This window comes from Crotalus tigris, unplaced genomic scaffold (genome assembly GCF_016545835.1).
Source record: "Crotalus tigris isolate CLP2741 ecotype Arizona unplaced genomic scaffold, ASM1654583v1 scf7180000017735.2152567, whole genome shotgun sequence".
Taxonomy (NCBI): domain Eukaryota; kingdom Metazoa; phylum Chordata; class Lepidosauria; order Squamata; family Viperidae; genus Crotalus; species Crotalus tigris.
The window spans coordinates 495,466-626,290 of record NW_024096601.1 but is presented as its reverse complement, the minus strand read 5'-3'; the positions used below and the strand labels follow the sequence as shown (position 1 = coordinate 626,290).

Below are 130,825 nucleotides of genomic sequence, written 5' to 3'. Positions count from 1 at the left end.
ATTTGGCCCCCTTTCCTGATGAGTTTTCAATTACACCTGAACTGCAGCCAAATCAATAGCACTGTTAATAGCAGGCCCTGCGAGCCAGGGAATCGACATGGCTGCGAAGCGTACCGAGGGGAGCCAGTTGGCTGCCAATCGGGTGTCAATCAGCAGAACAAGATGCTTGGATTTGGATGAAGGGACTGGAAGGATTATCATTTTTGTCATCCTCTTGGCTCCTCCAGGCTGGCGGAGAGGGGATGGGTGGGCAGGACTACGGGGCTGCAGAATTGCCCATCTGCAGAGGAGAAAGACGCACCGATACATTTTGCAGATCCCTGGGCAATCTTTGTGCCAACACATCTGGAGGACCATCAGGGCTGTTCTTCTTACGCTGCGTTCACAAGGTGCTCCCTGACAGGCAAACTGGCACCTGTCTTTTAGCCCAATGGTCTGTGCCAATCCAGTCTCAGGGTTTGCTTCCCATGGACAGGTAATCCTTCTCATGGATCCATGGGGGGAGGTGTTCCTCTCCAGATGGGAGTTCAGAGGAGGGTGAGTTTGAGTCACCGGAGGAGAGTGTGGAGCCGAGGATCAGGTCAGCATCGGGGGCTCGGAGAACGCTAGCCTGATGGAGCAGCTGAGCTGCCACAGCTGCAGCAAGTTGGCCAGGAGGTTCCAGGTCAGGGTTCTTCAAACTTGGCCCTTTTATGACTTGTGGACTTCAACTCCCAGAATTCCTCAGCCAGGCATGCAGGGGTCTTCAAACTTGGCCCTTTTATGTGGACTTCAACTCCCAGAATTCCTCAGCCAGGCACGCAGGGGTCTTCAAATTTGGCCCTTTTATGATTTGTGGACTTCAACTCCCAGAATTCCTCAGCCAGGCACGCAGGGGTCTTCAAACTTGGCCCTTTTATGACTTGTGGACTTCAACTCCCAGAATTCCTCAGCCAGGCACGTGTGCCTGGCTGAGGAATTCTGGGAGTTGACGTCCACAAGTCATAAAAGGGCCAAGTTTGAAGACCCCTGCTCCAGGTGATGATCGGAGCAGCTGTCACCTGTTAGCAATGAAGAGGAGGTGGGGTCTACACCTCCTCCTGATCCAAGGAGAGGTAGAGCAGAGAAGAGAGAGGCACAATGCGGGTCAGCTAGATTATTCATGAGGAGGCAACCTCACTTCTCATGAAGGGCTGCACCAGCGCTGCCTACTTAACCCTGCGCTGAGGACTTGAATGTTGCTATAGCAACATGCCCCGTTTTGTGCCTTGTGTGCTCATGCTGTGTATCCTGGCCTGTTTGACTCCTGGCCCAGTTTTCTAGATTTGGTGTGTTGCCCATTGGACTTGGTTACCCAGTGACTCTTGCAGTACCAAGCTTGGAATCCGGACCTGCACAACAGGGGTGCTTTCCAAGGACTTGTTTTTTGGGGGGTGGGGTGGGATTGAATAAACACCTGTAGAAGTCTTGCCATATGTGACTGTGTGGGTGGGTGGGGAGCACGGCAACACAATCCTCAAGTTATGACAACAACGGGGACCAGAATTCCTGTTCCTAAGTCAGGGGAGGGGTCATGTCTGAGTGACTCTGAATAAGTTCAGAGTGTGATTGTGGTCCAACCCAGCAATTTTTTTTACATCTTTAATATTAGTAGAGGTGAGGGGGGATGCTTTCCTTTTGCCTGGGCATGTATTCCCTTTTTGAAGTGTTTACATATCACTCCGGTCTAATGTTGGGCAGATCCTCTTAAAAATCCATAAAACCAACCAACACATTTAAAAAATAACACCATAAAAGTAATAGTAGAATTGAACATTGCCCATAGTAAACAAAATAGGAAAACTGTACAATTAATCATACCTAAGCTCTAGGGTTTTAATTACTTTTTCTGAAACTATCCAACAGGAAGGAACGTCAATGGGATGGGATGGACACCCCCTCAAAAAGTCTTATTCCCTCAGTTCCCCCAAAGGTGGGGAATCTGAAGCATTTGGTATTGGATGACATCCCCAAATAGCTTAGTTTGAAGATACTATTCTGCCCTAAAACCCACAGGTCCTGGAATGTCTGCAGGAGAAGGTCATAAAAGTCAACATGGTAGCCATCAGACTGTAATCAAACTCTGCCTGGGACACACCTATTAAAATGGTTAGAGCTTTGATGGCACCACTACAGGGCTTTCTCGACTTTTGATGACACACGCCCACACCCCAGTAAGTTTGGAAGGAGGATAATTCTTTGGGGTCCATGATGCTGCCTGAGCTTGGTTGTTTCCTTGCAGACATTGCATTACCCAAGTACCGTAGGTGCCATCATCAGGAGCTTTGTGTAGCTACTATATAAATCCCACACTCTGATATTCCAATAGTAGAGACTCTAGCTCAGGGTTGAACTGTGGGGTCCTTGGTGCTCTCTGAGCTTGGTGGTTTTCTTACAGATGTTTCATTAACCAACTAGGGAACATCATCAGTGCTAAGACTTTGTTCCCTAGTTAGGTCATGAAATGTCTGCAAGAAAATCACCAAGTTCGGGGAGCACCAAGGACCCCACAGTCCTTCTTCTCCCCTTCATTCCTCTTCCTCCTCCTCCTCCTCCTCCTCCTCCTCCTCCTCCTGCTGCTGCTGCTGCTATCCACAAACCCCACTCCCTTCTAGCGCTGATGACATTGCCTAGTTGGATCATGAAACATCTGCAAGAAAACATCCAAGCTTGGAGAACAGCAAGGACCCCACAGTTCAAACCAGAACTACAAATATCCTCTTCCAGATAATCAGGCATTTCAAGGAGGGGAATTTCCCCATTTGCTCCAAAGATTATTTGTTGGGAGGACAATTTCTCCCTGGCCTCAAATGTCTATCCCAATGGCCCTTTACCCCTTTTCAAAAAGTTTTCTTTAGACGGAGGAGGAGAAGGAGGAGGAGGAAGAGGAGCAGAAGAAGAAGAAGAAGAAGAAGAAGAAGAAGAAGAAGAAGAAGAAGAAGAAGAAGAAGAAGAAGAAGAAGAAGAAGAAGAAGAAGAAGAAGAAGAAGAAGAAGAAGAAGAAGAAGAAGAAGAAGAAGAAGAAGAAGGAGGAGGAGAGGAGGAGGAGGAGGAGGAGGAGGAGGAGGAGGAAGAAGGAGGAGGAGAAGGAGGAAGGAGAAGGAGAAAGGAGAAGGAGAAGGAGAAGGAGAAGGAGAAGAAGGAGAAGAAGAAGAAGAAGAAGAAGAAGAGAAGAAGAAGAAGAAGAAGAAGAAGAAGAAGAAGAAGAAGAAGAAGAAGAAGAAGAAGAAGAAGAAGAAGAAGAAGAAGAAGAAGAAGAAGAAGAAGAATCCAAGAATCCAATCTCTGCCTGTCAGCCCCAGGAAAACAGCTATCCGTTCGGAGCTAATGGGCTTTGGATGAATACAGGGCTATCGACAGGTCGACTGTGTCTTTTAAAAGCCAGCTAATGAATTGGATTGTAGGTATTGATCCTGGATTTCCGCTCTGCCCTTCTTATTGCCTCTCTTTCTCCAGGCTGGCTTCATTAAAAACCCACTGTTCTTTTGATCTCTGCAGCGAGGTGGGGGGTCAGGGTGGGGGGCGTTATTATTTATCCATTGGATTCCTGCACCTGCTGTCTTGCCGAAGAAATACCTTTATGGGGAGGTGCCACTGAGGTAGAAGCCCAGGGAGACCCCCCCCCCTTCCCCTAAAGAAGAGAATGGGCAGCCAAAAGTTTACATCCTAAATCAACTTGGCATCATAAAGTCCTTCTTTGCAGGAATGTAGCAAGTCCCCTCCCCAAGAGCGGTGTTTCTTTAAGAGGCAGGGACTTCAATTCCCAGAATTCCTCAGCTAGCATACCGGCTACGGAATTCTGGGAACTGACCTCCAGACTTTTTAAAGTTGCTGAGATTGAGAAAGTCTGAGAAAGCCTGGTGTTTGGCTGGCTTTTAAGGCAGCCAGTTGCTCTGATAGGATTTGTTTCGGGGGGGGGGCAGAACCATCTTCTCCCTCAACCTCAACCTCTCCCTCTCCCCTCCCAAATTTCATGGTCCCGCATTTACCAGCTTTTGGGGAAGAATTGAATGCATTTCTAAGCATGAGGGCTGAATGGTTAGCTGCTGAGATTGCTCTTTGACGGTGCATTAGATTTTCTTGTCTGCTGCCATCATACACTGTGGTCTTTTAAACACTTATTCCTAGTGTCTTGTCTTATATGTTGGTATGTATTTTATATGCTTATATGTGACGGGTGGCTGTATCAGTTGGATACATTAAATAAAATGAAATCAAATCTACGGGCAAGAGAAAAAGACGGCTGATGCCTTTTGCTTTTTAAGGAGTCTTTTCTTCTGCACTTTACTTTCTCCCCCGCCCCCCCAATTTTTCTGATGGTTTATTTATTTATTAGATTTATAACCAGAGGCTGCAGGCCGTCGTTGAAGTCAAACACAGTGCAAAGAACAGTATGATAAAAGCATCAAAAGTGCAAGACCCATAATAACATTATTAATAAAACAATGTGTGTCTGCATGCTATCAGTCTTTGGATCACCTCCTGGTGACATGGTTGAGAAATAAATTTAATAAACAAACAAATAACATGCAAAGGAGAAAAGGAACGAAACACACTGCAAGTGAATTTTTCAAGGCTTCATTGATTACGTTTTACCAGATTGATGTCAATTCTTAGTGACCACATGGATTGTCTCCAAGATCTGTCTCCAGTCTGACCCTTTAGGTCAGTGAGGGCGAATCTTTTAGAGACCGAGTGCCCAAACTGCAACCCCAAACCCACTTATGCATTGTTGGGTGCCGTATGGGTGTAGCCCCTTGGGTGGATGTGGCCCATTGGGTGGGCGTGGCTGCGGTAGTAACAGCAAACTGGGTGGGAGTAAAAAGTTCAATCAATCAATTCCAACTTTGCGAGATCTTTTTTTTCCTGCGAGAAGTTGAAATTGACTGAACCTTTTTTTTTTTTTTTTTTTTGGCACACGGCGGTGGAGGCCTAAAGTGAAAAGGTTTTATAAAACCCAGCTGAAGACCTAGGACTGGGGCGATGGCACGCATGCCCACAGAGAGGGCTCTGAGTGCCACCTCTGGCATCCGTGCCATAGGTTCGCCACCACTGCTTTAGGTCATTTGAAGCTTGCAAAATGTTTAAAGAGGACTCTAAAGACTGCACTCACACTAAATCCTGACCGAATCATGATTTGGTACAGTAGATCAACTCAGTCCTGGCTGCTAATTTTTCAGCAAAAGGAGACCATGAAAGGTTCCTGGGCTGTATCAACAGAGAGACAGCATTAAGATCACATGAAGGGATAGTACCACCGTTTACTGCACTGGCAAGACCACATTTGGAATACTGCATCCAGTTCTAGTCACCATGATAGAAAAAAAGATGTTGAGATCCTGGAAAGCATGCAGCGGAAAGCAACAAATATGATAAAGAGTCTGGAGGCTAAATCGTATGATGAACATTTGAGGGAGCTGGAGAAGTTGAAAAGTATGTCTAGCTTATTGAACAGAAGGATTGGGGGGGACATGATAACTGTCTTCTAATACTTGAGGGGCTGTCACATAGAAGAGGGGATTGACTTATTCTCCAAAGCAACCGAGAGCAGGACAAGAAGTAACGGAGGAAAGCTTGTTAAAGAGAGATCCAGCCTACAAGTAAGGAGAATTTTTTTCTGATCTTGGTTGTTTTCTTGCAGATGTTACATTATCCAAACCAGGTGACATCATCAGTGCTGCTGGTCATATCTAGTTTGGGTGATGAAACATCTGCAAGAAAACAACCTAGCTCAGAGAGCACCAAGGAACTTCATTTCAACCTTGAGCTACAAATATTCTGCTTGGAGAAATTTTCTGACAATGAGAACAATTAATCAATGGAACAGCTTCCCAGAGTTGTCGGTTCTGTGGTCTAAGTTTGGAATGGCAAAGACCGATACAAAGGATTCGCTTGCTATGTTACACTTCTTCAAAGAAGAAAAAAATCTCATCATATCTGAACAACCCAAGAGCTTATATGAGTATGATGGATTGATTGACCCATCAGTACATTTGACGTGTCTTGTCCACAGCGGTAGACAGGTGCTCATCAACAGAACAGTCTTGAAATGGTCAAAGCAGAAAGGTTTAGACTGAGAGAGGTGATATTAGAGGGAGGAGGACACAGAGAAAATTAAGAGTTCTCCTTGATGGACATCACTACTACCTATCGAAATAAATCATTAGAGTTAGAGTGAATAACAGACATTGTAGAAATATTAGTGAATAATGATTAGTGCCATAAGCGATCAAGTGTTTGCAGTACGCCAAACCATCCTATGTGGTTTACACATCACGGTAGCTAAGTTGGTCCATCACACTAAGGGAGAAACTATGATGGCACATTCTGGCTAGATCTGACTAACAATCTTGGTTGAAAAATGATTGGTGGCTCATTACACTGCTTTACCTTCCAAGTTGGCTTGGTTTATGGATCTGGCAGTTAATTCAGTCCATTGTGGGACTAGCAAATTCCCTAGTTTGATTGCACATGTGAATTGTGCCAAGGTTTCCAAACCAATTATCCTGAGGTTACTTGGCGTAGCCGAAGACAAATGGCCTCGGTTCTCTCAGAGATTTTGATGCACTCCCAGCCTAACCTGTCCAGCCTCCTCCTCTTCCTCCATCTTCTCTTTGCTGGCAACTCACCCCAGCTGAGCAATAGCTGTATCCCGGCAACCGTCCTAGCAACCAGGAGAGACCCCGCTACTCCAATGGGCAAACAGTTGCTAGGAGACCAACTTCACCTTTCCTTCGCCCATTCCCTGCTCTTGGGGATCAGCAGCCACTGCCTTGCCTGGATGAGATAATGCCCAACCACTTGGCAACCGTGCCCGCAAGGTTGAAGCCCACATGCCACTCCCCCACCTCCCCAGGAGAGATGCCGACAACAAACATCTAGAGAGTGGAACAAAAGTGTTTATTTTTCTCAGCAGGGAGGGAGATGACTTTGATCAGCAAATGGATTTCCAAAAAGGAAGGAAGCAACAGGCTCTCTTCCAGCATTGTTTTGTAAAGCTGACATCAACTGTGCAGGGGTGGGGAGACTCTGCTGCTAAGGTCTGTGGCCAAAACTAGGGGGAAATGGCTCTCTCTGACCCTCAGATTTGCGAGGAATAGAAATAAAAACTCCCTTAACAGGGAACTCCTCCATTCTGCCTGTGCCTCTCACGATCATTTCAAGGCTCACCTGCTAAAGAATTTTAACCTTTGTGGAAAGGTTTACAGAGTTAATCTTGCAGAGAGAGTTTAGCCTCACATTGTAAATTCCCTTTCTGCATCTCTTAACGTGCAAAATGTATAATACAATCCTGGAGCAAAATCTCTCTCTCTCTCTCTGTGTGTGTGTGTGTGTGTGTGTGTGTGTGTGTGTGTGTGTCAAAGTCCCCCACCCCGTTCTTTTATCGGAACAAAGGCTCACGCAAAAGGTAACAATTTGCACTGCCAAGCAAAGCGACAGCGATTGTTGAAAAGAATAGCAGTGCATAGTAATTACTCTACTCCTTCTGCCATCCTAGGAACTCAGAAATTTTCACTCCAAAGGGGAGGAAAGGAGAAGGAAAGAGGGGAAAGGGGGGGGGGGGCGTTTTAATCCCCTAGACTAGCAGTGCCACCTGCTGGCATTGCACGCCAAATGCCAGCCACTGGCAGAACTGCTAGTGGAAGAGCGAGTCTCTTTGGCGGTGTGCTTGTTTTGGTAGAAATGCAAGTGGGTAACAGAGGGAGAGAGGGAGAGAGGGAGAGAGAGGGAGGGAGGGAGGGAGAGAGAGAGAGAGAGAGAGAGATGGCAAGGCAGGGCCAGGGCTCGAAATGCAGCATTATCCAAACTAGCTTACGAGATCTTGCGGCAGGAAGCCAACAAACTGGCCCACTTTTTGCAAGAGGAGGCTTAGAAACCCTGCAAAAAAATAATACAAGTGACGCAACTTGAAGGTTTTGCAAGCGTGGCCTCCTGCAAATTCCCAAACGCTGCTAGACTTCAAACTCCCTACGTGGTCAGAGAGGAAGAATATTGGGAGTTCTCACGCGAGGGCTGCCGTAATGTAATCTTGTCAAATTGAGACCATTTCAAAAGTTTTGTCCATTTGACCTCTAAGTGTTTATTTTTCCTATCCTTTAATAAAGCAGAGGAGAATCCCAGCACGAGGGATCTCTGTCATGATCCTGCAAAGTAGATTTGGCTATAAAAAAGTGACCCAAACCAAATCAGATTAAGCTTGATGGCCAAAAAACAAAACAAAACAAACCCAAATCCAGACTTTCCTAATTTACCCCAAAGATTCTCTCCACATTGAAGCTCATTTTCTTGGATAGGGCCCATTGTCCCAGTTTGTCAGGATCTGTTTGGATCCTGAGTTTATCTTCTGGAGCGTTGGCTATTCCTGCCAATTTGGTGTCATCTGCAAATTTGACGAGTTCCCCTTCAATTCCCTCGTCTAAGTCATTGATGAAGATATTGAAGAGTACTGGGCCTAAGACGGAGCCTTGTGGTATCCCACTGCTTACTTCTCTCCATGTGGATGTAATGCCATTTAGGACTACTCGTTCAGCCAGCTACAGATCCATCTGGTGGTGATGTTGTCTAGGTCTAGATGTGGTCTCGTGATATTCCCCAGATTTTCTGGAAGTTGCACAAGAGTCGCATGGCTTCCAGAGCTTCCGAAAAATCACCCAAGGATGGGCTCAGCTTTTGTGTGGTTTTCTCAGGCCACAGAAGCGGTGGGAAAACCTTCTCCAAAGCTTCAACAGCAACCCACAGCAGCCTTGTGAGACCCACCGTAGCAGTTTCAGGTGGACTGTGGGGTCCTGTCCACAGAAAGAGAATTACCTCTGAAGGCAAGTGGTGTGCGGCAAATCCTGGGGAATCACACACATGGACTGGTTTTTTAAAAAATAAATATATAACGAATTGTTTCTCTTTTGTGTATGTATGTGTGTGTGTGTGTATTTATGCCAGCAGAAGAATAAAAAAGGCATTTTCCAAATTTTTCACACACTGAGCTTAAAAGGCTTGCCATCGCCACAATAGATTAATGGGTTGAGCAAATAGCCTCCCAAGATCTCATTTTATTCTTGTTCTCCCATGCCTGCCAAGGTCTCTCTTGTCATTATTGCTGTAGAAAAGAGTAGGCAGAGCTGGAAGGAGGAGTTAAAATGTGTCATTAGCTGTGAGTCGTCTTGTTGCTCCAATACCAATATTATTGGGAGGAATACTGTAGGAGAAGAACAGGCTGAGTTGGAAGGTGGAGTTAAAGGTGTCATCAGCTTAGAATCCATACATTGCCACAATCCAAGTCCACCACACACATCCTTGAATTCTATTGACCCTTATCTAGTGTCAATTTAGTGCTATTAGTTGACCAGATTCTTGTGTATAAGCGTCAATAAATATATATGCTGCAACCTTACGAATAGTTCCGATTCTTTGTGTCTAACAATTCCATGGCCGCTAAATGGATCCAGCTCTCGCCTGGAGATTCTTTCCAATGTTTACGATTCTTTAGAAGAATGTTTTTTTTCCCCCATTTGGATTTCAGCAAACAGCAGCTTTAGGAAAACCTAAGCTTTGCATCCCCCAGATGTTCTTTTTATTACATAAGATGTGATGTGTGTATGTACACACATACATACATACATACATACAAATGACCTCTATGTTCATTTCATTACATAAGATGTGATGTGTGTACACACACACACACACACACACACACACACACACACACACAGAGGGACGCTACAATGGTTGTCGTCCTCCTCCTTCTAAAAAGAGGCTTCAAATAATAGGGAAGTGATTTATTGAAATATTGGGTTTTTTTAAAAAAAAAGATTCTCCCTGCATATATTGAAATAGTACAGATATTTGGGGGAAGGGGGGGGGAAGAAGAAGGTGATTGTAAAATCAAAGTGCATCGTATTCACAATATCCTGTATAAAGGGGTTCAGCCCGGATACCTCGCCTGAAAAAAAAAACACAACAAAAATTATTAGAAGATATTATTGAGGGAAGAGTTTACAAGCTTTTAAAAGCAGAGATCCCATTAGGTTTTTTTTAAAGACAACACCTATGCCTTTTTAGAAAGCCAATCAAGCTAAAAAAAAAAACAAAAAATCACAGGAGAAGACCAGAATTGGACGTTTTATTGAAAAGTAACCTTGTCCAAGATATTTTCACCTCTAATTTCTGCTTCTCAAAGAGTGACAGATTTATCCACCTGGTTTTCCAGAGCTATAACCCAACTGTATTGTTAAAGCAACTGAAGGGCCAAACTGCTGGAGAATAATTAGGTCATCCCTATTTCAGTTTATTTAAATTTACATGAAAATAACTGGTAAAATTAACTTCCACGCCTGATTCTGCCCGTTAATTTTGGGAGTCTGATCTGTGGGGTGCTAGCTGAACCCAACTGCAGATCCTAGCTTGAAAAAGATGGCGTAATTCAGGTCTGGAAACCCCTATAATTTTCAACCAACACTTTATATTTAAGCTGTTCCTAGATTGGGGAAGGTTGACATCAGCTCCTAGTTTAGTAAGTGTCTTTGGTACCACAGCAAAATGGAATGGAGGACAACTCACACACGGCAACAGCCAAGGAAGAGGAATTTTTCAGAAGTACAGGAAGTCCCAGACTTACAACAGTTGATTTAGCAACCGTTCAAAGTTACAACGGTGCGGGGAAAAAGTGACTTAGGACCATTTTTCACACTTTCAACCGTTGCAGCATCCGAACGGTTGCGTGATCAAAATCCGGACACTTGGCAACCGACTCGTATTTATTATGGTCGCAATGTCCCGGGGATCACACGATTCCCTCTTTGCGACTTTCTAACAAGCGAAATCAACGGGGAAGCCAGATTCGGTTGACAACGGAGTGATTCACTTAACAGGTGTGGCAAGAAAGATCATAAAATGGAACAAAATCCACTTCCCAAATGTCTCGCTTAGCAAACGAAATTTGGGGCACCATTGTGGATGTTAAGTCCACGACTTCCTGTATCCAATTAGGGGCAATGAGATGCTGGAATAAACCACAACCATCGAAACGACTTATGTGGCCCAACAGAGCTTGGAGACATAGAAGGGGAGGAAGGACATTACCTGAGCAAGGTGCATCGGAAAACTGACAAGCGGGCATAAGCATCTCGCTGGTTTCGAACTGTCCTGTTGCTCCACAAACGCTCAGCGACAGCTCCAGCTCTGGGCCTGGACAGGAAGATCAAAAGATCAAAATTGCTCAATTTGGAGAGTTTATAGGCTACTTCAGTGGTTCTTAACATGGGCGATATTGCCCCCCAGGAGGCGATTTCATTTTTCAGGGGGGCGATGGAATGAAAAGGGGTGACGCGGGGGGAAGGAACGAAAAGGGGGCGATATCGGGGCGATGGAGTGAGAAGTTTGGGGGACACTTTTGAGACTTTTCCGTGAATCGCTGTATATCTGTCGTACAAAAACATAAGATCGCGCTCGCTATTAGTGGATTGAATTGTGTTTTCAAATGTTCCTCCCGCTAGCTTCAGTACAGAACGCCGTACATATGTGAATACGCATCGCTTATCTTCATGCGCGTTGCGCAGCAGCCTCTACCCATACAGTGGCGCGCCATTGGCCAGAATATGGGAGATATGGGAAAAAGACTGGAAATAAATTATTTGCATCGATAGGTCCTGATGACAATTTTAAAGAAAACAAAAAAAGGGTTTGCATAAATGGAAGAATTATTTCCTATGTTGTGATTGAGAGGTTATGTTGGGGGAGGGGGGCGATGACAACTTTCTCATTGGCTCAAGGGGGCGATTTGTTCAAAAAGGTTAAGAACCACTGGGCTACTCTGACTAAAGCAAAGCCTCCTTAGACAGCTCACAAATTAATGGCTCACAAATTAATGTTGAAACTCTGGAAAGACTACAGAGAAGAGCAACGAAGAGGATTAGGGGACTGGAGGCTAAAATGTATAAGGAACGGTTGCTGGAATTGGGAATGTCCAGTTTAATGAAGAGAAGGACGAGGGGGGACATGATAGCAGCCTTCCAGTATCTCAGGGGCTGCCCCAAAGAAGAGGGAGTCAAGCTATCCTCCAAAGCACCTGAAGGCAGGACAAGAAGCAACGGATGGAAACTAATCAAGGAGAGAAGCAACCTAAGAATTAAGGAGAAACTTCCTGACAGAACGATTAACCAGTGGAACAACCTGCCTCCAGAAGCAGTGAATGCTCCAACACTGGAAGTTTTTAAGAAGAGACTGGACAGCCATTTGTCTGAAATGGTGTAGGGCAGTGTTTCTCAACCTCAACAACTTTACGATTTGTGGACTTCAAGTCCCAGAATTCCTCAGCCAGCATGCTGGCTGTGGAATTCTGGGAGTTGAAGTCCACATGCCTTAAAATTGTCAAGGTTGAGAAACACTGCACTAAACAATGTTTCCATCTAGAGCCGACATCTGTGAGCATCAGAAGAACGGAACGGGAGTCAAGGAATGCAAGCTTGGGGGGAGGCAGGCTAACATTTCTACAGAAACATTTTTTTATTTTTATTTTTTGCACAACTGGATTCGTTTGCTATCGGTCATCGGGCTGTAAAAAAAAAAAAAAAAAAATCTTGAGGAGCAGGAGGAAGAGACCCAACTCACAAAACAGTCAGGTAAGAGAATTTGAGTCTGGTGCCAGAAATGTAATTTGAGAAAGTGTCTCAAGGAAACGTCCCCTGGTTCCTTTGAAGAGAAAAACAAGGAGAGGGGAAGAGAATTTGGTTTGGCCAGATTCCGTTGCTTGTGACTTAAGAATGAAAGTCGCAGTAGAATTCGTAATTTTGGCTTCTTAGCCTAGTCTACCTCGAAGGGGGCTGCTACTTCCCCAAGACAACATGCAGCTTAGCAAGGCAGACCCAGCCTTACCACAGTCTTGGGTTTAAATTGGTTGCATCCACATATTCGCCCCACATACAGGCTTCTCCACCAATAACCAGCTTCTTTTGTTCTGCGCTGCCTGTTGGAAGAGACACCAATGTACTTATTTATATCCTAGCCAGCTTTTATTAATTTTACAAATAACTCAAGGAGGCAAACACAGCCAGCACACCTTCCTCTTCTCTCCCCCCCCCCCCAAGAAACTTGTGAGATAGACTGAGCTGAGAGGGAAGGACTGGCACAAAGTCATCCCACTGGTTTTCATGCCTAAGGCAGGACTAGAACTCACCGTCTCCTGGTGATTGGTCCAAAGTCACCCAGCTGGCTTTCATGCCTAAGGCAGGACTAGAACTCACCCCTCTCCTGGTGATTGGGCCCAAATTTGCCTAGCTGGATTTCATGCCTAAGGCAGGACTAGAACTCAGAGTCTTCTACTTTCTAGCCTGATGCCTTAACCACTAGACCAAATTGGCTCTCTACGTGGATTATTCTTACTGTATGTTGATAGGGCAGTGGTGGCGAACCTATGGCACGGGTGCCAGAGGCGGCACTCAGAGCCCTCTCTGGGGGCACGCGCACCATCGCCCCAGTCCTAGGCCTTCAGCTGGGTTTTATAAAACCTTTTTGCTTTAGGCCTCCGCCGCCGTGTACAAAAAAAAAAAAAAAAAAAAAGGTTCAATCAATCAGTCAATTTCAACTTCTCGCGGGGAAAAAAATCTTGCAAAGTTGGAATTGATTGATTGAACTTTTTAGTCCGACCCAGTCTGCCGTTACCACCGCAGCCACGCCCACCCAATGGGCCATAACCACCCAATGGGCCACGCCCAGCCAATGGGCTACACCCACCTAGCACCCGACGATGCATAAGTGGGTTTTGGGTTGCAGTTTGGGTACTCGGTCTCTAAAAGGTTCGCCATCACTGTGATAGGGCCACACGGGGCAAAAACTCACCTTTGAAGTCCAGAGGCTCCACCCGATACGCTGCCAACCAATCCTGCCCGTAAGAGATGTAGTTCAAGTACCAAGGGGAGGACAGCAGGGTCCGGAAACCAGCCTCCGTGACACGAGACATCTCCTCTTGAAAGGTGACGGGGTTCACTTTCCACACGTGTATGATTGTATTAGGGTTCACCTGGGCAAAACAGGGAATGGATTAGGGACTGAGTTCCAGGAGAAGGCATCTATAGGAGGTGCATGTGCATAACAAAGGATGTGTGGTTGCAAGTGGGCTCCAATATTGACATTCCTGGGAGGGGTACTGTAGGAGGAAAATAGGCTGAGCTGGAAGGTGGGGTTAAAAGAGCCATCAGCTTAGAATCCTTACATTGCCACAAACGACCTAGGTCCAGCCACTTGTGAATTCTGTGGACCCTTATCTAGTGCCAATTTAGTGCTGAACATTTGTTGACAGATTCTTGTGTATTGGTTTGAATAAATCGTCTGGGCCGCAACTTAATGTGCAGTCCCAATTCTTTTGCACCTGACACCAGGATGTAAAAAAGATGTTGAGACTCTAGAAAGAGTACCGAGAAGAGCAACAGAGATGATCAGGGGACTGGAGGCTAAAACATATAAGGAACGGTTGCTGGAATTGGGGATGTCTATTCTAATGAAGAGAAGGACGAGGGGGGACATGATAGCAGTCTTCCAATATCTTAGGGGCTGCCCCAAAGAAGAGGGAGTCAAGCTATTCTCCAAGATGCCTGAAGGCAGGACAAGAAGCAACGGATGGAAACTAACCAAGGAGAGAAGCAACCTAGAACTAAGGAGAAACTTCCTGACAGTTAGAACAATTAATCAGTGGAATAACCTGCCTCCAGAAGCGGTGAATGCTCCAACAGTGGAAGTTTTTTAAGAAGAGACTGGACAGCCATTTGTCCTAAATGGTATAGGGTTTCCTGCCTGAGCAGGGGGATGGACTACGTGACCTCCAAGGTCCCTTCCAACTTTATTATTATTATTATTATTATTATTATTATTATTATTATTATTATTATTAACAATAGTAATATCAACTGACCACATACATCATGGGGTGACTTACAGGCTTTCCCTCTCTCTGAGTTTAACCCATCTCAAACGGTTGCTACGGTGCGTAGAAGAGGGAGATACTCAGGAACAGATCCACATGTACGAGTAAGTCCCTGACATATAACCAGTCATTTCACGATGGTTTGGATTTAAGACAGCCTCGGAAAAGACGCTTTGCGGTAAAGCGCTTCCAGCCACACCTGAGGTTCAATGACCCTATTTTGGACACCTGACAACTGGTTCTCCTTTATGACTGGTCGCAGCATCCCCAAACCACAATTTGAGACTTTTTTCAGCCCAAGACAAAATGCCCAATTTGACTTATAAATGCACGATTCGCTTAGCATCCCTTGTAAAAACAGTCAATTTGGCCTGGTCGCGTGGTTCCTCAATATGACAACAGTTTATGATCCAAAGTCCAGTGGCAACTGTGGTTATAATTCGAGGAGTATATACATTCCCACTTTAATAGGCAGGAAGCAATTCAGGGAGGGAGAGAAGAGAAGCACCCTAAAGTCCTCCTGTGGGGCATCTTGGGTGCTCCTAGCAGCAATCCTTACCTTCACACCATTGTCAAACACTTCCTGCCACACCATGTAGCCTTTCTTGTAAGAAGAGACTATATCCAGCAGCCTGGAGCAAAGAGAAGAACCAAGCAATGGAGAAAAAAATCTCGTAAGCCCCTGATTCAGTTTCCCTGCATCAAACCTTCTTCTATTTTTTTTTTAAATCCCTGCCTTCATTTGGCAACTCTCAAGTAAGTCAGGAGCGTCTCCTGACATGGGATGGGAGTTCAACTTGAGGCCAAACGAAAAAGAGAAACGAGAAAAACCGGAAGCTTCACCGAGACAGCCTCCCAGCAAAATTCTTACCCTTGTCTAGCTAGAACAGTGGTTCCCAACCTGTGGGTCGGGACCCCATTCGCCAAACAACGCAGTCCGCCATTTTGGTTTCCCCTTTTCCTTAGCTGTGCTACTCCCTTTTACTCTATTGGCTTTTGAAAGCCAATAGAAGAGACTCTCTTGAATAGAGTCTAATTCTATTGGCTTTCAAAAGCCAATAGGAATTGTCCAGGCTGTCTCTACCCTGCTGAGCCCGCCAAAAGTCCCATTCTGCAAACGGTGCTGCACCAGCTGAGTAGTCCTCGACTTACGACCGGTTGAGTAGTCCTTGACTTACGACCGGTTGGGGGTCGCGGCATTAAAAAGGTTGAGAACCATTAAGCTAAAAGCTGCGTCTGGAGAACGAACACGTTCTGCACCTTGGCTTGGCTGAGAGTGATGGGAAGTGGGGCACAGTCTTTGGAGAGGGCCTGTTTGAAAGGGAGTGGCCCTATTTCCTTGCCCTAAGCCAGTGGTGGCGAACCTGTGGCACGCGTCAGAGCCCTCTCTGTGGGCACGCACGCCACCACTGCCAGTAGCTTGCGCAGGCCCATTAGCCCGCCGCCGCTGCCCAGAGCAGCAGCCCCACCAAGCATAAAGGAGGCGAAGCGGCCAGCTAGCAAGCTCCAGTAGAGATGGTAGAGCACGCCCACACCCAGCAAGCCAAATGCCACCCCCAGCAAGGAAAGCCAGGTCCCCATTGGCGCCATGGCCCCACAGTCCCAGCTAGGACTGCGTGCCTCCCCCATCTATGCTGAGCCTCCTGCCCACCACCCCACCCGCCAGAGACCCCTGGATCTCCACCAACCCTACCCAGCCTTCCCTCCATAAGCAACATCAAGGCGTCCATGCCTACCCCAGCCATGCCCACCCAGTCTGCCATGACAACTGCAGCCACGCCCACCCAGTGGGCCATGCCCACCCAGCGGGCCATGCCCCCATGTCCCCCCTGAGGGCACCACAATGTGAATGGAGCCCTGGCACTTTGTGATAAATAAGTGGGTTTTGGGTTGTGGTTTGGGCACTCGGTCTCTAAAAGGTTCGCCGTCACTGCCCTAAGCAAATACTTAGCAATGGAGAGGAAGGATCACTTTACCTTTGAATGTAGAAGGATTCTAATTTGGCGTAGTCTTGGCCAAATTGCATTTTCTGCATGAAAGCTTGGATGTCTGGGTTAGACTTCCTATATATAGAAACAGAAGAGTCGGATCAAAGTTGGATCCTCAAGCTTTCCAAAGTCTACTGCTTCAAAGGACTCTTTGGTAGGCCATCAAGAGTAAAAACAGAAGCATCCTCATGCTTAATAAATACATCAGCTGTCCCAGAGTGGCCAACCTTGTCCACTTTAAGACTTTTGGACTTCAGCTCCCAGAGAGTGCAGGGCTGGCCGGGGAATTCTGGAAGTTGAAGTCCGGAAGTCTTAAAAGTAGCCAAGGTTGGACACCCTTGAGCTACATGAAGCAGGATCGATCGCGCTAATATTTGGTCCGCTCGTGATTCCAGCCCTCAGGATACAACTTAACATGGTTTTGAACTCAGCCCTTGTGATTTGTGACACAGAATGCTGTGTGACTACTGCCAGTTGTGGCTTACTCAATGAACCAAGGTTACATAGGCCAGCCAAAGTTAGAATCAAGGTTACTTGAGTAAATCAAGATTAGGACAAATGAGGCCTTAGTCCAAAGTGAACCTAGCAGGTATCTAATACCCATTCATCACCACTCCTATGGTCTCTAACTGAGCTGTGTTCACCCCAATGATTCAATGGAGTGAAATTTGTCATCAGACGGTTAGGGCTACAGATGAATATACCTAAGTTGTTGACACATGAAGCTTCCTCTGAAGGATGGATACCTAGATCCTTGCATGGAGCATGTTATGTTATTTTTACATCAGGATCTATCTTAGTGTCACAATAGGTGTGAAGATGGAAGGTTTTTAATGTATGGTTTATGGCCATCAATCTCTTTGCTGGTTCCCTCCCAAGATGTCGTCAACCATCCCATCGCCATTACACTCTTCCCTTCACCCCGCCATATATTTGCCTTCTCTCCATCTTTCCCCTTCCAGATTCCACAAGGAAAACAAAACCCACCAGCAGTTGAAATCCACCTCATCTCCTCCCAGGTGAAGGTAGAAATCTGGGAAGATGGAACTAACTTCAGCAAAAAACGAAGCCATGAATTGGTAGGTGGAGTTAAGAATGGGGTTGACCGGCCCGTAGGTCCCACTGGGTTTTGTGGTTATGTAACATGGAGTCAACAAGCCTGGGACACCTGGGAGAAGGAAGGAAGGAAGGAAGGAAGGAAGGAAGGAAGGAAGGAAGGAAGGAAGGAAGGAAGGAAGGAAGGAAGGAAGGAAGGAGGAAGGAAAAGGGAATAAACAAAACATCCACAAAACTACTAAGTGCAATTAGATATTATAGGAAAAGATACGTGTTAGTCTATGGCAGTGTTTCTCAATCCTGTGCACTTTCAGGTGTGTGGACTTCAACTCCCAGAATTCCCCATTATTGCCACGCTGACTGGGGAATTCTGGGAGTTAAAAGTCCAGGCATCTTAAAATGGCCAAGGTTGAGGAACACCGCGTTATCGTAACAAATTCTCAGGGTATTTTCAACCCAGCTCATTTTGAAGGTTGGAAATGGCTAATCCAGATGGGAATATTTAAACAATACGCAGCTTTTTTTCAACCAAAAAAGCAGGCAACCATCTTATTTTTTTAGGCCTTGAATATTCCCTCCTGGTGAGTAGGTTGTTTTGACGCAATTTCAACACTGCTTTTCAAGTTATACATGTGTCTCTTCAGATTCTAACTCAGCACCGACCCGTGTTCAAAGAAATCCAAGACTGTGTTTTCTCATCACAAAACAGTTCTTACCTGGCCCCCAAGAGAGTGTGTGTCCAGGGGTGTCAAATTCTGGAATGATTCGGATTCCACGCAACCGGGCATATTCAATCACCACCTTCACATCGTTAGCAGTGTATACGTGAGTGGCCGAGTTATAGGATCCCTAAATACAAATATATATATTTATATCTCAAACGTTCAATTGAATGGTAGGTCAAGGTGGAGTGAAGGAGCTACAGCCTTCAAATCTTATACCGAGGGGAGAACCATGGCTCTCAAAGAAGGTCTAGTTTAATGAAGAGAAGGATGAGGGGGAGACATGGTAGCAGTGTTCCAATATCTCAGGGGCTGCCCCAAAGAAGAGGGAGTCAAGCTATTCTCCAAAGCACCTGAAGGCAGGAGAAGAAGCAACGGATGGAAACTAATCAAGGAGAGAGGCAACCTAGAACTAAGGAGAAACTTCCTGACAGTGAGAACAATTAACCAGTGGAACAACCTGCCTCCAAAAGCGGTGAATGCTCCAACAATGGAAGTTTTTAAGAAGAGACTGGACAGCCATTTGTCTGAAATGGTATAGGGTTTCCTACCTGAGCAGGGGGTTGGACTAGATGACCTCCAAGGTCCCTTCCAAATTTATTATTATTATTATTATTAAAGAGATGCTGCTGGCTGAGATCTCGCTCTGATCAAAGATTACAAATCTTGCTGGCCCTCAAATCAACCCAGGCTCTTTCCACTAGCACGCAACAGAAGTGTGAGAAATTCATAATCTGTCTATGCCACCTTCTTCCCTTGATCTAGAAATCTTTTCTAGGAAAATAAGGTCAACACTGCTTGCATGCCGCATCAGCATTATCTCGCACGCCTAGAAAGGAGCATGGAGACTTGAAAACCGAAATCCAGAGGGCCTGACAAGACCCCCCTTCAGCTTCCTTTGGGAGAAGAACGCTGCAGAGCGAAGACACCCATTTCAGCCGAGATGCTCTTTTTCACCCACTGCTGTCATGTCACATAGACCAAGGCTTTTCAACCAGTGGTAGGGGTACCACCTGTGGTACATTGGCACCTGGCAGGTGGTACACGACCATCCTAGAAAAGTGGTAGCGGGGGAGGGGAATGAGCTGAAACGGTGGCAGCCCCGCACAAGCCTGAGCGAGAGACGGCTGGAGCTGCAGGACTGTCAGGGCTCAGCGGAAGCGCCAGGATCAGCGCCAGGCTCCAGCTGGAGCTTGGCACTGATCCTGGTGGTTCTGCTGAGCCCAGAAGCGCCGATCAGCTGGAATGTTGCAGCATCTCCAGGGTCTTGTGATTTACAATTCAGATGCTTGGCAGCTGATTCATATTTATGACGGTCACAGTGTCCCGGGGTCATGTGAAGTGACCAAAAGCGGCTGCAACCACCCAGCAGACGGGGGGAATAAAAACCAAACACCCTCCACCCCTCCCCCACTGCCAATCCTCAACAGAAATGCTCACAACAATGGAAACCTCGGACAGGAGGAAGAGTGCGGCCGGGCGAGCATGCAGGTGTCTTGCTCGGCTGTGGCTTGGGGGGCACTTTTTCAGTGCCATTGTAACTTCAAACAGTCACTAAGTGAACTGTTGTAAGTCGAGGACTACCTGTACTTTATCACTTTTTTCCCTTTTTTTTTTTGGTCATCAAGTTTTTGACACCTTGCTGGGTGACTGGTGGTACTCGGATGTCGCCATATCCTAAAAGTGGTACAATGGGTGAAAAGGTTAAAAAGCCCAGATACAGAGGGACGGGGCTCCAAGCTCCACAGGCATTCACAAGCCCCATTGCTGACTAAATGGCAGAGGCTCAACGGGAGACGGGACAGCTCACCTTCAGGCTGAGGTCTGGGAACACCATGCTTTCAAACGGAAATGATGGGTCGTCCACAATGTGCCAGTGGAACACGTTAAATTTGTTGTAGGCCATGACATCCTGAGGAAATGAGAAAAGGTTAGAAAAAGTTGCTGTGTGGTGGGACATTTGTTAGCCACAGTTGTGAGATGGACCAAGGATTCATCTATGGCTCAGAAAACCCTCAGGGACCATTAGGGAATTCTGAATGTCTTAACCCAGTGGTTCTCAACCTTTTTAATGCCGTGACCCCCAACCGGTCGTAAGTCGAGGACTACTCAGCACCGTTTGCAGAATGGGACTTTTGGCGGGCTCAGCAGGGCAGAGACAGCCTGGACAATTCCTATCGGCTATTCAAGAGAGTCTATTCCAGCGGTTCTCAACCTATGGGTCGCGACCCCATTTGGGGTCGATCGACCATTTTTCGGGGGTCGCCAAAGGTGGCGATCCACCATTTTTCGCGGCGCCGTGCACGCGCGCCGCGCATGGGGGCGCCGCCGCGCATGGGGGCGCCGCCACGCACACGCGTTGCGCATGGGGTGGCCCCCGTGCACGCGCGCCGTGCATGGGGGGCGCCGCGCGTGCGCGTTGCGCATTGGCCCCGCCCCCATGCGTGCGGCGCCGCGTATGCGCAGAACGTTTCTGTGACGGGGGTCGCCGTCACACAAACGTTGAGAAGCACTGGTCTATTCTATTGGCTTTCAAAAGCCAATAGAATAAAAGGGAGTAGCACAGCTAAGGAAAAGGGGGAAAAAAATGGCGGACTGTGTTGTTTGGCGACCCCCGTGAAATGGTCGTTCGACCCCAAATGGGGTCCTGACCCACAGGTTGAGAACCACTGTCTTAACCAGTAAGAATGTTTTGACTATTGTGGGGAAAACAAATCTGAATAAGAATGTAAACAGGACTTATGATGAGGCGATCAAGACGAGCAATGAAAAGAAGCTTTAGATTGACGCGACTATTACTTGCAGAAACATGAGGAAAATGTTTATATTTAATTGTCATTTATTTAAACAGGAATTGTATTAATTTAAGGTTGGCAAAAGACAGTATTATTGGAAGTCAGTCAAGTAAAGCTATCATATGGACTATAGAATTATAGAAATTAATTGTTATTGATGTTTTTTTTAAACATTAACCCAGACAACATGATGTTTACTAAATATTAAGACGTTAAAAATCAATAAAACATATTTTTTTTAAAAAAAGAAATTCTGAATACAGTTACTCCTAAGAAGTCTTCACCCGTTAAACCTTGCCCTGAATTATTGCTCTGCACAGCTGTTTTCTTATACTGTAGAGCAGTGTTTCTCAACCTCAGCAACTTCAAGATGGGTGGACTTCAACTTCCAGGATTCCCCATTCTCCGTGGCTAAATGGAGTCCAACGCTAAACAACTACACCACACTGGCTGTCCTACCAAACCTCCCATTTCGAGTGCAGACATGAGGACACTTCCTCGTACCGACAACATGGTGCCACCTAAACATAAGAGGGAAACTTCGTTAAGACCCCAAGGTTCATGGAGGCAATACGCTGATGGTGATTAAAAAAAAAATGAATTAAGTCAGCCAATATAACAGCCTGCTCAATGGGAAACCATCTCAGTGGGGAACCAAGCCAAGAGCTTCTGCAGTGTGGCTAAGATGATGTAAGATCTCTCAGGATCTTCTAGATTGCTTCCAGGTTCACCTACCAGGGTCTCCAAGATGACTTTCAAAGGCAGATAATGGCGAGATGTGTCAAGGAGCAAACCTCGGTGAGCGAAGCGAGGGAAATCAACCACATCTGTCTTGTTGAGGTAGAACTATATAAAGGAGAAGATAGCACACTTGACCCAATGTCCAGCGTAGATGTCTCCCAGGGATCTTGCCTTCTCCAATGGGAGTGAAAAATCAGGCCATCTGTTTGGAGGACTAAACAAGCTCTTCAAGAATTCAAGTTTAGGATTTATGAGGGACTTAGATGCCACACAATTTTCCCTGGCCCTCAGGTTAAGCTGGAAAGTCCTTTGGAGAACAAAGTAACAGATAGCAAAGTGAGTTGGAAGGGACAGCTTGAATTAGATCAAGGCAAGGATAGGATAGGATAGGATAGGATAGGGTAGGGTAGGGTAGGGTAGGGTAGGGTAGGGTAGGGTAGGATAGTATTCTTTATTGACCAAGTATGATTGGATACACAAGGAATTTGTCTCTGGTGCATAAGTTCACAATGTACATATAAACAAGGAACAGGTCATAGGTCATAAATCACGGTTGCAATCATTAAGTGATAAATCACAAGGTACCAATAGAAGATAGTAGAAAAGATGAGAAATGAGAAGATGAGAAGGATAATTGCAATACCTACTACATGAGTAAATGTCCTTAGACCTAAGACAGTGCTGTGGGAACTAGGTGTTTAGCACCTAGTGTGTTTAGTTTAGTCCTGAGGGGAGAAGTTGAAATAACTTATGTCCAGGATGTGAGGGGTCTGTAGATATTTTCTCAACTGTCTGGTTGCTATTTTTTCCCCATTTCTAAGAAATGGAATAGATGCATCAACTCCTTTGGGCGTGCTAGTGGGTCATTCTTCATTGTTGGTAACAGCCTCGACTAGTCCGTGCAGTTTTCTTGGCAACACTTTCAGAAGTGTTTGCTGTTGTCTTCCTCTTAGGAAGGGACTGGCCCAAGATCACCCAGCGGGCTTTTGTGCCTAAGGTAGGACTAGAACTCACCATCTCCTGGTGATTGGCCCAAAGTCACCCAGCCAGCTTTCGTGCCTAAGGCAGGACTAGACCTCAACATCTGGTGATTGGCTCAAAGTCGCCCAGCTGGCTTTGTACTTAAAGATGGGTGTAGAACTCCCTCTCCCAGTTTCTAGTCTGCTGTGTAACCACAACACCAAACTGTCTAATCTTATACATCACATTAAATGATGTAACTTGTTTTGAGGTTTTTCTTCAGCAAGTTGGCTGAATCTAATTAGCTGGGTCCTATTCAACCTTGACATGACAGCACGAATCCATGACTTGGGCTAAATATGGTTTATTGAGTAGGCCCCATTGCTGGGTTTATAGCACTGCTCCACTGACAAACCACAATGCCTGCTGTCGCTCCACACATACAGTCACACCCAAACGAAGCAATTAACAACAGAACAGGAATTGCGAACCCCACCCTAATATCCCGTACTCACTGTCCCATCTTCATCCCTCCAGGCAAGCTGGCTGAAGGTCTCCAATCCTATGCAACAAGGCAGAATTGCATCAGTTGGACCAAGTCAAGAATACTAAACTACAAAGACAGTGACGGAAAACTGCCCCCCCCCCCGTCTTACCTCTTAGGGCACCCCAGATGCTGGTGGCTGTGAGAAGCATCAGATCCACCGAAACACTGAGCTTATCTGAAAGTTTATTTGGGGAACAAAAAAAGCAGTAGAATTAAACAAATTTTAAAGCTTAGCAGTTGGCCTTCCATAAAGCAAATGGCTGACATCATCTTTTCACCAGGAGTGAGAATGTGTAAGTTCAGGGATTGTTTTGGGAATTGCTGTTGGGAACACAGACTAAAATTGTGAAGCTCCCCTAAGATCTGGACGGCTGTCTGTGGTAGTTTAGAAGAGGTTCAGTTTTGGTCACCGCATCATAAAAAAGATGTTGAATCTTTGGAAAAAGTGCAGAGAAGAGGAACTAAGATGATTAAAGGCCACGAGACTCAAATATACAATGAACAGTTGCAGAAACTGGTTATGGCCAGTCTAGAGAAAAGAAGGACTAGAGATAACGTGATAGCAGTATTCCAGTGTTTGAGGGGCTGCCCCAAAGAGGAGGGGGTCAACTTATTTTCCAAAGCATCAGAAGGCAAGAGACGAAACAATGGATGGAAACTAATCAAGGAGAGAACCAGCCTAGAACTAAGGAGAAACCTCCTAACAGTGAGGAACAACTGGCTACCAGAAGTTGTGGGTGCCCCATCACTGGTGGTTTTTAAGAAAAGATTGGACAGCCTCTTCTTAAATGGTATAAGGTCTCCTTCTTGAGCAGGGGATTGGACTAGAACAGGAGTAGGCAACCTTGGCTCTTTTATGACTCACGGAATTCCCGAGCCAGCATGACTCAGCATGGAAACCTCTCCATTTCTCAGGAATTCTGGGAGTTGAAGTCCACGAGTCATAAAAGAGCCAAGGTTGCCTACCCCTGGCCTAGAAGACCTCCATGATCCGTTCTAGCTCTATTCTGACTGATAAAGGTGTGAAGATCTGGCTTTTCCCTCAGGCCTTTGGCAAGGGAGGCTGAGATCCCCCCCCCTCACTTCAACTCACTTGCCACCATGTTTTACTGATCTTATTGTAATTTCTTGGATTCATTTCCTTGAACCGCCCAGAATCTTTGGGGGTCAGGCAGCACACCCATTGAATGCAGAATAAAACATTTTAAAATATGTTTTATAACGTTATAGAATTATTATTAATCTGGAAAAAAAAGAGAAAACTCATGGGTTGTCCCCAAGTGGGTGCAGCCCCATCCTTATTCTTACCCCCACTATTAAAGATGTCTGCTCCAACCAACCCCATGTTGCCCACCCGTAGATAAGAATATTCCTGGCTTTGAAAATAAAAGGGTAGATGACAGCCAGTAGGGATTAAGGTTGTCTTAAGGCAGTGATGGCGAACCTATGGCACAGGTGCCAGAGGCGGCACTCAGAGCCCTCTCTTTGGGCACGCGCGCCGTCGCCCCAGTCCTAGGCCTTTAGCTGGGTTTTATAAAACCTTTTCGCTTTAGGCCTCCGCCACCATGTGCAAAAAAAAAAAAAAAAGGAGGGGGGTTCAATCAGTCAATTTCAACTTCTCGCGGGAAAAAATCTTGCAAAGTTGGAATTGATTGAACTTTTTAGTCCCACCCAGTCTGCTGTTATCACTGCAGCCACGCCCACCCAATGGGCCACACCCACCCAATGGGCCACACCCACCCGGCACCCGACAATGCATAAGTGGATTTTGGGTTGCAGTTTGGGCACTCGGTCTCTAAAAGGTTCACCATCATTGTCTTAAGGGCACCCTGCTGACCATAAGCTCAATGCTGGCAACCCAACCATCAGCATTGAGATAAGATGCGATTTTCTTACAGTCCTCTGGCGATTCAAGGGTGGGATAGTCACTGCATCTTGCTTGGGTCACGGAGACGAGAAGATTAGGACACAGGTCCTCCATGTTGCTCCCTACAATACACAATTGGAAATAAAGCATGAGAATCTTTCTGAATACAAGTTGCACTAAGCTTCTTCTTCTTTTTTTCAAAAAAAAAAATGTTTTTTTTTTAAAACAAAACGCCCACCCAATCGGCCGTGAGCACCACAGCCATGCCCACCAGGCCCGCGGTGCTAAATAAATAGCTTTTGGTTGCAGTGTGGGCACTCAGTCTCTAAAAGGTTCACCATCACTGTTATATGCAATCAAGTCTCTACTTTAGCCCGGCATGATAAGTGGGTCCACAGGTGGTTCTCAACTTACAACTGGTTATTGAACAACCATTCAAAGTTACAACAGACCCACCAAAGCTACTAACAACTTGTTTCTGAATTTACACACCCCCACACAACCTTGTGGGGTAACATGACTGCATTCTGCGCTTGGCAACTGGCTCACCTTTGCGGCCATTCTGCAACATCCTGCAGTTTCTATGACTACAATTTGCAACATTTTTTTTTTTTTTGCTGGCTTTAAGCATTTACTTCGGATTTCCGGTTTAAAAAAAACAAAAGTTTTGTAAAATTTTCAATAAAAAAAAAAAGAAAAAAAAAAGAAAAAAAAACAAAAAAAACAAAAACAAAACCCACCCATTAGGGAAAATTGATTCGGTTAAAATGTGGGAAAAAATGTTGAAAAATTCTATTCAGTTCCACGATGCCTTGATTTATGATAGCAATGACTTACAAATATAACTGTCACATAACTGGGCTCAATTACTGTCACAAATCAAGGACAACCTGTCCTTGGCAAGTAAAGTGGAAAAAATTGAACATAGGCAGGAAATCTGACAGCAGACTTACATTTTAGGAGAGAATGCCCTATGTGGTAGAAAAGCAAAGTTATGAGGAAATAGATCCAGTTATGATTACTTGTGACAGCTCATTTTTATTACTTCCTCCTTTGCCATTAGGAAATTCTTTGCTTATGGAATCAGCTAAAGTCAGAAATATTTTGGGTAAGTGGATTTTGAGTGCAAAAATCCAGAATAACTATTATTGGTAGCAAAAAGATCCTGAAAGCTGCCATCTCCTGACCATCCAGACTATTTGCAGTATTTGGTCTCTCTAGACTAGCATTTTTCAGCTTTGGCTACATTAAGAAGTGTGGACTTCAACTCCCAGAATTCCCAAAGCAAGTAAGAAGACCATATAACTTAAATCAGGCATGCTGGCTGAGGAATTCTGGGAGTTGAAGTCCACAAGTCATAAAAGGGCCAAGTTTGAAGACCCCTGACTTAAATGGTCAAGGTTGAAAAATATGGATCTACTCTATACTAAACATGATGGTGTTTTATAACATTTTGTGACCGTCATTTACTTTGCTTTTGATCACTATGTTTGCTTAATGGTTGCCACAAAAAGAGTTGCAGAATCGGGTTGTGCTGACCCGCTTTATGATTGTCACAATTTATGACTGTATGTGCCAGGCTCAATTACGGTAATAAGTCAAGGATTACCAGTACGCAAGACCTGTTCACCTAGCCAAAAGGGCTGAAACATTTTTTAATGTCCAGAGCAAAGACAGGCATCTCCCTAATCTGCAGAAGTATAAGGAGAGGGAGGTGCAGTCCAATCAGGCTTTCAAAATTTCGTTATTAGAGCCACTCTCAATAAACGAGATAACAATTAACAATTGTTAATAACAATTAACCAGTGTCACAACTTGCCTCCAGAAGTTGCGAATGTCCCAACACTGGAAGTTTTTAAGAAGAGATTGAACAGCTTTTTGTCTGAAATGGTATAGGCTTCCTGCCTGAGCAGGGGGCTGGACTAGAAGACCTCCAAGGTCCCTTCCAACGCTTCTATTTCTATTCCTAATTCTATTCTGTTCTATTATTTGTTGTTTTTGCTTCCCTGCACAGTTGATTCCTTGTTTTACCTGTTGGAATTGACAGTTTCTTCCTGGAGACAAATGCTCAAGACTGCAACTGTGAGATACAGTACACAATCTTTTATTTGTTGGGTGTGACTTCAGAGGGATTTATTTCCAAGTCAGCAGAGCCAGAATTCTGCTTTGCTCCACAGATAATTGGCCCTTATTCTTATCTGAAACGTTCAGCTTTCTGGCTTGTTTAGAAGTACGCCAGGCTGCCTTGCCATCCTCGATTAAATGCATTTGGGCAAAGGGGGCTGAACAGCTTACACGTGAACTTTTCTCCAGCTTCAGGAGCTTTCAGAAGGGAAAGATCTGCTGGGGGGGGGAGGGTCGCATAAAGGTATAGTCCGAAGTCCACTGTTGTCCGATTCTCCAACAATGCCTCAACCCCAGGATTGCGCAACTCATTCAGCTGCAGGGGAAACCCCAAGCAAAGCCCTCCAAACGAAAATCCCAGCGAAGCTCCGCAGAGGGAATATGTCGTGTGAACGCGGCCCCGTATTAGAAAGCGTGCAAAGACGGGGGGGGGGAAATGCGCTCCTCCCCTCCCTCCCTGATCCCCCGCTCCTGCCCCCCGCACCTGTTGTCTCCTTGTACCCAGGAGGGAAAAGCAGCTGCCAGTAACGTCGGAACGCCCCGTCCAGCACTTCGCAGCCGGGCTCCGCCGCCGAGTGGTTGGCATGGGCGAATCGGAACTGGCGGGAGCTGAGCCGGCAGCGGATCTGGGGGTCCTGGCGGATCCCCTGCGGCTGCGGCCACACGGCAGCGCCCAAGCCGGCGGCCAGGAGCAGAAACAGCGCGCCCACTACGACCGCCATCCCTGCAGGATGCGCGACTGCCCGGCGCAGAGAGGCGAACGGCAGGAGGAAAGCCGCGCGGATCACGTGACGCGGCCGGATCACGTGAGAGGCGGACCGCTCTGCTGCCCCCCCCTCGGGCGACGCCCAATGGGGAGAAGCTTCGCGTGGAGGGGGGGGGGCTGGAGAGGGCGGTGGGTGCTGCCCGGGGAGGGGGTCTCTGTCTGGCTCCCTTCCTCTCTTTCTTTCTTTCTTTCTTTCTTTCTTTCTTTCTTTCTTTCTTTCTTTCTTTCTTTCCCCTCCCCTTCCTTCCCCTTTCTTTCTTTCTCTCTCTCCCTCCCTTCACTTCCCTTTCCCTTTTTCTTTCTTTCTTTCTTTCTTTCTTTCTTTCTTTCTTTCGTCCCCTCCCTTCCCTTCCCTTCTTTCTCTCTCTCCCTCCCTCCCCTTCCCCTTTCTTTCTTTCTTTCTTTCTTTCTTTCTTTCTTTCTTCCTTCCCCTCCCCTCCCCTCCTCTTTCTTTCTTTCTTTTTCTTCCTTCCTTCCTTCCCCTCCCCTCTTTCTTCCCCTCCCCTCCTCTTTCTTTCTTTCTTTCTTTCTTTCTTTCTTTCTTTCTTTCTTTCTTCCTTCCTTCCTTCCCCTCCCCTCCTCTTTCTTTCTTCCCCTCCCTTCCCCTTCCTTCCTTCCTTCCATCCATCCTTCCTTCCTTCCTTCCCTTTTTCTTTCTCTCTTCCAAAAAATGAAAAAAATTTCCTTCCTTCCTTCTTCCCTCCCTTCCTCTTCTTTCTGTCTTTCCTTCCTTCTTTCCCGTTTATCTTTCTAGCTTTCCCTTCTCTTTCCTTCCTTTCCTTCTCTTTCTATCTTCTCCCTTCCTCCTTTCCTCCCTTTTTCTTTCTCTCTTCTCCATTTTTCGTCCTTCCTTCCCCTCCCTACCCTACCCTGTCCTCCCTCACTCCCTTCTTCAATTTATATGCCGCCCATCTCGCTCTACAAAGCAAAGCTTTAACAGGGCGGATAGAAATCTAGCTCCATCCTGCCAGCAAAAAGCCAGCAGGGCAGGGCAAATTGAGGAAGGATCTTGGAGCAACAGGCTAGCCTTGTGAGACGCATCCCTATGGCTTTCTTAGCAGCAACATGGAAGTGGGTGGTTAGAGCTTTTTTCCGAGTTGCTTTTTCAACGCCCCACTCTAGTTCATAACTGTTATTTACAGCTCTTATTTTAAGAGTAGGATCACTTACTAAAGAAAGTGAAGCTGAGGGTTTGGGAGTATTTTTTTGTCTTGTTTTTTGCTGTACTGTATGTTTTCAGACTTTGGCCATTACTGTCCTGCCATTTTTGAATTCCTTCATGGCATTGGACTTGATGACTTACCTAGTGATATGGTGAATAACGTATAACATTCATAACAATGTATCATAACATTCTTCTGTGATATGGTGAATAACATTAAGATGTAGTGAAAAAGGAGAAATATATATTAAAACCCCAAGATAATTTGATTTTTCAGGGCAGAAAATTCAGCACAAAAGTACTGACATTCACAGAAGGTACAGAATTTATAAATATAAGTAGAAGGCCTGATTTATATGTCAGTCTAAGATAATGGACATTCATGTTATACCTTATTCGTTTTAACATTGTTACTTTTACAAGATTCAATAAATATTGCATGAATGTGTCAATTTTAATTGTTTGTATAGTAAACTAACCAAGGAGAGAAACAACCTAGAACTAAGGAGGAACTTCCTGACAGTGAGAGCAATTAACCAGTGGAACCACCTGCCTCCAGAAGCAGTGAATGCTCCAACACTGGAAGTTTTTAAGAAGAGACTGGACAGCCATTTGTCTGAAATGGTATAGGGCAGTGGTTCTCAACCTGTGGGTCGGGACCCCATTTGGGGTCAAACGACCATTTCACGGGGGTCGCCAAACAACGCAGTCCGCCATTTTTCCCCCCTTTTCCTTAGCTGTGCTACTCCCTTTTATTCTATTGCCTTTGAAAGCCAATAGAATAGACTCTCTTGAATAGAGTCTAATTATTGGCTTTCAAAAGCCAATAGGAATTGTCCAGGCTGTCTCTGCCCTGCTGAGCCTGCCAAAAGTCCCATTCTGCAAATGGTGCTGCACCAGTTGAGTAGTCCTCGACTGACGACCAGTTGAGTAGTCCTCGACTTATGACCGGTTGGGGGTCGCGGCATTAAAAAGGTTGAGAACCACTGGGGTAGGGTTTCCTGCCTGAGCAAGGGGTTGGACTAGATGACCTCCAAGGTCCCTTCCCCACTTTACTATTATTATAAGTAGAACCCATGGAAACAAAAGCTCTGTGGGGTCCTTTTTAAGTGGGATGAGGGGCTTCTGAGTGAACGTTTCCACTGGCCTAGGCTTGGTGAGAAACCAGCCATCATGATTTGTAAATAAACCTTTAACCCTTAGTTCTTGGGAATTTACGTGTCACCGTCATTAGGAAATAAAAAGGTGATCAGCATGGAAAAAGATCTAAAAAGCACCCACGGGGCCCCTTAAAAGATTAAAACTGCAAAATAACTCCAGGAATAAATGCCTGGGGGGCGGGGGGGGGAAAGCGCGAGCAAACCAAACTAGGGATTGTCCAGGATGCGTAACCATGGTTTAATTAGCCCAATGTTCTGGGTTGACGATGAAGCCCTACTGGTGTTAACGTGACTACTCCATAACCCAGTTTGATGAGCTTGCGAGGCAGAGTTAAGGTGCCAATGAAGTCAGAAAGGCGGAGCTGAACCAGCCACAGGATCCGCAATGCAACCTGGCTCGCATTTAAGCTGCGGGCATCGTGAGAAACAGCTCCCTTCATCCAGCCCTAACCAGCGTTAGCCACACCCAAGATGGCGGTCGCGCTCCCTTTTTTTTTTTTCTTTTCCTTCTCCCCTTGGCGAGCAAATACGAGCGCGCGCGCCCCCCCTCCCTCCGACGATGGCTTCCCGCGAGAGGATTCCCTTTCAAGCCACGCTCAAGATGGATGTCGCCGAGCGACGCTGCGCCGGGCCCCGCCCACTCGCGCCCGAAGGCCAAGCGAAAGAGAGAGAGAGAGAGAGAGAGAGACCCTGCTTCGGGGGTCAGGCGTGGCCCCGCCCTTCGCCGTCCGCCGCGGGGTTGCGTCCCGCCGTGCGTGCGTGCGTGCGTGGTGGCGTGCGTCGAGGTGACGGAGCGGGCCGGACGCGTCCCTTTGTTGGCTCAGCGGCGCCTGTGAGGAGGAGCGGCGGCGGCGGCGGGCGCTGGCGATCGGTCCGCCGAAGGGAGGCGGCGTCCAGGCCGAGGCCTTCGGATCCCGGTGGGGCCGCCCCGCTCGCGGCCCGTCTCGCCGCCTCGCGGCCTCCGGCGCGCGCCGCCATGGACTCGGACGAAGGCTACAACTATGAGTTCGACGAGGACGAGGAGTGCAGCGAGGACAGCGGCGCCGAGGAGGACGACGACGAGCCCGACGACGACGACGACGACGAGCCCGACGACGACAACCTCGACCTGGGCGAGGTGGAGCTGGTCGAGCCCGGGCTGGGCGTGGGCGGCCAGCGCGACGGGCTGCTCTGCGGCGAGACGGGCGGCCTGGGGCCCGGAGGCGGCGGCGGAGGCCTGGGCGGCAGCGGGCTAGGCGGACCGGGCCCGGGCGGCGGAGGCGGCGGCGGCGGGCTGGGCCACGAGCAGGAGGAGGATTACCGCTACGAGGTGCTGACGGCCGAGCAGATCCTGCAGCACATGGTGGAGTGCATCCGAGAGGTCAACGAGGTCATCCAGGTGCGCGTGCCCGGCGCGCGCGCCCCCTCCTCTCTCTCCCCCCCCCCGCGGAGGGATCGGGCTGGAGCAGAAGGAGCAGGCCCGGCGGGAGGGAGGGAAGCGGGGAGGAGGAGGAGGAGGAGGAGAAGGGGGCGCTGCGAGAAGCGGCGGGAGCGGACTCGCCAGCCACGCCTTCGGGCGCCGCTCCTGGCCTGAGCCGGGCCTTCCTTCCCCCCCCCCATCCGTCGCCCCCGTGGAGAAAAGGGCTCCCCCCCTCTCCAGCCTTTGAGCTCTTCAGGAAGGGCTGGAGGACCTCCGGCCTCGCAGCCCCAGCCTGGAAAGGGAGGGGGCGCTCTAGGCAGGCCAAGGAAGGGTTAAAGCACCCCCCCCTTTGCCCCTGCCCCGCAGCTGCTCACTAAAGTGGCCCCCCCGCTTCTGGTGGCAGAAGGGTGAATCGGGGGGGGGGTTCCTTAGCAGAGAGAAGGGGTGGCCATTGCAGCTGGATTGCACAAGAAAGGCAGGAAGGTAAAGGGCTTGGGGGGGGAGAGGGGGGGTTCAGTGTCAGAGTTTGGTGCATGCCAGGTAAGCTGTGACGGGTCACCCCAACCTCGGTGGGAAATGGCAAAGGTGGAGTCGTATTGGCCTCCCCCAAAGGGGAACCCCAGGCTGTCACTTCAGCCCCCACGGATCTGACGCATTAATATCTGTGAAGGCTTTTTGCGATAAGAAGGTTCAACCCTCCCAGTCCTGCTGTTGACTGATGATGGCATGAATCTTTGTGGGCAGCAGCTCAGATGGCAACAGGACAGCAGGGCAGGGCCCGGGAATGTGTACCTATCTCAGTGTCTTGGCATTTGTGAGAAGGATCCAACTCTGTACACAATTGTTGAAAGGGATTGACTCAGGTCGGGTACGAGTTGAATATCTAGTGGCGTTTCAATTGGTACCAAAAATGCTGTAGAAATAAGACACGGTGTTTCTTATTTCCTGGAACTTAACAAACCCTTATTGTGGTGTCTTTTGCATAGGATTGACTGTGTATTGAGATTGTATAGCTTGCTGTTTACGTCATTGATGTAAACGGGGCTAAAGGTTTTTTTTTTTTAGCATTTATAAATAACTATTTCACGTTAGGGTTATAGTTACAACGACATGGTTACAGTTCACAAATTGTAGGTCACATTGCTGACGCTGAGAATGGGGCTAGGAAAATCCCAAGATTAAGGCTTGTGTTATTCATAATCTGCTCATTTTATACCTTCCAGCTGAAACTGGCATCCAAAGTTGCACAAGTTATAAACAATAAAATGGCTAGCACAGGTGTGTAATTGCATTTCCTGTTGCTAATGTAAGTAAAGGGTGTTAATTTGGTCTAGGAAGGGTCTGCTCTAAAGATTAGTCTTGCTCCTGCAATTGTAATGGTCAGGTTGACTTGTAGGGAACAAGGTGCTCTTAGCATTCAAGACAATTCAAATTAGAGGTGGACCTTAATTACTGCGTGCAAAAGTTTTGCCTCTCATTTGCATTGAGCTCTAATGCCCATTGCTGAGTGCTAATGATAGATAGCCTTGGTTAAATTGATTTCCTGGTTTTGTTTGAAAACTCTCCTGGTTTTAGCATGATGACTATATTGAGTCAGAGGTGCATAGAAAAACATTTACACATTTTCCTTTTTTTAGCAGTTTTTTTTTCCAGAAGGTAATCAGGAAACTGAGGTTGGGATGGGATGGGGAGGGGGAATAGGCGTCCACATCTTTTAGGGATGACCATCTCCCGTGAAGAAGAGAAATGGTAATCTGTTATCTTGTCATTCCACAAATATGTCCAGTTCAGGTGAGTGATCTATGCCCAGCAGGTGAGAAAGCTGTATGGAAAGAGAACATCTTTCTGCTTCCAGGAGCTCTTCAGATAGGTAATCTCAAGAATTCCTGAGCAGCAGTGGGACCTGGTCTTCTCTTGAGTAAGCCTTCAGACAGCTCACAAGGGGGGGGGGCTCCTATCCTTTTCTGTGTAAATGTTGCATGGTGTACCTGTAACGTCGCATACATAAGACCTTGTTGAGGGGCTGTTGACGTGACTTGCAATAAAATCCCTTCTCTAGCCCAAGTTTCTTTAGAATTGGCTTGATGGGCCCAGACATTTCTGTTCATGTCCCTAAAACTCTGCAAATATTTTTTTTTAAACTTTCAAGGATCATTCATGATGCATTAGGTGAGAAAGACAGAGGTGGTGAACTTTAGCCTGTATTTCAGAATTCTCCTATGATATCAGTTCTTCCTTGTCCTCTTCTGTGGTTAATAGTACTCACAGCCTTGTGCTTACCTGGAGATTTGCTCTGACTTTAGGAAGTTGGAAAACAATTGAACAAAACAACATATAGTGGTGATTTACTTTTGTGTTGAGAACTCCCGAACAAGGTAACGTTAATCCTCTAAAGATTTGCTAAAGGAAAGGGAAGAATAGTTTGAGCCTGATGCCAAATTACAAGAACTGAGTGGTAGTTAAAGCTGGGTGAGTAATTGTGGGTGTGGACTGGGCTGTATTCCTTCCTCCTCCCAGATCTAATTGAACAGATCCAAATCCAGAGCTTATCTTGCTGTAATTCAGAGGCAATATAAAGATTGACAATGAAGGATGTCTTTGTGTCTGGTAGGTCCAAGGTCAAATTTAAGAGGGAGCTATTAAGCCAACTGGTGAGCTGACTGTCTTACCTTAGAATCACACTGCCATATGAATGAGTCTCTCAACTTTTGACCTTCCTTGCTGGTTGCTGAGTAGTCGGTTGAATTTCATGCAGGAAATAAACATTAGAATTAATGCCATTTGTGGTTTGTCTCTTCATTTCTTTTGTTAATTTTGGGATTGACAGAGGAGCAAATTGCCAGTCTTGTCAAATCAGGTGGCCGTTACTAGCCCAATTTCAAGAGCCATAGAAGGACTTACTAGTGGCACTTAGGTATCAATGTCCTTAAACTGTAAATGTTATTGTTTGAGAAGGATTAAAAGATGGCCTGGGAATCCTGCAAAATGAATATTATCAGGTGGTTTTATGTTTTTTATATGCAAATACACATGCATTCCTTTTAAGTAGCTGGTGTTTTAACATCTCCAGAGTATCTAATACAAGGATGCTACCTCAAGTCTCTTGCGTCCTGGTCTTTCTTAAATATAATGGGGCCAGATTCCTTTTTTGTATTCAAAAATAGGTTTTCACAGTTTGGAAAGACGAAGCCTCTGAGCATTTCATTTGCCTTATTTTTTTAAGGCTGTGGAGAAGGAGAAGAAAATTGAACATGAAATGTGTTAGGTTTAGCATGCACACATTAGTATGGCCTGGTGTCTGACTCAAACCATTGCTACATTCTTGGTTTGTGCAGTAAACTTCAAGCTGCCCCACCGTACATAAGACATTCTGTTACTTACAAAAGGGTTGTACATTTTTGACAGTCCAAACCACCAGCCTTGTGTTTTTTTCTTCGCTTTGCATATGAAATAAACCACATGCTTCCTACAGAGCATTAATTAATAGTTAATTTGCAGCCCCCAACTTTTGTTGCTAAGTCAGACATTTGTGGAGTGAGTTTTGTCCTATTTTACTGGCTTTCTTGCACCGATTGTTAAGTTAGCAACACGGTTATTGAGTGAAACTGGCTTCCCCATTGAAGATCTAAAGGTCGCATAAGGGGATCACGTTACCACCATCATAAATATGAAGCAGTTGCCAAATATTGTGAATTTTGATCACAGGGATGCTGCAATGGTCGTAAATGTGAAAAACGGTCATAAGACACTTTTTTCAGTGCCGTTGTAACTTTGAGTGGTCATTAAACAAACTCTTGTAGGTCAAGGGCGACCGGTATAGATTTGTACATAGCCACTTTGTAAATGAAGAGACTTGTCAGTAAAGGACTAGAGCAGGGGTCTTCAAACTTGGCAACTTTAAGACTTGTGGACTTCAACTCCCAGAATTCCTCAGCCAGCCAGAATTCTGGGAGTTGAAGTCCACAAGTCTTGAAGTTGCTAAATTTGAAGACCCCTGGACTAGAGCAGTGTTTCTCAACCTTGACAATTTTAAGGCATGTGGACTTCAACTCCCAGAATTCCACGTGCCTTAAAATTGTCAAGGTTGAGAAACACTGGACTAGAGGTATGTTAAGACATTTGGAACTCTTCCATTTTTTAAAAACAAAACAAAACAGCAACAAGCTATTAGCGGGACACTGATCTGAACCAATTTATTGTCACTTGGGTGTGTAATCTCTGGAGATTTATTTTACAGTGTTCCCTATAAAGCAATCAGCCTTTCTCTGCCATTCTTCCTTGGAGTTGTTGAGAACAGGGAGACCCAGATTCTAATTCTCCCTTGGGCAAGGAAGCTGGTTGATTTAGCCCTAGATGGCAAAGTTGGTAAACATCTGTCTGGACCAGGGAGGCTGGTTGTAGCCCAAGTTCCTAAATGGAGAATATTTCATCCAGCAGTGAACTAATTCACACTCATGATGTATATGCTCATCTACTGTATCTAGTACATTGTATCTCAATTCTATTTCTGAAAAGGTCCTATCATGCAAGCCAGTGCTGTGTTTTTGGTATTTTGATTTTAACCAAGTTTGCTGCCCTGCCCAATATTATCCCAGATGGGAAAGGACTGATGTTAAAAAACAATATTTGGAATATTGAATATTTGGAAGGATTACCTGATAGTGCAACGCTAAAAGCGAGTTGTTTTAAGTGTGTATCGACCTATTGCCACCTATGTGTAAGCCTACATTCAGCTTGTTTACTTTTATATAGCTGTATGTATTATTTTTTTTTTACAGTGGATGGAAAGTGGACTAATATTTCCTCTGTGAGAAGATTAATTTATACTTTGTAGAGAATAGGAAAGCAATAGTTTGATGCTGGAGAATGTTGGATTGTTGGACTTGAACTGTAGGCTTCTCATTAAGTAATGATGTGACTGGTAGATTTTGAGCCAGCTAGCCTTTCTCATAGTTTCGAAACTAACATGAGCAGCTGTTTCTTCTTGGGAGAAGAAGCAATGTTAGAACAATGGAGAAATTTGCAGCTAAATTGGAAAACACTATCATTGCAATTAGCAATTTGCCATCCTCGTGTTCCTGTTTGCACAAACTTACCCAATATTACGTGTGTGATCTTTTAGTGACATGGTAAATTTGGTATTTTATCCTATTTAGATTGGGCTATATTCTAAATTGTTTCTTGGTGTCTGTGGCTGTAAAATAGAGCCTGGACTAATTATGACAGCCATCCCAGAAATTAATACCATTACCGAAGCTATGACTTGTAATGTTGAAACGGTCTTACAGATCCTGGATATATTTTTAACATCAGAAGGGCTGTCTGCAGGAGTTGGACAGCTGTTTTTTTTTTTTTTAAATCACTTGCAGTCTTAGAGCAGTAGAGTACATAGATTATCATACTAGCACAGACCCAAGTAGAAAAAAGTGTTATGTAACATGTTGCCTTAGAATAAAATGACTGAACTTGGATGTTTTGTAGGCTGCAAATATTTTCAAAATAGGTAAGGCTTTTGATTAACTATTAGGGTTAACAGATCCTTTTGCTGTATTTTGAGAAGGCCTGTGATATTTATCCTGAATTCTGTAGAGTTATTTGTAGAAAAAGTCTGTCTTAAAAAGTGCTTCTGTTGCTAACATCAGATGAAATCTTTTCAACATCCAATTTTATCTTTCATGTAACCTTGATGCAGGATTGTTTGGCCAATTCATTGTTTTGAGAAGTTAAAAACAAAATCTCCCCAAAGAAAGCGTTGGCAAAACATTTCTGTACTATTTGCCAAGAAAATTGCATGTGATCCATGTGATCACCAGAGTTGATTTCATAGATGCATGTATGTTACATATCCTAAAAATAGACTTGAATTATAATCAAACCAGACTGTATTCCATTCCAGTGTCTTTTGCATTCTCTTTTGCATGTTCAAGTGTATAGAGGTTATATTGATACATTTAACACAGTGGTTCTCAACCTTTTTAATGCCGCGACCCCCAACCGGTCGTAAGTCAAAGACTACTCAACCGGTCGTAAGTCGAGGACTACTCAACTGGTGCAGCACCGTTTACAGAATGGGACTTTGGGCGGGCTCAGCAGGGCAGAGACAGCCTAGACAATTCCTATTGGCTTTTGAAAGCCAATAGAATTAGACTCTGTTCAAGAGAGTCTATTCTATTGGCTTTCAAAAGCCAACAGAATAAAAGGGAGTAGCACAGCTAAGGAAAAGGGGGGGGGGAAATGGCGGACTGCATTGTTTGGCGACCCCCGTGAAATGGCCGTTCGACCCCAAATGGGGTCCAGACCCACAGGCTGGGAACCACTGATTTAACGACTTTTACATACTTAATCTCTGAATAAAGTCAAAAATTGTAGATGATAAAAACATTCCCAGATGTGACGATTTTGCATTATTAGTATGAACAATAAATCCTTGGAAGAATTCCTCGTCTATTAATCTCCAAGAATTCTGGTTTTCTGGGGCGTCCTCCTTTGATCTGTTTGGTTTCTTCTGTCAGTAGACATAACTAAGTAACACAGGAAAACATATTGCCTGCAAACCCAGAAGTGTGGCTTAGTCTTCTAACAAGCCAGAGAGTTAGTAGTAAACTAGAGAAGGCATCTCTCTGGTTAGTTTTTCAGCTCCTTTTTCCAAGAGGAGCAAAGTGGGAGCTACTTTATTGCATGCATGAGTTTGCTTTGCTCGCATTAAGCCTAAATTCCCAGATATTCTGTTTATTATGAGATGTGAGTGTTCCAGGTGTTTGTCCGCTGGGCTTAGCTATTTCATGTGCAACATTAAACTGACATTTAATAGCTAAGAGGATTATACTTATATTCTTACCTGCCTATTTATGGAAATCTGTACTCGTAAATCCTTTTTAGTTTCATTGGGATCTCTGGAATATGTAAATAACACGCAACATTCAGAATAACTTTAAAATCTGGATTTTTTTTTAAAAAAGCTGGTCGAATTCCGTTTTTGAATTAGCCTGTTGAAGTCTAGTCTTAACATTGCCTGAATGTGTTAAAAAAAAGGAAATGAATTAAAACCAAGCACTCCAGATCTTGTGTGTTTAAGGGGTGGGCGAGTCCCCATTCTTGCACAGGCTCCACGTTCTAGTGCCGCGGCCCCCAACCTTTTGGGCACCAAGGACCAGTTCCATGGAGAAAGGTTTTTCCATGGACCAGACTGGGCCTGGTTTCATGTGCTGCCTGCATCCTGCAGATGGGGCTTTGCTTGCTTGCGTGGCCCAGTTGCTGGCATGCTGTGGACTGGTGTCGGTCCACGGACCGGGCGTTGGGGACCCTTGCTCTAGTGTAGAGGTGTCAAACTCAATTCCACTGAGGGCCGGATCAGCATTGCAGTTGCCCTTGGGGGGGGGCAGGTAGGTGTGGCCTGGCTGGGTGTGGCTGGAGTGGGTGTGGCCTACTGGGTGGACGTGGCCAGCTCTACATCGTTCGCGTCAAGGGTGCCTGTGGGGGCCTGGGCAGAAGTGGGACAGATCTGGGGGTCTCTGGCAGAAGGGGGTGGGACCAGGGCAAGTGCCAAGGCATGGTCCATTTCTTCATTCCTCACAAAGGGATGCACCTAGGGGGTGGGGCCAACGTGGCAGGGGCTGGTTCCTCGCTGTTTCTAGACGGCCTTGTGGAGCTAAGGCTGAATGTGTTTCAGGATAGATGGCCACCACAAAATTGTACATTGGCTCCCGGCCGGCCTGGGCCAGGGCCAAGGCAGCGGGGGGCCGTTCCCTCACTGTTTCCAGGATGGCTTCGCGGGCCACATGAAACCACTTCACGGGCCGCATCCGGCCCCCGAGGCCTTGTGTTTGACATGTCTGCTCTAGTGAACCAATAAAGGAGAATATTTGTAGCTCTGGCTTGAAATGAGGAGTCCTTGGTGCTCTCTGAGCTTGGTTGTTTTCTTGCAGACAATTCATTACTGGCACTGATGAGGTTATCTAGTTTGGGCAATGAAACATCTGCAAGGCAGCAGCCAAGCTCGGAGGACACCGAGGACCCTTCCCTTCCAGTCTGCTTTAGAGGACTGGGGAACTGTAGGGGACCTATTCAACAGTCAGAAGAAGCGTCATAAGAAAATTTCAGGTTCCACAATTTTAGATTTCACTCATTATTGATCAGTACTGATCGTGCAACTGATTTAGACTTGAATTGCCTTTGAAATAACCATCACGTTTATATCAGATATAATTGGGGGGGGGAAGAAGTTTTGGGAGAAAGGGCAGGTCTGCTGGTCACGTTCCTGATGACGACTTTCCTTCCTCTTCTAGAACCCGGCTACCATCACCAGGATACTCCTCAGTCATTTCAACTGGGATAAAGAAAAACTGATGGAGAGGTAAGTGAGCTGGTTCCTTTCTCCTCCTCCCGGGTAGCCAGAATAGCAGGAACTCACTATTGTGATTCCGACTTTCTTTAAACCAGTGGTTCTCAACCATTTTAATGCCGCGACCCCCAACCGGTCGTAAGTCGAGGACTACTCAACTGGTGCAGCCCCGTTTGCAGAATGGGACTTTTGGCGGGCTCAGCAGGGCAGAGACAGCCTGGACAATTCCTATTGGCTTTTTGAAATTGCATTCTGACAATTCCTATTGACTTTCAAAAGCCAATTGAATAAAAGGGAGTAGCACAGCTAAGGAAAAGGGGGGAAAAATGGCGGACTGCGTTGTTTGGCGACCCCCGTGAAATGGTCATTTGACCCCAAATGGGGTCCCGACCCACAGGTTGAGAACTGCTGCTTTAAACAAATGAGGCCTGTTTCTTTAAATAAATGAGGCATGTTTGTGAGCCAGGCTTGACGTTTGAGGCTATTTAGAAATCAAAGAAGCCCATTGAGGTCTCTTGGGAGGATAGGGGGAAAAATGTGTCCTTATGTGGACTAATTATTGGAAAAGTATTTGCTTTGGGCTTTTGCAAAATTCCTTACACAATTCATAAATTCAGCCTGGGTGGTATAGTTCCATATCTCGCACAACATACTTACAAAGCGTGTGGGTGCCATTATGCGCCCCCATCCTTACCAAAGATACTAACATTTGGAATTTGTTGTGGAATAAAGATAAGATATCAGTAACATGAGAGAAAGAGTTTTTTTATAGAAGCAGTCAGTATAGAGCAGTGGTTCTCAACCTGTGGGTCGGGACCCCATTTGGGGTCGAACGACCATTTCACGGGGGTTGCCAAACACCGCAGTCCGCCATTTTCCCCCCCTTTTCCTTAGCTGTGCTCCTCCCTTTTATTCTATTGGCTTTTGAAAGCCAACAGAATAGACTCTCTTGAATAGAGTCTAATTCTATTGGCTTTCAAAAGCCAATAGGAATTGTCCAGGCTGTCTCTGCCCTGCTGAGCCCGCCAAAAGTCCCATTCTGCAAACGGTGCTGCACCAGTTGAGTAGTCCTCGACTTACGATCGGTTGAGTAGTCCTCGACTTACGACCGGTTGGGGGTCGTGGCATTAAAAAGGTTGAGAACCACTGGTATAGAGGCATAACTATCAGGGCTATAAGACGCTATCTTAGTATCAGAACTAACTCAGTAACATTTGTTAGGGTATAATGTGATTTCAGCCTCCTCTGTTGGGTGGACCAAAATATGGTTGCTTAGTTAACAGGCTGGTGAAATGCACCTTGGAGTAGTGTGATAGAAAAATCTAAACTTGGAACAGCTCCTAAAATAGCTTTCTGAGTTAAAACGCTTAACAAGCAGTTATACTCAAGAGCCTTTCTTATCATTATAGTTAATTCACTGGCTTAATCTAGTTGCAATTAATCATACCAGCATTTTTTTTTTTTTTTGCAACTTTCCCTAAAAACCTTGGAGTTGTACCCAGAGCTGAGAGGTTGGCCTGTTCAACATTTTTTGAAATATTAGGGCATTGTAGGCGTTTGGAATAATTTTTCACATTGGAGAGCTTATCTACAAGCAACGGTTTTCACTTTCAGTTTTTGATTTACAATTTCAAATAACTTTGAGGACAACGTGGGAGGCTAGAAAATGTTTATTCATATCCAGTTTGACATTTTTTTTCCAGAAGCTTAACTTTAGATGCTGAACTAATAGGCATTTCTTTGGAGAAGGTTGTGAAAATGTTGCGTTGTCTATAACAGTTTTAATTTAATGTTTGATTGCTGAAGGCAGGGTTTGTTGGAAAGCTTTAGTACACGGGGCTGCAGTCGTATGCTTGAATTTTTTTAATGTGTTTATTGATTGGTTATGGGTCATCAAATGGATGTTTAGTCATTGTGATGTCACTGATGTTGACTTTTTGTGATGATCTTTCTCCAGGATGTTCTGTCCCTAGCCTGACCCTTCAGGTCTGCCAACAATTTTCTCTCTCCCCCCCCCCCCCTGCTATTGTGTCAAGTGTCTCCTTTGGCAAGCTTGTATTTATTTGTAATTTTAATGTGATTTTATATACTTATGGTTTCATTTTATTTTTGTAAGCTGCCCAGAGACCGAGACCGAGCACACACATTAGATTTGTAGACTCAGCAACAGGGATTTCGCCCTGAAGTGACCCTTTGAAGCAGGAGATTTTTGAAGCAGGGTGGCCCACAACTTTTCCCCAGTGCATTTTGCTGTTTAAAAAAACAAACAAACAAATGTGTGCAATTGTTTTATGGATTTACAGAACCAAGACCATCTGCCTCCTCTAGCTAGGAGATGAATTAGAAGGCAGGAAGTTTGGGTTTATATACAGATCCCAGAGCCTCCTGCATGCTGGCTGGAATTATTTTCAGGATTGTTTTTTTTTTTTTTTTTTTGGTAGGGTTTTTTTTTTTCAGAGATATTTTTTTTTAATTCATTCGGCTTCATTCTTGTTTCGGTAGGTACTTTGACGGCAACCTGGAGAAGCTGTTTGCAGAATGTCATGTCATTAATCCTAGTAAAAAGTCTCGAACACGTCAGATGAACACCAGATCATCTGCACAGGATATGCCATGTCAGATCTGCTATCTCAACTATCCGAATTCGGTGGGTGCCTTCCAAGTTGTGCAGTCTGTAACTTTTCTCTCTCTCTCTCTCTCTCTCTCTCTCCCTCTCTCATCTATCTATCTATCTATCTATCTATCTATCTATCTATCTATCTATCTATCTATCTATCTATCTATCTATCTCTATCTGTCTTCTATCTGTCTATCTCTGGTCCTGTCCAGCAGCATCACCAGTTCTAAACGTGTGTCCTTAATGGGAGATTTGGGCGACAATGCCAGCTTGTTCACTTTGCCATCTTAATTTCAATTCTGGGGTGTGAAAACCTCAGGAAATGTGGCAGCATGAATTGGGGTAGTGGGGTAAGGAAGTTTGTGTGCATTCCCTGGCACTTTGGAAACCTCTCCCTTTCCCCTCAGCAAGCTGGCTCAGGAATTCTGGGAGTTGAAGTCCACGAGTCATAAAAGAGCCAAAGTTGCCTACTCCTGGATCAGGGGCTGCTGGGATGAATGTTTGTGGCAGACCCGTGTGTGTGTGTGTGTGTGTAGATGTGTGTGTAGGGTGGAAGACCTCCCCAAAGCCCCTGAGTTCAGTTGCTGTGCTGTGTTACTCTGAACTTGCAAAAGACGGTGCCGTCCAGTTTCAGAGCTGTGAAAACGAGTAAAGCTAATGATGATTTGTCTTTCCAGTATTTCACTGGCTTGGAGTGTGGACACAAGTTTTGCATGCAGTGCTGGAGTGAATATTTAACTACCAAAATAATGGAGGAGGGCATGGGACAGGTAAAATTCTTCCTTCTTGTGTTTACGCTGAATTAACGATGTTAGAAGAAAGGCCTGCATCGTGCTCCAGCTGTTCCTTTGCTGAGCGCTCCCCCTCCTCCCCCCCCCAATTGGGAAGCAGCTGAGAATTTGCACTGCTGACACTTTTCAGAAGCACAAGCATTAGAAACTGGGAAGTTTGCAACTGAGAAAAGCCGGGTGGGATCTTGGCTGGCATATCTCGGGCTTCTCTCTCCCATGGGGAGAAGGGAAGCAGGGAACCCATCTCGGATGTCCTTGCCCTCTGGAACCTGGGAGGAGGAAAGCCGGCTTGGACTAGTGCAGTGGTTCTCAACCTTTTTTATGCCGCGACCCCCAACCGGTCGTAAGTCGAGGACTACTCAACCGGTCGTAAGTCGAGGACTACTCAACTGGTGCAGCCCCATTTGCAGAAGGGGACTTTTGGCGGGCTCAGCAGGGCAGAAACAGCCTGGACAATTCCTATTGGCTTTTGAAAGCCAAGAGAATTAGACTCCATTCAAGAGAGTCTATTCTATTGGCTTTCAAAAGCCAATAGAATAAAAGGGAGGAGCACAGCTAAGGAAAAGGGGGAAAAAATGGCGGTTTGCGTTGTTTGGGGACCTCCCTGAAATGGTCGTTCGACCCCAAATGGGGTCCCGACCCACAGGTTGAGAACCACTGGACTAGTGGTTACATGTCTGTGGAGATACTTTGAAAGAAAGCACCTTTGGGACTAGTGGTTAAGGCACCAGGCTAGAAACCAGGAGAGGTGAGTTCTAGTCCTGCCTTAGCCATGAAAGGCAGCTGGGTGACTTTTGGGCCAATCACCAGGAGAGAGGTGAGTTCTAGTCCTGCCTTAGGCATGAAAGCCAGCTGGGTGACTTTGGGCCAATCACCAGGAGAGAGGTGAGTTCTAGTCCTGCCTTAGCCATGAAAGGCAGCTGGGTGACTTTTGGGCCAATCACCAGGAGAGGGTGAGTTCTAGTCCTGCCTTAGCCATGAAAGGCAGCTGGGTGACTTTTGGGCCAATCACCAGGAGAGGGTGAGTTCTAGTCCTGCCTTAGCCATGAAAGGCAGCTGGGTGACTTTTGGGCCAATCACCAGGAGAGAGGTGAGTTCTAGTCCTGCCTTAGGCATGAAAGCCAGCTGGGTGACTTTGGGCCAATCACCAGGAGAGAGGTGAGTTCTAGTCCTGCCTTAGGCATGAAAGCTAGCTGGGTGACTTTTGGGCCAATCACCAGGAGAGGGGTGAGTTCTAGCCCTGCCTTGGGCATGAAAGCCAGTGACTTTGGGCCAATCACCAGGAGACTGGGAGTTCTAGTCCCTCCTTACGTAGAAAAGTCAGTTGGATAACTTTGGACCTGTCCTCTCTCAGCCCTTCACAGGGTTGTTGTTGTGGGGAGAATAGGGGAAGGCACATAATATTGGATATGTTTACTGCCTTGAGCTGTTTGTAAAAACAATATATTAATAAATTAAATAAAAATGTATATCTGAACTTGAGAGAATTTAGTGGCAGGGCCACCCTTTTTTTTTTTCTCTCTCGCTTCACTACCTTCCTTCCCTCCTCTTTTCCCTTCCTGCTTGATAATATGCCAAAGCTCTCGTTAGTCATTTGAATGAATTTCTTGCAAAAATAAAAATAGGGCTTTTGCCATTTGGCAACGGACCTGCCTTCCCCTTTCACGTTTGGAGAGATTCGGGACTCAGTCCTGGAAGCTTCCTGGGTGACTTTTGACTTCTCCCTTGCTTTCAGTCCGACCTACTTCACAGGTGGCTGCTGTGGGGCGTTAAATGAAAGACTCCTTGAACTTCTGATGAAAAAAAAAAAAGAATATAAGCAAAATAAATGGGCACAGTCTTAACGCTGGTCTGGAATTGAGAAAAGAAAATGCTTCTCTGTAGAATTTTCTTAGAGGCATCAATACCTAAACTAATCAGATGTGTTTTTCTTTGTCTTCTGTTTCTTCCCGTCGCCTCTTGGATGTCCTTGCTAGACAATCTCCTGCCCGGCTCACGGCTGTGATATCTTGGTTGATGACAATACAGTTATGTAAGTGTTGCGGTTGACACGATTTCAGTTAAGACTTGCATTTTCTGAGCTTAATGCCCGTCGATTGGCTCCACCTTGTATGGAGGGATGAGTCCATCACGTCGTTTAACATCCCGAGACTCTGGTCCCTGTGGGCCTCCCAGGAACAGGGAAGTTCTCCCATCAAAGTGGGCTTTTGCGGCCCGCTTCTTCCTCTCTTAGCTTGCTTTGAAGCGAGATAGTAGGCATCCAGGGAACAGCGTCTGATCATACTGAAGTCAGGATGTACATACGAACAAATTATGATAAGTATATTGGGTCACCCGTCAAGGTTTTTAAGTCACTCCTTTCACAGAAGGCCTACTAAGAGGGTCTGTTGCATCATTCTTAGAGAAAAATAGCATTTGTTGCAGGGGCTTGTTCGGCTTACTGTGGTGGCGCAGTGGTTAGTATGCAGTATTGTAGGCTAACTCTGCATTCCCACTGTCAGGTGTTCGATTCTGACCAGCTCAAGGTTGATTCAGCCTTCCATCCTTCTAAGGTCAGTAAAATGAGGACCCAGATTGTTGGGGGCATTAGGCCAACTCTGTAAACCGCTTAGAGAGGACTGTAAAGCACTGTGAAGCGGTCTATAACAGAGGCCCCCAACCTTTTGAGCACCAGGGACTGGTTCCACGAGAGAGGTTTTTCCACGGACCGGAGAGTGCGTGGTTTTGTGTGCTGCCTGCATCCCGCAGATGGGGCTTTGGTTGTTTGTGTGGCCCGGTTGCTAGGATGCCACGGCCCGGTACCGGTCCACGAACTGGGGGGTTGGGGACCTCTGGTCTATAAGTCTAAGTGCTATTGCTGAGTGCCTAGTGCTGCTTGCTCCATTGTTTGATCAAGAATGAAGATACAACATCGGGCACTTCTTTTCCTGTACAAGTAGTCCTTGACTTATGAATGGCTGCAGTGATTAGTAGCACAGTTGTTAATTGAATCCAGTTTCCCCCATTGACTTCGCTTGTTAGAAGGTCACAAAAGGAGATCACATGACCAGGGACCCTGCAGCGGTCATAAAGATGAGTCAGTTGCCAAGTGTCTGGCGTTTGATCCCATGACCAAGGAGTTGCTTCAGTGGTCGTAAATGTGAAAGACGTTCATTTTTTTCAGTGCGGTTCGAGTGGACGCCAAATGGAGTATTGTTAGTCAAAGATTCCCTGTACTTTGGCTACAGGGTCATAATGGGAATGGAGGTGAATGGAAGCAGAGAAAGGGACGGAAGGCTTGAGAAGAGTGGCGTAAACCTGGAAAATGCTTTGAACGTTGAAGGTGGTGGTTGAGGTTCTTGAGGATTCTTTCTCTTAAGTCACCCAAAATCGCGGCCGAACAGCTTTATAAGCAATGCAGAGTGACTCTCAGAGCCCAAAATGGGTCATCTAATAAATCAGGGGTCTTCCAACTTGGCCCTTTGATGACTTGTGGACTTCAACTCCCAGAATTCCTCAGCCAGGCACGCGTGCCTGGCTGAGGAATTCTGGGAGTTGGAAGTCCACAAATCATCAAAGGACCAAGTTGGAAGACCCCTGCTTTACAATGTTGGGCTCTTGCGTAATCCTTTCCAGCAATAAAATGTCGGGTTTGAATTAATGCATTTGGCCCTTTTGGGGTGGCTCTTGTAATCCTGCCGAAGTGACTTTTCTCAGTATCTTTTTTAGCATATGTATATTAAACTGAGGGTGGGGGGAGATGACATTACTCCTGGGGAGTAGGGGGTTCCCACGTGTAACTCATGTAAAAGGTTGAGCCACTCGCTTCCTGATTTGTAAACCTGAAATCGTCCCATTAAAACCCTGTGAGTTTAAACTGCCTCAGGCAAACACGTTCATTTTGATCTGGCATTTGACTGAGAGTGGGCATTCTGCAGCCAGGGTGGCCCTTTCAGAAGGACCCTCTTTCCTATAAAGATTTAATTTGATTTTTTTTTTTTCGGTGGTACCGTAGAACAAATAAGAAGAGAGTGTGGGGAAAGCCACTCTTTCAAATATCGGAGCTTGATTGCTAAGTGAGACTGTTGTTTTCCTTGAAAACACATTAATTGGTTAAAAGGTTGGACTCCTAAGGTAACAAGGTTTTCTGAATGGAATATTATCTTTCTCTTCTTTTTTGTAGGCGCCTGATCACAGATTCAAAAGTTAAATTAAAGTACCAGCATTTAATAACTAATAGTTTTGTAGAGGTGAGTGTTCTGTTTAAAACTATATGCTAACGTGATGGTATAGGAGAAGTTCTTCCTTTTGTTTCAGGAACTTAGATATGCTAGAAGCCGTTTAAATATGTGGGGGGTTGTTGATTGATCAGCGGTGTTCACTTTTGGGTGCCATTCTCGGCTTTTGATGCCGAAATACTCGTTCTGGGTGCGAGTGTCTTTAGTTAAACCACTGGCTCTAATGCAGTGGTTCTCAACCTTTCTAATGCCGTGACCCCTAATACAGTTCCCCATGTTGTGGTGACCCCCAAGTGGGTGTGGCCACCAATAAGAGGGAGTAGGACAACTAGGGAAAAGGAAAAAAAATGGCGGACAGCGTGGTTTGGCGACCCCCGTGAAATGGTTGTTTGACCCCAAATGGGGTCCTGACCCACAGGTTGAGAACCACTGCTCTAATGAGACAACTTGCCTCCAGAAGCGGTGAATGCTCCAACACTGGAAGTTTTTTAAGAAGAGACTGGACAGCCATTTGTCCGAAATGGGGATAGGGTTTCCTGCCTGAGCAGGGGGTTGGACTAGATGACCTCCAAGGTCCCTTCCGACTCTGTTCTTCTATTATACTGTTTGTCAGACAGCATTTAAAAAGTTACACTATTGCTTTGGCTCAAAATCTAAAATTCTGATCCCTGTGAAGGCCACGATTTTTACGGAAGTATTTTAGCCACTTGGTTTGGTTGACTGTTTCCAGAGAAACCACTTAACTAGCTTCTCATATCTTCATAATAACTTGGATGAGTTTCTTGGATGGAAAGCGAAACGTTTTCAAAGAGGAAAAAACTCCCCCAAGGAAGCCCAGTTTTCCTTTTGGGAAACCGTCTTTGGGACGGTTTTAGGACTTGCTTTTAACTAGTGCTGTGCAGTTCTCTTTGAATATGAAGAGAGTCTCAGAAGATAACAGCAGGGTAGGTCTCCGTCGAGATGAAGTTTTGGATAAAGGATTTCTGGCAAGAGAAGGGAGTGAGGTGGACTGTCAACAAGCCATCTTTCAGTGCAGTCTGCCCCTGCCATCTCGGCAGCAGACCCCCCGTTGAAAGCAGCGAGGCTGTGCAATTTTTGTTCCTGGCTTTCTCCGTGCTAACCATGGGTGGGTTTGTTTCTTCCAGTGCAATCGACTGTTAAAATGGTGTCCTGCTCCAGATTGCCACCATGTTGTTAAAGTACAGTATCCTGATGCTAAGCCTGTTCGCTGTAAATGTGGCCGTCAGTTTTGGTAAGCAGGTTGGATGATAGAACACCATTTTGGTACGTTGGCTTGGTAGGGTAGCCGTGTGGAAATCAGCCTTGGCTTCCCGTGATAGCAAACCCAAGTGAACATGGGCTGCTGAACATTTGGGGGGGGGCACAGGGAGATGCTTGCTGACTGCCAGTCACCAATGAAGCTTTGTGGGTTATAGCAAACCTCTGTATCTTAAAAAGTTCCTCTGTTTCAAGTATTGCGTACCTGGAAAACTGTCTAAAAATATTTTTAAACGTTTGTTGCAGTTTTAACTGTGGCGAGAACTGGCATGATCCTGTTAAATGCAAGGTGAGCTTTTTAAAGCTTTCTGGGTTGCATCTAACATGTGGCAGTATAGAAAAGTAATACAGCTTCAGGGGATAAATATAGCAGCAGCAACACATGAAAGGGTTTTAGGATACCTTGGAAATACAGCTTTTGAAGAGTAGGCCATGAGACGGGGAGCTTCACGCCCACTTCAGGTTGCCCACCCACTTCATATTTTTTATGCCCTAACCCCTTTTCCAGGGAAGTTGGAATAAACCATTCAGAATCAGGGAGAGCAAACACAATTCTCTGCTTAGAAAGCATTTTGTATCAACTGAAGACAAGTATGATCAACTCAGCATGGCGAGATTTGAAATTCACTTCTATTTCCTACGGCGTTTTGGGGGTCCTGAGAATGATGCTTTGGACCTGAACTGGCTTGAATGAGTAAATAAAAGTTTTACGATTATTTCTCAAGATGATAGGAGCCCATTTGCATATATCCAGCTAGTTATTTCATTCACGAGACAAGGAATTTTAAATGTTATGATAGCTGTAAGCTTTACGTCCACTGATGTTTTGTTTTAAATCCTGCTGAGCCCTTTCTTGCCTTCTCCCTTTTGCTTTTAGGTGGTCATTCATTCCTCAAATGTTTTAAAATAATTTTTTAAAAAATGTTGTTTTTTGCCAAGTTGCTTATTGTAGAGAAGTTGAAGGCAGTCCCTTACATCCGATAAACTGTTAATTGAGGAAGCCTGCAATGATTCCATTAGAACAATTATGATTTTTTTTTTCCCCCTCTCCCGGACAGTGGTTGAAAAAATGGATTAAGAAATGTGATGATGACAGTGAAACTTCGAATTGGATTGCAGCAAACACAAAGGTTTGGTGGTTTGTTTCTCTGGCTTGACACCCTCACAATACAGAGTCTCTTTTCTCCCTTACGAGAACGTTCCGTGAAATCTGACGGTTCCTTTTGCATATAGTGAGTGATCATTTTTCCCTGTAAACAATAGCTTCTGTGGTTTCCTCTCTTTCCAACTCAGATAACTGGAGAGCCAAAAAGTACCAGTATCTATTATGCCTGGGTTTGGGGTTTTTTTTTTTTTTTTTCAATTGCTGCAAAATCAAGAGTTACTGTCTAACTGAGGAGGACTAACAAATTTGCACTTATTGAAGGTGATGCAGAACAGGAATGTGTCCATATTTGTGGTTCCTGGAAACGCAGGAACGTGTCTCCAGCTCTAGTCTAGCTATTGATCCATTGCTGCATTGATCTACAGTGCCTTTGTCAGGGTCCAGGCAAATTTTTACCGAGTCCTTCTGTGCAAATTGCAAAATACAATGCAGGGCTTTCTAAGAGAGATACTCAGCCCTTTCTAACCTCAGATTTCTGGAAATGGGTCCCAGCTCAAACTGGCGGCCCATTTCATGCTTTGTAGACATCACAAGCTGTTCCACAAACTCTGCACAGTCTTTCAGTGTCGGTGGCGGAGAAGGGGAAGTGGTTAAGGCATGTAAAAAAACAAAATACACGGTATGGAGAAAGTAGACGAGCTTTGCTCGGAATATTGAGAGAGGCCGTCTGGTGTACATGATTCAAACCATTGTTTACACAGCCCTCTGGACTTTATAACTTCAAGCTGGAGGGGTGATGGTCACTTAAGGTAAATAGCTGTGAGGAATTTGGATAAATTCAGGAAGGATAGGTTGATGGGAGAATTTGTAGTCTCAGGCTCACGATCCACATACTGAAAGAAGGGTGAGTGATAAGTTTGATTTCTTCTAATGAGCATCCTGGCAGCATTTTGTTAGCCAAGAAACAACAACAACAACAAAAAAAGGCTGGACTACGGTGGTCCGTCCCTTGATAGACAACTGCTAAGTATCTTCACCACTCTTCTCCCAGGACTTGCCGATGTGTTCAGAATTTATTTCGTATCCTAATTCGGTGTTTCTCAACCTGGATCATTTTAAGACAGTGTTTCTCAACTTGGCAACTTTACGACATGTGGACTTCAACTCCCAAAATTCTCCAGCTAGCAATGCTAGCTGGAGAATTCTGGGAGTTGAAGTCCACACGTCGTAAAGTTGCCAAGGTTGAGAAACACTGTTTTGAGAGGTGTGGACTTCAGCTTCCAGAATGCCCCCAGCTGGCATGGGAGTTGAAGTCTGCACATCTTGAAATGGCCCAGATTGAGAAGCACTGTTAAAGGCCTCGTTATAAATTAAGAATATTAGTGGTAGGTTAATCTGTCGGTAATTGACACAAGAGAGTAAACGGTGTAACCGCATGAAGATTTTTCTATAAAAGCTGCCATGGACCTGGAAGCAGTGGAACTCTTATTGCCGGTGTTCTCATTATACAAGGCCAACTTTTTTTTTATAAGCTTTATTGGTTTTTAAAACATAAATCACATAATAGTTGGTTAACAGTGTGTTTGCTTGGTTTACATTTGTAAAGAAAAATAGTTAACAATTGATTTCTATAATTCACAATCCACATGTTCAAACAGATGTTTCTTTTTTTCTTAAATATTCTACAAGACCAACTTTTTGTGCTGTTTAAGGCGGGAAGCCATTCGACAGCTAAATGTGCAGTCCAAAGAACGTTTTAACCTCATCCACCCTCAACTGACTTATCTCCCTTCAGTTTTATTTTTTTAACTAATAGGGATGATTAATAATAACACTTTGAATAGAAAGAATAATGGCCTGCTAGTTTTTGGTCTCACCGCCCTTCCTGTTGTCTGCAGGAGTGTCCCAAATGCCATGTGACCATAGAAAAAGATGGCGGCTGCAACCACATGGTCTGTCGGAACCAGAATTGTAAAGCAGAGTTTTGCTGGGTGTGTCTCGGCCCATGGGAGCCGCATGGATCTGCCTGGTATGTTTAAATAAATGCTTGTGGGGTTTTTGGGGCTGTTGGATGGTTAGGAACATTTTTCTGTAGAAGGAGTGAGCCTCAGCAGATAATTGCTGCATATGGATTATATGTGTATGTATATATGTATATTTGTTTTCTGAGGTTTTCGCGGGTGTTTGTATGTAGGTCTTTGGTTATTCAGGTTTTCTCCCGCGTAAAATGGGAAGTGTCTTGGCGACGTTTCGACGAAGTCCCATTCGTCATCTTCAGGCTGGTGTTTTCAGCTTCGTGCTTCGAGGAGCAATCCTCGAAGCACGAAGCTCCTCGAAGCACGAAGCTGAAAACACCAGCCTGAAGGTGATGAATGGGACTTCGTCGAAATGTTGCCAAGACACTTCCAATTTTACGCGGGAGAAAACCCGAATAACCAAAGACTTACATATGTGTGTGTGTGTGTGTGTGTGTGTGTATAACTCTATATTACTTGTGAGAAGATAGGAACTTGAGAGAAGCCCTAGTCCAGTTTGTCTCAACCTTAGCAATTTTAAGTCATGTGGACTTCAATTCCCAGAATTCCCCAGCCAGTATACGCAAGAGGTTTTAGTGTGAATCATTCAAAATCAGTTTGAGCAAACAGGCAGTTCTCTGCTTAGACTGCATAAACTGAAGAAATATCGTGGGATCGACTCAGCATGGTGTGATTTGAAATCCACTTCTAACTATTTCACAGTGGTTTTTGGCATCCCGAGAAGGGTGCTTTGGACCTGATATGGTTCCTTTTGTTGGCTGGGGAATTCTGGGAATTGAAGTCCACTCACCTTAAAAGTTGTCACGGTTGAGAAATTACTGCTCTAGTCAGCTGTAGGCCCTGAAGGCTAGCAAAGACATCACAAGGGATGTTTGTCCTGTTTACAATAATATGCGAAGAAAGGAAAGGAAAGGAAGAACTTGGACTGACAGATAGATAGAAATAAGAGTAATCGTTTTAGAAATCTACATACTCATAAACCTCTTTCAGGTACAACTGCAACCGCTACAACGAGGATGATGCCAAGGCAGCAAGGGATGCCCAGGAGGTGAGTTCGTCGCTCTTGGCAACCCTCTGCATCAGGAAGCTATTGAGACTGCTTGCTCCTCTCTCTCTTGTTGACCAGATGGAGCACATGGAGTAGGGTTAGCTTCCAGCCTTAAATCCATAACAAGTGGCCAGTTTATTCATTGCTTCCTGACGTCAGAGTTCCGGCTAATTTGTAAAACGAGGGCACACGATGAGCTTTCACGCTTTCACCCTTTCTTTCCTTGAAGCCGTTCTTCTTGAGATGTTTTGCTGTGGGTAGACTTCATACGCCCCTGGATGGTGTTGCTCTTTAGGTGGCTTCTTTCATTCTTTTACATTCTGGCTGCACACACCATCCTTCCTGCCTGGAAGACCTTCCTCTCCTGTGTCTTTGTGGAGAAACCAAGCTGTTAGACTCTTTAGTACTGTGAAAAAGGCCCGTTGTTGTTCCCATTTGTAGATCACCCAATCCGTAAGAACTCTCGGCATTTTATAGATCTTAAAACAGTGGTTCTCAACCTGTGGGTCGGGACCCCATTTGGGGTCGAACGACCATTTCATGGGGGTCGCCAAACCACGCTGTCCGCCATTTTTTTCCCTTTTCCCTAGCTGTCCTACTCCCTCTTATTGGTGGCCACACCCACTTGGGGGTCACCACAACATGGGGAACTGTATTATGGGGTCACGGCATTAGAAAGGTTGAGAACCACTGTCTTAAAACTTTTAATCTCGAAGGCTGTTTCTCTAGGCTGCCGAAAAGCTGGAAGTCTTCTTCAAGATTTGGGGCTACGCAGGGGTCACCTTTTTTCCCCCCCCCATCCACTCGCGCGCCCGCCGTTTTTCAGCCACCCACAAAGAAATACACCCCTATCTAAATAAAATTTGGCCAGCGAGCAAGCAAGCTTGAAAATCTTTCTGAGTCTCTGTGACCTTATGAAATTTGAGCCGCTTAAGGTTATTTGAGTTAATTTGGATTTTGCTGGCAGGGGATGTTGTGTCGGGTGGTATTCCGGGCGGTGGGGGGTGGGGGATCAGATTTGGAGCTTCACCTGGAGAACTTGCTGAATGAGGCAAAGGCTGGGCCCCCTCTGCCCCTGTTTTGCCTTGGGCTCTCTCCTTCCCGCGGGGAGCCCCACAGGATTGCCCTGCTTTAATTCTCGCTTTTCCATCTCGCCTGATGGGGAATGAAACACAGCGCTCGAGAGCCGCCTTGCAGCGATACCTCTTCTACTGCAACCGTTACATGAACCACATGCAGAGCCTGCGCTTCGAGCACAAACTCTACGCCCAGGTCAAGCAGAAGATGGAGGAGATGCAGCAGCACAACATGTCCTGGATCGAGGTCCAGTTCCTGAAAAAAGCGGTCGACGTCCTCTGCCAGTGCCGTGCCACGCTCATGTACACCTACGTCTTTGCCTTCTACCTCAAAAAGAATAATCAATCCATTATCTTTGAGGTAAGAGGCCTGCCCGTGCCCTGGGAATCTCCCGGGATGCTCGGCAGTTCTGTCCACTGCTCTGGGATTTAGTTGGAGAATTGCAGCGCAGATCATACAGGTCCAGCCAGGGTCCTTGGTGCTCTCTGAGCTTGGTGGTTTTCTTGCGGACGTTTCCTTACCCAGACTAGGCAACCTCATCAGTGCTAGAAGAGAATAGGTTGGGAAGAGGAGGGAGAGGACTGTGGGCTTCTTGATGTTTTCCGAGCTTGGTTGTTGTTGTTTTTTGTTTTTGTTTTGCAGACCTTTCATTACCCAAACTAGGTAACCTCATCAGTGCTAGTCCTCCCTCTAGTCTAGCATAGTCAGAGAGCAGAGAAGCACTCCCAGTAACAGCTGCCTTCATAATATAATTGGAAGTGAATCCAGATTTCAGTGGTCGCATAGACTACAATATCATAATATATGCCACAGTACAGATACCACAACTCCTCCCTACCCCAGTCCATTAACACACAATGCCTTGAACCACAAACTTAAGAGCAATTGCATTTGAGGGGTCCTCTCTGAGCTTGATTTGTTGTTGTTGTTGTTGCTGTTGCAGACATTTCATTACCCAACTAGGTAACAAAGAGTTTTGGCACTGACGATGTTATTTAGTTGGGTCACGAAATGTCTGCAGGAAAATCACCAGGCTCAGAGCATCAAGAATCCCACAGTCGTCCTCCTCCTCCTCCTCTTTCTCCTCCTCCTCCCTTCTAGCACTGATGATGTTCCCTAGTTGGGTCATGAAACATCTGCAAGAAAATAGGGTCAGAGAGCACCAAGGATCCCAGAGTCTTTCTCCTCCTCCTCCTCCTCCTCCTTCATCTCCATCTCCATGCAAACCCCACTCCCTTCTAGCACTGATGATGTTCCCTAGTTGGGTCATGAAACGTCTGCAAGAAAACAGGCTCAGAGAGCACCAAGGACCCCTCAGTTCAACCCTGAGCTACAAATATTCTTCTTTATAGGTCCAGCAGGCAACTTTGTACAGGTAATCCTCGACTTAACAACCATTTCCTTTGGCGATGGTTTGAAATTACAATGGCACTGGTTATAAGTCAAGGACTTTCTGTATAACAAACCAAACCTTCTGAATCATGAGGGTGGGAGCTGTTCGGATTTCTGGGGCAGAGGGTGTTTCTCCCAGACAAAAGGCACCTGGACAGAGATGGCATCATTGATACTGTCTAGTCAAATGGATTTGAAGTGCTCTCAGACTGCCTGATTTTACTGGACAGGAAGAAAGTAGGTGGTTCCTCAAATAACCGGGCCTTTTATTTTCAACACTCTGTTAACGTAGTTCTGTTTTTATGCCAAGTATCTTAATCAGATTTAGGAAGACAGATGTTTCCTGATTTCTCTAGAGAAAAGCCCATAGGAGGGAAATACTTTAAGCTTTGAAGAGGTTCCAAAACCGCTCTAATGCCTGCCTGCTAATGGAAAATACTGAACTGACAAGAAGGTTTTTTTTTTTTAAAGAAAAAATTGCTATTCTGTTAAACTCAAAAGAATTACTTTAAGTTTTTATCAGAGTGTTTTGCCTTTTTAGAATAATCAAGCAGATTTGGAGAATGCTACCGAGGTCCTTTCTGGGTACCTGGAACGAGATATATCTCAAGATTCACTGCAGGATATAAAGCAGAAAGTGCAAGATAAATACAGGTAATCCTTGTTTCGGACAGTACGGCTCAAAATATTTATCACTCATCTTGAATTAAGCTACACAAAGGTTGGTTGGCAGGAAAACGTATTCCTCCTGCGGTCACTTTTGATCCAAGCAAATGTTCAAGACAGTTGAAGTGAAAGAAAACCCCAAACATGCAAAACAGAATTAAATTAACGGTTAAAACTTGGGCGAAAGAAGTCACGTTCCTCTCCTGACAGATGGAGGGCCCAGTTCAGCTTCTGAAGGATTGTATTCTATTAAGTCTGGAAGCTGATTGTGAAAATGGCTCCTCCATTGTGCTGAATAAAGCACATTGCGAGGGCCTCGGCAGAAGGATCACTCCTGCAGGTCTTAATCGCTAGATGGGTTTGTAAAGCAGGGTCACTGCCTCTTAACTCGGTATTTCTCAACCGTGGCCACTTCCAAGACATGTGGACCACAACTCCCAGAATTCCCCAGCCAACATGGCTGGCTGGGGAATTGTGGAAGTTGAAGTCCACAAGTGTTAAAGTTGTCAAGCTTAGAGAACCCAGCACTCGAGCAAAATATGGCTGGCCAGGGGATTCTGGGAGTTGAAGTCCACACGTCTTAAAATAGTCACGGTTGAGATATACTGTTTGAACTGCACAGGGACAAGAATTATTTGCACACAACTGGCAAGGCCACCCCCCCCCCCCCTAGTTTCTCAACTCCACCCAAAGGCAAAACCTTGTTGCTCTTAAATGTATTAATGCCCGGAAATGTTTCCGCCTTGGCATCTAAAGGCTCTCGCCTCCCTTTTTCCTTGCAGATACTGCGAGAGTCGACGAAGGGTGTTATTGCAACATGTGCATGAAGGCTATGAAAAGGACCTGTGGGAATATATTGAGGACTGAAAAGTGGCCTGGATAAAACGAACTCTTAAAAGTCTCTTCCCATCTAGAGTGCTCATACCATTAAAACAAAACCCACCCACGCAGACACAGGGAAAAAAAAACAAGGGGCCTATTAACACCGCTGGTCTATAGTACCGGAATTCTGTTTGTTTTTTTTTTCTTTTTGTTAATGGAAAAAAAAATTAAGTAAATTATATTGTAATAAAAAAAGGTAGATAAACCATTGTACAACAGTATTCTAGGTGGCCAGTAAGTGTGATAGGCGCACTAAAAAACAAAAACAGCCCGCCCGACTTTTAACTCGTAAGGTAGCTTCCTTCTCCAAGCTGACTTTTTCTCTCTCCTCCTCTGCATATTACCGATGAAATATAAAACAGTTTCTTGACACTGCTGTACATGTCCGGCCAGCCATTTTGATGTACTTTGGTATGAGATATTTTTTTCCCCTATGCCCCCCTTCCCCTTCCCTCCTGCCCCTCCCCACCCCTCCGTAACAAATACACACCAGTTCATGGGTGTTGAATGTTGTTTGGCTTATTGTAAAGATGATTTGGGGGGGGAAGGGAGGAGGGCAGGGGGAGGAAGGGGCACCAAACAAGGAAAAAACCACACACACACACACACACACACACACACAGAAAACCCTTTGTATATGACTTTTAAAAAAAACAAAAACGAAAAACAAAAGAGGAGAACACAGTATTTTTCAAAATTGTAAATAGCGCATATGCATGGATAAAAAGCAAGCGTGGCACGTGTTTGCATAATGTTTAATTACAAAAAAAAATATTTATTCTTTAAAAACCTTCAAGATGTCTATTTGCCGTGCATTTTTTTTCTTTTTCTTCCCCCCCCCCCAGTTTGCTTTTTAATTTGGAGAGGGGAAATAGGGAGGGGGCAGTGTGTGCTGCTGTAAAGAACTCATTCTCTGGCTCAAACAAGATAAATAGATAGGGGGTGTTTTTTTGGTGGGGGGGTTGTTCCTCTTCTTCCGCCCCCTCCTTGCAACCAGTTGATCCCTTGTTCGGGTGTGTTCCTTGCTGGCAACGGACACCGTCCCTTGGGCACTTCCAGCTTTCTTGGTGTGCGTTTCCCATTTGGAAATCAAAGTGTTGTATAATTCCGGCTGCCTTTTTTTTCTTTCGGCTTCGAACGGCCCCATTTCTCCCCCCCCCCCCGGACCTCGGCCATTTGCCCGTGCAAAAAATCCAATATCTTATTCTGCAACTGGCTCTTCATTCATTCATAGGAAGCTTTGGGCATGTTGGGTTAAAGTGTCTGCGGAACATTCCTTGTTAACGTGTTCAATTTTGGAAAGGATGGGGGCTGCTGGGAAAAACTGTGATTGTTGGCGTGGAAAAAGTGCCTGATGCAGCAAACACTCCCATCTAGTTGCAAGAGTCTGTAGCGGGGTTTCTGAACCTCAGGAATGTTAAAGAGAAGTGGACTTCAATTCCCAGAATTCTGGGACTTGAAGTTCACACCTCTTACCGTCGCTGAGGTGAAAAACTTTCTGGAGCCATTGGGTGTTTTTTTTTTTTTTTTCCTGAATGAGGACTAAATCATGAATATCATACGATACATTTATAGTCTCATATTTTTTTGTAATAAAAGTTATCTTCAAGCACCGTTTGGAAGCTGTTTATTACTGTATTGGAGCTTCTTGTAGTGAGTTTTCCCAGCCCACTTATATGGCAGTATTTCTACTTTCAAATTTAGGGATGGGTGGGTGGGGGGAGGAGGCTGGATGTACCCAAAAGTCTAGCTCAGGGGTCTTCAAACCTGGCCCTTTGGTGACTTGTGGACTTCAATTCCCAGAATTCCTCAGCCAGGCACGCTGGCGGAGGAATTTTGGAAGTCTACAAGTCATCAAAGGGCCATGTTTGAAGACCCCTGGTCTAGCTTATTTCCTAAAGGGCTGCTTTCTCCCCTCTTTTTTTTAAAGAAACTATTGTTAAGTTTCCAAGGATTTGTTCAGCTAATTCCATGCGTGCCTGTGACACTTGTAGTTGTGTGTTAGGGACAGCCCGCTCGCCTACCCCCTGGCAAATTATTTCTATAGTTGCAGGAGGTGTAGGGTTGAGAGACTCCGTTCCCCTGTTTTGGCAGCTCAGCTTTGCATCTGATGAGACTCAAGACCTGGTTTTGGTTTACCTGGAGAGTAAACCAAATCATCTCCTTCAGAATAAGGGAGGGGGGGAGAGAGAGAAAGTTGTTTTTGCTTCGTGACTTCCTACTTGGAATGAAAGTTTGGAATTGGTCAACGGTTTTGGAAAGATGCAACTAATCCTTTCCAGAATGTGTGCATTCAAGGGCAGCACGCCTGTTGCTTGAACGGTGAGGTTTCCTGCCATTCTCCCGGCTTCATCTTTGCATGCTCCCAATAAGACATGACAAAGTGCTTCCAATCCAGTTAAGTGCGGGTGTGTGTGCGTTTTGTGTTGATATATATATATTTTTTAAACCGGCCCTGCTTGGAACGAGGTTGATGGAACAAGTGGTCCGTTCCTTGGAGGGCCTCATGGAATAAACCCATTCTGTTCCCTGGGTGCGTCTCACGTTCGGCTCTTTTTCTCAATATTTTGCCATTGCTCCTGTATTATTAAACAATATTGTTAGTTTTTAACAAAATGTATATAGAAGCATTGTATCGCTGCATCTTCTACTTCAGGAGCTCATACCCTGTGTGTTCATGTGGGGTCAGGAGGGGAGCATCTTAAAATTGGGATTTGCAAATCATTTAAATCAGTATTTTTTCAACTGTAGCAACTTAAAGATGGGGGCTGGGGAATTCTGGGAGTTGAAGTCCCCTCATCTTCAAGTTGCTGAGAAACACTGTTATATAGGCTTACCTCTAGACCTATACTCCTTCCTTGCTTTCCTATCCTTTAGAAAACAAAGCAAATAGTATCTTTTTTTTTTTAAAGGAAATTTTCGGCTACTTTTAAACCTTGGTTGGTGCAATCTATGGAAATTATGGCTTGTGCTGCCATAACTATGGACAGATGGAGTGAGGGACCTCTAAGACACGTCAGACGGGTGATCCTGGCTTTTATCTCACGCTCATTCTACCTTATTGAAGTGGCTGCCTTTGGGTTTTATCGCTAGTGTTATGTATCAAAACTGTCTTTTAAGTTTTCAGAACCATTTAACTCAAGGGTCGTAGTACAACTGCTGTATTAGAAATCATTTATTGTGTGAGACAAAGAGTAGTGTTCTTTGGCAAACTCCCATGTATAGAGGGCTCCTGTAATCCAGCATATAAGAGAGATGGTTAAGATGAGCGGACTGGGCTATGACCGAAGGCTTGTAAGTTTCTTTTTTATTTTCTTTCTTTTTCTTTCTTTTTTTCTTCCCTCCATCTTAAAAGAGCACCTCATGCTGTGGAATTAACTGTTCTTAGACTTCATTGTAACTGGCGGACTGTTCCATGTTAAGGCTAATCAGAGGGAGAAACTGCGTTCCTAATTCTAATAAACTTTTATTTTGTTATTTCATTTGTAATTTTTTTTTTTGAGTGTTCTCTTGCAGTGATTTTGCATCTTCTTTACACCTTAGGGGAAACACCTTGGGCAAGTCAACAGCTGGAAAACACCAGCCAGATGTTAGTCCTGGTTGTGATGTATAGCTTTTCAGATGCAGCCTAATCTGCCTTTTGCCGTAAGCCCAAAGTCACATCACTTCCTCTGTCTTAACGTGATTTTGGTAGCCCCCCCCCCCGCCATATGAAATTCAGAATAACATATCTGACTTTTCCTTTAGTATTACTACAATCTTGACTAAACCAGTGTTTCTTCCAGGGGTTCTAAAAGACCCAAAGAATCCTCTTTACTCGGGGAGGGGGGAGGCAGAATTATTTGCCAGTCTGTGTTGAAAAATAAACCAGTATTAAAATCCCATCAAACAATTGTGAAAAGTTGGTGGCAAATGTATCCGTTTTAATTTTTAATATAGTAAATATTGACAGATAACAACCCGTACAGACACACTTTTTGGGTCCTGTATAATTTTAAAAGTTGTAGTGCAGCGGTTCTCAACCTATGGGTCGCGACCCCATTTGGGGTCAATCGACCACTTTTCGGGGGTCGCCAAAGGCGGCGATCCGCCATTTTGTCCCCTCCGGGGGCGCCGCCGCGCATGCACATGCGCACCGCGCATGCACACCGCGCATGGGGGCGCCACGCCTCCAGGAGGGCTGTCACGCATGCGCACCGCGTGGGGGGCGCCCGCATGCGCGCCGCGCACCGGGGGGCCCACCCCATGCGCGCCGCGCATGCGCATAGCGTTTGTGTGGCGGGGGTCGCCGTCACACAAACGTTGAGAAACGCTGTTGTAGTGGGTCCTAAGAGGGGGAAAAAAAAAATCAAACAGCAAGCCAGACAAAAATTAGCCCAAGCTTTGATCAGTGCCCTTCAGACAATGATGGAACAGAAGTTTCAGCAATTAAATCATTACAATACAGCTTATGGCTTCATTTTATACATTTTATTATTTATACATCAGAACTTCTTGCTCTTAAGATTTTGCCTCTAGAGTGAGGCAACAAGTAACTTAGTTACCCTTGTCTAAAATCTCTTCCCTGCAAAACCTGTTGTAAACAACTCTATGCAAAGCCAGCCCGACCTATAACAACCCTCCAGTGACTTTGGGTGGGAAAAAAATCTAATGACTAACAATGTGAAGTCCGCTTGTTGCAAGTTCAGAAAACTTATATTTTCTAGCTGTCACCACCTAAGAGGAATTCTCAAAGCCCATAAAATCTTTTACACCAGCACTGAAAGAATCTGAAGATCCCAGTGAATCAGGTCAGTGTTCAGTGAAAAGACCTGGATTCTTAACTTCTCTTGTGTTCTGCTGTAATGGTGTTCAAGTTTAAAAGCTGCACTTGAATATTTTTAATTTTCAACAGCTAGCAAATTTAACCTTGCCAACGTGCTCCATATTGTCCAGGCCTGTTCCCATAGAAACGGCAGCATTTTCTTGTGCTGATCAGAATATTGTTTTCACCTTCCTTACACATTTGAACATTTTTAATCACTTTATTAAATGTTAAACTCAAGTACAATTTTGCAGTGGGTGTGTTGAACACGAGCCACTGAACAACACAACCAGGCTAATTTTTTTTTTACTCCTCCCCCTTTTTTTAACAGCGATTACGTAATGGTAATCTTCTATTATTTACATTTCTCCCCCTTATTCTTCTTTAGAATATTTGTCCTTATTGCCCCGTAGTTTCTTATTTACATTTTTCTTCCTTCATACTCCTTACTAAGAATAATTCATATTATTATTATTATACCTTATTATACACATATTTTCACTTTTGACCTTTCCATATTTATTCTCCTCTATTATTTCTAGTCTCCCACCAGTCATACCACTTGTTCTATGTTAGATAGTACTCTGTGTCTTCCTTTTCTTTTATCTCTTTTGTTAATTTGTCCATCTCAGCACAGTCCAGGATTTTTCTTATCACTTCTTCCTCTGATGGTATATTCTCATTTTTCCAGCACTGTGCATATGCTATTCTTGCCGCCGTTATTATATATAAAATTAAGTGCCATATTTCTTTACTATATTTTCTGTTTAAAATACCCAGCAAAAAGATCTCTGGTTTCCAGTCTACGGGTTGGTTTATTATTTCTTCAATTCATCTTCTTATTGTAGTCCAATATTTTTTCGCAACTGGGCATGTCCACCATAAATGATATGTTCCATGTACTTTTTTACATTTCCAGCATACAACCAAACTAATTAATACTCATTGTAGCAGAGAGTTTTTCCTGCATCCTGGGTAAATAAGTTTCATTAAATTCTGCTTAAGGATGGAGGTTTAAAATTAAACCTAGGGGAATAGAGGTTAAGTATGGAGGAAGAGATTGAGCACTTCATCCTAGTTACGCAAGCTCTCCTTTGAACTGTGGCCTACTTAAAGCTTAAATGACGTCAACATATTGAGAGCTATAAATTTTTGCCCGACTGCCAGGATGCTTAATTGCTGGGCATCCTAAGGAATAAACCTGAATGGCTTGTTCAGCTTCATTGAACTTGCTGTTTTAACTTTTATACCAGACTATGCAAACCCACACGAAAGGGCCACGTAAGACAGACTTTCTCAATCCGGGAAACTGGGTAGACTTGGACCACAGTTCCCCAGTTGGCATGCATGCATTCATCTTAAAGTTGCTGAGGTTGAGAAATACGGCCCTAATTGGATATGGCACTACCTGGACACAGCAGAATAGAGAAGAAAGAATAGAAAATAGAAATTGAGCGACTGCGGCAAAAGAGAGCGAAGATAATACCAATAGTCATAGGTGCTTTGGGTGCAATCCCCAAACACCTGGAGCACCACTTGACCACCATCAGCACAGACAAGATCATCATCGGTCAACTGCAAAAGGCAGCTTTACTTGGAACAGCTTATATCAGGGGTCTTCCAACTTGGCCCTGTTATGACTTGTGGACTTCAACTTCCAGAATTCCTCAGCCAATGTGGTTGAGGAATTCTGGGAGTTGAAGTCCACAAGTCATAAAAGGGCCAAGTTGGAAGACCCCTGGCTTATATCCTCAGATGAGACCTTTAACACCATCAAACATGCACATCTGCCTATCCCAGGTCCTTGGGAAGGACTCGGTAGGTGGATAAAAATATACCAAATCCAGACTAAACACCTAGTTGACTTCAATCAAACATAAAAAAAAAAAGCCCTCCAGACGGAGTGATCTCCAAAAAGGGCTATTCTAAGACTTTTCAGGGTGAAAAAATTAGGAAACCGGCTCCATAAGAATTAAACACTGTTGAGAAAGACTGTTAGTTGTGCAGCTCAACCTCAGCAACTTTAAAGATACGGATTTCAACTCCCGATTTACCGGTTGCGGAATTCTGGGAGTTGAAGCCCACCTATCTCAAAAGTTGCCAAGTGTGCAAAAGTGATATATAAGGGCATCCCAATGTTAGCGGCTTTAGCAGCTCTTTGCAGAAATCTGGAAATCCCAGTGCAATTTTTAATAAAAGTATTTAAAAAAAAAAAAAAAGCAACACCGCTGGAATATGCAAGGATTTTAGACCGCCCTGGTGGAGCCATAAAAATGCAAAATAAGCCACAGAGGAAAACTCAGTCCCTCAAACTAGCAGGATCCCAAAAAAAGGGCAAGGCAAATGATTTCTATCTGCAAGGCAGATTCTTGATAATTTATTTCTTCCCCCCCCCTCTGGCTCTTTAAAATAGTTCGCTCCCCGCTTATTGTCGCGGGCCACCAATCTCGGTGGGCGAGTCTAAGTGTCAAAAATGGGGGGGGGAGAGAATCTGAAGAAGCCAGCCAAATTCTGGAACCTCATCCCTTCCTCGAGCCCTCCCTAATCCCGGCCGAGTCTCGTGACGTCACTTCCGTTCTCTCCACACGACGCCACAGCCCGCTTCAGGGTTGGAGTTTAGAGGGACCGGAAGCTCTGTTACCGTGGCAACAAGATACCCGGGCGCCCTTTCCGTCGATTACTTCCGGGGTGGCTGGTCACCTAGGCAACGGACAGCTGGCGGAGGCTTGCTGGGAGCTGAGGCGCCATGGCGGAGGTGACGGCTCGGCCGGTGAGCGGGACTTCCCACCTGTTGCGCCTCTTTCCCCTTCTGAGAGCCGAGGGAGGGCCCTGGAGGGACGGGACCCTTCTGGCCAGGCCTTCCGTGGCCTCGTGGCGCTTCGCCCTTCCTCCCACCGTCTTCTTGGGGTGCCTCACCCACCAGGCCCGGCCCTGCTGGGGTCGGGGTGGTTCTGGGTCGGTGGGAACCCAAACAGTTGTGGTTTACAATAGAATAACAGAATTGGAAGGGACCTCGGAGGTCTTCTAGTCCAACCCCCTGCTTAGGCTTCTTAGCTATGGACCATGGTTTAGTGGCCTGTTGTGCCAGGTCGGCCCATTGTGGCTTGTCCAGCAAACCGTGGTTAGGCAGATTAGGGCTTATGTGGGGTGCAGTAAGCCGGGGGAGGGGGGATTTTATGGATTTTATGGTTGCTGGAACTGTAACTAGCTGGAAGCTCCCCACCTGGACAAATTCCCTCCCTTTTTTTTTATTGAAAAGTTTTATAAAAGTTACAATATACACCCCAAAGCCCACCCACCCTAACCCCCCCTCTCCCACCCCCACCCCCCAGAGCTGAGTACAGGGTTACAAACATAATAATCATACTCTAACTAACATTAACCAACTATATAAATAACCAAGTCCATAATGCGCTTTAACTCCCCCTTAACATAAATATAAACAAATTAAAAGTAAACATAATAATATAAACAAGTTAATATCCTAATTATTAAACAATACAATATCCAAATTGTTAAACAATACTAATACTAATAATAATAATAAAACTAATAAAAATTCTACTATAATAAACTATTATTAATAATAATAATACTCTAAAATTTACTCATAAACTAGATGGAATTTTTTAGTCCCATATTTATTCTGAATATAATCTATCCATCTTCTCCAGAGACAAATTCCCTCCCTTGAAGGCCTTTCTATGTAAAAAGGGATACAGCTATTCCTTGACTTCCAACCGTCCATTTAGTGACTGTTCAAAGTTACAACGGCACTGAAAAAAAGTGAGTCATGACCCTTTTTCACCCTTAACGACCGTTGCAGCATCCCCGTTGGTCACGTGACCAAAATTCAGATGCTCGGCAACCGGCTCATATTTATGACAGTTTGTATTGTCCCAGGATCATGTGATCACCTCTTGTGACTTTCTGACAAAGTCAATGGGGAAGCCAGATTCACTTAACAGCCCTGTTACTAACTTAACTGCACCGGTTCATTTAGCAACAGTGGCAAGAAAGGTCGTGAAATGGGGCAAAACTGACTTAACACACGTCTTGCTTAACAACATAAATTTTGGGCTCAGTTGTGGCCGTAAGCCAAGGATTACCTGTACGGTCAGAATAATGGAGGGACGAAAAGCAGAGCCAAAGGTCCATGGGGGAAAAGTTGTGGTTATTTTACTTATATTGTACGTTGTTAGGTTTAGTCATGAAATGTGATAACTGAAAAGTCATGCCTTCATAGTAAAGGTGGACTTTGGGGCAGATACCCGAAAAGAAGCATGAACCTTAGCAGCCTCTAGAAATTTTGCAACTTTTGTAGTTTCCTGAAGCCCACTGGCCATCTGAGTAGATTTTGGTAATTCACCAAAGGACTATGGCAGTGGTGGCAAACCTATGGTATGTGTGGCAACTGTCCCTCTTCAACCAGCTGCCTGCTAACTTGCCGAGGTCCCACGTGGCCAGATGCATTCCAGCATGGCTAGTTTCCCTCCCTCCCATCCCCTCCCTCCTGGCCTCACATGCTCTCCTTTTCCTGGGCAGGACCCACGGCATCACCTCCTCAGCTGTCAGCCAGCCAGCCAGCTCAGAGGCGGCTTCTCTGAACTGCTGGGGGCAGGCTGTGGAGCCCCAGAGTGCGCTGGTTGAGGGGTTGGCAGGCTGTGGCTGCTGATAGATACTGTTGGCCCCCATGTGCTCACTGGCCTCTGTGTGTGGGGGCCGATGGTGTCAGGCAGCAGCCACCCCGGCCCCTGCTTTGCCTTGCCCTGCAACAATGGCACCCCCGCCCTGCCTCGCCTTGCCTCGCCTCACCCCACAGGATGAGCCTCCTGCCCACCGCCCCACCTGCCAGAGACCCCCTGGATCTCTCCCAACCCTGCCCAGCCCCCACAGGTGTCCCTCCCCATGAGCAACATAGAGGTGACCACGCCCACTTTGGCCACACCCATCTAGTCTGTCATGACCACTGTAGCCACGCCCACCCTGTGGGCCACGCCCACCTGGCACCTGGCTCCTGGCTCCAACACTGGAAGTTTTTAAGAAGAGACTGGAGAGCCATTTGTCCGAAATGGTGTAGGGTTTCCTGCCTGAGCAGGGGGTTGGACTAGATGACCTCCAAGGTTCCTTCCAACTTTACTACTATTACTAATAAATAAGTGGGTTTTGGGTTGCAGTTTGGGCACTTGGTCTCTAAAAGGTTCGCCATCACACGACTATGGTATTTTACATTGGCATGCTGTATTGATTTTCCACATCTGAGATCTTTTACTAGTTCCTGTTTGGCTGAACAAGTTGTGTTTTTTTTTAAAAAAGAGCCACAGCCTAAGTTTGTAATCTAAAAGGCAGTGTGTAAGAATAAAAAGAAGGAAACAGGAGAAAAATAAGCATATTATGCTCTGACGTTTTATAAGGTGGAATAATAAGACGATGATATAAAGTGAAAAAGACATAGAGTGGGCCATGAGAAGGAAAAGTATAGACCTCAGATACCATTTCTAAATTTTACATAATTTTCCGTTTTTCCCACTATCTGATGTAATGGTTGCTGGATAATCACCCAAAAATGCTAACAAAAAATCAGTGGCTTTCCTATTGTAGTACCCAGAAGGGTGGTGATAATCTTTTTATTGTTTCTCTGTGCTCAGTTCTGTAAAATAGAATTTTTAAAAAATCTTCCTTCCCTCCCTCCCTCAGTAGTGTTTCAAAAAATATACAATATATAATATTATAATCCATTCTACAATTTCAGAAGTTTTACATTTCACTCTGCTGTGAATAAAATCCAGGCCTTATTAAAGACAAGATCACACACACACACAAAATCATCTGTACCTTTGCAGATTTTAAACTATGCTTTCTGTTTATGGCAACCTGGTTTAATAAGGAATTTGTTAAAATATTTTTTTAGTATTTCTCTTCAAAAGACATGACTCATGGATGTGCCTTTTTTTCTTTTGATGATCACAGTTGGAGAGTGTACTTAAAATCTTGGTTCTTTATGAACACGTTCCAGGATTTTTAATAGTTCTTTTAATAAAAGCTCTAGCACAGCATGCTGTCTTTGGCAAAAGAATTACAATGTAGGAGCCAACTGATTATCTATTCTGCTTGACTATATTTGGTGCTACAATAGGAAAGTTTGACGTTTTAATTGGAGTAAGATTTTTAGACTGAATTTTTCACCGGAACGCCATTCTCATTCAGCACAGTTAACTCTGCATCTCAAGGTATTATGGAAAAAGCTTCAAACTGGTTTTAAAAATCTCTCTGTTCATTTGTTCTGTACTATCTTTGAGTGCTGTTAAAGTTGGAAGTGCTTAACAGCAATGATTCTAAAAAACCTGAAATTTAAATATAAAGATTTCTCTCTGAGCAGTGAAGCACAGGGGCTATAAGAAATCAAAGCAACAGTTTACCTAAACAAAGCTTATTCTTGTTTCCAGAGTTCTATCCAACAGTTTATCTAAACAAAGCTTATTCTTGTTTCCAGAGTTCTATCCTTTTGTGTGAATTCTAAACTATTTTGAAATTGTCTGTCTGTCTTTCTGTCTATATCAGGGGTAGGCAACCTCGGCTCTTTTATGACTCATGGACTTCAACTCCCAGAATTGGAGTTGAAGTCCATGAGTCATAAAAGAGCCGAGATTGCCTACCCCTGCCCTAGTCTATATCCAGTGCTTTTTTTTTCTAAAAAAAAAGGTGCCGGAATTCATATGTCATACAACCCGCCTTGCCTACCCTACAAGGTTCCATCCAGAAAAGGTGCTGGAATTCCGTTCTGGGCGTTCTATGAGAAAAAAAGCCCTGTCTATATCAATCAATATCAATCAATCAATCATTAAGTTAATCACCAATGAATATATCTTATAAAACAGGATCAAACCATAGCGGCATATAAAGCCTTACAAAACTTCACATTTTAGAATAATTTGGGAAACATCCTTTAAATGTTTACTATTGGTTATAGATTTTTATCCCATTCTTTTTATACATAATTCAAGGAAGTGAACATTCATACTATTCAGGCCCCTTTTTCCTCCAACAAGAATACTCCTGTGAGGTCGGCTATACTGACAGTGAGTGACTGGCTTTCATGCCTAAGGCAGGACTAGAATTCACAGTCTCCTGATGTTATGCTAGCATCTTACCCACCACACCAAACTAGGCCTCTAGAGAATCTTAAAAGAAAGATGGAGTTGCTGTCAGCTAAAATCATCCAGGAAAAATAATGTCATAAGCAGCGAAACCCAACTGAAACAGCCCTGCTATGGGGTCCTCAGCAAGAAATCCACATGAAGGCATCTAAACAGAATCTCAGGCACCCAGCAAGTTGGTGGGAGACTTGTAAATGTAGGCCCCGTTTCCTTTTTACATTCATGTGCAAGGATGAACTTTTCTTTGAAGAGAATCCATCCACTCCCTCAACTGCCTACTTTTAAGACTGCCTTAAGGTGCTGTCTCAAACAACACAGGATTTTGCTGGAAGTCAGTCTTTGTAGACCACAAATACCTTTGGAGTACTTGAAGTTGCTTTTGTGGTTGACAAGGTGTATTCCATATAACTGGGTTTTTATTAGGTAAACGTATATATCACCTAGAAACGTAGCTGATGGAGCCTCTGTTGTTTGACATGGGGGTAGAGAGTGGGGCTTATTTACTGGAAGTTCAGGGCTAAGGCTAAATCAGTGGAAAAGAAAAAAAATACTTTCCTATTTGCTTTGTTCTCTTGATTTAGTGACGTCGCTGCCTATGATTAATGCCACTATTTCTTCTCGAAATGGCCATGTTTCAGCTGAATGCTGAGTCTACAAAGGAAGACTGGCTCACAGAGAGATTAGCGACTTTTTTATGCTTTGCTTTGAACCTAATCAGCAGTTCTGCCCCTTCTTATCCCTGGTGTATCTTCAGCCTTCGGAGGAGAACAGAAGAGGTTTAAAAAGCAATATGTACTTGCTAAAAAGGGGCGACTCAGCATCTTACACTGTTCTTAAGATGTGTGTATACATTCCCAATTTCCAAAAGGGTAGCTGAATTAAGTTGTTGCAGCAAAAACAAGGAAGTATCTGAAGGCACCTTAATGTCTAATGATTATATTGTGTGATGATATATACAAGATGTTGTTCTGAGTATAGATGATTGATAGGAAGGGGAAGAACTGTAACCAATGAAATCAGAGTGAATGAAATGCAGGAAATATTGGCTGTGACAATTACCTTCTTAATTAAGTAATTATCACTCCCTGTGTTGTCTGCATTTCATTTATCTGATCTCATTTTTATCCTCCTTGATGAGTGTTTATAGAAACCTAGAATGACACTTTGTATATTTAATTAAATAGTTGGCAGTTGATTTAGCTGCTCTACATTTATAAATTTCACAAGGAACTTGGTTGTGTGTGTATTTATGAATGTGTGTGTGTGTGTGTGCCGGAGACAAATTCCTTGTGTATCCAATCACACTTGGCCAATAAAGAATCCTATCCATTATTCTAGTCTAGTCTATCTAGTCTAGTCCAGTCCATATATGCATACACACAAACACACACAGACAGACACTAAAGCAGAAATGACTTCTATTCTCCACAATAAAAAAAAACAACTTTTCAGGGTTTTTTTTTTCATACCATTGCTGTTGGCAGCCACCAGGCAAGTAAGAACAGTATTTCACATTTAAAAACTCTGCATCTCACAATGTTCAGATTTCATAATAACAGAGGGAAGATAGCAAGCAGAAGAGAAGGGAATTAAACTATTATATTGCTAATGCTAGCTAATCTGTTAATACCCAGCTGATTATCAGCAATTTTTTTGTTAATAAAATACCTTCCCTCTAAGAATATAGTTGTGTTTGGAAGGGGAGTTATTTTGAAAAAAGGAAACATAAAAGTGGTAAGATGGCAAAATTGGATACAATTTGTAGCATAGTTCAGTTACTGTAGTTCAAAGAGTTTCCATCTCCCAGAAACAAAATTCAAATCTGGAAGATTTAGAATAGACAAGATAAAATATAGAATGCCATTTGTGTTTTGAATTCGCAAGAGTGAAAGAGGGGCTTTGAGTTAAATAACTTTTAAAAAGCATCAGAATTCAAGTATAATAGCTAAATCGAACCTTTGTGTCCAGAGGCAGTAGTAGTACAATACATTTGAATTCTCAGTTGTAACAAAAAATAATCCCGAGAATGGGCTGTTGGCTTTTCTCCTCTTTAAACCTGGAACTCAAGGAGTGTGAATGAGGTGATTTCTTTTTAAGTTTTTAATTCTGACATTTTCTACTTTTTTATATTATTTCAGACTGCATCAGCAGCAGCAGAACTTCCCAGAGCCAGATCAGGAAGAGGTTTGTTCTGATTTATATCTCTGTAGTTATTTTAGCCATTTTAACTACGATCTCCAAAGTATTCACTTGTCAGCATGTGCAGAAAACACTTCCCTTTAATTTAATTTAATCTTGCCCCACCTTTTAAGACTAGAGGTCCCTTCCAGCCCTCGGATTCTATCATTCTGCCCCACCCTTGGAGACTTTCCCAGTCATCTGATGGGCAGTTCTGTTGAGTGCTTAATTCAAGCTTGATTCTGCGATGATAATTGGGTGAGGCAAAATGTTGTCACTTCTTCTCCTTTATTATGACGGTGAGCTCCCAGTCAGAGCCTGGTTTAGGACAGCCCACTCCCTTTTGGAGAGAGGACAACAGATAGATTTCCTGCATAGCTGCTTGGACCAGTTTGCACGGCCTGTTGTCAATAAAATCACTCAGATTTGCCAGTCTCTTAACTCTTTACGGCAGTGGTTCTCAACCTTTTTAATGCCGCGACCCCCAACCGGTCGTAAGTCGAGGACTACTCAACCGGTCGTAAGTCGAGGACTACTCAACTGGTGCAGCACCGTTTGCAGAATGGGGCTTTTGGCGGGCTCAGCAGGGCAGAGACAGCCTGGACCATTCCTATTGGCTTTGGAAAGCCAATAGAATTAGACTCTATTCAAGAGAGTCTATTCGATTGGCTTTCAAAAGCCAATAGAATAAAAGGGAGTAGCACAGCTAAGGAAAAGGGGGAAAAAATGGCGGACTGCGTTGTTTGGAGACCCCCGTGAAATGGTCGTTTGACCCCAAATGGGGTCCCGACCCACAGGTTGAGAACCACTGATTTACGGGCAGAATCCGATGCGATCCCAGGATTTGGTTCTCTCCTTTTTGCTGTTTAACATTTAAAAGAAGCCACTAGGAAAGGTAATCTGTACTTAATTTGGAATAAAATATGTGGGAACTTCCACATAGCACCTCCCCCCCGTATATATCCTCTAATAATGACAGAGATGTATAGCTTTGGTTTCACATATCTTATTCAGAATATTGCTTATATAAATGAGTGAGGTGGAGCTGGGGGTTGATCATTTAATCTCAGAATACCTAGCCGTATGATTCTGAACTATTTAACCCTTGGTTTTGTGGGTTAATCCTTTTTTTTTATTAAAAGTTTTATAAATTTATTACAATATAAACCCCCCACCCCATCCTCCCTCCCCCACTTCCCAGAGCTGATTACAGGGTAAAATAAAATAATAAACAAATGTAATCCAACTAACATAAACCAACTATACTATCAATCAAAACCATAAGATACTTTAACTCCTTCTCAATACAAATACTAACAAATTAAGTCAAAAATAATAATATAATTAAAACTATTAATAATTATCTAAAATCTACTCAAAAGCAAGATAATACTTTTCAACTTCATATTTCTTCTGAATATAATCAATCCATCTTCTCCAAACCCTAATATATCTTTCTTGTGAATGGTCCTTCAAATAGGCGGAGATCTTCACCATATCTGCTAAATTAGACACTTTAAGTATCCATTCTTCCAAAGTAGGCAACAAATTTTTCTTCCAATATTGCCCCACCAATAATCTTGCAGGTTTTGTGGGTTAATCTTAATATGTGGTATTTTGGTTGTCATTGCTGGTACGGTTTTACAGCCATTTATCCACTGAAGTCCTTAACTTTAAAGGTCTTGCATTACTCACAGTGCTGATGTTACCTAATTGCCCTTCCAGTATATTAAAGATGATTTTTTAAAAATGAAGAATTTACTAAGTCTCCTAATTAGATGGGTTTACTGAGTGATATAATGCAGTACTGCCTGTTTTATCCCTTCATAATGTATCACCTCAGAAGAGCTGGCAGGGTCATTTATTCGTTTGAAGCTCAATAACTTGCCTTATGCACTGTTTCCAAGCAGGCAAAGAAGAACGGAGGAAAGCTCTCTTTCTGGAATTTATGAGTAATGCAAAGGCGGTTGAGTATTAAGAATAAACTTCCTCCCTTTAAAATAATTTAAATCAGATGTAGTAGGGGGAGAAAAAAAGGATCCGGCTGTTATAACGTTTTGCAGCTTAGCAGCGGCAAGAGCAAATAACTGTGGCTGAAATAGTTTACTGGAAACTGTACTGGTTGGAAGTAAACTTGGGAAATTTACCAGTCCACTCTATCTTCTGAGCATTTGTGGCCTAGAATTTAACTGGAACCAACTTCTGTAAAGCTTCGGATCACTTGTAGTCCATTTTTCCTTGCTTTAAGCCATCCTGTACTTCGACGGCCATAGTCAGCCAGTTTCCAATAAGCAATGGAGGAAGCTGGGTCTGCTTAAACACTGCGTGATTCAGTTAATTTCAGTGATTCACTGAACAATCGTGGGGGGAAAAAGATCATAAAATCGGGTGCCGCTCACTTAAGAACTCCAGAAGCTGTGAATGATCCAACGTTGGAAGTTTTTAAGAAGAGACTGGACAGCCATTTGTCTGAAATGGGATAGGGCCGTGGTGGCGAAGCTATGGCATACGTGCCACAGGTGGCACACAGAGCCCTCTCTACCCACGCCATCGCTCCAGTCCTTCAGCTGGGTTTTATAAAACCTTTTTTGCTTTAGGCCTCTGCCGCCATGTGCAAAAAAAAAAAGGTTCAATCAATCAATTTCAACTTCTCGTGGGGAAAAAAATGATCTCGCAAAGTTGGAATTGATTGATTGAACTTTTTAGTCCCACCCAGTCTGCCGTTATCACCGTAGTCACACCCACCCATTGGGCCACACCCACCTGGCACTCGACGATGCATAAGTGGGTTTTGGGTTGCAGTTTGGGCACTCGGTCTCTGAAAGGTTCACCATCACAGGTATAGGGTTTCTTGCCTGAGCAGGGGGTTGGACTAGATGACCTCTAAGGTACCTTCTGACATCATCATCATCTCCATCATCATCAGCAGCATCATCATTATTATGGATCATCGCACAGTCAGCCAGATGTTCAGACTGGATTTGGCATTTTGTCTACCTATCGAGTCCTTACCCAGGACCTGGGATAGGAGATGTGGATGTTTGATGGTATTACAGATATCGTCGCAGGATGGAAGCGGTTCCTAGTAAGGCCGCCTTTTGCAATTGACTAATAGCGAATTTGTCAATGCCAATGGTGTTCAAGTGGTGCTCCAGTTGTTTTGGGATTGCACCCAAGGCGCCTATGACTATTGGTACTACCCTTGCTTGCTTTTGCCACAGTCTTTCATCATCATCATCATCATCATCATCATTATTATTATTATTATTATTATTATTATTAACTGTCTTGGCTTAGCAAGGGAAATTCTGGTCCCAACTGTAGTTCTAAGTTGCGGACTGTCTGTAATGGCATCATTGCTACTACATGAGTGTAGTAAATCTATTGAGAAAAGCAAAGTACAGCATCTGCAACTTGCCATCTTGGCTCAGTTGCCTCTTTCCTTGCCTGCCTCTGCTAAAAAAAACGGCACTGCCGTTCTGCTGTTTATTTCCTTGCTGGTTATTTTGCGGAGAGAAAAGATGAATGTAACAGAGCAGCAGGAGAACACAGGAGAGTACCATTAGACGGTGACATTATCCATTCAGACTGCCATAAAAGTCTGTGAACAGTTTCAGAGGCAGCGAAAGAATCAGCTGGAAGGATCCTGGTTTTTAGGCAGATTCATCACAGGCTTTTTAACCATACAGAAGCAGAAGATTAAATGGCATGGCTGGTTTGAATTTTTCTCTTGTTGAAAGAGAGCAAAGTAAATTTTTTTCTGATGGAATAAGGTTGGGGTAGATGGAATTTCCTGCTGGGCCAATGCAGAGCTGATAGATGATTATTTATGAGAATGCCTTTTCCTTTGGCTGTGCTTTTTTGGTCATACGTTTCCAGAGCTGCATTTCGTAGCATTCTCCACATCCAACATGTAGCACCCCAGGAGTTTTGAAGCATGCCAGCTCTGACTTCAAAAGGCCCAACGGTGATCGGGGATTTTAACTGCTACTGCTTTTGTCTGCGAGATTGCAGCACAACAAAAAAGTTTCTGTTTTAAGACCCTCCGGACCTGAGGGGTAGAGCTTGCCTGTTTTATAACTCTACTTCAGTGGAAAGATTAAGACAGTGGCAGAATTTATTTCCGTGGAAAACAAATACTGTACGCTTCACAGACTGGATTGTATACTTGGAGGTTTAGGTTGCCACACAAGTCTTATGAAAGCTGATTAACTTTGGGAGACTTTGTAAGAATAACTGTTCAAGATAGGAAGTTTTAAATTTGTTTTAATACTACTGGAATACTCAGACCTAAAGAAGAAGAAAATCAAGGTATAATCCTACATGAAAATCCTGTTCTCCCTCCCACACACATTCTGTTTTGAAACTGTTTAAATGCTTTGTATGCTCTGTGTTCTGCCAGAGTAAAAGGGCTTTATCATTGCTTTTATTGGCTTTGGTTTAATGAGTTGTGTGAGCTAAGCCCTCGTCAGATTGAAGTGATTCCTCTAGCAAATGGGATAGCACTTAACTGTAAGACCGCTGCACAGTTCGGTTTCAGCCATTTTGATACCTGCAAATGCTGCTGTCAGTGTAGCTACAGCTAGCTCTCAGCTTATGCCACAACTGGGACCAGGATTTGCACCGCTAAGCGAGGCGGTTGTTCCACGAATGGCATCTGATCTTACGACCTGTTTTTGCCCCAGCTGCTAAACAAAGGACTGCAGTTGTTAATTGAAACATGCGGTCGTTAAGTGAACCCAGCTTCCCCCAAACTGGCTGGGAAGATTGCAAATGACGATCGCCTGATCCCGGGACACGGCAATCAGCGTCAATTCATGATGGCTGCCAGGTGCCCAAATTTTGATCAAATGATTATGGGGATGCTGTGAGGGTTGTAAGTCTGAGGATAACCTTTTTTTACATGCCGTTGTAAATTCCAACAGTTGTTAAACAAATGGGTGTAAGTTTGAGGTGACAAATATCAGGTGACAAATTATTTCTAATACTAGCAGAAGTCTCCACATGGTATAACGCTGTCTTTCACACATCTGGAAAGAAAAAAAGAAACCTTGCCATACTGCTTGTTTTCCACTAGGGGGAGATGCAGAGTCAAACAATATCTTCCTTTTCTTTGTTTGCTTAAATGGTCTTTTTTTTTTTGCCATTTCAATCACACTCTTGCTTTTCTGGTGTACGGGGACTGTTAATACAGGATAGCGAGATAAATTACAGCTTTGTTGCAAGCCTCAGAATTGTTTATGACGGGTTTTATTAAACCCAGTTGACTGTAAATAACGGTAAGCCGTACAGGTTTATTGTTTGATTTAGGGTTGATTCCAGTGGCTGTTTGGAAAAAAAAGTGAGCAAAGAGAACATTAAGCACTGAGACAATCACAGTGGTTTGGGAATTCTGGGATTTCAAAGCTACCTGCTCCGTGTGTATGGCAAGAAATATGCCTCTATCCTTCAGATACTGTATCTGGATTATGTACCGTGTGATGCCATTAAGACCCCTCTGGTTAGAGAATTGATTATGCATCTCTGATTAACCTCGCCCTTAAGTAAAGGGAACCACATATAAATCAGCCTGACCAACTGGAACTTGGAAGAAGTGTTGGACTGCAACACCGATCCCTGATCTTTACCAGCATTCTCTTTGGCTGGCAAACTTTTAAAGCAGCCAGATATAATATTGGGTACCTTTAGTGATTTCTCCATGTTCTCTTGTTTTAAAAGAATTATAATTTTAACAGAAAAACAGAGTTGGAAGGGACCTTGGAGGTCTTCTAGTCCAACCCCCTGCTCACGCAGGAAACCCTATACCATTCCAGACAAATGTTTGTCCAATCTCTTCTTAAAAACCTCCAGTGATGGAGCATCCACAAATTCTGGAGGCAAGTCGTTCCACTGGTTAATTGTTCTAACTGTCAGGAAATTCCTCCTTAGTTCCAGATTGCTTCTCTCTCTTTTTAGTTTCCATCCCTTGCTTCTTGTCCTGCCTTCAGGTGCTTTGGAAAATAGGTTGACACCCCCCACACACACATACTTCTTTATGGCAGTCCCTCAGATATTGGAACATCACTATCTAGTCCTTCTTTTCATTAAACTAGACATATCAATTCCTGCAACCGTTCTTCTTACGTTTTATCCTCCAGTCCCCTAGTATTTATTGCTCTGCTCTGCACTCTGCACACTTTCTAGAGTCTCAACATTTTATATCATGGCAACCAGAACTGAATTCAATATTCCAGTAATTTTAAAATAATGGTCTGCAAAGAAAATGGGAAAAGACAGATATACATGTTCTAATTCTCTCTTGTTCCTTGCTGAGGGCAATCAAAAGCACCTGGCTGTCAGTGTAAGACCAATTCCCATAAATGTCAGGTGGTTGAATGTGTGCCAGGATCCTTCCCTTGCATCTCTGTTGCTGTCATCTCTCTCCTTGTTCATGCAGTTTACTTGGCTTTGAAAGGTGAAGCATAAGTCTCCCCTAACCTAGAAAATTTTCAAATGCGGGCACAAAATGGAAACGTTCATGTTTTTTATTTCCTCACATTTTTAGCGCAACAAAGCAAAGCTAAAAGGAAAGAAACAGCAACAGTTGGCTTTGTCTGAAACCAGGAAAGCAAACATTCCATATTTGGAGCTGCGGAGGCTGGGGTTGCCAAGATTTTGTGCTTTAAAGAGATTTATTGATTCATTTGCTGGACCGTCTGCAGGATAGAAATGGGGCTGAGGAAGAAAGATGCAGCGAAGGATATTTTTACAAATGTGTTTCACAGGAAGAGTTTGATGGTGTTAAGGCCTTGTAAATTCAGCTGGAGCCAACCTGAAGCAGAGTTAGAACAGTTGGAGGAATATTGCTAGATCCCCTGCTCTGAGAGATACTGACTGTTCAGGCATATTTGCCTAGAACAGTGGTTCTCAACCTTTTTAATGCTGTGAACCCCCAACTGGTCATAAGTCGAGGACTACTCAACCGGTCGTAAGTCGAGGACTACTCAACTGGTGCAGCACCGTTTGCAGAATGGGACTTTTGGTGGGCTCAGCAGGGCAGAGACAGCCTGGACAATTCCTATTGGCTTTTGAAAGCCGATAGAATTAGACTCTATTCAAGAGAATCTATTCTATTGGCTTTCAAAAGCCAATAGAATAAAGGGGAGTAGCACAGTTCGTTTAGGGACCGCCCCAAGTGACAAGGGCATTGGAAAATGGGACTCGTGACCGTTTTTCGCACTGGCGACCTTTGCAGCATCCCCCAGGATCAGGTGATCAGAATCCAGATGGCTTGGCAACTGGTTCCTGTGTAGGACGGTTGCAGTCTCCCCGGGGGCCACGGGTTCCCCCCTTTGGCGATCTTCTGACAAGCAAAGGTCAATTCGTCCTAGAAGCACGAAGCCGAAAGCCTGAAGATGACGAATGAGACTTCGTCGAAACGTCGCCAAGACACTTCCAATTTGACGCGGGAGAAAAGCCGAATAACCAAAGACCTACATACAAACACCCGCGAAAACCTCAGAATACACACACACACACACACACACACACACACACACACACGTACAGAAGGGGGGGTTGTCCTTCCTGCCACCTTGAAAATAAATTGGTCGGATTGCGTATGCGAGTCCAACATATTGCAAACGCTCTAGAGGTCTACTTGCAGCGATTAGCATTCACCGTAGCACTCAAGCAACCTATTTCAGATGGTTTATTCTCCCACCTACCCAGCCACCCCGGTTTTTATTTTATTTTATTTTATTTAAAAACAAACCAGGAAAGGCGAATGGGAGACCTAGCTAAGGCAGCCTGAAGCCCCATCTGAGTCGGTGCCATTTGGAAGGAGGCCTTTCTCGATGTGAATTAAGAATGACAGGTAGCCCTCCACTCACAGCCACAGTTGAGCCGCGCGCCCCCCAAAAGCGAGACGTTTGTTAAGTGAGTTTGCCCCACTTTACGACCGTTCATGGCACGGTCATTAAAAACTGAATCACTGCCGTTGATAAGTTACTGACCCGGTTTGTGAAGTGAATCTGGCTTCCCCATTGACCTTTGCTCGTCAGAAGATCGCCAAAGGGGGGAACCCGTGGCCCCCGGAGACACTGCAACCGTCCTACACAGGAACCAGTTGCCAAGCCATCTGGATTCTGATCATCTGATCTTGGGGTGCTGCAAAGGTCGCCAGTGCAAGGGACTCGGTCACGAGTCCAGTTTTCCAATGCCCTTGTCACTTGGGGCGGTCCCTAAACGAACTGTTGAAAGTCGAGGACAACCTGTCCTCAATTCAGAATACAGAATAGCAAAGTTGGAAGAGAAATAATAATAATAATAATAATAGTAGTAGTAGTAGTAGTAGTAGTAGTAGTAGTAGTAGTAGTAGTAAAGTTGGAAGGGACCTTGGAGGTCCTCTAGTCCAACCCCCTGCTCAGGCAGGAAACCCTACACCATTTCAGACAAATGGCTGTCCAGTCTCTTCTTAAAAACTTCCAGTGTTGGAGCATTCACCACTTCTGGAGGCAAGGAGTTCCACTGATTAATTGTTCTATCTGTCAGGAAGTTTGTCCTCAGTTCTAGGTTGCTTCTCTCCTTGATTAGTTTCCATCCGTGCTTTGGGGAATAGCTTGGCTCCCTCTTCTTTGGAGGTCTTCTAGTCCAACCCCCTGCTCAAGCAGAAGACTCTATCCCATTCCTGACCGATGGCTGTCCAACCCACAATGACAGGAGAAATTTCTCCTTAGCTCTAGTTTTTAATCTCTCCTGGATAATTTTCCACTCGTTACTTCTCGTCCTGCCCTCCCTGGGCTTTGGAGAATAGCTCGGACCCCCCCCCCTTCTCTGCAAAGCTTTTTGCATTGTGAACTGCCTGCCCTAGACGTTCCTCTCCGTCACCTCTGCATTTGCTGTCTCAGCAGCTTCCCCCCCCCAGTTTTCTGCTGAGCTCCTTTATCATCATATCCACTTACATTTTTTTTCCTCCCTATTAGTTGCTATGGTTACCTTGGCTTTCCCCCATCTCAGCTGCAAGGATGGGTTTGGCGCACTTCAAGCCATGTTGGTGGGATGCGAATGGCGGCATCTTAAAAACCTCCAAGCCAACAACCGAGGTGGTTGAGAACAGCCATACTGGATCGGGATTAGTAGCTGGGGGCTCCCTCCTATTGATCGTATTGTGAGCCAGAGCTGCTAGAGAGCTTAACATTGATCTCTTCTGCCCCCCCCCCCCAAACACCCCCGCAGTAAGAGGAAAAGATTTGACATGCTATCTCAGCCTCACCGCCCTTCTAGCAATAACCAGCCTGATGCTCCACAGAATTCAGAAAAAAGGAGTGAAATTTACTCCGGTTCGGGGCCCACTTTAAAGTATGAGCGATTATCTCTAAAAGGCTTTGTGGGGGTTTTTTGAACAACTTTTTCCAAGCCAGCGGCTGTAATCTTTAAAAAAAAAAAAAGTGTGAAGCAGCAGGACCAGAATAAGAACTAAATTCGGGTTAGCCTGTGTGTCATTAAAATAAGAAGAAATCAGTCTGCAAGGATTTTGTAAATGGCAAAAATCACACAATGGCAGCCCAAGGGTGTAATGTCATTTCCCCATTTCTTCCAGGAAAATAGGCATGCCCCAGCTGGTTTTGGAAGGGCAGTGGGGGGTTGGCAGATGGGAAACACCCCCCCCCCAGCCTTAGACCTTGGCATAAAGGATCATGTATTCCTACAGATTCAGCTCGTCCAAGAACTCAGTGGGAGTGGCCCATTTAAAGGGATTTTTTTTTTTTTTAGTGTGACAGTGTTCAGTTTATGGAACCTCTTTTCTGCCATTGACCTGAAATGTTGATGAGACTAGACAGTTACTTGTCTGAGATGGTATAGATCAGTGGTACTCAACCTGTGGGTCGGGACCCCATTTGGGGTCGCACGACCATTTCACAGGGGTTGCCAAACAACGCAGTCTGCCATTTTTTCCCCCCTTTTCCTTAGCTGTGCTACTCCCTCTCTTGAATAGAGTCTAATTCTATTGGCTTTCAAAAGCCAATAGGAATTGTCCAGGCTGTCTCTGCCCTGCTGAGCCCGCCAAAAGCCCCATTCTGCAAACGGTGCTGCACTAGTTGAGTAGTCCTCAACTTACGACCGGTTGGGGGTCGTGGCATTAAAAAGGTTGAGAACCACTGGTATAGATTCTCCTGCTTAAGCAGGGGCTGGACTAGAAGACCTCCAAGGTCCCTTCCAGCTCTAGTCTAGTCTAGTCTAGTCTAGTTTATTCTTCTTAGTCTTCTATTCTATTCTATTCTATTCTATTCTAGTTTCTTCTTGGTCTTCTAGTCTAGTCTAGTTTATTCTTCTTAGTCTTCTATTCTATTCTATTCTACTATTCTAGTTTATTTTTCTTAGTCTTCTAGTCTAGTCTAGTTTATTCTTCTTAGTCTTCTATTCTATTCTATTCTATTCTAGTTTATTCTATTCTATCTATTCTATTCTACTATTCTAGTTTATTCTTCTTAGTCTTCTATTCTCTTCTAGTCTAGTCTAGTCTAGTCTGTTTGTTGGTTGGTTGGATAAAAGAGATCATTTCTTTGACTACAGGTGGTCCTCCTTACCAACACCATTGAGCACCAAATTTATGTTGCTAAGCAAGACATTTGTTCAGTGAGTCGTGCCCCATTTTACAACCTTTCTTGCCACGGTCGTTAAGTGAACCATCACAGTTAAGTTAGTGACACGGTCACTAAGCGAATCCAGCTTCCCCTATTGACTTTGCTTGTCAGAAGGTCGCAAGACGGGATCCCATGATCCCGGGATGCGGCAGCCGTCATAAATACGAGTCAGTTGCCCAGTCCCCAAATGCCGACCAAGTGACCCTGGGGAGGCTGCAACGGTCGTAAGTGTGAAAAACGGTCACGAGTTCCTTTTTTTCAGTGCCACTGTCACTCTGAACGGTCACTAAACAAACTTGTTGTGGGCCGAGGACTTGCCTGTATTACCTTTGTTTTTGACGTGAGGTTGTTTTCGGTGAGGTACGAACGGCTTTGAAGAACTCCAAAAGGAGATGGGAACGCAAGTTCATTTGGCAGGAATAGCGGCTACCAAGATTCCGTGACCTCTTCAGCTTCTCCTGCAGTGGTCTTTCAAAAATCTCCCCCACTGCACAGCATGGCCTCTGTCTCCTGCTGGTGCCTCCTGCTCTGTTTTTGGCAAGAAAAGCAGATTTTTGCTTTATGTGGCCCTGGTGGGAGGCTTGAGTCAGTGGCGTATTTAAATCTCCACCTTGCCAGGTTTAAGATCTCTGACTGGGGAATTCTGAGAGTTCCAATCAAGTTGTGTCAGGGTTGAGAAGCACTGCTCTAAATATTTGTTCTGCCCTCCTATTTTGCAGGGCCCGACCTTCCCATTCTGGAGAAGAGGAACTGGCTGATCCACTTGTACTACGTCCACAAAGATTACGATGCATGTAAGGTAGGAACGAGGTTGGCAAAGTCATTAAATCCCCTGGGCCAGCCCTGCCTTAGGCACGGGCGGGAGACTTTGAGCCAGTCACTCTTCCTCAGCCCTAGAAAGAAAGAAAGGGCCAAAAATATCCCTTGCAAAAATGTTGCCAACAAGGCTGCAGAAATTTGTCTGGGCACTCGTAAGACTGAGTGCAGCACCAGCCGCAGGCGAACAGATCAGGCCTTGAACAACCGTGTCAACAAGAGAAGAGGAAAAAACCAGGTCTTTGTTCCCAGCGTGGCGTTCAGTTCCGTTTTCCGTGACTCTCCAAACCACGGTTTGGCTTCCCTCCTGCAGAACCCATTTTTCCCCTCCCCCCCATCCAAGAATCCTAATTAGTGTGACCAGTTGTGGTTAGCGCCAACCAGGATTGCCACCCAGTGTATGTTCCGAAGTTGATTGGGGCCGTCTTTGGGATAACTCTATAAATTGCGGATCATGCTGTACAGTGGAAAAAAAATAAGTCTTCCCTGGCCGGCAGTTTGTCAGCGATATCGGCATCAAGTTGCCAAGTGTTTTGTGGCAGTGTGAAACCTGTCAGGGAAGAGGAGAAGAAATATGTGACACATAAGTTGTGTTCGCTCAGGCGGCCTTTTTCCTGATGAAGGGCTGTTTTTACTTACAACACTCGCATGCCAAAACAATTAGACACCACTCTGCTGAACACTTAATTCCCACGGCTCAGTCTCATTTCTCGTCTTTTCTCATCTTCTCGTCTTGCCTACTATCTTCTCCCATTGGTTTCTTATGATTTATCAATGGTTGTTTGTAACTTATGATTAATGATTGTAATTATGATTTATGACCTACGACCTATGATTTGCTTTTTATATGTATACTGTGAGCTTAATGCACCAGAGACAATTTCCTTGTGTGTCCGATCACACTTATAAAGAATTCTGTTCTGTTTTGTTCTGTTCTGTTCTGCTCTGCTCTGCTCTGCCCTGCCCTATTCTACCCTATCCTGTTGAATCACTTGTTACCATTCATCTCACATCCTCAGGCACAGCTGGGTCTGTCTGCTCTGATTTAACAAGCTCAAAGTTCCAGATGGTCTTTGGTTTGATCAAAAATGTAAGGCAACATTGTTCTAATAGAAAACACAATGATAATAAAAACATGCACATCCTGTGCCCTGCCTAGCACCATCTCTTATTCTTAGGACACCCATTTTAAGTTTTGGTGCCAACCTTCCCCAAAGACCGAACTTTCCTAACTCAGCGTTAAGTTGCTGTTGTAAAAGGACCAGTCAGTTGGAGAGCTGATGACATTTCTGCCTCTTCTCCAATTTAAAAATGCCCATTACTTAATCTCTCTTCCTTTGCGGTTCAGATTGCTATCAAAGAGCAACTGCAGGAAACCCAAGGAATGTGTGAATACGCCGTTTATGTTCAAGGTAAGCGAAAATGACTCTGTGATTAAACAGACTTCCAGCTGCATTTATGTGTTTTGTAAGAACACACAGCCACCTCTGTGGGGATCGTCAAAGCTTACAGTGCTTGACTAATCCAGCACATCCTGTTTTATAGAACAACTTGGGAGCAGGATATTTGCACCATTGCTGGTTGTTTGGCGAAGGGTAGACATGAAATTCAAAACTCAAAAAATTAATTTACCTGGAGTGACTTAGAGAATCTGGATCACGTCTCCATGCAGCCGAGGGGCAATCTATATGTCACTCATCAGGTTATTTGCTGCAACTCCAGTGTGTTTTTAAAATGAAAAATAGTTCTGGGAAGGCCAATTTTGAATAGAAGTCTAACCAAGAGCAGGACAACTAATCTCCTTGCTCACTCATGTACATATCTGAAACATTTTTAGGCTGTCCTTTAAGGCAGAACCGTTCCGTAAAGCATTAGGAGAAATTAAAATATTCATCTTAAAATAGGAACATGGAATCCTCCTGATTAATCCGCTGTTATGGCAATGTTACTTCTAGCTTTGATCTTTCGCTTGGAAGGAAAAATTCACGAATCTCTGGAGCTTTTCCAGACTTGTGCTATTCTCAGGCCTCGATGTGCAGACAACCTCAAGCAGGTGGCCCGTTCCCTGTAAGTATCATTTTATTCTTCCTATCTAAGACAAGAGTTTCCCAACATTTTGGGGTTGGTGGCCTGGAGCAGGAGGAGGGGAAGGAAGAAGGGAGGGTTTTGTGGGAGGGGTAAACACACGCCCATGCTCACGCATACGCACAAACACCCATTGCTTGTGTGCATGGGGCCATGAGCACTCGCACGAGTGGATCTGCAAACATCTGCCACAGTTGTGGTGAAGCTCACGCAAGTGGGGCTGCGCGCTTGTGCACACACGCGTGCACTGCCCTCCCCACTCACGTGGCCCAGTGGCTAATAGCCCAAGGCTATTAGATCAGGATTGGGGACCCCTGATCTAAGGTGTCTCATGGAGTGAGATGGACGTCTGAAGGTGGTGTCCATGTCATTTGCATCCATACGTGCGTAATCCAGCTTCCCGGCATGTATTTTACTTGACTGCGTGCTTCAGAACATAGCTGGATCAGAGCAATGATTCAGGGATCCACTGATTCAGGGATGCAATGATCCTGATGCTTCAAGGAAGCGCACGAGCTGGGCCAGAAGACAGTCATTCATTCTGTTATTGCCCTTCTCCAAAATAATAATAATAATAATAATAATAATAATAATAATAATAATAATAGTAGTAGTAGTAGTAGTAGTAGTAGTAGTAGTAGTAGTAGTAATAATAAACAGCAACAGACAGTAAGTGCCGCCTATGCAAAGAAGCTGAAGAAACAGTGGACCACTTGGTAAGCTGTTGCAAGAAGATTGCACAAACTGATTACAAGCAGCGGCATGACAGAGTAGCAACAATGGTGCATTGGAAGATCTGCAAAAAATATCATTTGCCTGTAAGCAAAAACTGGTGGGATCATAAAATAGAGAAAGTCATAGAAAATGATAAAATTAAACTGCTCTGGGTCTTCAGAATTCAAACAGACAAGCACCTGCAACATAACCCCCCAGACTTAACAATTGTCGATAAGACAGACAAAAAAGTCTGGATAGTGGACGTGGCAGTGCCTGGAGATAGCAGAATAGAAGAGAAAGAACTGGAGAAGATAACAAAATACAAAGACCTACAAATAAAAATAGAAAGACTGTGGCAAAAGCAAGCAAGGGTAGTACCAATAGTAATAGGCTCCTTAGGTGCAATCCCAAAACACTGGAGCACCACTTGAACACCATTGGCATTGACAAATTCGCTATTAGTCAATTGCAAAAGGCGGCCTTACTAGGAACTGCTTCCATCCTACGACGATATCTGTAATACCATCAAACATCCACATCTGCCTATCCCAGGTCCTGGGTAAGGATTCGATAGGTAGACAAAAATGCCAAATCCAGTCTGAACATCTGGCTGACTGTGCGATGATCCATAATAATAATAATAATAATAATAATAATAATATCTGTTGGCATATTATCCTGAGCAATATGTTTTTCTCCCACCTCAGAGGAGTTTACAGGTAGTCCTTGACTTATGGCCCCAATTGAGCCCAGAGTTTGTGTTGCTAAGTGAGACAGTTGTGAGGTGAGTTTTGCCCCATTTTATGACATTTCCTGCAGTTAGTAACCCGGTTGTTAAATGAATCTGGCTTCCTCATTGACTTTGCTTGTCAGAAGGTCGCAAAAGGAATCCCGTGAATCCCACCCCAGGATACTGGAGCTGTCATCCATAGGAGTCAGTTTGCCAAGTGTCTGAATGGACCACGGGGGATACCGTCCATGTGAAAAACAGTCCTAAGTCCATATTTTTTCAGTGCCGTTGTAACTGAACAATCACTAAATGAACGGTTGTAAGTCAAGGACTACTTATACAATCCCTCTCTGGCTCTAAAGATGATAATCCTTTAGGCAGCTCTTGCCTGCTCTGTTCTGTCTGAGAAGACAAGTGCTTTCCTTAAAAGCTCCCTTGATCCCACGACCGACAAACCCTTTCCTCTCCAGTAAACAAGCTGAGAAAAAATAAGAAAGGGGGGAAATGTGTTGCAGGTTCCTTCTGGGCAAGCACAAAGCAGCTATTGAAGTCTACAACGATGCGGCTCAACACAACGAGAAGGACTGGGTACGTGTGAGGCTCTGCTCCTTGTTTCTAAATAGGATTGTCAGGATTGGATGTGGACAAATCAGTCAAGGACCACAGGCCAGATTTACACGTTTGTTTGTTTTTTTCCCTTCTTTATACAAGCAGCAGCCACTTCTTAAAAGCACGACTCGGGGGGAGAAACAGCTAAGATGAAACTGGTGCACAGTAATGTAGCTAGCGAGACAAAATGCGGCTCCAGTACCCTGTTTCTGCCTATACAGGTAGTCCTCGGCTTACGACAGTTCGTTTAGTGACCGTTCAAAGTTACAGCGAGACTGAAAAAAGTGACTTAGGGCCATTTTTCACACGGCCATTACAGCGTCCCCGTGGTCACGCAATCAGAATTCAGGCACTTGGCAACTGCTTCATATTTATGACGGTCGCAGTGGCCCGGAATCATGCCATCTCCTTTTGCATCCTTCTGACCATGTTGTAAAGTTGGGTAAAAGTCATTTAACAGAGGTCTTGCTTCACAACATACATTTTGGGCTCAATCGTGGTCGTAAGTGGAGGACTCCCTGTATAAGTGTACAGCTTGGCTTAATATGGGATGAACACGTCAGCAAGGAGAGGCTGTCCTTTAGTAAGGATTCAGGCTGGGTTCGAGCCCTATGACGTAAGGCAGTGATGGCGAACTTTTTAGAGACCGAGTGTCCAAACTGCAACCCAAAACCCACTTATGCATCGTTGAGTGCCGGGTGGGCGTGGCCCATTGGGTGGGCGTGGCCCAGTGGGTGGGCGTGGCTGCGGTGGTAACGGCAGACTGGGTGGGACTAAAAAGTTCAATCAATCAATTCCAACTTTGCAAGATCTTTTTTTTTTCCCGCGAGAAGTTGAAATTGACTGATTGATTGAACCTTTTTTTGGGGGGTACATGGCGGTGGAGGCCTAAAGAGAAAAGGTTTTATAAAACCCAGCTGAAGGCCTAGGACTGGGGCGATGGCGCGCGTGCCCACAGAGAGGGCTCTGAGTGCCGCCTCTGGCACTCGTGCCCTAGAAGGTCTGTGATGGGATCTCCAGCCATCTGCAGAGGAAGAACAAACTAGAGAAGAAGCGAAGCGGGGTTGTCTCTGATTGAGACACACAACAAGGCTCCCATCTTCCAGTGTTTCCCCATCTGGAAGAAATAATTCTCTTCAGTGGATAGACCCATATCCTCTTAGCATGCATTCTTTCGTCGTGGTGGATAATTTCTGGACTCAAATGTTGGCCAGTTGTGCCATTCATAGTGTTTCGGCAGCAATATTTTTTAATAATGACTTTATTACGGTCATAGACCAGCAATAGACACCACTTTTTACAATACCGTACTTTCTGCCATATAAGACGACTTTTGCAAGCGTTAAAATCGGCGCCGAAGTCGGGGGTCGTCTTATACGCCGAGTCATCTTATATGCCGGAAATAACGGTAGTTTCCGGCGTATAAGATGACTTTCTAGGCATGTGACTCGGCGCCGAAATCGGGGGTCGTCTTATATGCTGGGTCGCCTTATACGCCGGAATATACGGTATATTAAGAAAAAAATAAAAATAAAAATAGTATTGACATTAATAGTAAATAATAACATCCCTGTTAAGAAAATACATGTTCTCAAAATGTTATGGTCACTCCCTAGTTCAGCGGTTCTCAACCTATGGGTCGTGACCCCATTTGGGGTCGAATGACCATTTTATGGGGGTTGCCAAACAACGCGATCCGCCATTTTTCCCCCTCAGGGGGTGGTGTTGCGCATGCGCGCCGCGCATGGGGGCGGTGCCGCACTTGCGCGCCGCGTCCGTGTCACCGGGGGTCGCCGTATAAAAAGGTTGAGAACCGCTGCCCTAGTTTATGTGAGTGGATAGCCGATTAGTGTGTGAGTAAATGTAATATTCCAAAAATTATTAGAGATAATCTCCAAAAAATTGGCCCAAGTTGACGGCTATAAATCTGTAGCCAATTTTTTTCTTGTGGACATGGCTACAACACAGTATTTTGCCACTGCATGCGTTGGCAGGTTGAAATAATATAGTTGTACGCTAAACAGATCCACCTGTTTGTTGCATGATATTGCTATTCAACCAAAATTTTATTTTCTGCATCCATACAGTACATTCAGATTTAACTGTCCAAATCAGTGTTCCTCAATCTTAGCCGCTGTTAAGATGGGTGGACCAGCTTCCAGAATTCCTGATCGGCTGGGGCATTCTGGGAATTGAAGTCCCCCACATCTGAGGTTGAGTAACACTGGTCTAGATTATGATTGGAACTGACCAGAATCTGGGGTGCTTTGTTCCTAGTTCAACCTTCCAGCCACTGCACCGTGTAGGCTGATAGTCGAAGAATGGCGAAAGTTTTACTAAGTTGCCCTTTTCATTTTATTTATATTTTGGTAACCTTTCCCAACCTCCTGCCCTTCCGATACATTGGATTTTAACCCCCAGCACTCTCATCTAGGATGGCCTTCAAGAGAGCCAAGCAGCAGGTTGGGAAAAGCTATCTTAATATCTTTGTCATTAGCTGAAATTGCATCATTCCTGGGTTTTTTTCAGATTATTTGCAAGGTGTGTCCTTGCTTGAATTTTGTGGTCAATCACGCGCTTGACATCAGCGTTTTGCAATACGCAATGAGAAATGGTTTCCGTTTTCTTGAGCGCTTTATAAACTTCCCTTCTTTTTGTACCTAGGAAATCTTTCATAACTTGGGCGTCTGCTACATGCAGCTGAAATATTTCAACAAGGTAAAAACCGGCCGTGCAGCTATATTATATGCCAGGCAATCCATATAGGTCAGTTATGGCGAACCTTTTAGAGACCGAGTGCCCAAAAACTGGCCCCACTTCCGCTCCACCCCCTGCCCTGCCCCGCCCCAGCGTTGGACCACGCTCGGGGGTGACTCTCCTCCAGGGGGGCTGCTGGTGAGGAGGGGGTCATGGGCGGAGGTGAGGCTGGGGCAACGGCACGTGTGCCCACAGAGAGGGCTCCGAGTGCCGCCTCCGGCACGCGTGCCATAGGTTCACCACCACTGATGTTCTGCCCAGACGGAACTCGTGGCTCTGATTCCAATCTAAACAGTCAGATAACTCGATAGAAATGAATTAAAACAAATATTTATTGTCCAAGAATTCTAAGCAGAGACTTACTATGCTGTAGATCAGTGGTTCTCAACCTTTCTAATGCCGCGACCCCATAATACAGTTCCCCATGCTGTGGTGACCCCCAACCACTTATACCTCACCGGGTGCCAGGGGCGTGGCCAAAGAAAAGGGGGAAAAATGGCATACAGCCTTGTTTGGCGACCCCCGTGAAATGGTCGTTCGACCCCAAATGGGGTCCCGACCCACAGGTTGAGAACCACTGCTGTAGATGCATCTGGTTTTCCGTATTTGTTCATTCCTATAGGTAATTTAATATTGAATTTTCCCCTCTTCTTCTGTTGAGAGCCACATGTTGGCGAACACACCTGGCTGGATGAACAAAGGCTTGTGTCCAGGAAGTCTCTCAATGACCCTTTTTGACTCCTCCCGCTGACCCATCAACATACCCAGCATTTAACCCAATAACTGCCAGATATTCTGACATACTAACACATGCTCCCTAGTTAGAGTTACGTAGGTCTATGCTAAGTCCAGAACAACTGATATAGGTCAAGGTCTCAGCTTTCCAGAAATCCTCCAAGATTCAAAGCTGATTCTTGATCCTGATGAGAAAGCCAGACTTAATATCTTAATATCATTACTTAATATCTTCAAGCTGCCTTATGAAAAAGAATCTCCAAGTTAGACTGATGCGATCTTGAAGCTTCAGCTAGCCCTCTTAAGTCCCCAACTGGTTCCTGTATCTTTCCAATCCAGATATTTAGGTGTTATGATGCTCCCTTGCCTCTTCCAGTAAGGTTGCATTCCCTGAACCAGAACCTGTTTTGTTTTGTTCTAGTTGCTAAGACCAAGCCAATATTTTATTAAGGGAGAATTCTTGGCCGGCTTCTCTCCAGCCATGAAAACAGTGCTCCTTCTCTTCTCTCTCCTTTGCACGTTGGCGATTGATGTTTGCCTTTAAAAGGGAAGCTTGCTAGTGTATTTTGCTGTTAGGTTGAGGAGTTCCTTCTGTCCCTCTTAGGCTAACTTATACCAGCCTATAAAATATAATGAAGTCTACAGAGTGTTGTGCTATTTATACCTTTTAGTAACAAATGTGCTGTGCTACATAAAGTCATCCTTTTTTTAAAAAAAAATAATAATGATAAGCCTTTTTCTTTCTCCAATCTCCTCTCCCCTTTTTTAAATGTGCCTGGGGGAGAAATATCAAAACCTGCAACCTTTTCCTTCCATCCCACCAGCTGGGTCTGGGGGAGAAGAAAGCGAGGCCTCCCCATCAATGCCTTTTGATGGGGAGGGTTTTAGCAGGAAGAAACCGCCTGGTCTCCACGCAAACTTCAATCCTGAAGTTTCTGCTGGCATCAGCACTTTTGGGCAGGGTGACCTATAAAACCCTCCTGGGATCTTTCACTCTCTTTACATTTCCTCAAACTCATTGCAACTCTAGCCTCAGCCCAAAGCTCACCCCCCCCCCGCAGCTCCGTTCTTGGCATCTGTCGTGTAATGAATTAGAATAATAACCTAATAACAGAAGGGACCTTGGAGGTCTTCTAGTCTAACCCCCTGCTCAAGCAGGAAACCATCTGTCATTTCAGACAAATGGTTGCGTCAGAATCCAATTATATTTCATCTCTAGTTATCGACTATGGGAAACCCCATTTCTGCCCTCTCTGGATTCTGTCATACGACGAAGGGGAAGGGGGGTGAGCAAAGGGGTTTTATGGCCCTCACTTTCTTTGGTACAACTTCAAAAGGGACTGAATGTGGATACCACCAAAAGGACTAACCATAACAAAAGGGCCCATCACCTTTCATGTAACGCTGGGGATTGTCGCTGGAAGGACGGTGGGGTGGGGTGGGGGCTGCTTGGGACCACTTAAAACCTTGGATAGGAGGACTTGGGCCCCAGGTCCTGTCTAGAACACCTGCAACCATCTTCTCTTAATAAAGATGCCTGTTGGAAGAAATATTCCAAGAGTTCTGTCTTCTTAAGAGGCAAAGTGGGGTGGGTTTTTTCTTTTCTTTAAAAAACCTCCAGTGTTGAAGCACTTGCAATTTCTGGAGGCAAGTTGTTTCACTAATTATTTGTTCCTCACTGTCGGGAAATGTCTCCTTAGTTCCAAGTTGCTTCTCTCCCTGATTAGTTTCCATCCATTGCTTCTTGTCCTGCCTTCAGGCGCTTTGGAGAATAGCTTGACCCCCTCCCTCTTCTTTGTGGCAGGCCCTCAGATATTGGAACACTGCTATCATGTCACCCCTAATTAGTTTTACAGGAGGGCTGGGGGTGTAAAGCACTAAAGGTTTGGAAGTAGCACCATATAGGACGGATAAACCTGAGCAAAGGGTTGGACTAGAAGATTTATTTGATATATTTTGTGTCATTCCCCCCACCGCGCCTGCAGCAGTTGCTTGACATTGTTGGGGAGGGATAGATCTGTTTCAGCTCAAGCCATCCCAGAATAAGAGGAGTGTTTAGACCAGTTCAGGGTGATCGTGACAAGACCGAGCCTATTCTCTCGCTTGCGTTCAGGCCAAAGATCAACTGAACAACGCCTTGCAGCTCAATCGACATGACCTGACCTACATGACGCTGGGGAGGATTCATCTGATGGAGGGGGAAAGAGATGCAGCCATTGAAATCTATAAAAAGGCAGTGGAGTAAGCGATTTTCTTCATTTCTTCTCTTTAGGGGTGGAGGGAGAGGCAGGAAAGATGGCGTTCCATCAGAGGGTCAAGCTCATCTTAAAATCTAAGCTCAATTATATGTCAGTGATGGCGAACCTTTTAGAGACCAAGTGCCCAAACTGCAATCCAAAACCCACTTATTTATCGCCGGGTGCCAGGTGGGTGTGGCCTACTGGGTGGGAGTGGCTGTGGTGGTCATGGCAGATTGGGTGGGTTGGCCCAGGTGGGCGTGGTCACCTCATTGTCGCTCGTCAGACGGACGCCTGTGGGGGATGGACAGGGTTGGGGGAGATCCAGGGGGTTTCTGGCAGGTGGGGCGGTAGGCAGGAGGCTCGTCCTGCGGGGTGAGGCACAACAGGGCAGGGGTGCCATTGACATGGGGCAAGGCAAGGGCCAGGGTGGCTGCTGTCTGGCACCATCGGCCCCCCCACACAGAGGCCAGTGAGCGCATGGAAGCCGACGGTGTCCATCAGCAGCCACAGCCTACCAGCCCCTCAACTGGTGCACTCTGGGGCTCTGCAGCCTGCCCCCAGCAGTTCAAAGAAGCCGCCTCTGAGCTGGATGGCCGGCCGACAGCTGAGAAGGCGATGCAGTGGGTCGTGCCCGGGAAAAGGAGAGCGTGCGAGGCCAGGAGGGACAGGATGGGGGGGAGGGAAACCAGCTGTGCTGGGATGCATCCGGCCACATGGGACCTCGGGTGGCTGGTTGAAGAGGGACGGTTGCCATCTCCGGGGCATGGCACACGTGCCCACAGAGAGGGATCTGAGTGCCGCCTCTGGCATGTAGGTTCGCCACCACTGGTATATGTAGACCAGGGGTCCTCAAACGTGGCCACTTTAAGACTTGTGGACATCAACTCCCTGGTATTTGGGGCCACCTGTTACGAAGCTTCTTCCTTCCCCTGCAGACGAATGAATGCTTGGATTTAACGATGGCAACAGATGCTTTAAAACCCCATAATCTCTATTTCTGTGTTTTTTTTCAGATTCTCCCCTGAAAACACAGAGCTCCTCACCATTCTGGGCTTGCTTTACCTCGAGGTAGGAAAAGTTGGTCATTAAATCATCGGGTACCTCTATTCAGGTAGTCCTCGGCTTACGACCACCGTTGAGCCCCACATTTCTGCTGTTTAAGCAAGACAGTTGCTAAGTGAGCTTTGCCCCATTTGACAACCTTCCTGGGCAAGGTTATTAAGTGAATCCCTACCATTAAGTTAGTTATAAGATTGTTCAGCAAATCCAGCTTCCCCATTATCTTTGTCGCGAAAAGGGGATTTACATGACCCCAGGATGCTGCAGCCTCCATAAATAATGTGCCAATTGCCAAACGTCTGAATTTTGATCACGTGACCTTGGGGATGCTACAGTGGCCGTAAGTGTGAAAAACAGTTATAAGTCTCTTTTTTTCAATGCTGTTGTAACTTGGAGCAGTCATTCAATGAACTGTTGTAAGTCTGGGACCACCTGCAGTTGGTAGTAGATGTTTTGCCCTTCTTTGCATTGAAAGTAAATCTCCACTGTTTTGCTCCCTCCACCCCACACCTATGTCAACGCTGCTAACATCTGGATGTTTTTGCTTTGACAACACTTAGAGAGGCAACCATTTTCTTCTTATGTTTTATTTTTAGAGTTAGGACCTCAGTGTTTCTCAACCTTGACCATTTTAAGGCATGTGGACTTCAACTCCCAGAATTCCACAGCCAGCATTGCTGGCTGTGGAATTCTGGGAGTTGAAGTCCACATGCCTTAAAATGGTCAAGGTTGAGAAACACTGAGTTAGGTGATGCTGGAGGGCAGGATTGTGCATGAGAGTTTAGATAGACATGATAATACTGGACTTGGTGTGAGAACCAAGGTTAATGAAATAAGAGATGATAAGAATTGCCAGGCTGGAGGACTGGAGGGAGAGCCTTCATTTCAAGCTAATTGGGGAATGTGATTTATGACTGTTAATTGGAGGACCGGAATTGTGCTTTGAGACTATGGGCTCTGGGGAGGGTAATCCAGTTTTTGGCTTCGACTGTGTTAGTGCCGATGCTATGCTTCTCTAATAAAGGTTCTTTAAGGTAAATAATGCCTCAAAGTTCTTTGAAGGGTTTCATCTGTCAGAACCATGACACCTAATTTGTAGACTGAAGACTCTCCCTCTTTCCCATTAGACCCGCAGGGACAGTAGAATAATCCTTAGTGATAAAGATGCCAAGTTACCTGCTTTCTCTTTTCTTAGCTTGAGATTTATCAGAAAGCCTTTGAATACCTTGGAAATGCACTCACATTTGATCCCTGCAACTATAAGGTGAGTTGGGGAATTAGGAAGACAGGCTTAAGTTAGGAGTGTTTTCCCACACTGCCCACCGCCGTTCCGTGTCAGTGAACTTCTTGGAGGTATAGGCGCACGGTTGTACATACCTTGATCATTATGTTGCAATAAAATTGTCCCAACGGCGACATTGCTGGCGTCGGCCTGAACAACGAATGGCCGACCCGGGTCAGGATGCACTAGTACGGGTTCTTGTGCAAATAGTCTTTTTGTATAAAGTTGACGCTGAATGCAGCCAGGAATCGTTTAAGGTGGAAGTAAAAGAGAGATGAAAATATGCAGATTGCTCAGCAAGATAGAATTAAGATATATGGTATCCCCTTGTTTGTTTAATATATTTATGATTAAATGCATAAATGCGATGGTGTTGGAGGTTAGGAAATGAATAACTGCAAGTTATACGTCAATGACAAGCCAATTAATTTATTCTTGCTAGGCTGATTATAAAAATTGGAAAGCAGAGAAATACCAACGTGGGCAAAGGATGGTAAACACGTTCCAAGTGTTGAATGTTTTTTTTGAAATCAGCAGAAAAGGCCAGTGTAGGAAATGGCTTTCCGTCCCTTTTGTTACATGGAAATCAGAGTTGGATACAGCAAGACTGGGATAGTTAAGGGTAGGCAGCAAAACGAGAGTCTGGGTCCAGAAAGAACGGGTGGTAAATGCCAAAGGGAATAAATGGTATGAAAGAATTATATTGGGGGGGGGGTTGGATCGAAAGAAGGAACGAATGTGGTTGGAATCTCAAAACAGATAAACAAAAGGAAAAGTGAGTGGTTCCCACGAAACCTGGGGGTGAATTGAATTGAGATCCTCAGTGTATTAAGTAGGGCATCATCCCAGCAAAAGCAAACATAATTGGTAGGGAGAGGCATAGTAAACGGAGTTGGTCTAAACTAAATTTAGCGAATTCCTTTTATTTTGCTTACCTCGTGCCTAGATTTCCCTGGCTCCCTGTTTCTTATTGCTTCCCTGCATTTTGTATAACGTTGCTTGCCCCTGCATGCATGTAAATAAAGACCTTTATACAACAAGTATAACGGAAGATTGCGAACCGCCCTTTCTCGTCTCCCCGCTTCCAGACGGCAAGAATTCCGTTATTTCTGGTTTGTAGTATCTTCTCACCATTTTGGGCCACAGGTTTACCCTCGGATGCATTCTGGAAACCTTAAGACAAGACCTCTCCATTCGGGCCCTCTGAAACTTTTTTTTAATTTTACTTTAATTTTTATTTGACATATTGTCTACTCATCTGCACAGTTCTTGGTTTCCAGAACCTCTTCTAGCTTCCCCGTCTGATCAACCAATCTCAACTTGATAGCACCCTATCTAAGCATCAAATAGTGCCAACCTTACTCAATTTCTGAGCCCAGACAAAGTTGCCTTGATGCTCCTATCTTTCTGTTTATAGCTATAGAGAAAAAAAAAGAAGTTATAGAGAAAAGTCAGAGGTAGAACAGCGGCACGATGGAGTTTGCAGCGTATTTACTTATTCTCTATGCACGAAACCTTTTCTTCCGTGGCCGTCTTCACGTGGGCTTCTTGTCTTTTAAAGGCCATTTTGGCAGCTGGCAGTATGATGCAAACCCATGGGGACTTTGACATGGCTCTCAGCAAGTACCGGACTGTGGCTTGTACCGTTCCTGAGAGCCCTCTGCTCTGGAACAACATCGGCATGTGCTTTTTTGGCAAAAAGAAATACGTGGCGGTAAGTCTGTTGCCTTCCTGTTACTTGTCCCCCCCCCGTACGTTTCGATAGGAGGAAGAACAGAAATTCTCTCCCTCTGTTTCCCGTCGAGTCTTTCTCCTCCTCCGTGGCAGAGAGGTACGTATGAGTAGTCCTTGACTTAACGATCACAATTGGGACCAGAATTTCACTGTTCAGGGAGTCGTGCTCGATTTTACAATATTTTTGCCATAGCAATAGCACTTGGACTTATATGCCGCTGCGCAGTGCTTTACAGCCCTCTCTAAGCGGTTTACAGAGTCAGCCTATTTGCCCCCAACAATCTGGGTCCTTGTTTTATTGGCCTCAGAAGGACCTGCACTGACCTGCATTCTAACTACTGCGCCACCACGCCACGATAGTTACACGAATCCCTGCAGTTGATAAGTGAATCCAGTCCCCACCCCCGTTGACTTTGACTTGTCAAAAGCTGGCTGGGAAGGTTGCAAATGGCCATTCCTTAACCCACCCCCACCCCCTAGGATGCTGCGGCTGTCATAAATGCATGCCCCTGAATTTTGATCTGTGTGACTGTGTGGATACTGTGACAATACTAGGCGCAAGCGCTGGTCACACGTCCCTTTTTTCAATGCTCTTTGTCATTTTGAACCGTCGCTAAAGGAACGGTTGTACGATGTGTTTCTCCAGCTGCTGGGCTCCTTGGTTGCAAGAAAGAGACGGAGGCCTGTTCCTCACTGTTTTTACTCTTGTCTGTTTCCTGGTATATTTGCTTTCCTTTCAAGGCCTTGGGCTGGGGGAAAGGGGGTGGGGGGCAGCACGTACACAGGGAGAGGGAAGGCGGGTGGATCTGGCTCGCGCCCCAACATTTGGAGAAAATAAGAAACAGCAAGGAGGGGACCCCTGCTGTGTCTCCCTTTCCCCGTGCCTTCTGCCTCTGGCATTCTCGCCAGAGGCTTTGTGAAGACTTGATCAGGCGCCAGATTACAGTGTTTCTCAACCTTGACAATTTTAAGGCGTGTGGACTTCAACTCTCTTGAATAGAGTCTAATTCTATTGGCTTTCCAAAGCCAATAGGAATTGTCCAGGCTGTCTCTGCCCTGCTGAGCCCGCCAAAAGTCCCCTTCTGCAAACGGTGCTGCACCAGTTGAGTAGTCCTCAACTTACGACCGGTTGGGGGTCGCGGCATTAAAAAGGTTGAGAACCACTGCCCTAGTGACAAAATAATGTTCTTCCGCAGGCTATCAGCTGCCTGAAACGGGCAAACTACCTTGCACCCTTTGATTGGAAGATCCTGTACAATCTTGGGCTGGTCCATCTGACAATGCACCAGTATGCTTCTGCCTTCCACTTCATCAGCGCAGCTGTCCATCTCCAGCCAAAGTTGGCAGAACTTTACATGTTGTTAGCAGGTATCAATACTACCCCTGCCCTCCACGCCTCCTTACTTATGATTCCTAGCATCCAGAAACATCTGCTTTGCTACAATAGCTAGTATACATTGATGTAGTATTTTAGACATACAGTCCTCATTCATGATCTCGAACCTTCCTAAAACAATTACGTTAAGATAATTTCACCTTAAGAGTGAGACCTTCATTCTTTTAAAATGAAAATGTCATGGGTTCAAGGGTAAAATTTAAATTCAGTGTTCCCTCCCCCCATTAGGAAGATAAACCCTTCTGTTTTTTTTTTTTCTTCCTTTCCTTACTTTAGTTGCCCTGACAAATCTTGAAGATCTTGAAAATGCAAGGCTAGCCTATCAGAAAGCTTCATCCCTGGACACGTATGTATTCTCTACTGACTTAATTTTAGGCTTCCTCTGAACTCAGTGAAAAGGGATGGGTTATAGAGCAGGGGTGTCATCCTTGGCAACTTCTAAGGCCTGTGGACCTTCAAAATCACAGTCTTCCAATATTTGAGAGGCTGCCACAAAAGAAGAGGGGGTCAATCTCTTCTCCAAAGCACCAGAAGGATAAGAAGCAATGGGTGGAAACCTCTCAAGGAGAGAAGCAAGCTAGAACTAAGGAGAAATTTCCTAGCAGTGAGAACAATTAACCAGTGGAACAACCTGCCTTAAGAAATGGTGGGTGCTCCATCACTGGAGGTTTTTATGAAGAGACTGGACAGCCACTTGTCTGGAGTGGTATAGGGCAGTGGTGGCGAACCTATGGCACGGGTGCCAGAGGCAGCACTCAGAGCCCTCTCTGTGGGCATGTGTGCCGTTGCCCCAGTCCTAGGCTTTCAGCTGGGTTTTATAAAACCTTTTCGCTTTAGGCCTCTGCCACTGTGTGCAAAAAAAAAAAAAAAGCTTCAATCAATCAATCAATTTCAACTTCTCACAGGAAAAAAAACGATCTTGTAAAGTTGGAATTGATTGATTGAACTTTTTAGTCCCACCCAGTCTGCTGTTACCACCGCAGCCACGCCCACCCAATGGGCCACACCCAGCCAATGGGCCACACCCACCCGGCACTCGACGATGCGTAAGTGGGTTTTGGGTTGCAGTTTGGGCACTCGGCCTCTAAAAGGTTCGCCACCACTGGTGTAGGGTCTCCTGCTTGAGCAGGGGGTTGGACTAGAAGACCTCTAAGGTCTCTTCCAATACAGTTATTCTATTCTTCTCTCTCTTCCTTATCCTTAGTCTGATCCACTGCCTCGACCCAGGTCATAAAAATCAAGCCTCTGTAATCCTTTCTGTATGAGAGAATTTGGTGGCTACAATGCAATTAGGCACATTTGTCATTTTCTGGCCAAATTGCTTTGCCATTTACTGGCCAAATACCATGTTTGGTATTTCAAGCTTAAGATTACACCGGGTTTCTTCTGCTTTGCAGATGCAACCCACTCATCAGTCTGAATTACGCAATCCTGCTATACAACCAAGGAGACAAGACGGGGGCTGTTGCTCAGTACTATGAGATGCAAAGAAAGGTCCAGGCCTTAAAAGAGAGCACCCTGGATTTTGACCCCGAGGTAGGTTGGTTGAAAACTACTAATGGGAACTTCCATAGCAGGGGAGCAGAGTGGTTGACTTCCTCAGAGGTGTTCTGTTAGAGAAGATACCTCTGTTACTGCAAGTATATTCAAGTCAGAGGATTCAATTTGCGTCCTTTTCAAAGATTAAAATTGCTCCTGGCAACCGAAGACAAATGGAGCCTTTTTTTCTGAATAGCTACATAAGCATCGCTCGAGATTCTCTTATTTCATTCAGTGCAGGCAAAAATGGGGGCAGGACTCGGGTAAAACCTGCTGCAGGATTGGACCAGGCATTCAGTTTTCCTTCTTCTTTTACTCTTGCGTGGTCAGATGGTGGACATCGCCCAGAGACTGGGCACTTCCTTACAGCTTGGAGAGGTGGCCATCTGGGCTAAACCTGGGAAAGACTCGAAACCGAAGCTGCGAGGCGCCACGCCCAGCGCACAGCCATTGGGTTCCAATCAGGCTCTGGGACAGGCAATGTCTTCTGCAGCTGGGTATGCAAAGACAATGAGCCGAGGTAGGTCTTCTGGTGCTGCTTGGCTTCAGCAGAATCCATCCTTGCCTTCTCGGTTCTTCTCAAGAACTCCTAGACCCGGGAGCTGCTCAGTAAAGCAGGGGTCTTCACACGTGGCCCTTTTATGACTTGTGGACTTCAACTCCCAGAGTTCCTCAGCCAGCTTGCCCGGCTGAGGAATTCTGGGAGTTGAAGTCCACAAATCATAAAAGGGCCACGTTTGAAGACCCCTGCAGTAAAAGTTGGTTTCAGTGGCCCCTGACCTATCTTGGTAATGGCTGGTTATCTGGTTAAGCCCCGGGGTCTCCAAACTTGGCAACTTTAAGACCTGTGCACTTCAGCATGTCTGGCTGGGGAATTCTGGGAGTTGAAGTCCATAGGTCTTAAAGTTGCCAAGTTTGAAAACTCCTGGTTTAGCCACATGTTTGTATCTAGTGCTGCCCCTGCTTAGATTAAAAGGACGATAACTAGAGATAGGTAGAGCACCGTATGTTGATTCCATTGTCGGGTCTTCTGCTTCATATCGGATATTTATCTATTTTGATTGGGAGCTGCCTAGAGTTGTTTGAAATATGGGCGGTTTTATTAATGTTTTAAATAAATAACTATTTAAACCATGTCACCTCCCATCTCACAAAAATGACTCCCAGCACCATAGAAGGGTTAAAAACCACCACAATTTAATCCCGACTGGAGCCACAAACACAACATAACGGAAGTCAAAAAACATTAACCGGCAGAGTCCATTTGACCCAAAGAGGAGCCAGGATAAGAATGAAATCTCGACTCGGCTGTGCAGAAAAGTATCCACATAAGATTTCCCTTTTGTCTTGTTGGTGGCAGGGAAGCAGAGAGAGAAAGAGAGAATATGAACGCTTGACAGTAAAGGAAGCCTACGGCACATTGCACAATGTCAGCAGTGTCTCTTCAAGGTGGTGGCCCCGGAATGGGGAAAGGAGAAGCAGTTGAGTTATTTAAGAACCAAACTCAGAGTTGTAACATTGTACATAAGAGAATTTTTAATTAAAGAAGGAAGCAAATAAAACAAGGGTGGCCGGGAAGAATGGGACAGTGGGAAATTCTTGACTAAGTCAGGGGTAGGCAACCTCGGCTCTTTTATGACTCATGGACTTCAACTCCCAGAATTCCTGAGTTAGCGTAGCTCTCAGGAATTCTGGGAGTTGAAGTCCATGAGTCATAAAAGAGCTGAGGTTGCCTACCCCTGGACTAAGCCCTAATTGGGTCCTTCGGTGCATCCCCCTGAGGGTGATGGACAGTTAAGAAATATGAAATATCAGTCAATCAATCAATCAATCCTAAGGGGGCTCCCAGGTGTCTCAAACATCTGCGGATGTTTAGGTTCTTTGCCATATTTCAGTTTTTTTGGTAATGAGCGAGCATAACAGATCCATAAAATAAGCTTAAGTGGAGGAGATAAAGAACGAAGTACAGAAATGTTGACCTTCCAGCATCATAAAAGAAGTGGGAATATCAATATGCATTTCACCGCTTTTTTAACTGGAAGAGAAGAATATTGGCATCACTACTTTGTGCTTTCTCCTTCTCCAGTTCTTGGAAGTTCAACTCATGTGGCAAAGGTTCCTCCCTTACCTTTGGAGCCTAAACCCAAGCAACCGACCCCCGAGGAACTTCCATCTACTCTAAAACCACAGGAACAAATTCAGCCCGTCGAACAAGCGGAGCAGTCTTGAAGAGAGGGCCAACCTGGAACTGCTTCTAGAGTGCTGTGTTGAACCTACTGGGTGCAATAGGGACAAGGTGCATGTAGTATCCTACAAACTTTGCACCAGACGAAAGAATGCAGCAGTCCTGTCGCACACCATTAGCCGATGAGATATTCGGAGGTTGTGTTGTTCCCTTAACATTCCACATGTAGACTAATGAAAGATGAAGAGAGGGACAAAGTTTGAGTAGCTTTCCTTGGAAGCCATTGGACCTTCATAACAGGAAGAGACGTGAGTTGATTAAGTTTCTACTAAGAGATGTCTCTAGATTTTGAGAATATAGCCCTTTCTAATATTTTTCTACTGATGCCGAGTTACTTTTTGGTAGCATTTCGAGCCGTACGAGCTGTGGCGGCACAGTGGTCAGAATGCAGCATTGCAGGCTAGCTCTGCCCACAGCCAGCAGTTCAAGTCTCACCGGTTCAAGGTGACTCAGCCTTCCATCCTTCCGAGGTCAGTAAAATGAAGACCCAGATTGTTGGGGGCAATAGGCTGACTCTGTAAACCGCTTAAAGAGGGCAGTGTGGAGCGGTATATAAGTCTAAGAGCTATGGCTATTGCTATTTCTGAACTCATGACCCAGCTGTTCTGTTGAACCATAACCGGAGGCATCTACTCGTATATTCCTAAACAAGTAACTTGTTTGGGATTGTTGAACCTGGGTAGAATCCAGCTGCAAATGCTTTTATAGGACTTCTGTGTTTCCTGCCACTTTTGAACCCAGTGGAATCCCCTAAGAGGAGCAGATTCCGTCCTCTTACCAATCAATTGGTGGTGGAATTTACTACTAGATAACATAGTAGAGAAGTACATTATATGCTCGCTTTGGCAGAACATATACTAAAATTGAAAAGTGCGTATATTGGATGGGGTTAAGCTTTTTTTGTATAAATAAAAATGTGATGAGTTGATGGAAATCCCTTCTATATATTACTTTTCCCATGTTATTGAAGTCCCTTACATTGTGAATATAATAGGGTCCTTAGACTGTGAAGCAGCTGTGAAGTATGTGTAGCATCCTAGTCACGGCTGTGTTTTAAAACAGCTCTGCTGAAAACCAGCTCATAGTGAACCATCGGTTCATTTAACAACCGCCGTGTTCTTTTTTACAACCACCAGGGTCTTGTTTTACGACCGTCATGTCTTATGATCATGACAGGCAGGCTCCATTAGTCATAGACGAGGAATTAGCAAGGAAGGGAAGGGTGGGCTCAGCTTAGGAGAATTATCCTCAGAGCAAACTGAAGCTTGAAACATTGAAATCATGGCAAATGCTCGGAATTTTATTGATAATGTTAGTAAAGTAGAGAGAAGCCCTCCAGTTACTAAAGATGTAATTTCTCTCCATGTAAGCAGGAACAGAGCTAAAGTTGTGAAAGGCATTGGCCCATTGTGGAGTTTCCCAGCTTCAGTTGTATTTCTTGGTAAGTTCAGAGGATTAAGCCCTTTTCTTAAAAACCCTAGAGAGCTACTACATCTGTTTGGATGAAAAGTAGTAGCATCTCGTTCCCTAAGCGTTTTCAGGTACCTGTGAAGTATAAAAAACAACAACAAACCAGGCGAGGCCCCTTTTGTACATTAAATGCAAAACAACATTTATTGAAAACACCATTGTATAGCGCCGTGGGATTTTTTACACCCATATCGTCAAGACCTCGTACCTGATTTAAAAAAAATACTTATTTCATAAGAACGGCGCAGGCAGAATACTTTGGCAAGAAAAGCTATTCAAGACATTTCTTCAGAGAAGGCTCCTAAAACAGTCCACTCAATCCCTGCTATTTTTTACTGAAAAGAAAGGAAGAAAAATGTAGTTTCCATGTCACAGTTGAGTTTTGCAACTGTTATGTTTCACAACTGCCTGGCACCAAGAAAAATGGATGCCGATGCTTTACCCCAGAGGTGCCCAACTTTGGCAACTTGGCAAGACCAGTGGCTGGGGAATTCTGGGACTTGAAGTCTTACAGGTCTTAAAGTTGCATTTAATCGATGCAGTTTAAAGCACCGGATCCTACATTTGGACCTCCAGCCGACAACTCCCTGAGAATTTGGATAATATGATTACAGTGAATTAATTTTGAATGGAATGAAAACAATAAGGCAAGCACTATGTACAAAGGAACCATAGGAAGAAGCCTCCTGGGATTCAGAAAAGCTCACAAATCTATTAATTTTAATTTCTTTAGCAATAATCTTGGACCATCCCCTTTTAGCTCAGCCTCCCATTCAAACGTATTTGGCAACTACAGAATTTCCACCTCATGAGCCAGCTGGGAATTTTAACTCCCACACACTTGAAAAAGGTCACATTAAGGAGGATAAAGAAAGGTGTGTAAATCTTCAGCTGACCTTGCTGCTTTGCTTTAGTACAGGGCTCTCCAAACTTAGCAACTTTAAGACTTGTGGACTCCAGGAATTCCCCAGCCAGCCATGCTGTGGCTGGGGAATTTTGGGAGTTTAGGTCCACAAGTCTTAAAAGTTGTCAAGTTTGGAGAACCCTGCTCTAGTGTGTTGATTCTCAACCTTACCAAATTCCTCAGTCAGAATTCTGGGAACTGAAGTCCACACATTTTGACAAGGTTGAGAAACACTGTTCTAGTACAACGGGCAAGGAAAACTATCGAGAATCTGCCAAAAATATTTTTTTCCCAATTTGGATACCAATAATACTCTTTAGAACAGGGGTCCCCAACCTCCAGTTTGTGGACCAGTACCGGTCCGCGGCATGCCAGCAATTGGTCCACGCAAGCAAGCATAGCCCCATCCGTGGGATGCAGTCAGCACACAGAATCACGCACCTTCCGGTCCACGGAAAAACCTCTCTCGGAACCAGTCCCTGGTGCCCAAAAGGCGGTGGATCTCTGCTTTAGAAGATCTCAAGTAAACGTGGCTATTCCAAAGTAGAAGGAATGCAGTAAAACAGAAAGGCCACAGATAAGAAAACATGTGAAAGGAACATTAGCAGGGACCAGGTCTCCCAATATAGCCTGGATGACTTTAACTAAGATTAAATTGTTGAAAAAGACTTGCCAGGTTTGAATAGGATGAAATAGACCTGAAATCTAAAAGGGACTAAGACAAGGAATGAAAGCAACAACTGTGGAGTGTTTTTTTCCCCCCGTGTAGCCACCACATAGTGGCCACTGTGCAATAGAAGCAGTGCATCCTTATAAGCAGTGCAGACTCTGTAGAAAGAAGCTGCACGTTTAACTGCCACCATTTCTCTCATAAGAAAGAGCAAAAAAAAAAAAAAACGTATTCAAGTCTTCTACGTTTTTAGCTGCTGGTTCCTCAATGCCACCATTCTGATGTTTGCTCTCCCGCCCAAGTGTCCCAATGCCACTGGAGTTCTCCAATATTCAGTCAAAGAAAGAAAACAGCATCCCAAAATGACAAGTATTAAATATCCCCCTCCCTACCACAGTCCCGATGTGAGCAGTATGTTACTTTCGGTTAAAGGATATGAGCAACTGTCCAGAATATGAGCCAAAGAATCAAGTTAACATCTATTCTGTCTCAAGAAGTGGGGAAAGTCTAAAACGCATCAACTTCACAGGAATGCAAAAATTGTGGCTATTTCAACTGGGGAGAGAGAGGTACCCCCGCTTTAAAAATGAATATATAAATCACACTATGGGAGAAAAATGTTTCAGGGGCTGCTGTCTTTCTAATTGTACCTTGAGTCTGAATACATTTACAGTGACATTAACAAAAAAAAGGGGGAAAGTCAATGGGACACAGTACATTGCTTAGCGACCGTTTGAAGTTATGATGGACCCCACAAAAGGTACTTACGACTCAATTTACAGTTCTCATAATCCCCCCCCCCCCAGTCATGTGATTATATTTTGGGCGTTTGGCAACTGGCTTTTATTTACAGCCTTTTGTAGCATTCTGTGGAATTTTTGTGATTTTTGACATTTTGGAACATTTGCTTTCTGGCCCAAAACAAAAAACGCCCATTGGATAAAATGGATTTGCTTAAGCGCCAGAAAAAGTTCACAAAATCGGCTGCAGCTGTATGACGATCCATTTAACCACAACAACGTATAACCATAATTCCAGGCTCAATCATGGTTTTAAGTCAAGAGCTACCTATGTACGTTATTAAGGTCTCCCAGCATTCATCCCATTCTGTCACACTCAAAAGGCCAATCTGAACATTTCAGTTCCGTTGTTAGTGATATGTTTATCTTGTCCTTCCTCTCTGGGACTTAAACCCACTCCTTTACTCTTTACACAGCCCCCCCCCCTGTAATTTACAACCACTGAAGTCTCACCTACCAAGTGGGAATTACCAAGCACAAATTTGGATCTGAATTTCTGCCCCCAAGCCTCGCACCTGCACTGGCTTTTGCCCAGCTCCTGGCAGATTCTGGATTTTATTTATGTAAATAACTCACAGGTCTGACCCTCTCATACCAGGCACTGTTTTTATGCTGTACTGCAAAGAAAAAGATGGGATGAACAATTGAAATCCACCTTCCTGAGATCCTAAGACCTCATGCTAATTATAGCAAGCTAGAAATGCTAGAAGCTCCATTTTCTTAATCAAAGTTCAGTTTTAAAAAAAAAGCATTATTTCTGGTTGTCTATTAAGGGCCACGTTAAGGCTTCAGCAAGATATACGTCGGCATTCTTCACAGATTTATTGCAACTTGTTCTGTTTATTACGCTTAACATGTCAGCAGCGGTTATACGGTAGGCTCTCCTTTCTCATCCTTGCCCCCAGCCTTCACTGTTAGGAGACAAAACTGCCTCACATTTGAGAATCACCTTGCCAACAAAAGACCTTTGAAAGTAGCAACCGCAAAAGGCAAAAGAAGAAATTAGCATTATCCAGCGAAGGAAATTAGCATTATCCAGCCTCAGTCACTTTATGAGCCTAAGAGGAGAACCCTTTCCTTGCCTGTTAATAGGCTGGTACATCTTTGGAAGTAGGAAAGTTAAAGGGTAAATACATTGGTCTTCCAAACAAGTAGAAGCTTGGGTTTTTCTATGTCAGGAAGGTAAAGAAATAATAATATTTTTTTTTTTTTTACTTCTGCCTGGCTGATACGATTCTGAAAAGAATCCCTATATCCCCCCCTGGAATAAGCAGGCACCACGAACAACATCCCTTTTTAGAAATTATAGCAAATGAAATGGACTTAATTTTTAAAAAAATAAATAAACTTGGCTTTCTCGCTCCGACCAAAAGGGGTCCCTTCCTACCTTACCATTTTTGCATTATAAACATTCCTGTGACAATAAATCCAAGTTCTGGATAGCATTTATTTTTTCGCCCCTTTGGTTCCTGATCCAATCTGAATTCCAGCCTCTACCTGTTGGTCTGAACACCTTGGCTCTTTTATGACTCGTGGACTTCAACTCCCAGAATTCTTGAGCCAGCTATGCTATACTGGCTCAGGAATTCCACAAGTCATAAAAGAGCCAAGGTTGACTACCCCTGGACTCTAAACAATGGAGTGATCTCTTTATTCGGTGGTTAATGAGGATGGATTTCTGAATACAAGAGTCCTTCAGCAGATATGGCGTCCCCGAGGCCCACAGTCCGCAGAGGGCTTTTACACACCAGCACGGGAGTGTAATGGAAAGAAATGGCGTCCTGATGCCATACCGATATGGGCTCCTTCGGATTTAAGGAGACTCTGGAGGCCCCCTCCATCTTGGAAGTGGCAAACTCCAGTGGTGCCTTCAGGAAGACTTTGCTGGCGTCAATGGTCTGGGTGGCACAAGCTTGGGTTCCCGCCACCCTGGCTCCAGCAGCCACCGCTGCCACCTGGTTGCCCCAGTACCCATCCACGGTAACCAGGAGGTGGTAGGCCAAAGTATGGAAGTGGATCCGGGTGAGATCCGAAGCCTGAGCTGAAGTTCTCCCGTATTCTTTCAAGATCCAGAAAATGATGTCACTGACAACAGCCACCTCTGGAACGCCATTCCAGGAAGTTAAGGAGGAGTGAGGTCCTGAGGCTGCCTGGCTGAGGAACAGCAGCTCTTGCTCGTTCAAGCCAATGGAGTTCACGAGAGGGAAGATCTGCTAACAGACAGACCAAGTGATAGGTTGGCATTGGAGGAGTCCCAACTTCTAAAGGTGAAGGCAGGGGTGTCCATCCTTGGACTTCAGCTTCCAGAATTCACACATGGCTGGCTGGGGAATTCTGGGCAAGTCCACAAAGTCTGAAATGGGTCCAAAGGTTGGACACCCCTGGATTAAGGCATGAAATATACTGGAAATTAAAGCGTAACTTTGGATCAAGCATGCCAAGATGGAGATCCTTGCCATCTGATTGAATGGACTTTTGGCCTGTGCAGTCTGTGGTGATCTGCCTTTTGGTAGACCTTGGATCTTGACCTGTGACTGTGCTGGTTCCTGACTCATAATATGTAAAATAGGCAGGTCGTAATCTCCAGCCAAGGTCTTCCCTCCACATTAAATAACTCTGCCTTTGTCTACAGCATCCCAGATACTTTAAATTCATCTCACAACTTCCATCTGTTCTGAAGGTGAAGAGACTCCATCAATTGTGATTACCTGGTGAATTATTTCTCTCATGAGGTCTGGGTCGGTCATACCGGCTAATTCTAAATGGATCGGGACGTCCATGGGAATGTCAGAAATGGAAGTTACAGCCTACAGAAACACACAGACACACACAAACAAAAATTCAGATTAGGAGAAGCAAAGGCATATAGGAAGATAGCAGAGGGAGACCACCAAATGGAGTCAGCTTGTTTCCTATTGAAGGGCTGTTGCGTCAATGAGTGGTTGGTGAACATCCAAACATATCTCCTTGCAGGGCAAAAGAAAGTCTTTGATTCATCTTCCTAGACCATCTTGCTGGATGCCCACTCCCATCATCCCCAGCACTGCCCCTAGGAAATGCTGCAAGCTGGAGGATAATGGATTAGACCAGGAATTGGCAAGCTTTATCTATAAAGGACCAGATCCTGTCCTTCCTCCATCTTTGCGGCCACGTCTGACAGATCTGTGGGCCAAGGAGCGTGGCAGCCAATGGACAGCATTGGTGCACCAGCAGGGAGGCTGCTGATAGGCCACAGGAGGCCTGATCCTGGCCCTCCCCTCACCGTAGGAGCTTGCTTGAGGTCAGGCTTGACCATCTGACCATATTCTAACTCGTGGACCATACAAAAGCTGGGAGGGCCACATTTTGCCTGCAAGCTTTGGTTTGTCAACCTCGACATTGCAGCATACCTCATTCCCAGCATCCTGACCGTAAAGCTCTATCTCTAGTCTTTTTAAGTGACAAAATAGTTCTGGGAAAATTTTGAAAAGAGAAACCCAAGCATTTTGGATCTTACCTCTCGGATCCTCTTCTGGCGCAGCTCTCTGGTCTGTCCTTCCATCATATGGAATCCTGAAAGCACCACCAGGTCTGGCTGAAATTCCTTCAGGCTGGATACAAATACTTCTAGCATGTTCATGGCCCCGTTGGACAGGTCATGGGAGAAGATGAATCGGTTGGCGTTGGGAGCTCTCCGCTCTCCCCATTCTTCACCTGATAAGCACACACACAGACGCACCATAACACAAAAGGCCATCATTGCACGGAATCTTTGCAGAGACATCTTGCCTTCGTGACAGCTCTTATGACTTCTCCTGATCTTCGGTTATCAGGAAAGGAATAAACTCCCCCTGTAGAAAGCGTGCCATGAGGCCACTCGTAGTTTTGGAACTTCTGCTAGTCAAGTCACTTGCAGGTAGTCCTCAAGTTAGGCCCATAATGGGAGCCTGTACATTACGGATGTTAAGTTACGATGGTCATTTGACCAACTCAACACTATGATCTTTCTGGCAGTGGTCATAAAGCGAGCACTGCAGCCATTAAGCAAACACCACACTCGTTAAGTGAATAATAGTTGTAAACATCTTTTTCTTGTTGTTTTTGCAAAAACACTGTAGATCTTAATCAGGTGATCATGCAGTCAGTTTTCTGTGCTTAAAGCAGAGCTATGCATATTCCCATGACTGGAAATTCCAGGCCTGGGTGGATTCAAAACATTGCTGACTGCAGAACGTTAATGTGGCAGAGCAAAGTCCAGGAAAAAAAGAGCAGGTCTCACGAATCCGTTTCATTGCCAGACTCCTACTGAGCATGCTCACTGCTTGCCTCTCATTCTCCAGTTGGATCACACCGAAGCAGCTGAACTCTGAAACCCGTTACAGATTGCAATTCGTTGCCAGGGAGAGTGAAGCTTTCCCGCGCATTGTTCCCAGATGGGCAACTGGGCAATGCATTTTAAAAACTTCTGCAATATTGACAAATATGGAGGAGGGGGGGATTAATTTTTATTTTATTTTATTTACTATTTTTGCATTTGGGTATTTCTCTATTAGACTTCAACGTAATCGATCAGAGAGTTCTGTGAGGACCATGTTGCAAATCTGAACCTAAGATACAATGGTTAACCGGTGGGTTTGTGATGGTGTCCAGCTCTCAACCAGGATGTTTCTTAATCACTGGATACATTAGTGCTGTGTTTCTCAACCTTGGCGACTTGAAGGCATGTGGACTTGAAGCTTTGCTGGCTGAGGAATTCTGGGTGCTGAAGTCCACGTCTTTTAAGTCGCCAAGGTTGAAAAACAAACACTGCTTTAGTGGTTATAATATACATACTAACGATAATGGTCGTTTACGCTACTCTACCAATTGCCTTTTGGATCTTCAAACGGCACATACCTGCTTGGTATTCCAAAATAAGATGATATTCATCTAATTCTTGCAGTGATTCTGGAGGGACCATTACATTCTCGTCAAGCAACTCGTGAAGTTTAGGCCCAATTGGGCCACAAAGTAGAACCTACAAGTAAACAGACCGATAATAACTTCTCTCAAATTGGCTAGGTTCTTAATGAATTTTCCGGTTTTGATCCTGATCCGCATTTAGAGGCATAGGATGGCAAAACATTTTCCCATTGATAAATTAAAAACAGGATATAAAAGTCAATCATGCCTGTCTGCCAAGTCACGTTTGTTCATGTGCACCCTTGATTCTTTTGGTGTGCTACTGCTCGAGATCTAAATGCAGTGAGCAGACGTGTGTCATTTGTGCACATTGTCAGCCACATTATGATATACAATCACCGGTGGGACAACACAATTTACAGTTACTGGCAGAGAATAAAGCTTACCTTTAAGTCAGGATGAGATGCAATTTTCTGGCCGATGAGAGCGGCATTTCCTCCAACATACAACTGCAAGAGAGTAAGAAGTCATTGGACCCACTTCCAAGTGAAGGGATATCGTTAAGCCTTTTGCCAATACTGTCATAATACAAGCGGGATATAGGTGGCATTTTAAAAACCGGCCAATTACACTGAAGTATAAGGTTTCACGGGTCAATGCTATTTTCCAGTGCTGCAGATTTCTGCACTGGCAATTTTATAAGCACGTAAAATTGAAGCGAGAGGGGGCAAAAAGAGGATGGTGAGAGCACAGACAAGATTGTTTGCAAAGTTCTCTTGATTATGTATTTTATTCTCTTTATTCAAGCTTTCGGTTCCTTGACATATTTGCTGACTCTTGCAGCCATTTTCAGTTCTTGACTTGCTTTCAGTTTTAATTTAGCTCTTTCATCTGCTGGGCATATTCTTTTGATGAAGAACAGAATGCAAACTCAATTTAAAAAAAAAATGACACTCCGCCTCCCAGGGAGGACCAGCAGTCTTTCTCCTTCCAGAAAACACATTCTGAGCATCAGATATCAGCTAATTCTAGTCTGCTACTATCTCTCCAGAAATAAGTACAAGTGAGACAAACCTGTGGGCTTGTTTGTATAGAACCAGGAAAAATGGACCCCCAGTTCCTTGAGCCCTCAAAACATCTGATAAACGCAAGTGTGGACAAAAGAAAGAATCTTAAAGCCATTAATCAAGTTCTAAGTTAAAAGTGAGATTGAGCATTGATAAAATAAGCTGTCAACTCACAGTGGATTTACAGCTTCTGGTGCAGTTGTGGCCAAGAACTAGCATGACTTTGCAGAAATTTACATAGCTGTAAATTTCAGAAGATTCATTATCAACCTGGAGTTGTTGAAGAAACACTGGTTTAAGGTAGCCTTGGAAATCTGTAGCATTGGGCAGTGTTTTACATTTTCATCGTTTAAACCAGCGGAACACGGCTAAAGGAGGTTTAATTACAAAGGCTGAACTGCATGTACACACACACACACACACACACACACTCACACAGAGCTATCCCCAAATGCCTTTATTAAAAGCAAATTAAAAGGCGAAAACGTAGGAATTGACTCCCGCTGACCCCATCCTTGGGAGCAATTACATAGGAAGTGACTTGCCACTGGCTCAAATTATCTCCTTCGGCACACAATGCAAAGATCTAGCTGTCTGGAGAAAGCTCTCATGGCTGGGAAAGGTGGATGGAAAGAGAAGAAAAAAATAACCAGCAGCAACTCAATATACTGGAAAAGTTGAAGAAACCAGGTTAAATTGTCTTGGGAGAAAATCTGCCTAAGTAGCTGCTAAGAGTTGATGCCAATTTGATGGTATATAATCAACATGAAGACCTAGCTCTCTTGAAAAGTCTGTAATTCCGGAAAAGATGGAAGGAAAGAAAAGGATGAGCAGCAATAAGGGTGATGGACTCAGCTACCGTAGCAATGGGAACATCTGTGGAAGACTTGAAGGACCAAGTTAGGGACAGATCCCCCTGGAGAAAATCTACGTGGTTGCTAAGCGTCGGTAGTGATTTGATGGCACATAATGAATTAATCAATCTTTGGGAGTACCGTATATTCCGGTGTATAGGGCGACCCGGCGTATAAGACGACGCCCGAGTTCGACGCCGAGTCACAAGACAATCGACGCCAAGTCGCAAGACGATCGACGCCGAGTTGCATGCCTAGAAAGTCATCTTATACGCCGGAAACTACCGGTATTTCCGGCGTATAAGACGATCGACGCCGAGTCGCATGCCTAGAAAGTCATCTTATAAGCTGGAAACTACGTTATTTCTGGCGTATAAGACGATCAACACCGAGTCGCATGCCTAGGAAGTCGTCTTATACGCCAGAAACTACCTTATTTCCGGTGTATAAGACGACTCGGCGTATAAGACGACCCCCGAGTTCAGCGCCTGTTTCAACACTCTCAAAAGTCATCTTATACGCCGGAATATACGGTATTTCTTCAGCTTCCCAGTTTACTCTGGAATTCTCAGGGAGATTCAAGGCATAACCAGTCCCAATTCTGCTTATCCTTCAAGGTCAGGTAGATGTTGTCTCTGGCCGAGGCCAAAAACGCTTTATAAAAATATTAATTTAAAAGTTTTAAAATTTAAAAATATAGTACACTATACAAAACAGGTCTTTTTTTTTTTCCTTTTTCTTTTTCAAGAAAATGGGAGAGTCCCGTCATTTAAACCCACCACAAATGAAATGCAGGGCATGCATAATACAAACTAACTCGGGTAGCTTATGCTTTGTAAGGTAACGCTTTATCAGACTGTCGTTTGTTGGAAAAAAAATAGTCTTTTTCAAACTTGGCCATTTGAAGATATGTGGACTTTAACTCCCAGAATTCCCCAGAATTCTGGGAGTTGAAGTCCACACATCTTGAAGTGGCCAACATAGCAGTAATCTAATTGGAAACCAAGACTTTGTTATTTTGGACCTGGTTGTTGCCAGTACTTAAAGGGTAGTAAAATGCAGTATTCGGATCTGGAAAGGGCAGGAATGCTTTGGATCCTTAGCTTCCCTGCTTGGGGCCCAAATCTCGCACCCCTCCGGAAGAGGCCTTTGATTCCTGATACCGACTGGGTCACGAGGACCTCCTCCTCAAGCGAAAAGCCCACCTGGGCGCCAGGATAGCTGGCCGCCATTTGTGCGATGCGGTGGAAGGCGTCTGCGTCACTGAAGAACCGTTCTGCAGCCGCCCCCTTCCCCATAAAATGGAGGAAGGCTTCTTCCAGATCAGCAGCGGAACGCAAGACAGAGTGGTCTTTCCCGCCCTGGCCGTGGAAGCCGAGGGCCTGCAGCAGCTTCGCCCCGGACAGGATCACATCTACGCAGGTGTTGACCCTGAAGAGCAAGCGAAGGGAGAGGAACCACCTCAGGAATCAAGGCTCTGCAAAAAACCCTCCAATTTGCACACAGGGCCTTCTGCCTCAGAAGGGATGACAATTCTGCTTTGGAAAAACGAAGACCAGGCCTTCCCCCCCACCCCACAGGTTAGAGTAGAGTAGGGTGGGGTAGGGTAGGTAGGGTAGGGTAGAATGGAAATAGAAATAGAAAATAGAATAGAAAATAGAATAGAATAGAATAGAATAGAATAGAAAATAGAGTAGAGTACAGTAGAATAGAATAGAATAGAATAGAATAGAATAGAATAGAATAGAATAGAATAGAATAGAATAGAATAGAATAGAATAGAATAGAATATCAAGCTATTCTCCAAAGCGCCTGAAGGCAGGACAAGAAGCAACGGGTGGAAACTAACCAAGGAGAAAAGCAACCTAGAACAAAGGAGAAACTTCTTGACAGTGAGAACAATTAACCAGTGGAACAACCTGTCTCCAGAAGCGGTGAATGCTCCAACACTGGAAGTTTTTAAGAAGAGACTGGACAGCCATTTGTCCGAAATGGTATAGGATTTCCTGCCTGAGCAGGGGGTTGGACCTCCAAGGTCCCTTCCAACTTTACTATTATTATTATTATAATAGAATAGAATTACAGAATTAGAATAAGAATAGAATTCAATTCTACATCACCGAAGCAAGCGGTCGATCTATCCTTACCCCACAGCGACTCTGTTCCACTGCTTAGCTGGCTGGGTGATGAGGGCATCCCAGGCCTCGGCCATGTTGCCCTCCGGGGACCCCAGATTCCCGCGAAGTCGGTTCAGGAAGGAGCCCGAGAGATGCTCCCACAGGGAATCCGGCAACGTGGGGTCCAGCCAGAAGACGTAACCCGTGGTCAAAGCCAGCAGAGCCACAGCCAGGGCCTTGCGCCACATGGTGAAGTCCTGCGCCAAGGCCGAGGACGGACCAGGATTACACAGAGGCTCTCAAAGGCAGGTAGCCGTCGAAGGGGCTTCAGGGGTCACCGTCCATCTGGAAACAGGTCCCACTCTGAAGAGGAAGGATTGAACACGAGTCAGGGGAGTTTGCACAACGGAAGCTGCCCACAAGCCCACTTTAGGGTGGGTCGTTTGCCCCTTTTGGGGGGAGGACTCCAGAGGTTCCTATTCCCAGTTGTGGCTTCCTTGGGTGCTTCGGCAACTTCAATCTGCAACGAGGGGAGAGAGACTCTGAGGAATGGGCTAGTGGAATATTTTTTTTTAAAAAAAAAGCAGAAGAAAAATTCGAAGAATAAACATTGATGTCTACCAGCTTTGCAATGGCTTGTACAAAATGTAAGGGTAACTGTTGTTGTTATTATTATTATTACTATTCTTATTAATTGTATTAGCTTTGGTACCTCTGCCTTGCATAGAAACGCATAGTGTGGCTTTGTGAATGAATGTTACCGTAGTATTATTCACTTTGGGAGGGGGGGTGAGAAGTAGGCGGATGATGGGTTTTTTTAGTCTTTAAGCATCTGGATTGTGCCACATCTGGAGGTCCCGCCGGTTGGGGACGATGGAGAGGCAGAAGAGCCCATCCCCAGGGTGGGCGAGGGTCCAGTTGTGCCAGCTGGGCATGAGGGTCCAGCCTCTCCGGGACAGGGAAAGAGGCTGTGGTGGCTGGGGATGATGGGAGCTGCCGAAAAGGAAGGAGCCTGAGACGATGGGGGGCTGTAGTCCAGCATAGCTGGAGGGAGGGTAGAGGAACAAGCGGGCGGGGGATGATGGGAGCTGCAGCTTCATCAGCCCGGAAGGGGATGGGGAAATGAAGAGGTTAAGATGATGGGGGCTACCAGGGAGTATGATGGCTGGGGATGATGGGAGCTGCCGAAAAGGAAGGCGCCTGAGACGATGGGGGCTGTAGTCCAGCATAGCTGGAGGGAGGGAAGAGGAACAAGCGGGCTGGGGATGATGGGAGCTGCAGCTTCATCAGCCCGGAAGAGGATGGGGAAAGGAAGAGGTTAAGATGATGGGGGCTACCAGGAAGTATGATGGCTGGGGATGATGGGCGTTAGAGTCCCATCGACCTGGAGGGCCATGAAAGAAGTTCATCAGCTGGGAAGCACGGGGTGGCCCAAGCACATTTGGGTAGGGGACGATGGGCTCTGGAGTACTATTCGGGGCCCACCAGGGGATCCTGCTCCCCCCCCCCGCCCGGCTGCTGCCATCAGGCACCCCGGATATCTGCCGCCCTCCGCCGACAGACCCGGGGAGGCAGGGCAGGAGGGGAGCCGGGGAGCGTTACCGTCCTGGGTCCGCCACGTCCCGCCACGAGCGTCCGCTACGCCGTTTCCGTCCCTCGGCCAGGCCGCCGTAAGTCTCGGTAGGGAATAAGCGGAGCTCTCTAACGGAAGCGGCGTAGCGGGCTCCTCACGCCGCCTCTCGAGGGCGCAGAGCCCTTTCCAGAATGCGACAACGGAAGCGTAAAAGGCAGGCCTTCGAGCGGAACGTACCAACGTTCTCCGCAAAAACGGGGGTGGGATGGGCAAACGAATACGAAAGAAAGACCGGAATCGTGCGGGAAGCCGATGGGATGCCCCGAATAGAAAAGGAAGCCCCGCCTTTGTCGGAAGAAACCATGGGGGAGCAGTGGCGGGGGGGAAAATAAAACATGAGACTATAAAGGGTGAAATATAAAGGAGGGGGGTGCAGCTTCTATGACGTTTCCCTCCTTGCCGGCTTGCATTTGCGACATAGATTTGATCTCTGGTCCAAAGGGGCGAGATTTAACACGTGCATATCCATCATGTCTTTGCTAACGTTGCATCTCATTCAGCAAAGGCAGCGGAGGAAGTTCAGAATCAGCGAAATTTAGCAGCTGAATGAAGCAGCTTAGTGGGAAGACCAATATTTGCATGATGTATTCCTGAGTTGCATTGCTTTGTGCATCGTCCAGTCGCGGGCAGTTTAAAACTTGCTTATGTTTCGTTTCGTTTCGTTTCAAAAAAAAATTCAGAGATTATAAACACCTGCCCTGCCAGGAGCAACCCATCTGCTGCTTGGACCTCAATTCCCATCATCCTTGCCAAGATGGCTATCCCAGTTGCTTAGGGCAAAATGGGTTATATAGCACTGAACAAGACCCAGAGCTCAGGCTGAGGGTTGTTGTCCAAAATCTCTGGAGGGCAGCAGGTTGACAACCCTTTGTCCCTTTTCAGCTCAAAAGCCAAAACCTGCATCTGGATTGCGTCAATATTAGAAATAAGATTTGTCTGTATTTGGGAGTGTATCCTTTGCTTCCCATGCAGAGAATTAGTGTCTCAGATTCTAGCAAGTCCTCTGACATATCTCAACTCCCCCCCCAAAAAAAAACAGGTCATATTTGAGTCAAATCTCAAATTTCCAGCATTTCCTTTTCCCCAACTATTAAATAATATTCCAGAGTTATGCAATTTAGATAATTCAGACACCTTTGCCTGCTCTGTACAGATAGTCCTTGCCTTAACTGCTATTTGTTATCAACCTTTTGAAGTTACAATGGCACTGAAAAAAGTGACTTACAACCGCATCGGAGTCGTGTGATTTGGAATTTGGATGCACGGCAACTGGCATGCATGTGTGACAGTTGCAGTGTCCTGAGGTCAGGTGATTCCCACATGTGCTCTTTCCAACTGGCTTCTGTGGGAAGTCAGCCCCCCAGAGAAGGGAATATTAAAAGGGCAGAAAAATATATTTCCTCAAAGGATCTTAAAGAGGCAGAAAAGCATGCCCAGTTTTTCTTAATAGCCCCAAGTCTCCCTCCCCCAAACCAGCTCTGTAGAAATGCAGATTGATAATCCATTCAGGAAGGTTGGATGCCCCCAGCTAGAAGCTTAGGAAGACAAAGACACCTAAAAATCTACATACCCCACCCAAAATCTAACACAGGACATAATAGTATCAGAATACCAGAAAGGCACACTCAGACTCAGGTCAAAGTTCATGCCACAGGAACAACTCCAAACAAAAGGCTCCAGAGCAGTGTTTGTCAACCTTGACAATTTTAAGGCATGTGGACTTCAACTCCCAGAATTCCACAGCCAGCAACGCTGGCTGTGGAATTCTGGGAGTTGAAGTCCACATGCCTTAAAATTGTCAAGGTTGACAAACACTGCTCCAGAGGGTATAAAAACCCACTCCATACATGTACTCACTCTCTTTTTTTCCAGAACCATCTTTCTGCCTGGTTCTCCTCATCAGTATACTGCAATCTTCTTTCTAAAGCAGTCACCATATTGTTTATTCCCGGCTCGGACTGAGCCATGATGAAGACTTTTCCTTCAACATTTCCAACAAGAAACTCCACGAGGAAAGCTGGATTTGCTTAAAGACCGCATAATTCACTTAACAACTGAAGTCAGAACAATTAACCAGCGGAACAACAGGCCTTCAGAAGTTGTGAAGTTGTTTAAGAAGAGATTGGACAGCCACTTGTTTGAGAAATGGCATAGGGTCTCCTGCTGGAGCAGGAGGGTGGACTAGAAGACCTCCAAGATCCCTTCCAGCTCTATTCTGATTGACTTGCTTAACAAACACTGCAAAAAAAAGGTGGTAAAATCAGATTCACCTTATTTAACCATCACCTTGTTTAGCAATGGAAATTCTGTTTCAGTTATAGTCTAGAACTTACCTGTACATATTAGCATTCATAAAATAAATTGTGGCTTATAAATAACCACATTGCACTAAAAAGGGTTTCCCCCCCCCCAAATGTAGAACTGTCTGTGGTCCAGTTGGGGGTTTTACATTTGCAAAGATCAGCTGTTCAAAAAGCTTCACCTCTCTTTTGTTTTTTTGGTTTTTTTTTTGCAAAACCTTGCTTTTCGGTGCAAGCCTTTCCTTTTGTGATGCTTTTCTATTTGGGGCTTGAATTGTTGTGGTTGTTCTTTAAAGCTGTAAAGAAAAATGAAGCAAAAAAGCACGTTAAGAAATATCCCTGTGCTTTTTTTTTTTTTTTTTTTAGCTATTGGTTTCTCGTCCAGGATTACCCCCCCCCCCCGCCGCCGCCTTTGCAGCTCCTGAAAAATCAAAGATATATAACACCTGGGAAGGAAAATTGCCCTGGAGAAACTCTTAATAAAGCTCACAATCTTTTTCAGTATAAGCTACGGTAAATTTCACTGAAGTGGCAAAGACAGAGAACCGAGTCCCTAAAGAAACAAAGCAAATCAGGCTTTTTATCCGGTGGCTGCAAAACATAGCTCTTTCAATGCATTTCTTGCATAAGCCTTGTGTCCCCCATATATACAGGTGACAGATCAGTGACAAGGAGCAGAGGCTTACCTATCCATCACCGCCAGCGCAGGGGACTTTACGGCGGTTGCAAATAAGGCTGGCTGGAAATTTCTCGGATCAGCTCAAAGACTCAAAAGGCAACCTCGTCTTACAGGGGCCAAGGGAAAACTACTACGTGCAGATGTGAAGACCAAACACCTCTGAATATCGGGTGCTGCAAGATTCTGGACAGCTTACATTGCGTCAAAGAATACGGGCAATCCCCTGACTTGCAAGCATAGGTTGAGCAATCCTTTGAAGTTACAAGGGCACTGAAAAAAAGAGACTTTTGGCCAGTCCTTGCCTTGATGACCACTGCAGCATCCCCACGACCATGTGATCAAAATGCAAAATGCTTGGCAACTGGCATGTGTTTACAATGGTTGCAGCATCCTGAGATCACATGAGCCCTGCTTATGACCTTCCCAGCTGGTCTCCAACAAGCAGAGTCAACGGGGGAAGCCAGATTCAGAATAACAGAGTTGGAAGAGACCTTGCAGGTCTTCTAATCCAGTGGTTCTCAACCTGTGGGTCGGGACCCCGTTTGGGGTCGAACGACCATTTCACGGGGGTCGTCAAACAACGCAGTCCGCCATTTTTTCCCCCCTTTTCCTTAGCTGTGCTACTCCCTTTTATTCTATTGGCTTTTGAAAGCCAATAGAATAGACTCTCTTGAATAGAGTCTAATTCTATTGGCTTTCAAAAGCCAATAGGCATTGTCCAGGCTGTCTCTGCCCTGCTGAGCCCGCCAAAAGTCCCATTCTGCAAACGGTGCTGCACCAGTTGAGTAGTCCTTGACTTACGATCGGTTGAGTAGTCCTCGACTTACGACCGGTTGGGGGGGTCGCAGCATTAAAAAGGTTGAGAACCACTGTTCTAGACAAGTGGCTCTCCAATCTCTTCTTAAAAAGACTCCAGTGATGGAGCACCCGCAACTTCTGAAGGCAAGCCGTTCCACTAGTTCAGTGGTTCTCAACCTTTTTAATGCCGCGACCCCCAACCGGTCATAAGTCGAGGACTACTCAACCGGCCGTAAGTCGAGGACTACTCAACTGGTGCAGCACCGTTTGCAGACTGGGACTTTTGGCGGGCTCAGCAGGGCAGAGACAGCCTGGACCATTCCTATTGGCTTTTGAAAGCCAGTGGAATTAGACTCTATTCAAGAGAGTCTGTTCTATTGGCTTTCAAAAGCCAATAGAATAAAAGGGAGTAGCACAGCTAAGGAAAAGGGGGAAAAAATGGCGGACTGCGTTGTTTGGCGACCCCCGTGAAATGGTCGTTCGACCCCAAATGGGGTCCCGACCCACAGGTTGAGAACCACTGCACTAGTTGATTGTCCTCACCGTTAGGAACTCCTTAGTTCCCGGTTGCTTCTCTCCTTGATAACTTTCCATCTGTTGCTTCTTGTCCTGCCTTCAGGTGCTTTGGAGAATAGCTTGACCCCCTCTTCTTTGGGGTAACCCCTCAGATACTGGAAGACTGCCATCATGTCATTCCTGGTCCTTCTTTTCACTAGACTAGACATACCCAATTCCTGTAGCCGTTCTTCATATGTTTTTGCTTAATGACTGCATGGTTCAATTAAACAAGGGCAGGGGTTTGCTGAACTGTGGCAAAAATGGTTGCGGAATCAGGTTGTGACTCACTCAACAGCCACCTTGCAAGGCAAAAGAAATTCTGTTGTAGTCGTAAGCCGAGGACTGTCTGCATCGTGCGCCGACTCCCAGGAATTTCACTGCTGGCCTCGGCTGAGCAGAGGAAAGCACCAGCCAGGGGAAAGCGGTGCCAAGTTATTTTATTTGAATTGCCAGATTAATTTTCACTTGTCACCTAAACAGGATACACAACCCTCCTCTTGCAAATGGGCTGTCAGCTGCAAAGAACAACTCTTTTCTTGGATCCCCGCTGGGCTGCTAATTATAGAGCCGAAGTGTTAATGGCAGAGTTCAGTCCAACAGCTACAGCTGTAAAATGCGTGACAGTTTCGCAGTCACTCGTAACACACACACACACACACACACACAAAACAAGGTTTGCTACCTTTTTTGTCAACGAATGCAATAAGCCGCTGAACCCTTGTTGTCAATATTAGGACTGAACTTGAGAGCGAGCTTTTCAGTCAACGAACTGGAATCGCACTTGCTCTGGATCATCCCATTACGGGCAAATGGACAAATCCGTTCAAACTTTCCCCTTATCAATCAAAAGGCTTTCCTTGTGGATGCTGGCTCTCTGGAATAGCCTCCTCCAAATCTGCATGGCTTTTGTTGAAAGAAAAATCTTCATCAGGGTCCAGTCCAAGCCGGGAATAAGCAACATGGAGACTGCTTTAGAAAGAAGATTGTAGTTTATGGAAGAAGAGAGCCAGACAGAAAGATGTTCTAGGGGAAAAAAAAGGTGACCACATGGAGCAGAGTAGTGGGCTTTTATACTTTCTGGGGCTCTTGAGGTTGTTTCCTGTTCCTGTTTGAGACTTTGTATTTCCTGTGTCACATACTTTGACCTGAGTCTGAGTATGACCTTTTGGTATTGGTGGGTTAATCCTATTATGTCCTGTCTTAGAGTTTGGGTCGTGTATGTAGATTTTAAGGGTCTTTGTCTTCCTAATCCTGCCTGTTGGACTAGATGACCTCCAAGGTTCCTTCCAACATTATTATTATTATTATTATTATGGATCATCGCACAGTCGACCAGATGTTCAGACTGGATTTGGCATTTTGTCTACCTATCGAGTCCTTACCCAGGACCTGGGATAGGCAGATGTGGATGTTTGATGGTATTACAGATATCGTCGCAGGATGGAAGCAGTTCCTAATAAGGCTGCCTTTTGCAATTGACTAATAGCGAATTTATCAATGCCAATGGTGTTCAAGTGGTGCTCCAGTTGTTTTGGGATTGCACCCAAGGAGCCTATTATTATGAGTACTACCCTTGCTTGCTTTTGCCACAGTCTTTCTGTTTGTAGGTCTTTGTATTTTGTTATCTTCTCCAGTTCTTTCTCATCTATTATTATTATTATTATTATTATTATTATTATTATTATTATTAATCTCTTCAGCTTCTAGCTGGAAGGCTCCAACCTTCCTGAATGGATTATTACATTTGCATTTCTAAAAGCTGGTTTCTGCTGAGTTGTCCAGCTGCGCGTGTGTGTGTGGGGGGGGAATTTCTGCCTTTTGAAAGTTCTTCTCCATTATTCCTTTGGGGAAATATATTCTGCCTTTTTAATATTTCCCAAAACATTTCTTTCTCTGGATTCTTCCCACACTTTCTCCTTGAGGGCTTCCAAGAGTCTTTAAAAACCTGTCTCTTCTTCCAAGCCCCGAGAGAAGTAGGTGCTACTGAGCCCCCCCTGGCTTATGTTTTATCTACTTTATGGAATTTGTCTTGGATGGACTTCATGGTTTGTTCAGTCTGTTGCGGTTTCTTATTCCTTTACAATGCAGATGGCATTGAGTCCTCTGTTCAGCCTCCATCTGCTTCTTCTCAGATATGCTTCCTTCAGCTAATTTCTCTGGTGTAAACTGATGATCAGCCTGGCCAAGCTCTAGATTAACTGTGTTCAACCTTGGCAACTTTAAGGCCCATAGACTTCAACTCCCAGAATTCCCCAGCCAACAGGGCTATCTGGGGAATTCTGAGAACTGAAGTCCACAGCTCTTCAAGTAGCCCTGTTTGGACACTCCTGCTCTAACGTCTGAACCTGTTAGGTGTGTAAGCAACCTATAGAAAAAAGTGGATCTGGGAAGGGTGTCACTGTAAGCGGTTTGGTGGATTGTCTCCGACTATTCTGGATTTGGGACAATCGATGACATCTAGTTGCCATTCCCCACCATCCGGTCTGAGCAGAAGAAGCTTCTTGGAGGAGAAGCGAAATGTCTTCAAGAAAAAACAAGAAGTCCAGTTGCCTTGCGAAAAGAAGCACCTTTGGGTCTATGACAGTGTTTCTCAGCCTTGACAATTTTAAGGCATGTGGACTTCAACTCCCAGAATTCCACAGCCAGCAGAATTCTGGGAGTTGAAGTCCACATGCCTTAAAATTGTCAAGGCTGAGAAATCTAGCTTTGTTCTTCAAAGTGTTACCTCATGAGATCAATAAAACATCTTTGGAGGGTTGTTTAATTCTCCTTACACAGGTCTGAGGAAAGGAATTTTCCGCCTGCATACAACAACCAACATGTTTATGGCATGTTTAGAACATGGATGGGAAGTAGAGGCTCTTGAAGAGTCCATGTGTTCAGACGGCCGGGTGCTCCTGCAGAGGGTCGGGCAAACGCTAGAGGGCGCTCTGCCCCTTTCCCTTTTGGACTGCCTGTCTGGTATTCCTGGCATGGCAAATCCTGTTTTTCTAACAGATTTATGACCACATTACATATTTCACAGATTAGTAATGGTACGCAACATGAAACAGGCAATATCCAGCAGAAAATAGGAGTGAAGGATTCGTCATGAAGCTCAGTAAATTGAAAAAGATGATGGTGATGGGTCACGGGGGGGGGGGGGGGGAAGAGAGGGGATCCCTGGTGCCATCTGAGTTGGGTGGTTTTCTTGCAGACGTTTCATGACCCAAGTAGGTAACATCATCAGTGCTAGAAGGGGGTAGGTTTTGCTGTCAGTTTATATTCTAGTCCAGTGGTTTCAACCTTCACCACGGACCCCCTTTATATACCTTTTGTGGCCACAGACCCTCAAGACTTAACTCAAGATTTAAATCATAACATTTTTTCAAGCCTTCGCGGACCCCCTGTAACGACATCACCCCCACGGGTCCATGGACTACAGGCTGAGAACCGCTGTTCTAGCGGCTTGCCCCATCAGTGCTGGTAGGAAAGATCTTGGTGGTTCCTTGATTAGGCGGTTGTTTAGTGTTAGTTTGTTTAGCAGTTCCTTGGTTAGGGTATTGTTTACTTCTTGACTGTTGATCTGATGTTAAGCGTGGTGTTAATCTGTGCTCATCTGGGTGCTGATTGCTGGTGGGCAGAAACTTCGGGTTTTTTGTTCCCTCTTTGGCTTGTTGATAATCTCTTTTGCCCAGTAGGTAGATGTTGTTTATGTCTGTGTGCCTGTTGATGGCCAGTTTATCAGTGTGCCAGATTTCCAGGAATTCTCTAGCGTTTTTGGACTCGCCTTGGTCTAGGAGGGTAAGACATCTTCTGAGCATGATGTACAAAGTCCAGTCTCTTTAAGGCTGTTGAATGTGGCCAAAGTGTAAAGCCCAACGTCTTACATTTTGATGAACGGATGCTGATATTCGTAGGTGACGGAGGAAACTTAAATGGGTAGGATCCACCAGTCTGATGATTAATCTGGATTTTGGCCTGGCCGTGAAGTCTTTGATTGCTGGGATGTTGATTATTCAGAACAAGGGATGACATTTGCAAGAGGGAAACTATTTTCTTTTCCTTTCTTTATTTATTCTCCCATCTCCTCCTTCTTTTGCAGTCTCAACTGGAATTTGAAAACACCCTGAAAATTATACCTTCCTTTGTATTTCCTCCTCACACAGTGCCAACCTCTTAAGTGAGGGGTAAGGATCAACGGGGTCCTTTGACAGCCCTGATTAATTAAAACCCATCCTCCACTGGGGGAATTGATTCATATCACTCTCCCAGCAGCCTCTGCCGTGCATTATGAACCAACGGCTCCCTCCAATGAGAAGCGGGAGACAGTTGGCACATGAAAAAAGCAAATTAATTAAGAATCTAAAGAACTCCCATCCGAGAGACTGGTAAGTACAGACAAGGACACAATCTGCAAGTGCCAAAATTTTAAAAACAAAACAAAACAAAACCAAAGGCACATTTGAGCCCTGTGTTGGGAGTGGATGATGGGATGATATCCCTCCTTGTTGTTTCCAGTTTATTCATGTCTCTCCCCTGCAAAATTAGTTTGAAATATTAAAATCTCCTTTAACTCTGCGTAATTGGAGGAGCTGAGATGTGGATTGATCCGGCCCTTTCATGCAGACTGTAGAACCAGTGGGGTCCTTGGTGCTCTCTGAGCTGAGTTGCTTTCTTGGAGACATTTCATGACCCAACTAGGTATCATCATCAGTGCTAGAAGAGAGTGGGGTTTGTGAGGAGGAGGAGGAGGAGGAGGAGGAGGAAGAGGAGGAGGAGGAAGAGGAGGAGGACGACAATGACTGTGGGATCCTTGGTGCTCTCTGAGCCTGGCTGTTTTCTTGCAGACATTTCATGACCCAACTAGGTATCATCATCAGTGCTAGAAGGGAGTGGGGTTTGTGGGGGGGGGAGGAGGAGGAAGAGGAGGAGGAAGAGGAGGAGGAAGAGGAGGAGGAGGAGGAGGAGGACGATGACGACTCTGGGGTCCTTGGTGCTCTCTAAGCCTGCCTGTTTTCTTGCAGACATTTCACGACCCAACTAGGTATCATCATCAGTGCTAGAAGGGAGTGGGGTTTGCTCTCTGTTTATATACTAGCGGTTTGCCCTGTCGGTGTGGGTGGGAATAGTTCTTAGTAGTTCCTTGATTAGGTGGTTGTTTACCATTTGATTATTTGTCTGACTTGGTAACTCCTTGATTGAGATATTGGGGTAGAACTTATTTTGTGTATGTGAATTGGATCCATATACACAAACACACACACACACACACACACACACACACACACACCTTTCAGCAGGCACCGGTACATATTGCCGGGGACTGCCACTTGCCAGTTTTTCCATTTGCACCATTTGTTTGAAAGCTGCCCTGTGGATTCTGCAAAAGAGAAGGACGGGGTTTTGTTTTTTTTTTAAATGTGTCGGACAGATGGGAGAATTCTGTTCCCCACGTCTTTCAGCTTGCTTCCCGATTTAATTCTGCTTCTGCAGAATCAGAGGAATAATTAAATACACACACATGCGTGCACACACACACATACACACACCCAGAATCAACATAGTGCTAGGCAACCTCGCTAGGAATAGCCTCCCAGACACTTGTCAAAAAGAAAAAAAAAAAAAATAGAAATCCAATCCATACTGGGAGAATGGCAGATCACTCACCCACCTTTTAGCCTTTCCTGACAGCCCAGGTGCCAGAAGTCTTCTGCACAGCCATCAAGGGAGCCTGCTAGGCTCCCTCCATCTTCCTAACAGCCTGTGTGCCTCCTCTGAACCCCCCCTCAAGACACATGAATCTGTCTTGGCCTGGAGAAGAGACATTCCAGCAGCTTGGAGTTAATGGGAGATCAAGTCTCTCCTCTTTTAGAGGCCAGAAGCCTTTGCAAGGAAGAGAGAGAGAGAAGTCTGGAGTTGCATCCTGAGAAGGCGCACAGGGCGAGAGATGGTCAAGGTGAGAAGTAAGACATCCCTAAGAACACCAAACATCCTCCTGGTCTCGGCCAAGGCCAGCTCTCCATTGAAGGCAGAGAGAGTTGATGGCCTTCCACGGTCGGTCGTGGATGTTGGAGACAGCAACAAGGAATTAATTGAGAGGCCTGTTAACCAGGAAGCCAGTCTGGAATTCCTAAGCTAGGCTCTCTGATTTCGGGTCTAGGACAACTCACCAACTCATTGCAGCCAACTTTCTGTGGTACAACTCAGCACGGAACAAGAGTGACAATAATATCAAAAAAATGGTGGAATAGAATCATGAAAGAAAGGATGCACCCTTGGAATATTGCACATCCTCTTCACGACCTGTTTTCCTTGTTCCCTTCTGGGAGGAGGGGGCTTCGTGGTATCCGTAGCAGAACACCCAGATTCAGCCAGAGTTTCATTCCATACAGCATTAACCTTGCGAACTCTCAAGCTTCCTCCTTCCGTTATATATTCAAGATGGACAGTATTTAATATTTATTTGCTACGTATATGTAGGGGTGTGGGTCTATACATAGGTTGTACATAGTAGGTTTAGGTGTGTGTCATGTATGTGTTTCACTCTGAGAGCGGGCAACTCAGTTTCATTTTTGATGTGTGCCGTTGTGCCCACAGTAAAAAAAAAATGACAATAAAGATTATCTTATCTTATTTATCAGTTTTGATCACCGTGATATTAAAAAAAGATGTTGAGACTCTGGAAAGAGTGTAGAGAAGAGCAACAAAGATGATTGGGGGACTGGAGGCTAAAACATAAGAGGAACGGTTGCTGGAATTGGGTATGTCTAACAAAGAGAAGGACAAGGGGGGGACATGATAGCATTCCAGTATCTCAGGGGCTGCCCCAAAGAAGAGGGAGTCAAGCCATTCTCCAAAGCGCCAGAAGGCAGGACAAGAAGCAACGGATGGAAACTAATCAAGGAGAGAAGCAACCTAGAACCAAGGAGAAACTTCCTGACAGTGAGAACAATTAACCAGTGGAACAGCCTGCCTCCAGAAGCAGTGAATGCTGCAACACTGGAAGTTTTTAAGAAGAGACTGGACAGCCATTTGTCTGAAATGGTGTAGGGTTTCCTACCTGAACAGGGGGGTGGACTAGATGAATTCCAAGGTCCCTTCCAACTTTATTATTATTGTTATAACTACAGAAGTAGTTTTCTTAAACACTGGAAGTTTTTAAGAAGAGACTGGATGGCCATTTGTCTGAAATGGTGTAGGGTCTCTTGCTTGAGCAGGGGGTTGGACTAGATGACCTCCAAGGTCCCTTCCAACTCTGTTATTCTGTTAAGTGAGAAGAGGGTGGCAGCTTTAGAAAACTTTGCAACAGGCAAAGGCTTTTTTTTCCCCTTCCCAATGCCAGCGGTTGCTTATTTCAAGTCACCCTAAGCCCCGAAATTACAGGTCTGCCTCTTTTTCCCCTGTTGAAAATAAGTCTGCAAAAGACTGTTGTGTGTGCCAAAGTGAATATTATGTTCTCACAAAAGAAAGGAGGGAAAAACTGAATTGGGGGGGGGAGACCAAATCCTTTCCTATGCTGAACCAGGGGAAAGGAGGGCTGCAGAGGGTTCCTCCTTGCCTAAGTTAACAACCTCTGTGTGTGCGTGTGTCTGCGTGTGTGCATGTACACATAAAAGAAAAGGAGGGGGCAGAGAATTAATATCCTTCTATTCTTCTGGCATGACATCACCAGCAGCCAATCGGCGGGCCCCTTTTGTCTGCCACCTTTAAATAAGAGGAAATTCATCACCATCATTTGCAAGATATAGCGATGTGTTAAGGCGTGCGCACACATTCAAACGCACCCTCCTCCCTGTCACATTGGCAAACAATCTGTTCATTTCTCAGCCAGTGATCATTGCAAAGGGGCCTGATTGTGCAGCAAGCATCCCAAAGTAGGTCTATTGCTGGCTCAGAAAGAATTGGTGTTTTAATTTCTTTTTCTTTCTTTCTTTCTTTCTTTCTTTCTTTCTTTCTTTCTTTCTTTCTTTCTTTCTTTCTTTCTTTCTTTCTTTCTTTCTTTCTTTCTCTTTCCTTCCTTCCTTCCTTCCTTCCTTCCTTCCTCCCTCCCTCCCTCTCCTTTCCTTCCCTTCCCTTCCCCTCCTCTCCCCTTTCTTTCTTTCTTTCTTTCTTTCTTTCTTTCTTTCTTTCTTTCTTTCTTTCTTTCTTTCTTTCTTTCTTTCTTTCTTTCTTTCTTTCTTTCTTTCTTTCCAGAGAGGATTAGCTACCGGTTCTGCCAAAATGGTGCGAACCGGCTGAATCCCACCACTGCTTCTGGGTTTGGCTGTTCTCTGATAAATATATTCCTAGGTTTTGATCTCATCCACCTTCAAGCCAGCCCTGAAAAGCCAACTTGCAGAGGTAATCGCCAAGCGGTGAGGCTCTCTCAAGCCTTGATACAACAAAAACCCATTTATACAGTGGTTTGCCCCTCGCCACAATTGACAAGGCAGCAAAGAGCGCAAAAGGGAGGTGATGGAGGCTATTTTGTTAGCAACTTGCAACTGCCCCGAAGCCTCTCAGTCTGCCTCCTGCAGTAACTGCCCGTCACAGTCCAGTCTTCCACCGATACTTCAATCTCTCTGTCTGGAGGACCTAAGAAAAGTCATTGTTCAATTGCACCAGCCGCTATTTGCTAGCACCACATGATTTAAAGCACAGGCGGGTAAGTTTGGCAGATGGAAAAGCAAACACCCAGGGCAAGTCACCAGTTGGTGCCAAGAAGTCTTTGCAAGCAGACCTCGCCCGGCTTTAAGGGGAGAATTTTAACTCTTCCGCTCAATGGGCAACATTGATACTTGAGTGGAGAACAGCCCCAGCAGGAGAAACAGTTGGGGTTTCAACAATTCCTTCAAGGAAGTATTTATTGAGCAGTCCACGACTCTAAAAGACTCTATTAATTCTTGGTCTTAATGGAGCTGATCAAATCAGGTCTCCTTAAGGCACAGAATGGAGAACTCTTGAAGCCAGAAGAGCATCTGAGAAGGTTTCCCTTGTGGAGACTGCGGACTACGTCGTCCAGTTTTGAATATTGAGGTTGCACCCGTTCTTGAGTCCGCGCGGAATTGAATTAAAATGAGTGAAATAGACAATGGGCTTCCTGGCTATATACCTAGAACATCACAATGCTTTCCAAGCACCAGTTCACAGAGTTCTCTTTAGCGAGATTTATTGAGATGGATGAATTGGGACTTTGATTTTCTTTCTAAAAGCATTTCTTTGAAGGCAATTCCCTTTAGAGAAGCTTCCAGATGACTTGCTACTTACAAGTCTCCTGGTATGGATCTTTATCCATCTGTGACCCAACTCTTACGTTATGCCAGTGGTGGCGAACCTATGGCACGGGTGCCAGAGGCGGCACTCAGAGCCCTCTCTATGGACATGCGCGCCGTCGCCCCAGTCCTAGGCGTTCAGCTGGGTTTTATAAAACCTTTTCGCTTTAGGCCTCCACCGCCGTGTGTAAAAAAAAAGGTTCAATCAATCAGTCAATTTCAACTTCTCGCGGGGAAAAAAAAGATCTTGCAAAGTTGGCATTGATTGATTGAACTTTTTAGTCCCACCCAGTCTGCCGTTACCACCACAGCCATGCCCACCCAATGGGCTACACCCAGCCAATGGGCCACACCCAGCCAATGGGCCACACCCACCTGGCACTCGATGCATAAGTGGATTTTGGGTTGCAGTTTGGGCACTCGGTCTCTAAAAGGTTCGCCATCACTGCATTATGCTAAGTGAGGTTTTCAAATCTAGCCTTTA

The 130,825-nt window shown here is 45.0% G+C and overlaps 4 protein-coding genes across 14 annotated transcripts; 2 read left to right on the top strand and 2 right to left on the bottom strand.

Moving 5' to 3' along the window:
- Window positions 1-9,779: 9,779 nt before the first annotated feature.
- Window positions 9,780-28,522, bottom strand: HEXA (hexosaminidase subunit alpha). Its single transcript, XM_039339471.1, has 14 exons — window positions 28,217-28,522; window positions 25,638-25,730; window positions 23,851-23,916; window positions 23,710-23,756; window positions 22,229-22,339; window positions 20,509-20,610; window positions 18,693-18,825; window positions 17,908-18,088; window positions 16,909-16,995; window positions 15,492-15,564; window positions 13,852-14,032; window positions 12,889-12,979; window positions 11,098-11,202; window positions 9,780-9,958 (listed from the first exon to the last, which is right to left on the bottom strand). The coding sequence occupies exons 1-14, from the start codon at window positions 28,452-28,454 to the stop codon at window positions 9,901-9,903; spliced, it is 1,566 nt and encodes a 521-aa protein (XP_039195405.1). The 5' UTR covers window positions 28,455-28,522; the 3' UTR covers window positions 9,780-9,900.
- Window positions 28,523-31,516: 2,994 nt separating this feature from the next.
- On the top strand, window positions 31,517-59,278 carry ARIH1 (ariadne RBR E3 ubiquitin protein ligase 1). The gene is made up of 14 exons (XM_039339469.1): window positions 31,517-32,198; window positions 40,505-40,572; window positions 43,063-43,207; window positions 43,855-43,947; window positions 45,945-46,000; window positions 48,131-48,197; window positions 49,331-49,437; window positions 49,710-49,752; window positions 50,522-50,593; window positions 52,467-52,597; window positions 53,595-53,652; window positions 54,829-55,089; window positions 56,663-56,775; window positions 57,570-59,278. The coding sequence occupies exons 1-14, from the start codon at window positions 31,797-31,799 to the stop codon at window positions 57,652-57,654; spliced, it is 1,701 nt and encodes a 566-aa protein (XP_039195403.1). The 5' UTR covers window positions 31,517-31,796; the 3' UTR covers window positions 57,655-59,278.
- A 5,669-nt stretch (window positions 59,279-64,947) lies between these two features.
- On the top strand, window positions 64,948-105,648 carry BBS4 (Bardet-Biedl syndrome 4). 8 transcript variants are annotated; one of them, XR_005556252.1, is made up of 17 exons: window positions 64,948-65,243; window positions 71,769-71,814; window positions 83,153-83,232; window positions 84,598-84,661; window positions 85,205-85,316; window positions 87,279-87,369; window positions 90,055-90,108; window positions 92,996-93,123; window positions 94,136-94,190; window positions 95,377-95,445; window positions 97,025-97,177; window positions 98,394-98,565; window positions 98,870-98,939; window positions 99,991-100,129; window positions 100,463-100,652; window positions 102,219-102,625; window positions 102,723-105,648. XR_005556252.1 is itself a non-coding variant. In XM_039339457.1 (16 exons), exons 1-16 carry the CDS (start codon window positions 65,220-65,222, stop codon window positions 102,359-102,361), a joined length of 1,590 nt encoding a protein of 529 aa, XP_039195391.1. In that variant the 5' UTR covers window positions 64,948-65,219; the 3' UTR covers window positions 102,362-105,648. The 8 variants fall into 8 exon arrangements, 7 of the variants coding, with proteins under 7 accessions (XP_039195391.1, XP_039195392.1, XP_039195393.1 ...); XM_039339457.1 differs by having other exon boundaries at window positions 102,219-105,648; XM_039339458.1 differs by having other exon boundaries at window positions 64,953-65,243; window positions 87,297-87,369; window positions 102,219-105,648.
- A 1,378-nt stretch (window positions 105,649-107,026) lies between these two features.
- Window positions 107,027-117,077, bottom strand: ADPGK (ADP dependent glucokinase). Of its 4 annotated transcripts, none has more exons than XM_039339467.1 (8): window positions 116,951-117,077; window positions 115,171-115,503; window positions 114,229-114,454; window positions 111,549-111,611; window positions 111,097-111,217; window positions 109,718-109,914; window positions 108,930-109,028; window positions 107,027-108,434 (listed from the first exon to the last, which is right to left on the bottom strand). In XM_039339467.1, exons 2-8 carry the CDS (start codon window positions 115,386-115,388, stop codon window positions 107,883-107,885), a joined length of 1,476 nt encoding a protein of 491 aa, XP_039195401.1. In that variant the 5' UTR covers window positions 115,389-115,503; window positions 116,951-117,077; the 3' UTR covers window positions 107,027-107,882. The 4 variants fall into 4 exon arrangements, with proteins under 4 accessions (XP_039195401.1, XP_039195399.1, XP_039195402.1 ...); XM_039339465.1 differs by lacking the exon at window positions 116,951-117,077 and adding an exon at window positions 116,743-116,896; XM_039339468.1 differs by lacking the exon at window positions 116,951-117,077 and adding an exon at window positions 116,743-116,896 and having other exon boundaries at window positions 107,027-108,431.
- Window positions 117,078-130,825: the final 13,748 nt, after the last annotated feature.

What these genes read in the sequence shown, in the direction of transcription:
- ARIH1 (XM_039339469.1), top strand. Translation starts at nt 31,797, where the DNA reads ATGGACTCGGACGAAGGCTACAACTATGAGTTCGACGAGGACGAGGAG. An exon ending in ATGATCCTGTTAAATGCAAG is followed by an intron (nt 49,753 to 50,521) that starts GTGAGCTTTTTA and finishes TCTCCCGGACAG; the next exon opens with TGGTTGAAAAAATGGATTAA. An exon ending in ATCAATCCATTATCTTTGAG is followed by an intron (nt 55,090 to 56,662) that starts GTAAGAGGCCTG and finishes TTGCCTTTTTAG; the next exon opens with AATAATCAAGCAGATTTGGA.
- ADPGK (XM_039339467.1), bottom strand. Translation starts at nt 115,388, where the DNA reads ATGTGGCGCAAGGCCCTGGCTGTGGCTCTGCTGGCTTTGACCACGGGT. An exon ending in TGGAACAGAGTCGCTGTGGG is followed by an intron (nt 114,455 to 115,170) that starts GTAAGGATAGAT and finishes CTTGCTCTTCAG; the next exon opens with GGTCAACACCTGCGTAGATG. An exon ending in CATCTCATCCTGACTTAAAG is followed by an intron (nt 111,218 to 111,548) that starts GTAAGCTTTATT and finishes GTTTACTTGTAG; the next exon opens with GTTCTACTTTGTGGCCCAAT.
- HEXA (XM_039339471.1), bottom strand. Translation starts at nt 28,454, where the DNA reads ATGGCGGTCGTAGTGGGCGCGCTGTTTCTGCTCCTGGCCGCCGGCTTG. An exon ending in CACACTCTCTTGGGGGCCAG is followed by an intron (nt 18,089 to 18,692) that starts GTAAGAACTGTT and finishes TCCTTCTCCCAG; the next exon opens with GTGTCCCAGGCTTGTTGACT. An exon ending in GGAGCCTCTGGACTTCAAAG is followed by an intron (nt 12,980 to 13,851) that starts GTGAGTTTTTGC and finishes CTCTTCCAACAG; the next exon opens with GCAGCGCAGAACAAAAGAAG.
- BBS4 (XM_039339457.1), top strand. Translation starts at nt 65,220, where the DNA reads ATGGCGGAGGTGACGGCTCGGCCG. An exon ending in TTGATCCCTGCAACTATAAG is followed by an intron (nt 95,446 to 97,024) that starts GTGAGTTGGGGA and finishes TGTCTTTTAAAG; the next exon opens with GCCATTTTGGCAGCTGGCAG. An exon ending in CCCTGGATTTTGACCCCGAG is followed by an intron (nt 100,130 to 100,462) that starts GTAGGTTGGTTG and finishes TTGCGTGGTCAG; the next exon opens with ATGGTGGACATCGCCCAGAG.